General features: G+C 40.1%; 1 protein-coding gene across 5 annotated transcripts; it reads left to right on the top strand.

Moving 5' to 3' along the window:
* Positions 1-27764: 27764 nt before the first annotated feature.
* Positions 27765-136960, top strand: Scn3a (sodium voltage-gated channel alpha subunit 3). 5 transcript variants are annotated; one of them, XM_032903406.1, is made up of 27 exons: positions 27765-28124; positions 57787-58100; positions 63523-63641; positions 64934-65023; positions 67392-67520; positions 68352-68443; positions 69264-69536; positions 69931-69994; positions 72207-72348; positions 73066-73272; positions 81186-81476; positions 87410-87610; positions 88763-88895; positions 89739-89977; positions 95737-95910; positions 96938-97294; positions 99282-99752; positions 110395-110515; positions 111704-111858; positions 112544-112717; positions 121934-122056; positions 125658-125930; positions 126752-126805; positions 127605-127742; positions 128759-128863; positions 130975-131245; positions 133484-136960. In XM_032903406.1, the coding sequence occupies exons 2-27, from the start codon at positions 57837-57839 to the stop codon at positions 134677-134679; spliced, it is 5856 nt and encodes a 1951-aa protein (XP_032759297.1). In that variant the 5' UTR covers positions 27765-28124; positions 57787-57836; the 3' UTR covers positions 134680-136960. The 5 variants fall into 5 exon arrangements, with proteins under 5 accessions (XP_032759297.1, XP_032759296.1, XP_032759295.1 ...); XM_032903405.1 differs by having other exon boundaries at positions 27877-28124; positions 87410-87619; XM_032903404.1 differs by having other exon boundaries at positions 27877-28124; positions 87410-87706.
* The last annotated feature ends 7219 nt before the right edge of the window (positions 136961-144179 follow it).

Raw genomic sequence — 144179 nt, 5'->3', positions numbered from 1 at the left:
AAATTTAATCAAAAAGAAACAAAAAATAAGACCCCAAAGGGTCCTTCATAAGTCAAAGAACTGATGAGAGATTTATGCATAATATAGAATTTCTACATATCTATAGTTTAAAAATAACCTAATCACATAAAATGGATAAAATATTTCAATAGACACTTCTTCAAAGAAAATATCAAGTGCCCACTAAATGATAGAAAGAGTACAATATTAATCATTAGATGTGTGTGTGGGGTTTGAGTGGTGGCCCTTTATTCAAGGGCATTTGAATACTTGGGCCCTAGTTAGTGATGCTGTTTGGGGAGGCTTAGGCAATGTGACCTTGCTAAAGGAAGTGTCATCGAGAGTGCATTTGTATATAAAGCTTTTTATATATATATATATATATATATATATATATATATATATATATATATATTATTAACTTGAGTATTTCTTATGTACATTTCGAGTGTTATTCCCTTTCCCGGTTTCCGGGCAAACATCCCCTCCCCCCTCCCCTTCCTTATGGGTGTTCCCCTCCCCACCCTCCCCCCATTGCCGCCCTCCCCCCGACAGTCTAGTTCACTGTGGGTTCAGTCTTAGCAGGACCCAAGGCTTCCCCTTCCACTGGTGCTCTTACTAGGATATTCATTGCTACCTATAAGGTCAGAGTCCAGGGTCAGTCCATGTATAGTCTTTAGGTAGTGGCTTAGTCCCTGGAAGCTCTGGTTGGTTGGCATTGTTGTTCATATGGGGTCTCAAGCCCTTCAAGCTCTTTCCAGTTCTTTCTCTGATTCCTTCAACGGGGTCCCGTTCTCAGTTCAGTGGTTTGCTGCTGGCATTCGCCTCTGTATTTGCTGTATTCTGGCTGTGTCTCTCAGGATCGATCTACATCCGGCTCCCTGTCGGTCTGCACTTCTTTGCTTCATCCATCTTGTCTAATTGGGTGGCTGTATATGTATGGGCCACATGTGGGGCAGGCTCTGAATGGGTGTTCCTTCAGTCTCTGTTTTAATCTTTGCCTCTCTCTTCCCTGCCAAGGGTATTCTTGTTCCCCTTTTAAAGAAGGAGTGAAGCATTCACATTTTGATCATCCGTCTTGAGTTTCATTTGTTCTAGGCATCTAGGGTAATTCAAGCATTTGGGCTAATAGCCACTTATCAGTGAGTGCATACCATGTATGTCTTTCTGTGATTGGGTTAGCTCACTCAGGATGATATTTTCCAGTTCCAACCATTTGCCTCACAATTTAACTTCAAAAGTCGTTGTTTTTGATAGCTGAGTAATATTCCATTGTGTAGATGTACCACATTTTCTGTATCCATTGCATCTGGGTTCTTTCCAGCTTCTGGCTATTATAAATAAGGCTGCTATGAACATAGTGGAGCACGTGTCTTTTTTATATGTTGGGGCATCTTTTGGGTATATGCCCAAGAGAGGTATAGCTGGATCCTCAGGCAGTTCAATGTCCAATTTTCTGAGGAACCTCCAGACTGATTTCCAGAATGGTTGTACCAGTCTGCAACCCCACCAACAATGGAGGAGTGTTCCTCTTTCTCCGCATCCTCGCCAGCATTTGCTGTCACCTGAGTTTTTGATCTTAGCCATTCTCACTGGTGTGAGGTGAAATCTCAGGGTTGTTTTGATTTGCATTTCCTGATGACTAAAGATGTTGAACATTTCTTTAGGTGTTTCTCAACCATTCGCATTCCTCAGCTGTGAATTCTTTGTTTAGCTCTGAACCCCATTTTTTAATAGGGTTATTTGTCTCCCTGGGTCTAACTTTTGAGTTCTTTGTATTTTTGGATATAAGGCCTCTATCTGTTGTAGGATTGGTAAAGATCTTTTCCCAATCTGTTGGTTGCCGTTTGTCCTAACCACAGTGTCCTTTGCCTTACAGAAGCTTTGTAGTTTTATGAGATCCCATTTGTGATTCTTGATCTTAGAGCATAAGCCATTGGTGTTTTGTTCAGGAAATTTTTCCAGTGCCCATGTGTTCCAGATGCTTCCCTAGTTTTTCTTCTATTAGTTTGAGTGTGTCTGGTTTGATGTGGAGGTCCTTGATCCACTTGGACTTAAGCTTTGTACAGGGTGATAAGCATGGATCGATCTGCATTCTTCTACATGTTGACCTCCAGTTGAACCAGCACCATTTGCTGAAAATGCTATCTTTTTTCCATTGGATGGTTTTGGCTCCTTTGTCAAAAATCAAGTGACCATAGGTGTGTGGGTTCATTTCTGGGTCTTCAATTCTATTCCATTGGTCTATCTGTCTGTCTCTGTACCAATACCATGCAGTTTTTATCACTATTGCTCTGTAATACTGCTTGAGTTCAGGATAAGCGATTCCCCCTGAAGTCCTTTTTTTTATTGTTGAGGATAGTTTTAGCTATCCTGGGTTTTTTGTTATTCCAGATGAATTTGCAAATTGTTCTGTCTAACTTTTGAAGAATTGGATTGGTATTTTGATGGGGATTGCATTGAATCTGTAGATCGCTTTTTGGTAAAATGGCCATTTTTACTATATTAATCCTGCCAATCCATGAGCATGGGAGATCTTTCCATCTTCTGAGGTCTTCTTCAATTTCTTTCTTCAGAGTCTTGAAGTTCTTGTTGTACAAATCTTTTACTTGCTTGGTTAAAGTCACACCGAGGTACTTTATATTATTTGGGTCTATTATGAAGGGTGTCGTTTCCTAATTTCTTTCTCGCTTGTTTCTCTTTTGTGTAGAGGAAGGCTACTGATTTATTTGAGTTAATTTTATACCCAGCCACTTTGTGAAGTTGTTTATCAGCTTTAGTAGTTCTCTGGTGGAACTTTTGGGATCACTTAAATATACTATCATATCATCTGCAAATAGTGATATTTTGACTTCTTTTTTCCGATCTGTATCCCTTGACCTCCTTTTGTTGTCTGATTGCTCTGGCTAGAACTTCAAGAACTATATTGAATAAGTAGGGAGAGAGTGGGCAGCGTTGTCTAGTCCCTGATTTTAGTGGGATTGCTTCAAGTTTCTCTCCATTTAGTTTAATGTTAGCCACTGGTTTGCTGTATATGGCTTTTACTATGTTTAGGTATGGTCCTTGGATTCCTATTCTTTCCAGAACTTTTATCATGAAGGGGTGTTGAATTTTGTCAAATGCTTTCTCAGCATCTAATGAAATGATCATGTGGTTTTGTTCTTTCAGTTTGTTTATATAATGGATCACGTTGATGGTTTTCCGTATATTAAACCATCCCTGCATGCCTGGGATGAAGCCTACTTGATCATGGTGGATGATTGTTTTGATGTGCTCTTGGATTCAGTTTGCCAGAATTTTGTTGAGTATTTTTGTGTCGATGTTCATAAGGGAAATTGGTCTGAAGTTCTCTTTCTTTGTTGGGTCTTTGTGTGGTTTAGGTATAAGAGTAATTGTGGCTTCATAGAAGGAGTTCGGTAGTGCTCCATCTGTTTCAATTTTGTGGAATAGTTTGGATAATATTGGTATGAGGTCTTCTATGAAGGTCTGATAGAATTCTGCACTAAACCCGTCTGGACCTGGGCTCTTTTTGGTTGGGAGACCTTTAATGACTGCTTCTATTTCCTTAGGAGTTATGGTGTTGTTTAACTGGTTTATCTGTTCCTGATTTAACTTCAGTACCTGGTATCTGTCTAGGAAATTGTCCATTTCCTGTAGATTTTCAAGTTTTGTTGAATATAGGCTTTTATAGTAAGATCTGATGATTTTTTGAATTTCCTCTGAATCTGTAGTTATGTCTCCCTTTTCATTTCTGATTTTGTTAATTTGGACACACTCTCTGTGTCCTCTCGTTAGTCTGGCTAAGGGTTTATCTATCTTGTTGATTTTCTCAAAAGAACCAACTTTTGGTTCTGTTGATTCTTTCTATGGTCCTTTTTTTGTTTCTACTTGGTTGATTTCAGCTCTGAGTTTGATTATTTCCTGCCTTCTACCTCTTGGGTGTATTTGCTTCTTTTTGTTCTAGAGCTTTTAGGTGTGCTGTCAAGCTGCTGACATATGCTCTTTCCTGTTTCTTTCTGCAGGCACTCAGCGCTCTTAGCACACAGCTTTCATTGTGTCCCATAAGTTTGGGTATGTTGTACCTTCATTTTCATTAAATTCTAAAAAGTTTTTAATTTCTTTCTTTATTTCTTCCTTGACCAGGTTATCATTGAGTAGAGCATTGTTCAGTTTCCACGTATATGTGGGCATTCTTCCCTTATTGTTATTGAAGACCAGCTTTAGGCCGTGGTGGTCCCGATAGCACGCATGGGATTATTTCTATCTTTCTGTACCTGTTGAGGCCCAGTTTTTTGACCAATTATATGGTCAATTTTGGAGAAAGTACCATGAGGAGCTGAGAAGAAGGTATATCCTTTGCATTAGGGTAGAACGTTCTATAAATATCCGTTAAGTCCATTTGGCTCATGACTTCTCTTAGTCTGTCTACGTCTCTGTTTAATTTCTGTTTCCATGATCTGTCCATTGATGAGAGTGGGGTGTTGAAGTCTCCTACTATTATTGTGTGAGGTGCAATGTGTGTTTTGAGCTTTAGTAAGGTTTCTTTTACGTATGTAGGTGCCCTTGTATTTGGGGCATAGATATTTAGGATTGAGAGTTCATCTTGGTGGATTTTTCCTTTGATAAATATAAAGTGTCCTTCCTTATCTTTTTTGATGACTTTTAGTTGAAAATTGACTTTATTTGATATTAGAATGGCTACTCCAGCTTGTTTCTTCTGACCATTTGCTTGGAAAGTTGTTTTCCAGCCTTTCACTCTGAGGTAGTGTCTGTCTTTGTCTCTGAGGTGTGTTTCCTGTAGGCAGCAGAATGCAGGGTCCTCGTTCGTATCCAGTTTGTTAATCTATGTCTTTTTATTGGGGAGTTGAGGCCATTGATGTTGAGAGATATTAAGAATAGTGATTATTGCTTCCTGTTATATTCATATTTGGATGTGAGGTTATGTTTGTGTGCTTTTCTTCTCTTTGTTTTGTTGCCAAGACGATTAGTTCCTTGCCTCTTCTAGGGTATAGCTTGCCTCCTTATGTTGGGCTTTACCATTTATTATCCTTTGTAGTGCTGGATTTGTAGAAAGATATTGTGTAAATTTGGTTTTGTCATGGAATATCTTGGTTTCTCCATCTATGTTAATTGAGAGTTTTGCAGGATACAGTAGCCTGGGCTGGCATTTGTGTTCTCTTAGTGTCTGCATGACATCAGTCCAGGATCTTCTGGCCTTCATAGTTTCTGGCAAAAAGTCTGGTGTGATTCTGATAGGTCTGCCTTTATATGTTACTGACCTTTTTCCTTACTGCTTTTAATATTCTTTCTTTATTTTGTCGTTTGGTGTTTTGACTATTATGTGACGGGGAGGTGTTTCTTTTCTGGTCAATCTATTTGGAGTTCTGTAGGCTTCTTGTATGCCTATGGGTATCTCTTTTTTAGGTTAGGGAAGTTTTCTTCTATGATTTTGTTGAAGATATGTACTGGTCCTTTGAGCTGGGAGTCTTCACTCTCTTCTATACCTATTATCCTTAGGTTTGATCTTCTCATTGAGTCCTGGATTTCCTGCATGTTTTGGACCAGTAGCTTTTTCCGCTTTACATTATCTTTGACAGTTGAGTCAATGATTTCTATGGAATCTTCTGCTCCTGAGATTCTCTCTTCCATCTCTTGTATTCTGTTGGTAAAGCTTGTATCTACAGCTCCTTGTCTCTTCTTTTGGTTTTCTATATCCAGGGTTGTTTCCATGTGTTCTTTCTTGATTGCTTCTATTTCCATTTTTAATTCCTTCCACTGTTTGATTGTGTTTTCCTGGAATTCTTTCAGGGTTTTTTGTGTCTCCTCTCTATGGGCTTCTACTTGTTTATTTATGTTTTCCTCAAATTCTTTCAGGCATTTTTTGCTTGATTCCTCTCTGTAGGCTTCTACTTGTTCTCTAAGGGAGTTCATCATGTCTGTCTTGAAGTTCTCCAGCATCATGGTCAAATATGATTTTGAATCTAGATCTTGCTTTTCTGGTGTGTTTGGATATTCCATGTTTGTTTTGATGGGAGAATTGGGCTCATGGTGCCATGTAGTCTTGGTTTCTGTTGCTTGGGTTCCCTCTTGCCTCTAGCCATCAAATTATCTCTAGTGTTACTTTGTTCTGCTATTTCTGACAGTGGCTAAACTGTCCTATAGGCCTGTGTGTCAGGAGTGCTGTAGACCTGTTTTCCTGTTTTCTTTCAGTCAGTTATGGGGACAGAGTGTTCTGCTTTCGGGCGTGTAGTTTTTCCTTTCTACAGGTCTTCAGCTGTTCCTGTGGACTTGTGCCTTGAGTTCACCAGGCAGGTCACTTGCAGCAGAAAAGTTGGTCTTACCTGTGGTCCCAAGGCTCAGGATTACTCGCGGGTGCTGCCCACGGCTCTCCAGTGGCAGCGACCAGGAAGATCTGGCCGCCCCTTCCGGGAGCCTCCGTGCACCAGGGTTCCAGATGGATTCTGGTGCTTTCCTCTGGAATCAGTAATGTGTGCAGAGAGCAGTCTCTTCTGGTTTCGCAGGCGTGTCTGCCTCTCTGAAGGTTTAGCTCTCCCTCCCACGGGATTTGGGTGCAGAGAACTGTTTATCCGGTCTGTTTCCTTCAGGTTCCGGCGGTGTCTCAGGCAGGGCTCCTGCCGCCCCTGGGCCCTCCCCCACAGGAACCCAGCGGCCTTGTACAGTTTCCTCTTGGGCCAGGGTTGTGGGCGGGGGCGGCCAGCGTTGTATTGGCCTGCCGGGCGGTAGGCCGTGTGCTCTCCCCTGACCAGGCGGTAAGGTCTGTCTCCCACGGGCTCTGGGAGCAGAGAGCTGCTGCGGGCCGGGATCCGCGGGTGTGGGTATAAAGCTTTCTGACACCATAGCTTGACCTCTCTGCTTCATGTTGATGGTTCCAGATGTGAACTTCAGCTTCTGCTTCAGGCTCTCATCACCGTCTCTCCCTGCTGCCACAAGTCTCCATCACTGAAGGAAGGCGTGGCAGGATTCCAGGGATGTTCCTGGAATCAGGGGCAGAAGCAGAAGAAATGGAGGATGCTGCTCACAGGTTTGCTCCTCATGGCTTGCTCAGCCTGCGTTCTTAGAGCAAGCAAGACCACTAGCCCAGAGGCAGCACCACCTACACGGGCTGGGCTTTCCCACACCAATAACTAATTAAGAAAATGCCCTACAGGTTTGCCTACAGCCCGGTCTTATGGAAGCGTTTTCTTAATTGAGATTTTTCTCCTATCAGATAATTCTACCTTGTGTCAAATTGACATAAACCTAGCCAGCACGGTCATTTAAATGGAGTCACTGAATCCATCAGGGAGTAAATTACATAAAAAGATGAGTCAAGGGTACAAAATGATGGAGAAACACCATGTGACATAAAGAGAAAAATATGACCTTGTGCTTGGTAATTGTAGTACATTGGTAACCTGAGGGAAAATGGTTTCTGGAGACTAGAGGAGATGAAATTACATTGTAATCATCAAGGATAGAGCAAGAGATGTATCAATGACTCCTTCTGCTTAGCTTTCTCTGACAATGTATCTAAACATGAACACAGGCAAAGGACAACCTGACTGGTCTGACATTTTGACATTGCAGTATGACCTTGTTATGTATACAAAGGTTCCAGATGCATTCAAAATTACACAAAACAATGTAAAACCTTCTCATAATGTTCTTTTGAAAGTTGATTTTTGTGTTGGGCCACACGTTTAGTTATCTTGGAGTCCATGTAACCCTTGTGCTGCAGGTTGAACACGCCTGCAGATCTGAACAATATTTAATCTTTTTTCCATCTTACCTAAGTTTAATAATAGTAACCTCTTCTACAATGTGGTGCTTGAGTTACAGGAATTGAAAGGCTCCTCTTACAGTATTAGTTCCAAGTTCCTATTCGCCATTGTCAAGTGGGATGACTTTAAATGCTGGCTCTAAAATGGGCCCATGTTTTACAATTTTAACATTATATCTAAGAGGCTTATTATACTGAATAAATAACAAGTTCTGTAAGGAAAACACACAAATTTCGTGTGTCTTAACTATGTATACTTACATTGGGAAATGGACCTGCTGATTGGCCATCAGCAACATCAAACAACCCATAGTTACTGTTCACTCTTTTTTAACTTGAAATAAAGAGAAAAAAATTGTAGTTAAAAATAGTCAAATGACCTCAACTATGTGGATGTATTTCTGAGCTCCAAATTCTATTCTATTGACATATTCATCATTCCTTGTGCCAACTGTTATACTGTCCAGGTTACTACAGCTGACTGGTAGATTATGAACATAGGAAGAGTCAATTCTTTAGTTAATTTTTACATTTTATAGAAGAAGCCAACAAGAGTTGCTTAAAGGTTTTGAAGGAAACATAAGAGTCTTGGAAAGTTTTCCAACTTTTTATTACTTTTGCATGTGTATGACGTGTATGTGTCCATTCCTGTCACCTTATGTGTCGAGATCAGAGAGATCAGTTCTGTAGAACTGGCTTTTCCTTCTGGCTTTACATGGTTTCTGGGGATCTAACTGAGTCTGTTGAACTTTGTAGCAATGCTTTTCATGCTGAGGTGTCTCACAAATCTTTGGAAGTGTTCGAACCTATCCTTCTAAGACCGCATTGACAATATTTAAAAAGCAGTAAGTTTTCTTCCTGATAGCATTTGGAGCTTCACGCGAGGCAGATCATTTGGGTAGATGGTCCAGGGAGTCACATCTAAGTGCCATCAACAAAGGAGCTACTGCACGCAGATTTTCCCCATGACTTGAGAACTTCAAGGAAAGAAATGTGCTATAAGTATTACCCACTTCTTTACATTCATAGAAACCATTAAAAGAGAGCAACCCAGGGGCAGGATTATAGAACCCATTTCCTCCAAGTTTGGCTTTGGACACCCTGCCTTCACCATTGTCCCTTTCTGGGATTGTCTAGTGGCATTTGATAACCTTGACAATCTCCTTACTTTCTAACATACACCCCATAGTACTTTTTGAAATACATTTTGTCAGGTTCTCAGTTCCTATAGCATGAGTGATGCCCACAGTGTATTCAGTTTCAGACAACTAATGTGTAACTTACACTTGGTCAGAACTTATTTTTTGTTGTCACCAAGACTGGTTCAAGATTGTACATAAATCCCAATCCAAGAGAAAAGTTGGGAAAAGCAGATCCTTGGCACAACCCACAGGAGATATGCTTTCCTTACACCCACACTAGGACTATAATGACTTTAATATGGAGCTTCTGGAGGCCACCAGGAATGAGAGGGGAGAGCATACTATCAATTGTGAGTAAAGAAAGGAAAGAGAACAGAGAGTAGAGCCTTGGCTTCCAAATGGCAGGAGCCAAAGATCTAGATACCATTCCAATTAGTTCTACATCATTCTTCCTGAGATGTATACTTCTTGGCAATCGGAAAAAGACTGGGCAGTCTTTTTGGTGGGCAGTTAAAGTTCCATGTAAAGCTTTATAAATCATAAGTTGAGGTTGGCGGAACAAATGACTTTTTTTCCCAAATGATGTTGATGTTTACACACACACACACACACACACACACACACACACACACACACAAACAGGCGGGGGAAGGAGAAGGATGGAGGGAGGGAGGATGGAGGGAGGAGAGAGAGAGAGGGAGGAGGAGAGAGAGAGAGAGACCTTTTATTTGCCAAGTGCTCAGGGAAAACAGCAGTGGATAAGTGATAACAGTCAGAAGCACTTTTAATCTTAGCCCTTGAGATTCTTTTTAATTACAAATAAAAGGTATTAATCATGTTTTATTTTATTTTTGTTTTCCATCCACACAGGGCTTTGCTTCCACCTTCCAGCAGATGAACTGGGCTTTTAGGAAAATGTCTTCCAGCCTATTTGTGATTGTTTTGCATACTTACAAAGGCTTCAAAGCGTCCTGCTGGAGTAGTGTGGAACCCAATTGCAATGCCCTTAATGTGTTAGAGAGACACGGCAGGAGTCTACACTCTGCATCCTGCATTTTTCTTTGCATTTGGGATCTAATAACAACCCTAGGATTATTGAACGTGGGCTCTCTGAGGAGGCTGAGTACTCATGTCCACATGATTGGGTCACAAGATATCCAGGTGTGTGGTGGATCATTATTTATGAGCATGTGTGTGTGTGTGTGTGTGTGTGTGTGTGTGTGTGTGTGTGTGTGTGTGTGTGTTTGTAGATGACATTAACGTTTGAACTCGGATGGGAGTGAGCATCCTTCTGTTCATTAAGGACAGAGAAACTGAGTAAGGAAGATTTTTATCTCTGCCTGAATATCTCATCCCTGAATAAGGGCATGGCTCTCCTGTTTCTGGACTAGAATTAATGGGCTTCCTGAGTCCCCATATTGTTGAATTCTGTCTCCTTGGAGCCTCAGCCTCCAGAATTGCTCAAGCCATCTCCTGATAGTAAGTATATCATATGGTCTTCCGTCTGTCTAATTTTTTACATTTTGATCTTTTTTTCTTCTATGTCTGTCTATCTCTATATCTATCAGTCTTCCTTGCTGTCTGTCTGTACACACTGTAGTTTCTGTTTCTCTAGAGACCCTAGACAAGTACAAACTCTCTCTGTGTTCTCACACAGAGATGCTGATTTCAAATATTCATTGGAAATCTCTTCTAGCAAATCACTATAGTTTCTAAGAGTGGCTGAAGAAGCTGGGTACGTTGTTTGTTTGTTTGTTTGTTTTTAATAATAGAAAAAGACTTGACATTGTAAATAGTCATATGGGTATATGATAATCTCACATAAGATAAGGGCACAAGGCACTATCCGACAAGTATTCTCACATAAGAAGAATGCCCCAGTTCCTATAGCTAACCAACTGTCTACCTGCATGCACGTAACCTGGGTGAATGATCAGATTTGGTTCCCTTCTCTGAAATGGCCATATCACCCAAGTGTGGCCATCTAAACCAGTCTCACATTATCCCAGTCTCTGGGCCTGACTCAGTTGGAGTGCTTCCTGAGACTTAAGTTAGCACATAGAGTAAGGTGCATGCCTTCTTACTTTTCAATATTGCTGGACGTCAGCCATGATCTTAGAGTAATCCACGGCAGAGAGCCTATCTAGATAAGGAAGCACAGGAGCCAGACATAAAAAGAAATGGATATTTATTTTTGTAACAGAGTCTGGAACTCATTTTGTAGCCGAGTAGACCAGGCTAGCCTTGATCTTATAAATAAAGATCCACTTGTGCCTTCCATGACTTGGGATTAAAGGCATGTACCACTGTGAACTCTTGCTGAGGACTTAGACATGGATGTGCACTAGTTCCTACCCATTTAATTCCACAAGACCTTTATAATCTCTTCGTCTTTAGTCCATTGAGATCCAGGTTCAATCGGTTACAGCTCACAAAGCCAAACACAACTAATACTAAAATAGGTATCTGAGTCTTCTTTAAACTGTTTTTCTCGAAGTGCACATTATTCTGATTTACAGACACTGTTCTGTTCTGTGTCTCTGACTTTAGGACATTTACATTTTCTAAGTCTGCTATCCATTTTTTTTCGAGGCTGTTTCTGTAGCGCATGAATAGGAGCAGTCCCAATCTGGGGCCCCCAAACACCTGTGCATACTGTCGCCTTCCCACACACAGCATGTTAAAAGCCTGGCTGGCTGTGTTAACCACGCTCTTCCATGTGCTACAAGCTCCCTGTGACCAGGGAGCCATCCACTCTTATTCACAAGCCACCACCTTGCACAATGACCGCAGCATCTTACTTGATATTTATTTTTTTGAGTAAATGAACACCTCACAATTATTTTCGATGCGTCGAAATCATTCCCTGACATTTTTGGAAGAATTGTCTTGACTTGGTGCATCCTTTCTCAGTGATTGTTTGTATATATATATATATATATATATATATATATAAATCATATATATCATATATATATCATATATATATAAATCATATATATGATTATGTTTACACACAGAACAAACTGAAAGTACCTTTTTTTAAAAAATTTATCCCAATACTCAAACCTCAGAAACGAATGCCAATTCTTTCCATTTTCCATACCTAAGGTATTGCGCTGATCAGACCAGCCTATTTACTGGTGTTTCCAAACATACACACGACGTGAAGCAAAAATCTTCCTCTAATCTTGGCTGCTATGTTCTTAGCCTCAATCTTGCAAATAAATAAATAAATAAATAAATAAATAAATAAATAAATAAGGGGCTGGTCAGAGTAAATTAGTGAACTCTACATGAAGGCTGGAAGCTGACGCTTTAAAAACAGTAAGGCTAAATCAACAGCCAATGTTTATCCAAGTGCTTGCCATTGTCCAGCCAAGACGGAGCACCTGCCTTGGTCCTAACTAGCATTTAACTACTGGGTCTTAATTCCAGGAATTATTCTAGAGTCAAAAGTCTGTGTTTGCATGCTCTGTGCTTCTGTTTGGCTCCCCCCTGAGCCTCCCTTAGTCCTTGCCCGCCCCTCCACTCCATCAGACTGCCTGGGGCAGGAGCCAACCACAGGGCTGAGTCTATTTATTTTCTTCATGACAGCTCTGTCTCATCCCACCCACTCCACCTGAGCCTGAACAATTGAGGCCAGGTGTGCTGAGTCACAGACCAACAAGGACCAAAGCCAGGTCAGCTGCCTTCTTAGGTGATGGAGGAAAAGACCTTTCTAGAAGGCTAAACATTGCTAATTTGACCTGAATTCTGTTCGTAGCTTGGGAAATGCTTTAAGGAAAGGTAAAGGCATTGCTTGTTATTTTGTTTTTGTTTGTTTGTTTGTTTTTCTTTTTTTCTTTCTCCAAATAGATTTAATAATTTGTTTTTGAGAATTTATGTGAGTATTGTGTTTACATTATTTCCTTCCCCTGTCTCCTCCCTCCAACTAGTCCAGTGCCAGTGTCCTGAATCCTACCTGTCCTCTCATGTTATTCGCCCCCTTTTCTTAATTATTGCTAAATATATGAATGTTCATGTGGGATAGTGGACCATGCCAGGAAACTTGGTACGGTTGAGAGGATTCAGAGTCCCTGGCACTCAGGTACCATAAGATGGTAGGTGGATTCCTGACTTTGAACAGGATGCCACACTTCCCACATAAGGAAATGCTACTTATGATCACATAGCCCCAAAACAGAGTTCTCCATGCTAGAGGTCCTGAGGGTTTTACCAATGAGCTCCCCTTCCCAGACATCGCTCCCTGCAATTGGTATTTAATCTCTGGTGGCATTCATTTCTCACAACGAACAGTCAAACAAACAGTACGGATAAACATGTACTGTCTCTCCCATTGAAACCACCATGGGGAGCCTGGAGAAGGCCTTCACCTGCAGAGGCACAGCTAAGTCTCCCATAGAAGGCTCCTCTGTGCTTCCAGACAACCTCTACTACCTTCGCTGATGAGCTAAGCTGGAGTTCCCCCATTTCCTCAGCCCAGTTGTCTTCACCCTCAGCAATGGTCTTCTAATGCTTCCGGCCTCTTTGTGGGCCTGTGGACCCCTGATTCTTTGTTTCCTACTCCTCTGTACTACAGCCCAGCACCCAGGAGTAAGGGAACGCTAACTTTGGCTCCCCCAGCTTAGACTTTGTGAGTAGTGTAGATGCTTCCCCAAAGCAGTGGTGGCAGCTGCGCTGGGTCAACAAGCACTCCCCAAGTTTCACCTACCAAGTGGTGGGACATGGACCAACACACACACACACACACACACACACACACACACACACACACACACACACACACGGCCTGCTGGCTTTGTTAAGTGCTGCCCTCACAAGGCTGACCACTTGGTACTGAATACCTAATTAGGGGATCAATACAGTCAATAATTGCATATAGTGCTCCATCTAGGATTGGGCCTTGTGAAATGAGATTTCCCTCATCCACATTGGCATGTCAAATGGTGTTATCATTGTTCAGATCTTGTTTAGGCAATTATACTGTTAAGGTTTCATTTTTACAGCTTTCGTGTAGCGTATAGAAGATACAACCTTGCCGCAGATGTCTTGGTCTTCTGGATCTTGCAAGTTTTCTGCTCTGTCTTCCTTCCTGGATGGTCCCTGAGCCTGGGGTGTAGATATTATATTGTAGATATATCAATTGGGTTGGATAATCTGGGGTGAACTGTTTTCTAAGTTTTCACCAGATGTGGATGCTCTCTGCCGCAAAATGGAGCTTCTTAGATGAAGAATGTGACCTATACTTATTTGCGGGTATAAGGATACATATACAAAATGAAGTTAGAAATTGTACTGGTTTAGGATAATTGACAGTAGTGGATTTTCCTTTAGGTTCCCTAGCCTTCCTAGCCACTTATAGTCGGTGAGGTTTACAGCACAAATTTCCTCCTATCAAGTAGGACTTAAATTCAATTATATGGTCCATTATCTCAAAGATATAAGTGCTCCCTGCTGTAAGCACTGGAGATTTCTTGCATTTATGGTCATTGTTGTAGTTCATAGGCATCACATCTGGGAAGAATTCTTGCTTTTCTATCTTGGAAGTTTGAATACCACCTTCAGTAATATGAGGCACTTCAGAGAGATATCAGAGAATCTTCACCATCTATACACTGAAAGAGAATCAATATCTAGAATATGTAAAGAACTCAAAAATGAAGAGTTAAGAAATCTGCAAGGTACAAATGACCTCATTAAAAATGGGCTATGGACCACAGCTTTGTAAACTGCACTTAAGCCACACTTGATCGGCATGTGTTAAGATAAGAAAACAACTCACAATACATGCTCTGAGGATCTGTGAAAAGGTGTTGGGCCCTACCTTGGGGTGTTTCCCTTCCCCCTCGCTGAGCCTTTTAGCCTGCTATAGCAAGAAGTTGTTTACACCCTTGGCAGCTGCTCTTAACCCCTGATTTGGGGCCAGGACTTTCCATGGCACCCTTCCTCCCCACTGAGCCTTCTACCTTGTTGTTGTTAAGAAGTTGTTTATGCCTCTGATTGGGCCCAGGACTTTCCACCACACAGACTTTTCCTGTTTTCCTGGTTGGGGATTTTCACCTGCCTTGTTGTTTTTCCACGGCTTTTGCCTCAGGTAAATAAGGAGATCTCAATAAAGCCTTGGTGGCACTCTGAAAATGGGTGACCCGTGTACGTGTTTTCTTTCTATCCTGCAGACCTACACCTGATTGTCACACACTGGGAGCGCAGGCGCTGTCAAAAAGGTAGGCCCTATTCACTGTTGGTGGAGTGGCCAGATGGAGCAAAGTATCTGGAGATCAGTGTGGAGACTCAGAAGGCTAAAAAGAGACCTACCTTTAATACCACTCCTTGGCGTGAGACAAAAGGTCTTGGCACACTACACTTCAGATGCTTGCTCAGTCAGGTTCATTGCTGATCTGCTCACAATAACCAGAAAATGGAAACCACCTAGTGTCCTTCAAGTGATGGATATATAATTAGAATGTGCTACATACACAGTGGGGGTCTACTCAGCTGTAAGGAAATAAAATCATGGCCCTTTCAGGTGAATGAATGGATCTAGTCCTTGAGGTAACCCAGATCCAGAAAGACAAACGCACCACATGTCCTTTTTCATCTGCAGTTCTTAGCTCCAAATTCTGTGTGTGTGTGTGAATGAATGTTTAATATATATGTGAATATAAATACATATGTATGTGTATATGTATATACATATAACAGAGTAACCACAGAAATTAAAATAGTGGAAAGAAATGAGAGAGGCTCTAGAGAGAGGACGTTATGATACAAATACAGGTACTATAAAAAGGGAACTGGAGAAGGTGAGGCTAGGAGGGAATGGAGGAGAGAGACAAATATAGAGGGAAACAGTACAGATAATGACACTAAGGATGTTTGAAAAAGTCATAGAAAATATCATTAAGCTAAAATTACATTATGTATATACACCCTACACACACACACACACACACACACACACACACACACACACACAGATATCTCATGGATTGACAAAACTATCCAAGAGTCATGGACTTTTATCAAAATCTCAGTTTCAGGCATAAGGAATTTATACCTTTTGAAGTTTTGATCAGGGAAACCAAGAGACAAACCCCTGCCTCAAACAAACAAACAAACAAACAAACAAACAAAACAAAACAAGACCATAGGCTATTGCCAATGCCCTTCATTGCCTCCCAGAATTTGAGGGTAGCCCCTCCCTATTACTGAAGACACCATGTACTTCAACCTAGGTCTCCAAGATATGACTTGGGAGCTCAATAGATATTTAAAAACAAATAACTTGTGTTGTTACTAGATACCATGTACTACCAAAAATATGCCATTGTGTTGTAAAATATTTTAAACTGTTTGATACCAATTACCAAGAGAGAAAGAATTATTTTGACCTATCCAAGTAGATAAGATCTGTGGTAAATTGGTAGTTATTTTCCAGAGAGCCAGATTTTTGTATGTGTACAATTACCTCTAAGTTCTTTCTGTCCTCAACCCTTAAAACATATTTGCTACTTTACCACTGGTTCTTTCTCTCCCAGCGGCTATGTGACAGCTGCCCTTTCACTGGGGCAAGCCGTGAAAACCATTGTTGGTAAACTATTCTCCATTCAGAAAGTACTTGTCTCTGTTCACAGCCATTAAGGCTTCCTTGAATTAGAACAACACATGTTTTCTTAACTAGGGCTTGGTTACAGTGATCATTCCTGCTATAGGAAGGAAAGAAACAGTCCTATCGTGGGTGATTGCCATTGTTTTCATTGGATCACTATGATCTTCCAAAATTCATTACCATGTACTGTGTAACAAGTGACCACTCAGAAAACTCAGTGATTACAATAATCACTAAGAATCTTAAACTTTCATATGTTTACAAGCTATCAAATGGTTTAGCATATTTAATAATCATGGCTACGCACAATAAATGATGGAAGGGAAGAATGTCAAATGTAGTATAGGCGATGAGTTTTCTAATTCATTAGCTTTTATTGCCTAATTATACAAATTAAACTCAAGAACAAAGAAGTCTAGTGCATTTATCATCACATACAATCATTGCAAAGATTTTTATCAAAGTTGTTTAATCAGTCTTTTGATTTCTGTCATTTTAGAACAAATTTCCAATTTTATAATGTTATTTCCCTGTTATTTCAGTGAGAATGTACATTTCAAACATGCTGGGTTTTTTTTTCATAAAACCCAATTTTATAATTACTCAGAATAAAATAAAGTATCTTCCATTTACTTAAAAATGTGCCTGTGATGGTTTGTTTATGCTTGTCCCAGGGAGTGGCACTGTTGAGAGGTGTGGCCTTGTTGGAGTAGGTGTGACCCCGTGGGTGTGGGCCTTAATACCTGTCCTAGCTGCCTGGGAGCAAGGATTCTGCTAGCAGCCTTCAGGAGAAAATGTAGAACTCTCAGTTCCTTCTGCACCACACTTACCTGGATACTACCATGTTTCCACCTTGATGATAATGGACTGAACCTCTGAACCTGTAAGCTAGCCCCAATTAATGTTGTCTTTATAAGAGTTGTCTTGGTCATGGTGTCTGTTCATAGCAATAAAACCCTAAGACAAAAGTGAGTACCACGAGTGGGGTATTGCTGTGATAGACCTAACCATGCTTTGGTTAGAGGAATGTGGATTTTGGGACTTTGGAAAACAGTGGAATGCTTTAAGTTGGGCTTTTTGGGCTATCCTGGTATGAATATGGAAGACTTTGTTATTGAGAGTGATATGAATTGTGTGACCTGGCTCAAAAGGTTTCGGTGGAGAAATTCAACACGTGGCCTAGAGGCTGTTTTTGTAGTACTTTGATGAAGAATGTGGCTACTTTTTGCCCTTGTCTGAAAAGCCTACCCAAGTCTAAGGTAAAAAGATTTATATTCATTGCATTGACAAAGTAAGTCTCAAAAAAGCCAAACAGATCTCTGAGTGCAAAGCCAGTCTGGGACAAAGGAGATTCTAGGTAAAGAAAAACTTAAATCTAGGCATGGTGGTACATGCCTTTAATCCCAGAATTACAGGAGACAGGGCCTTGCATATCTCTGTGTTCAAGGTCAATCTACAGAGCAAGTTCCAGGAAAGCCATGCTTAGGCAGTGCAGAAGTTGGAAAACAGACATCTGGTAATAGAAGGGGTGGAGGGACATGTTCCAGCCCCAACAAGCAGTAGAACACGGCAGCTTCAGCCATGTGGCTCTGGTTTTAGAGTGAAAAATAGAAGGGACTACTGGCATAATTGATGCTGGTTAGCTGGAGCTAAGAAAATAGTAATTAAGAAGAGACCAACATCACTGAGGTAAAATCTTCTGGTAAGTGTTTTCTGAGAGCACAAAGAAACCGTGTTCCAGAGATAGACAAGGCAGTACCTCATGTTGCAACTGTACTAAGTAATGTGCAAGAGTCACCCATGTGGTACAGGTTTTGAAGGCATGAAAGGGTCATGAAGAACAGTTGAGTCTTGGCACTGTGGAAGGCCATGGAAGGTCATTGGTGAAAGTGTAGCCTCAGCTGTTGATGGCCCAGGACTAAGGGGTAATGCAAAGGATTTGAGGCTTGACACCATGAAGAAAGTCTATAAGAAGCTATTGGGGAAGCCTAGTTGCAGCAGAAGACCCTAGTGTATTGCAGATGCCAGTACTATAGGATGAGCACCAAGAACAGCAGTGGCAGTGGAGTGGATCAACCTGAGCTTAGAGTGCTACAGAGGGCAGAGCTGGAGAAGTGACTCCAGCTCTTTGGAGGAGCCCAGAAGATCATGTGTGGATCCCAAACTTTGAAGCAAGAAGCTGTAACGTTGAAGTTGCCTTGGAGATCTCACGATTTTCGAGATGCCAGAGCCTTAGGATATCTGCTGAGGAGTGCTGCTGACAGGGAGTAGAACCAGCTCAGAAAAAAGGTTTGTTGCCATTCACAAAGATGAAAAGGATTTGGAGATCTGGAAAGTGCTTTAATATCAGACAAGGAGATGCAGAGTTTCCAGTTTGCAGAGCTGGTTTCCTATTTAGGCCTTCAGGGATTACAGTTAAGTGATTGGATGGATCTCAGAAGAGACTTTGGACTTTTGATATTGTTGATACTGCTATAGACTATAGGGACTTTAGTAGTTGGACTAAATATACTATTTAAGTTATGCTATGATTAGATATGACCCCCATAGATTCATGTGTTTGAACAAACCTATGGGGTCCAGGGAGTAGAATGTAATGGTTTGTATATGCTTGGCCCAGGAAGTGGCACTGTTGGGAGGTCTGGTGTTGGGAGGTCTGGTGTTGGGAGGCCCTTGAAGCCCTCCATTGTTGATGTTATTATTATGGTTAGAATTAAGTATGACTGGGTTCATGGAAAATCCCCAGCCAGCTGCAGAAGACTAATACAAATCTGGTGGTCAAAAAAAAAATAATATGACAAAATTCTCCTGCTGACTAATAGATATGACAAACCTGTGACTTTTCTGACAACCTGTCAATATCAGCCGACTCCCTGACCACACAAATATTGTGTCCTTGGCTTGCATAAATGTTTCTTACTTCCCCCTCCCTCTGTAACCCCTGTTATGGTATAAATTCAGCCTTGGGAAAAAATAAAATTGTTACCTTGATCAGACTCTTGTCTTGGTGTCCTTCTTCGAGACTCTTGTCGCCCATTCTCTTCCAGGTACCCTCGGACACCCTTTGCTTACAGTCTGGCCTTGGAGGAGGTGTGGGCTTTAATACCCTTGTCCTAGCTGCCTGGGAGCAAGTATTCTGCTAGTAGCCTTCAGGTGAAGATGTAGAACTCTCAGCTCCTCCACGCTTACCTGGATGCTGCCCTGTTCCCACCTTGATGATAATGGACTGAACCTCTGAACCTGTAAGCTAGCCCCAATTAATGTTGACCTTATAAGAGTTGTTTTGGTCATGGTGTCTGTTCATAACAGTAAAACCCTAACTAAGACAGTGCCCATGTTAATTTCTTCCCCCCCCCCTTTGAAAACAGCCTTTTATATTTAGTTGATTAAACTTGAGCAGGGACTGCCAGTCATAGATACTTGACTCATGGGTTTAAGGTTGATGATGGTTAAAGCAGGTGGTGAAAGCTGATTAAAGATTTTGGTGAACAAAGTAGCATGGTGATAATGGTATTCCAGCTAGCATCCTTGGCAATAGCAGACTTCATCTGGGCTGGGCCATCAACCATAAAATGATTTCTTTCTGAATCTGTAAGGAAGGGCCATGAGGATAACAGTGATGTGGAAACAATGGTAAGCTGAGGACCAGAAGGTTTCTGTGATGAGAAATTGATCAGATTCAAGGAAACAAGGACACAAAGATGTCTGCTGCACAACTAAACTGTCATAATTAAAATAATCATATATAACTAAAAATAAAATCCTAGTTCTTATTGGGGGCAATGACTGCCCCATGTTAAGTAGATTACATACATTTGTTTTTATTTAACCACCCCAAGCATACGAGCTAGGTGCTAGTATTGTCTTTTATTTTAATGATACTAGAACTACATCTTCAACAAACAACTTGTCCCTGATCACGCACAAGCCAATTCTGGATAAGATGCTGGTGTCTACTGAGATTTCACTGTTGATGAAAGAGTTGGGTGGAAGAGGTAGCTTGGTGGGGGGCAGGGAATGATAAATTAGTTATTTATACTTTTGGCAGTAAAAGAGGGGAGATAAGCCCTGAAATAATATTTTGTGTGTTTTGCTACTTGATGAGGATAGGACATCAGAATTCAAACAAAACAAATTTGTATAACAAAAATTAATGTTTATTTCTTACATGGGTAAGTTGTAGCATGAACCTTAGGCTCGTGTCCATAGTCAAGATTAATGCCAAGACAGCAAACTCTCCAGGTTCTGGATTGCATCTTCTGGCCACAAAGGAAAGGAAGTCCTTATGTTAAACTATATTGCTTGCTTCATATCTTAAAGAAAACTACCTGGTCCAGACAACTCACTAACCAAAAGAAGATAAGTGCAAAAGAGAGGGTGTTAAACTAGAAAAAATATGTGTCACTCATAGCAAATGTAACTCCCCAGATCTGGGTTAGACGACCAGCACCCACCTCTCTGTTTTCAAATTACACTTCTCACTATGTTGTGAGCTTAGCAACTCTGAAGACGGTCCTGGTATTGTAGTCGTTAAATTTATCTTTGAAAATAAAAAGGGTAAATAAGAATATATCTTTCATAGAATAAAGTTTTAGAACACAGTCTGTCTTCTGGGCTAAGAAGACCTCTGATCTGAGCCTTGTTTCCTATCTTTCTGGTTTTAGACTAATTTTTATGCCTGGGCATCAAGTCAGGAACATTATGCAAACATGTACTGAGCTACAGTCTCCTTTAGAACTAACGAATATAAAACAAACAGTAAAAACATAAAGGAAGCTGGAAAATGAGGCAAGTCAACACTTTCAAGAATAAAACATAGAGCTTACAGAATTAAAATCTCACTGCTAGTCACTTGATCACATACAGATTGGACATGGCTGCTTACATATGCTATGTATTAGATGTTGGAATGAGATACTGTCTACCTGCATCATGCCATGCACTTTCTTGTTATTATTAGTAATGGATGCTAAGGCCTTGTGGAAAAAACAGCAGTGATTTTTTTTCCCCTTAGCTCGGATGATCTGACAATCTGACAGTGTGTAGGAAAAACGAAAAGGCCTGTTGCTTAGCCACAAAGCCCTAGAGTGGAGAGTGTGTGCATATGGGTAAACAGATGATCTGGCAGCCCTTCCAGAGAGCAGCAGAAGTGTACAGCTCCTGGTACCTGCCCTTGTCACATCTGTCGCTCCCTAATGAAATCCCCACTACAACTCATGGGCACTTGCAGGCACCTGAGAATATTTAGTCATTTGAATGGATGATTCATTTCCACATCTAATGTATGCAGATCTGTGAAATGCAGCAGTCAGGTTGATGTCTTGCAGTGAAGGACAGGTTGCCATGCATTACTGGTGGTGGAGCAATCTTCTCTAACACAAAACAAAACAAAACAAAACAAAAAACAAAAAAAACAAGAACACCCTTGTTGTACCTCTTCCTTGGACTGCAAAGCTTTGTGGCTGTTTCTCCAAATGGGTGAGACCTATAACACAATAACATGTAGGTGGCATCATGGTGCTATCCTAGCATGGTGCATGCCTGTCATGTTCTGGGAAACTGTACGAAGCAATTTAAAAAGGAAATAGGCTGCAGTGTTTGTTCTCAAGGAAGCCATAGTCTTGTGAAGTGTTGATGATGACAGGTGGAAAGAAAGTAGTCTCTAGGGTATAGAGGAAAGGTTTTCTAAGTCATTTATGGGAAGTGCAACAGGATATCAAGTTCATTACCCTCGCCGAGTATTCTGGGGTAATTAGCAGTTGCCCAGGTGTTAGCTGGAAATTGGGATAATAACGGCAGTAAAGGAAAGTAATTTCAGATGGAACAGAGCTGCACAGGCGAAGTCATTCAAGATAACACTGTGATCAAGAAGCTCTACATCCATAATGCAGAAGGTGAGCTGCACTAGAGACCACATGGAAATTGAATATGTTTTACTGTATTCCTATTTTATAATAAAAGTTAAAATATGTTAATCTTGCTGAATTGAAGCATACCTAATTAATACATCATACCCAATTAGTAACTATGTCTAGACTATTTGAGTCCATGATAATCATTCCATGGAATAGGTATATTTTATTTACTCGTTTTTTATTTGTGGGGTACTGCGTGGGTGTTGTACACTTACTTAGCATTGATGAGTGCATGTGTGTACACAAGCACAGACAGATATGTATGCACATGTATGTAGAGGCCAGAGGTCTATTTTGGGTGTTTTTCCCTGATCTACATTTTCATTTTTTGAGATAGAATCTCTTCTTGAACTCAAAACTCATCAATGCAACTAGGCTGGCTGACCAGCTAATGAGTTTCAGGCATCCACATCTACAGAGTTAGGTTTGAGTTCAGTTCCTCATGCCTGGCTTCCTGTGTGGGTTCTGAGGATACGAACTCCAGACCCCATACTTGTTTGCAGGCACTTCACTGTATGAGCCATCTCCTCAGTCCCTCTAGAAAGTAGATTTTACACTGACAATTGTCAAGATTTCTAAACTAATTCTACCACCATGTAATATTTGTTCTCTGCATCAGGTTTTCTAACAGAAAGATGCGAAACTCATCTATACTCCCTAATTTTTAAAGATACTTCCTAGCACACAGGTATTATAACCAAGAAAGTATTTTATTGTCTTTCCAGAAGAGGACGACTTGTTCCTTTCATCATTACACATAATATATTAGGCACAGAGCTAGCTAAGCTACTCTCATATGTACACATGTACATCCTACAATGTAAAGTTGACCCCACTGTTGCAAAGCCATGAGCACCAAGACATGTTAGCCTGTGCTTTTTCCACAAATTAAAACACATGGGAAGCAACTTTGTCTTCAAGGTAACAAGACAGAGGTCTTGTTCATTCTAAATGAAGAAGAATTCCAGGACACACTCACCATAACCGAAGGCATCATCCAGCATGCAACAGAAAGAGGGAATGGCCAAGGGACAAAGAAGTATAATGGACATGAAGGTGCATCGTTAATGTATTTGGCATGTTGAATTTTTTGTTTAAATGACATTGATGTGAGTGAGCTGTGTTATTATGTGCCTCAGAAGACTAAAGCAAAAGGATAATGAAGTCCAGTCTGGATACCACAGCAATATGGAGCTCTAGAAATCCTCACATGAATAAAACTGTAATGTGGGGCTTTAAGTAAAGGAGAAACATAAGTGGGAAATCCTGAGGGTCCCATTCATCTCTCCTTCATTCACCTTTTCCTCTCTAGAGGTGACAAAAATCAAATTGTCTGTGTGTATAGGCAATTGGAAGCACAGTCCTCATCATGACCTTTCTCGACCTTGCTTGCCTGTCTTAGGGTGAGACGAACCACTGTTCTTTACTTCCGCCATTGTGATTCATGTAGCCCTCTTTTAAATTTAATAATGACATTTTGTATGTGCCAGCCTTCTTTCTCCTCAGCTGTGAATTCATGAAAGACATCTTGGCACCTGAATTCCTGTCCTTCATCTATGTTGTTATGCCAGATCAAGGGCAGCCCACCATTCTTTCACTCATCCTCCTGCTGGGGAATGCTTGGGTGGCTTCCCGTTTGTTTAGACTGTAGTCATGCAGTCATGAGCACTCTTGTCCACACACATATTTTCACTACATACTGGCAAGTACCGTCACTTGCTCTGAAGGTACGCTTGTGTTCAGTTCGAGCTAACTCCACACTGTCTGAAAAAAAAAAATGGTTGCACTAATTTCTATTTGCACAAGCATCTCTAAAAACCTTATAAATAAATCAATCAGCATTGTAAATTTTAGCCATTCCATTGTATAAGTAACAGGATATAATGGTTTGGCCCAACAGTGGTCTCCTTCATAACACTGCTTGGGGGACATCATGCTCTAGAACATATGAAATGGGGTTAAAATCCTGGAATCCTTTCAGAGTTTGTAGGCACTAAAACAAAATATTCTATGGTTGTGTAGCACTTAAAAATCAGAGTCAACCAAAATTAAAGCTCTTACACATTGTTCTTGCAAACCTCAAGGATGCAGAAACCCAAGGATGAGGAGCTGAATCCCAGGGAGGGAGCTGGAGGCTGGGAGTCTACACTGCTCAGTGCCCCTCTGATTCGTTCAGGATGCACTTACCAAGAGTGATGGTTGACCTTAGTAGTATACTTTTCTGGATCTGGAGTCAACTAAAAGTGTGAGAGATTGGCTGAAGATTTATACTATGGGGCACCATGAATCTTCACAGTTTTGTGGGGTTGGTCTATGATTTGTCTTTACAGGTATCGATGCTGGGATTGTCAAGTGTATGCCTTTGTAATCAAAATGGCAGATAGGCTTCTATGGACGCTACAGAAATTGTTGGAAATTCTGTCCTAATTCCAGATACTACCCACCTAATGATTTTTATGAACCTCGAATCGGCAGTGCATGGAGCGACTTTAAATACTAAACATTTGAACATGACACAATCCACAGGTTACTAAATTGCTACCTGCTGAAGAAGGACAGTAGGAAAATATTAAAGCCTTTGTTTTCGATAATTAGGCTATTGTGCTTCTATAAGAGCGGAACACTTTGTATATACAGTGAAATCACTGCACTTCATAGCACAGATCGGTTAATCTCACTCCAGGGGGGAGGTGACTCAGGCAGCATTCTTCACCACTGCCGCATAATGGCATGGGCGGTGTGCATGCTGGGTACTCAGGACCATGACTGCGGTGAGTTTCAGGATGTGAGGTCAGGGGAAACTCCTGGAGTCTGATATATAGTGGGTTCAATTTTGTGCTTTGTCACAGTGTACTGATAAACCTGTTACAACTGACAGGTTTTTAACAAGCCCAGTGGTCAGTTGCAGTATCCAAGGGTGGGTCTGAGTCATCTAGCGCAATGCTTTGCTATAGTGTTCCGGGCAACCGATCACTTAGATGTAAGACGGAGCGATTTGAGAGGACAACATGTGGATCCAGGTTACTGTGGCATAGAATGAGAGATCCAAGTAGGATTATCTGAACATTCTAAGGTACCAGATGTTGTGCCTCACTGGGCAAATGGCCACACAGTGCTTGACCTCAGGGGTGCTGAAAACAATGGGCAATGGGTAAGTACTTGGGGTAGAGAATTCACTCATGTCTTGCCTTCTTTCCCAAGGGCAGGAAAACAAGTCACACGGACGTGTGACCTGGTCAGCAGAGCTGAAAACACACTGGGTAAACAATGGCCATCAGCACATAAACCCCAGCTGCCCTCTTAATAAGCATGACACAGGTGATTGGGCCCATGGCTAGGTGTGGACAGGTGACATCTTCGAGTCGGGGAAGATTCTAGACATCAGCAGACAGGTCTAGCAGTCTACTTACACAAGAAAGGAATAGCCAGGGACCATATCCTGCTTTTTCTACATGCGTGTTTCCTGGAGCTTACCCCTCTATGAGATGGGGAAGTAACTCAAGAAACAATACACTGATTTAACATAAACTTGAAATGGAACAGAAGAGCCTTGGGTGACTCTCTTTATCTGGATCTAATCTCCCCCTTAAAACATCTCAGAATAGCATCTGCCTCAGAGGAGAGTCCTGGTCTTGTGAACTACAGAACTCTGACTATAGGACATAAGGAAATCGTTCCCAGAGACAAATGCTGATTGGCTTGAGAACATCCCTTTTCTATTATCAGGCAAAATGGGGACAATAATTTAAAAATAAAGTAGACATTTCTTATTTCTTGAACACATGGCTAAAAATATGGTGTCCAGTGTATTTTTCCCGTGTTTGCTATCTGCTTCCTGATAGACAATCATGGTCTAGCCTTGTCTTCAAGGCTGGTATATTGTCCACATGGTTCCATGTAAATGTACATTTGTTGCATCAATATGTACTCTCAAAGAAGCAAGCTTATTTAACCACAAGGTTCTTCTGGAGTCTATGCATGACACCAGGAATAGCTGAAATCCGTCTTGAAGAAGGTAAGCCAAGGCTGTCAGAAGTAGCTAGTTGGTAAATTATCTGTCCTAGAAGCATGAGAACCTCCTTTAAAATCCCAGCTCCTGGCCTCAGCCCTCTACTAGGCAGCATTGGAGAGCTGGCCCCAAGGGTGGGAGTGCCGTGAGCTTTAATTGCCTGGACGCAAGAGAGCTGGTAGGCTGACCACCCCAGCTACCACCCAGGCCCTAATCCAATGCTTTGAATTGGCCCACTCCAGTATCTACCCTATCTATGAACGGCTGGACCATGTGACTGTGAGTGGTCCTATAGATCCAAGCTGCAGGATTTCCCTGACACAGGGCAACAACAGGATATCTGAGAGGAGTCCTGGTATGGTGTGAGGACCCAGTATTGATAGTGTAGCAGAAGCCAGAGGTCTCGAACCAGACCAATGACTCATTGTAGTAAATGTTTGCCAGTAAAGCAGCGAGGACAAAAGATTTACTGCTGGACACTGTGACACACAGTGGCTTCCAAGGTGAGATTTTGTTTTGGGGGGAGGGTCGAGAAGGCAAAGGGGCTGATATAAAGGGATAGGAAGATGAGTGGGATTGGGGTGCATGATGTGAAATTCACAAATAATCAATAAAAAAGTTTAAAAAATTCCTCACCACCCAAGACAATGCCAAAAACAAAGACATTTGCTTCTCTACATGTTTTGAAGACAACCTCTGATCTGAATATATCTCCCTTATTTTTATTTATTTTTTATGTGTGTGGCATATATTTGTGCTCATTTAGGGGGTGTGCATGTGTTCATGAAGGGGTAGGATATGTGGGGGTTGACCTTAGGGGTCTTCCGCGGTCTACCTCCAGCTCAGCTTCTGAGATGGCTGTCCTTAATGCCCACAAACAATCCAACGGTCAAACTTACCTAGCTTCATCGAGATACAGAATCCTTCTACACTCACGTATTAACGTTTTGTATTTTACCAAAATAAAGCCAAAACAAAACAGAGAAAAAAAATATGAAAAGATTACATCTGAATATATGTTATACTGTTTTCTAAGAAGCCAGATTTTCCACCTTGGTGGGAAAATAACTCATCTCAGAAGAGCAGAGTTAGAGAAGATTTTCTGAAAACATACGATTTCTAATCAAACAACTAGAAAATTAAAAAAAAAAAAGAGGCGTGAAAGGTTAACTGTGCACACTCGTGTGGTAGCTAGGTTACCCCTGCTTCTATCATCTCTCTGCTGTCACCGTGGGGCCCTTACATGATTCATAATGTTTCCACACAGGTTTACCTCCTGCCTTCCAAAGAGATAGGGAATAGCAGGAGTGTTTTGTCGTTTGCGCAATGGCGTGTGTCTGCCAGTAGATGGCAGTGACACGTTGGGTGCTGCCAACCTTTTCTTTTTTTTCTTTCTTTTTTTTTTTCCCTTCCAGGGCCGTTTTCTGATATATGTTGGGTACCATAGAGTGAATCTCAGAACAGGAAGCGGAGGCATAAGCAGAGAGGATTCTGGAAAGGTCTCTTTGTTTTCATGTCCACAGAGAAAGCAAGGGGGAAAAAATTGAATGTAATTTGCAAATCCCTGTGGCCCAAATCTGAAGAACTACAGGGGGTGGCACGGTCCATTCTAACCATCTTGGATGCTGTCCTTTGTTGAGCTGTGATTCCTAAGGCTCTCCATCAGGTAAGCTGACAAGACATTTAATTATTTGGACTGTCGAATCTAGCCGGCAGCTCATCTTCTCCTTTTAAAATCCTCTCCTCCGTGCTGCCATTTTTAAAAATGCCTAATGCTTAAATGTAAATGATAAGAACTCAAGGCATCTTTTGATTTGTAAACTGCTTACTATTCCTTTATCTTTCAAAGGAAACAGCTTCGGTCTGGGAATGGTGATTTACAATACAGACCAGGAATTAAGGAGTGTGTGGTGTGTGTGTCTGTGAAACAAGCAGATGTTTGGGGTTCATTGTATGGAGAGAACATCTGTTTTGTTAGAGTTAATGTCAACCTCTAGGTTTCACGACGACACCGCCTATTCGGGGCGTCTTTACATCATAAATGCTCAGTGAAATTGGAACTATCTTTTCCGTGCTTTAGGGTTTTGTTTTTTGTTTTAATTTTTTTATTTTATTTATTCAGCAGCTCTGGAGAGGTCATATAGCCAGACGGTGATATCAATATGAAGGTGTTTGGCTATTTAGACATTCTCATTTCTCTTCGAAATTTATCCGCATAGGGGGAAAGAGATCACCAAGAGTAACACTAGAACACATTTGATTTGTGAAAAATGAAATGGCCCAAGGATTCTTATATGTTCCATAGCCTCCTGTTCTGTTGCCTTTTAATGCACATAAGCTCGATAGCTGGGTAGGTTTCTTTTCTTCCTGGAACATTTCGTGGTTTGGTTTTTATTATTAGTCCTATTACTACCAATCACCAGGAAAACTCACTTGAGGCCAAATGAGAATAATTTACATTGTGTAGAGTCTGTGCTTGTCACTAAAATATTTTACACCACTCTCATGCTTTATTCAGTTAGCAATCGCACCACTACCACATTAGCAGAAGACCTATAGGCACTAGTTGAAAGTCAAGTTTTTAAGATTATAAAGCTCTGTGTGTGTGTGTCTGTGTGTCTGTGTGTGTTTGTGCGTGTCTGTCTGTGTTTGTGTGTGTGTGTCTGTGTGTGTGTGTGGTGTGTGTGTCTGTCTGTCTGTGTTTGTGTGTGTATGTCTGTCTGTGTGTGTTTGTGTGTGTGTGTGTGTGTGTGTGTGTGGTGTGTACACACAATAGGTATTACAATGTCTCTTTCGAGGACAAAGATCTTCATCATTAGATTTGTGAGAATCTGCATGGAAATATTACATCTAATCTAGTCTGAGCAGTGTGTCCTGTGAGAAAGAAAAGACCTGTGGTTTCAACCCAGGCTCTGGTCAGCACTAAACAAAGGGCCTAAGAAAACAAACCTTGGGGCACCCGAAGTATATTGTTTTTTTCATCGTGTGGCGAACAAACCAAGCAATCTCACTCGGTAAAATTACACTGGGCCCCATTAAAACATTTCAAAATAGTGTCTGCCGCAGAGGAAAGCCCTGTCTCGTGTGTTTCAGAAGAACTCCGACTATAGGATGTAAAGAAAAGTGTTTTCTTGGAAAGGGATTTCAGAAATAAATGCTAATTGGCTCAGCTGTATTGTACAGTGCACGCCGTGCCTGCAGGTGACTGGAAGTGAGTAGCTTTCCCCTTTGTAAATGGCAGAGCTGGTTGGGTGGGCTAGTTTGCATTTATGAATGGATGTGTATATTTGGACCCTGAATGTTACCTACTTGATTTTGTTTTTAAAGTTGCAATGCCTCCTTAGCTCTTCATATGGCTCAGATGCTCCTTCTCTTGTTTGCTTGCCTTGCTTACTCTTCTACGCATTGTGGTCATAACCTGAAAAGCCAATGGGCACGCACGTCTCCACCTTGCAAACCATGCCCTTTGAACTCTTCAGAGATGAAATGTCCTGATTCCATGCCATCTAGAACACATGAGAGTATTTCACTCTTTAAGAAAAACTCGATGGAGATTTCATTGGTAGGATCCGGACGCACATTACTCTTTCCTTCAGTAGGATTCAGCTCTGAGCTGGAAATGGGGATATGGTTTAAGTTTAGCCACTTAAGAGTTTCATGGGCTCCATAGGGACAGCACCTACTACAGAAGTGCCTTCTCCTTCCCTGTGATAGTTGAGAAGTCGAGTCAAAGCCAGATTCTGATTCCTTCAACTTCCTCCTGTTGATTTCTGAGCTCAACTCCATGGGGCAGATCCCTGGTTCTCCTGACTTCAGTATGACCATGAATGGTTCCTTAGGCATAGGGCTAGAGAAGTGGAGAAGTTTTGGCAGTCTTTGGCCAGTCCCTTCTTTGGTAGAAACACCAAGCAGTGGACGGGAAACTGGTAAAGAGCTTAGCAGACAGAAGCAGGTTCACTGTTTCCTAACTAATAAGTAAAGATTTGTAGCCTCTAGCACAGTGCCCATAACACGGCGATGTGCCTTCTTAGAAAACTGTGGAAATGAAATATTTTCTATCCAGGGCTTGGTGACTATTGACTTCCTCTTTCCTCTGCCACCCCAGCGCCCACAGAAAGGAACAGGGATCACTGCTATTATTAGTGCCAGTGATGAAGTACCTTCCACCTCGACAGGGAAGGGTGGAGGGGGATGAAGCCAACACCGGATTTTAGCTGTGGGTAACTGCCATCTTGGAAGAGTGCTTTGGCTGAACATTTGCCAGACCAATGGTGTTACCTGTGACAACGTCAGTTAGTGGAGACCTTGAAGGCCCTTTCTGGAGAGTTCGTGGAACTTCTAGAAGATGGTTCTTCCTGCCCAATGGTGTCATTATGAACTGCCCTGTTCTTGTTTGTCTGTTTCATTTTTCTTTTTAGCAAAATCAAAGCCAAGAGCTTTATCCTTCCTTCATCTTACCTTAAGAGGACTTGCCTTTCAGACAAAAGGCTTCTGGGAAGACCCACAGAGGCGATCTGTGTTTTGGGAAATTACATTTTTTGAAAAGTTACTTCTATAATACTATATGATAATCAGATCACAGCCCCCAAACCTAAGACATGTCTTAGCTCTGACTGAGTCACAAACTCTCTGGGCTTCAATCCTGTTAAGGTCACAGTTAAATGTAGGAAGGCAAAATGCGCCTGATGAAATTGTTGACATGCTCCGAAGGCCCCCGAGTCTCCCTAAAGACTCTCTAAGTGCAGCTTGGTGCTTCTGACAGCTGTGTGCTATAGGGATCTCTGCAAGCCAGAGCTGGGGTGACCTTTCAGCACCCCAGGCCTCCTAATCCTTTCCTTCAACCACCCTGGGCCTCTTTAAACTGACTCCAGTAACTGCGCTGTCAGGTTCATCCTCACGGCAGCCAGGATGACTTAATGGATTCAGGATAGCATAGAGCGGACAGCAGAGAGAGCAGGAAAAGCTTAGCTACTGGAGGGTAACGTTTCTCAGCAGGACAGGCACTGAGCTTGGAATCTGTTGCTAGTCATTTCTCTTGGCTCCAGTTTCCTCCAAGCTCCTGTGAGTCGTTAATTGCAGGGTGAAGTTTATCAGAAACCATCTGTAAGTGCAAGTAAGTAATGATGTATTCTTTTTTTCCAACGAAAAAATGAGCATGGAATGAGATAGTGACATTTCTTGCCTTGAGTGGCTGTGCATGTCACTATTTCTTATTATCTCTCCTGCTCAGAAACTTCGTGAACTTACTTTGTGACAGTGTCTCACTTGTCCTCAGAAGTGGATTGTTTATTTTTGTGCTTATACAGTTGGTTGTTTTATTCACTTTACAGAATAATGAGGATCCGTGGCTCACCTGCTCTTGAAATATAATTAAAACCAGAAACTATTAATTTAGGAACTTTTAGGTTCTGTGGTCGTAACTTCAAATCGATTGGGTTTTTTTAACCTTCATTTGAATATTGCCCCATGAACAATTTTCACAGCCAACTGGTGTGCAACACAGCATCTGGATTCCTATATATTTGGTGTCCAGAAATTTTGGAAAGGAAATGAGTCAGACCTGCTGTTACTGCATCTTGCACCTCTATTTGATCTGGAGGCAACTCTCACCACTCACCTTTACCTGACATATATTTTGCTTTGGGGTGAAGTTATCACATTCTTTGTTTGTCCTTTAATGTGATGTAACAACAAATGGTAGCCACTAAATTCAGGGCAAAATAAAACTGATTTTCACTTTGGTAACTGTGAGGCAATAATAAAAGTTCTCTCACTTGCAAAGCAAAGGAATGCTTTGTTCTATGATCTGCCACAATCACTCTCTGGCTCTCTGGGTCCCTGAAGTTTAAATGTTATCTGAATATATATAATTAGCCTCAGTAAAAATTTTCCACATTTAACCTAAAAATGTAATTTAATTTAACTTTACCTGTTCAACTGGGCATATCAGTTTCAATGTGACAACTATTGATATGTTGTTTTCTTAGGTCCCCATGTCTGTCATTTGAAATTCTGGATTTGAAATGTAAGAAGCTTATAGAAGGAAATTTTTGCCCAAAATATATGAATAAAAATCAGTTACAAAGAGAATATTAAAATGAGTACAGATAAACACGGATGTCATTTATATGGGCATTATGAAGGATTACCAAAGTTCAAAAATTCCTTTGAATGTCTCTGTTATTTCTGTAATAACTGAATTAGAGTTTCATCCTTTTTGAGATTGCATACAGGAAGTCCTCCACGTGATCGAGCTCCCTTCGGGAGCAATGTAAGAGAAATGATGGTGCCTACATTATTAAAGAGTGATTTAATATTGTTTTAGTCAGTGGGTGACTTCAAAGATGAAAAGTCACTCTTTAAATAACTTTGGCCATTTTCTGCCAAGAAGTTCTTTGGGGAATTTTAATTTTCCAGTAGTCAGAATATACTTTATTCTTGAGTTGTGCAGAACATTTTGTACTTGTGCTGTCCCAGGAGTTGGAGTAATTAATTAAATCACAATTCTCATTACTTAGGGCATTGTGACTGATATGACCTTGCATACGGTTTAACAGTACACAGGCTGTGGGCCTAAGCCTCCGTTTGAGAAGTGGCCACTTGTTTGTCAGTTGTCCTGCCTTCTACATGTCTGTGCGTGACATTACTTTTATGAAGTTTTTTTTTTTTCCTCTGCAACTTAAGCTGTTCCAAAGTATCCTAGGAATCTTCTTTGTATTGGAACGATGGTGGGAATGACCTTAAAAAGCGAGGCCAAAGGAAAGGAACCCAACCTTCTGTACAGACCATGCAAGTTTGAGGAATGAGTGAAACTGTTCATGCTAAGGCCAAGGAGGCAGGAAGTTCATTCCAAGCCATTCGAAGACAAGAGAGCGCCATGTTGTCCTGGCTAGGAAACTGCTCGACCAAGTGATTTTTCTGAAAAGCTGAAAATTCCAGAGTTTTAGTAAAATTCCTCTCTATTCTCTTTCTGTCTCCGTCTTCTCTTCCTCCTCCTCTTCCTCCTCCTCCTCTTCCCTTCTACTTTCCCTCCCTCCCTTCTTTCCTTTCCTTTCCTTTCTTTTTGGTTTTGGTTTTTCAGGACAAGGATTCTCTGTGTAGCCCTCTGCATCCTGAAACTCACTCAGTAGATCAGGTTGGCCTTGAACTCACAAAGATCCGCCTGCCTCTGTGTCAGACTAATTCCTCTCTTAATATCTGGTGTCATCTTCAACTTACTTATACTAAGAGACCCATTTGGTAGGAAGAATCTTGTCCTTTCCTGTCCCTCTCTCCAACCTAACCAGTGTTATGCCAGAGACCAAACAAACCAGGCAGAGAAGAGACAACTTGATCGTATGTGGAAGCATTGCCATGTTGGTACCCAGGCTTCTTATGGGCAGCTCCAGCCTCAGCCTGCTGCTCCCTATTGTCCCACGGGTTTGTGCTTCTTTGACGGATGCTTACACCACCATAGCACTTCAATGAGACTCACGGCCACCCCGTTTCCCTTTGGTTGTGTTAATGGTTCCTTTGCTGTTGACATCTTGCTCCTGGTACACTAGTTGGTGCTATGTAATGAAACCATTTCTACTTTGCGCTAAAGCTAGTGAGATATATCATCTATAGCTTTACATACAGAGACCGCACAGACCTTCTTTTTTGCTGTGAATTTTACAATGCTACTGATAGTTTCTTTATATGTCCTGAATTCTATATATTCTCAATGTCTTAAATGTATCTTGTTAGTCTTTATTTAGTTAATTAATGTGCCATAAATCCCTCATGGTGTGTACATGTATATACATGTGTATATATGTGTATGTATGTGTGTATGTATGTATATATGTGTGTACATGTGTGTATATATGTGTGCATGTTTGTGTGTATGTTTGTGTGTGCATGTATGTGTTCATATATGTGTATGTGTGTATGTTTGTATGTGCATGTATGTGTTCACATGTGTGCATATGTTTGTGTGTATATGTGTGTATGTGTGTATGCATATGTGTGCATGTGTGTATATGTTTGTATATGCATGCATATGTATGTATGCATGTGTGTGTATGTTTATGTATGTGTGTGTGTATATGTGTGTATGTGTGTGCATGTGCATATTTGCCTGCAAGTGTGTTTATTACTGTAGCTTGAATCTAGTGCTTCCCACATGCTAGGCATGTGCATTACCACTTAGCTCCATGCTAGCCCAGGATATCTTTTTATCCTTCTGTAACAACAGTTTCCAACAGTTGCACCAGGTTCTACCATCAATCTTTACATATTTGTACCAAAATTGATATAAATTATACCAGCATTGGAGGAAAATGCAAAGTGGAATTTATAATCATTCTGTGTATTACACAGCCCAGGTAATACCAGATTACAGTTCATGTGTTTAGGATGAGAGCCTAGCCATTAAGCAAAAAAATAAAAAAAAAAGTATGGAGTTGTGAAACCTTACTAATTGAAATGCCAACAACGACATCAACAACAGTGATGAGTACAGAAAATACAGTGAAGAAAAAGGGACAGAAGCAGGCTGGGGGCCGGGGATCACTCATCCCGGCCCACACCTCGACTGTACCTGATGGAGAGCTACAAGAACAATGGCTGGCTTCTCCTCTGGCCAATCTCACTGGATTTTCTGGGATTGAGTGTAGGTTCCAAAGTATGTTTAAAAGCATAGTTGAGATATGCAGCCAGATTTTAGCACCAGTTAACCTAAAAACGGCAGAGAAAATTATGCAAAGCTAAGGAACTTCGACTTGAGAGAAGTTAGAGAGTTGAAAGCCATGACTTTCAAAACCATTTTAAGATGCTAATGACTTGGTGTGTTACATAAAGGCAGTAGAGATAGCAAACTGCCCTTATATCCACTTCTACAGAGGAAGCAGTGAGGATAAATGAGCTGACATTGATTCCAGATAGGCAACTTCTTATCCTTACCTCTGAGGGTTGACCTCACCTAAGTGATGGTTATTGAGTACTTTGTGAAGTCATCACCTAGACAGTTGTACTCACTGGGTAGTAAGCGTCCGTAAACCTCAACTCACTTGGCCACAGATTCCCCAACCTCATTTTTCTGTTCTTCATGAAACGCTGTCTTGAGAATGAAGTCTTAAATAATCAAAAAGGAGTGTGTTTATTCACCATGTTTTGAATAACCAGGTCATCCAGCTTGAAAGGAGACCCTTTGATTTCCAATATTTTGAGACTGTTAATTCTTGGAAGCTTTAGAAAGAAATAGGTTCCGCAGAACAACAACAATCAAAGCCAAAATTCTTTGTTAAATGTATTTTCAGAGAGTGGTGGTTTTCTGAAGGAAGTGTCTTATCCTGATCGTTAAATAGGTTAATAATTAAATGCATTTTTAAAAAGACATTCCATTCTTCAGGTGAGTCAGCTTTTTAGCTCCTTAAAGAGACACTTCCTGGTTAACACCTAAGGTGCTTTTCTGTGTTGGTTTGCCAGGCTTCTCTGAGGTAAAGAGCACTCTCTGCCCTTTACAGCAGTTTATATCCTCGTCTTTCCCCTGTGAGGTCCTCATCATTCAACACTACTACTTAACTGGACTGCATGTCTAGCTTCTAACATTCTATTGATCAAGTCAGCAAAGTGTTCAGTATATCAAGAAGGTCTGCTGAATCTTATGTTGAGAGCATCTATATTTTGAAGCAGGTAGTTGGTGCTTCTACAAGTACAAAGAATGTATTACTGGGTTCAAAGTCAGATTTATGTTGAAGGTTTGTGAGCCACTGGGATTAATTCCTTATTTTAAAAGGTTTATCTTTCTAATACACACAAAATAGTTGGGTAATCCACTGTGGAAATAAATATGAATAGTAAGTCAGCAAAGTATTAATATTAATGAAACATCAAAGAAGAGTTCCCTTAAACTTGACAGTGTAGAAAATAAATTTATTGTTGATCATCTATTCCCCTCTACCAACATGACTACAGCTACAAGGATGAATTTGGGTGGGAGGAAACATTTCAACTTTCTATTCAATATCATTTGTGCATTTTGAAAAGAAAGGGTAATATTCAGGAGTCAAAGGAAAGTAGAAGAGCATATGCAAATTCATGATGTTGATACTTGCAAATTAACATAGAAAAATCAAGATATATCACCAGAATAACAAGGGCTCCTTCTTATGTAACTATAAGATACATTTTGACTTCATACCTCGAAGTTGTAACATTGTAATATGCCATTTCTTTACATGCACAGTATTAGTGCTGGTGTCAGACAATAATGGGAATCAAGCTAATAAGAAAGAGAAAAAATACTTTTAAACAGTCAACACCACACAAGAAAGCCATCCAGAAAGTTTTATGCAGGAAGAAATTAATGCTGATTGTTTTTTCTCAATTTCTTCTGATTAAGAACCCTGTACACTAAATATTTAAGACGCAGGAAGGACCGCTTGATGTGGGAACTTTCTGTACTTTCCCATCAAGTTTCTACAAACCTGAAATAGTTCTAATAAAGAGCCTATGAATTTTTAAAATGTGGAGTAGGGGTGGTCACTTGAACAAGGGACTACACAGTCCCATTCAGAATCAGAATTCTGGATCACCCACATCCTCGATGAGATACCTGGTGCGCGTAAAATATCTCCCTTCCCTTCTGCCCTTTTGAGGTTTCCCCTTATGCTTCCTGCCTGCTCCAGCCTGCTTCTTGCTTACTGGATTCTTTGTCTTCAGAAGAGGGAGGACAGAGAGACCACGGTATTGTCCTTGGCTCTTCTGAGCACCTTGCCACTGCAATTCCTATCTAAGACAAAAATCTCACTTACCCGTGGTATAATGGTTCTTCTTTGTCTGCAAAAGTGTCGTTCAGTGACCAGCATCCCTCCTGTCTTTGCATGCGGAGTCCTTCCTCTCTGCCTTCCCCACAGCAGGATGTGGCATCATCCACACCTGAATCAGGCCAGGGCACAGTCTCTTTGCTCTATTTTAGTGCCACTGCTCTCTGCTCAGTGAGAAGGGGAAAATGCAGACTCTCTTGGTCCTGAAGAGAATGGCAGATCCTTGTGAAGATATGCCATTTTTACATTTTCTTTACTATAAAAGTTGACCCTTTAAGGAGCCTTAACCAAGTAATTATTAATATTTCGCTAAAAGAGTGGACAATATTTCGTAGATTTTTTTAAACAAAAACAAAAACCCTCTCATTTGTGTAGAGATCCTCTGAAAAGGATTTGATAAGATAATTTCATATATAGTATTGAATATCCATAGCCAGACATTCAGTGTCTAGATCTATAAAGGATTCAAGTCTACATTTCTGAAAGGCTTTCATAGTATCTAGTCACCAAAAAGCAGATTTAAGTAGAGATAAAGAGAACCTTGGCCCAGTGCTCAGTTCACTCAAATCTTCTCCAAATCAGTGCACACTCTACTGGCTATAACACTCTTGTGTTGGAAACGTTTTTAAAGCAGGGTTCAATGACCCTTGTTGAGAACACCAAGTACTGTCAAACTCTCCAACCCTAATCTCAGAAGAAATGAACATTTGAGTATACTATGCAGAGTCCCAAAGTCCAAGCACAGACCTAGACTTTCCCAGATTTAAAAAAAAAAAGGCATTTTTTTTCTCTTTCTTTTTTCCTTCTCTTCTCTTTCTCTGGGTGATCTTGGGTGCTACCTCTTACTTTTTTCTGCCCCCTCTGTCTCTGTCTCTGTCTCTGTCTCTGTCTCTGTCTCTCTCTCTCTCTCTCTCTCTCTCTCTCACACACACACACACACACACTGATCACTTTCTTAAATCTTGTTTCTGGAAGGCAGGAGTCAGCGGCACATACTGTATGATGTCACACCGTCCCTGTGTACCACCACTAGGTGACTTTGGCCTCTGGTGTGAGAGTCAACTCCTCTCAGGACATTCTTGTCAGAGAAGGCCTCACCATGTGCTTGGCCTTGGGTTAATGAAGAATCACCCAGCACACAATTCAGAACTTCTCAAATCATCCCATCCTTCACCGGGGTTTGCCCCTTGCACTGGTCTGAAGGAAGTGATCCAAGCCTCCCTGGTTGGGAGAAGATAAACCTCCAGCTTCTCTATTTTAAACCTCAAGTGGGAGAGGTGGCTGAATACCTGTAGGGAATCCAACATGGCCACTTTGAAGTGATACAAGCAGGTCGTACCTCAAGATCCCAGTCTAAAGTTTCCTCAGGTTGCCAAGCAGAAAAGGCAATCGACTCTCAGCGCTCCATGGGGAAAACAGTGTGCTGTCATTTTGATTCAGTCAGTAAACAGTCTGTGTTTGCCTGGAAAGAAACTGCCTAAAGCACACGGTACCAGCGAGCAGTAGCAGAAACGCTGCTAAGGGCAAGTCACAGGGCTGTCAATATGGCTGATGTTACAGTGGGTGTAGGGATCGAGGACTGGCCATTTGTCTGAGTGTGTTGTCTGCTTTCTATTCGCGGTGTTAACAATTTATTTCGAAACAGAAAGCATCCCATAATTCTGTTGTGCTCAGATGGAAATGTAAGGTTTGCTCCACTGCACTCACACCGAGAATGCTCGCTTCGGGCAAAGCCAGTTTATTCACTGGAGTATTTCTTCACACAAAAATCTCATGCCCTGAGGACATCAGTCTGATTAAAGGAAATAGAAAACTGTCAATCCAGAGACAAAGACCCTCTCTGTTAGGACTTCTCAGAACATGGAATAGCCCTCCCTGAAGTAATACATTCTCGAGAGCGCTTAGCGTGTTCCAGGCACTGTTTCAGGACTATGGGATGGATGGCTGCATGCAGGAGGGTGAGGGTGTGAGGGAGCCCTCTTTACGAAGAAGCCACTATCCCATGGAAAACAACAAGGCCCGCACGTATGCCTTTGAATTTTCTAGATGGTGACACCAAAATTGAAAGAGGAAGAAAATTCAAAATAATTTTTATGGATGCTATGTTTTATTAAAGATAGCATGTCCAATATATAGCAGTGTTATTTCAAAATTTGGCACCACAATTCCAGTGCTGAGTCTTTATGTGTGATTAGCGGATATATATTAGACAGACACTTTCAGAATTCAAATTAGGCAATGGTATTCAGCACTATTTCTTTATTGAACAGTTTTCTAACTACTGTAAGTAGTCAGAGTCCTTTTAGCCTGAATGACTTTGCTAGCAGACAGAGAGGCAGAAACGAATCTTTGCAAGGAAACAGAACACGGAGTTTAATTACTGTATGAATTCAAACACAAGCGTACTTTGAGAGGCCTGAGAAAGGCAAAGGTGACTTCTGATTGAGAACTGCTGTGCTCTGTGCTGTGGAACCTCAAAGTCTGACTCAAGCCAAGCAGAAGGAGCCCATTTGAACCTCACGCCAGAATCCAGGGGCTTTGTAGGGAGTGGAAAGTAGGTCACTTTACCTGTGAAGTAGATGGGTTAAGTGTTTACAGAGAAGTTGGTCACTTTTCCCAAGAAAAGGCCATTGGCCTTTGTGGCCTGTGGCCAGTTACTGCCCCACCTTGCTCAAGATTGTTGGTATAACTTAAATATGAGGCCACTAGTCCACATGTATCCTGTCTGGTTGTTTTGAACTCATTAGCGCCTGGCATACAGTAAGTGCTTAAGCATTGCTCTCTCTGCCATCATTATTGTTTCTCTAAGGTGTTTTGGCGTGAGATACTTGGAATTAAACATTCCTGCAAATTGGCTTTCCTGCAAAGAGAATCCAGTAAACGGCAGAGTTATATAGGTCTGTCTTTGGGGTACACAGTATTATAATGCATGTTTGATCCGGACTGAATAGGACGACACAATAGGAACATGCTGTACCTAGAGGGAATGTGGCTTTGTTGTTGCTATGAATCCTTTTCCTGTTTTTTTCATCCTAACGGGTGAACAAGCTACCTTATTTACTTAACCGACTCTACATCATTGCACACTTCCGCTTTCATAAAATGTCTGCATGCATAGGAAATGGGACTTTGAAAAGTGTGTGTGTGTGCACGCGCGTGTGTATGTGGTGGTGGGGCAGTGAATTTCCTCTTACTAACTCTAAATGCAAAGCCGTGAAATGTTTGGTGGGAAAAAAAAGACTTGAATCTTGAGTGATCCAAATAAAATCCATTGAGCCCTTAGCAAGCGCTGTGCGTGATGTTCCAGGAACGTGGGATGGGTGGTAAACAGAATGATCCCCACAAGAGGGCAAACACCACACCATAGACCAGCTTCTGGGAGGCATGCGCCACCCCAAGAGGCAGCAAATGACTAATCAAAGTTACAACTAAGGTATGCAGCATATGCTAAGGGGACTCGGGGTTAAGCAGGGTTGAGAATTGATGAGGTAAACAGGTCTCTTTACTAAGGCAATTTTGGTCAGTATTTGAAGGCGAGTCCGGAGTTCTCCAGCTCCCTAAAGGAGAAGCATTTCAGGAAAATGCAGTCTATAGGCTTCCAGGCCTAAAGGAGAACCAGAAGCTAGTTTGCAGGCAACGTGAAGCGGGCAACTTTTTTTTTTTCTCTGTGCAGCTGCTGGAGGGTTCTGTGCAGAATGACATGATTGAATTTCTGTTCTCCCAAGATCACTCTGGCTGGTGGGATTAAAATAGGCTATGTGGCAATCAGGCTGGAGGCAGGGAGACAGAAAGCCATTGGTGGCTTCTGTAGAAGCACTGCCATCAATCACTTCAAGGCTCAAGGTCCCGTGGAGTCACACTGCATGACATTGAGTGGATAAATGAGACAGGGGAAGCTATGTTTGTCATTTCTGAGAAGTCATTAAATGAGAGGCGTATTACATATATACCCGGGACATTGTGTGTGTGTGTGTGTGTGTGTGTGTGTGTGTTCCTAACTTTAAACAAGAAAAACAAAATATTGCCGACTGTGTTGGTGCACGTCTGTAACTCCAATACTTGGGAAGAGGAGGCAGGAGGATCACGTGTTCAAAGCCATACTTAGCTGTGCAAGAAACCAGCCCAGGCTATATGAGGTCGTTTCTCAACCCAACGAATGCATAGCTCTGCCCACACTGGGCTTTCTTTTCTGTGCATATTAATCATAAATTAAATAGCGGCATCCTCACTACTCTCTTCTCTCTGCTCTCCCTTTCTTTGCTTTGTCTCCCTTTTTAATACTGATTCTATGAACTAGGCACGACCGTGGTGCTTGTGGCTTCTAACCAAGCATGTCAGCACCAGTTGTGTGCGAGTTAGAAATGCAGAACAAACCTTACCCAGCCCAGCTGTTGCTGCACTTTGGGGAGGAGCTGGGAAAGCTTTGCTGTAACCATAAGCCCTCTAGGTAATTCTGAGGCTGTGCTTCATGAGCCCTGTTATAAACTAGATTAGAGGTGCCAGATGGCTTGAAAGATCATTTCCAATCTGAAGTTGTTTTATTGATTAGTTCAATATTCAATACTTATTTTCGGTATCAAATTAAGGATATCTCTATAGGAAAAAAAAAAACAGTTATTCACAAGTGTAGATCAATGCTTAACACCGAGTAAACTTTTTTTATTTTTTGTTTTTTTTTTTTTTTTTTTTAACAATAGATGAGGAGAGTTTATTTTATTTATGAAAGTTGCATGCTTGGGGTTGGGGATTTAGCTCAGTGGTAGGGCGCTTGCCTAGCAAGCTCAAGGCCCTGGGTTCAGTCCCCAGCTCCGAAAAAAAGAAAAAAAAAAGGAAAGTTGCATGCCTATCCAACTGTACGGTATTGTTTTCGTTTATCAAGACAGGGTTTCTCTGGGTAGCCCTGGCAGTCCTGAAACTCATTCTGTTGACTAGACTGGCCTTGAACTCAGAGCTCTGCCTTCTTCAGTCTCCTAAGGGCTGCACCACCCCACCCTACCCCCAGCAAGAATAAATGAAACTTTTAAAGTAAATACCTAAATCAGTGTGAGTTTTTAATTATCATATTTCTGCTTCTTTGATAAGTGCCATAATGGTGGGTGGGTTATTTTGTGGTTGTTAATGCTGCTTTGATGGAGGTTTGTTTCTTCATTTGGTTTTGGTTTGGGTTTTAACCGGGATCATGTTCAGCAGAAAGTTCAAGACAGGGAAACTATTTTAAATGCATACATGACACAGCACAGTTAGGACTCGTGGGTTAATTAGCTGTCCTTTTAGAATGGGCATTTAGTTTTGAATCTCCTGAGTCCAACCTGTTGAGAGTAAAGCCATCCAGGGGATTTTACCTAAGGAAAAAATTTATTTTAAGTAAACATGGACTACCATGCTTCAGTTTGCTGCAAGGAGAATGGCAGGTACAATGAGGGCTGGATGTGTGGTTGGTTTCCTAGGCACTGCTCGGTATTTCCCACCTGAGACATTTGGCCATATAAAGCCACCTTCATGATAAAGACCGCAAGTCTCAAAATCAAAGAAGCAGGTGTAGGTGGGGCTGTTACCTAGTTACGGAAGTGGAATAGGATTGTCCCTTTCTCATGCCAACATTGCCTGTGGGTCCTTTTCTGAGCTGCCTCAGTCTCTGAACCAAGCAGGGAGGAAGTAAGATTTTCCAGGCCAGTGACCTCCAGGATGGTTTTGAACTGGAAAGTTTGAAGCAGCCCTATGTTATAAACACAGAGGAAGATACAATGTATCGCAGAAGGATGGTCAAATCAATGCAATGCTAGCGAAATAGAAATATTAAAACCCTAGGAGGGGACCTGGGAAGACAGCTTAGTGGGTAAAGTGCTCGTTCTGCAAGCAAAGGAACAGGAATTTGAATCTCCAGCTCCCATATAAGAAGCTGGGCTTAGCAAGGCTTCCATGTTAACTCGTGTTGGAGACTTGATGGTAGGAAGAGAGAAAGGTGAGTTCTGGAACGAGGTGAGCAGCCGGTACAGCCAATTAGTTTTGAGCCCTTGGCTCACTAGGAGATCCGCTTTTTAATAATTAGATAGTGAACTGCTGCGCTCTGAATGACTCCAGGGATTGACCTAAGTGATAGAATGAAGGTGATAAAATGAAGAAATGACAAACAAGTGGACACACCAAAACCTGGGTCAGGTAGGATGGGCTGTCGTGGAGAAGCTGCAACATCCCGTCCCAGAAGCTTAGTATATCTGTTTCATACAGTTGAACCGGGAGGTGTGGTTACTGCCTACAGCTGAACAAAAAGGGGAGGGGCTTGTTATATACTGATAAACAGGGAAGCAGGGTTGCCATATACTCTTCAGCAAGAGGGAAGGTTTATCTGATCTTGGAAGGAGCAATCTATAGGGAAACAGTCTTCAGGAGGTAAAGATCTCAGGGGAGAAAGCTAAGGTGGACTTGTTTTGCACACATGGCCAACATTTGCATATGGACCAGAAGAAGGCTTTCCTGCCTCACTGACCCTTCCCGAGGGAAGACTTGTCAGTTCCCATGGGTTGGAGCACTGGGGTACTTGACATGGCCATGCCTATGTCAAACCACACATATTCACCCTCTGCACGGACATGATGGGAATAAGAACACAAATTCACGCTTCCCAACCACAAAACTTGGGGAATCAGAACATATTAAAAGCTTAATAAGCTGTCAGGACAAATGCAAGTTACTATAGTTGACTATAAAAACCTCAACTTTAATTAGAAAATTTAATTCTTGATGCTAGTGATATCAAATAAAAAAGAAGAATTTGGATTAAAAAATGCTTCAGGCTCTACAGCTGGTATCATTGACCAGTTTCAGGAAAAAATTCCCAACATGCCCTTTGAGCTACCACTTCCTCAATTATGCAGTGCAGTTTCTCAGGGGAGTTTCTAGAGTGCTGAAATTCTGGTAAGATCGGCTCAAAGGTAGGCTCCCCATTTAAGGAGGCTCTCTCTGTTCCACATTCAGCTTCGTTCACAGGAGAGCCATGTATATGAACCACTGTATTCCATTCTCAATGAAATTCACTGTTCTGAACTAGTGTTACCCAACAGCAGACTTACAATTAGGCCTCTGCTAAATTAACTTTGGATGCCTACTGAGTACCCTGCCCATTGTTTCTTAGGGTAAGTGTGAAGAAAACTGTCATTTCTCCAGCTTAGTTCTTAGAATAAATTTGTCTCTTTGTGCAGGATTTTTGGAAATTTGTATACAATTGCAGATACCTGGATCCTGTCTGACCCCAACCAACCCAATGAAGTTGGGTGAGCAGGGAGATGGAGAGGATCAGGAAGGAGGTGGGGGAGGGGTAGGAATATGATCAAAATATGTTGTATGAAAATCTTATGAATAAGAAAGAACTTATATATTTTTTAAGTAGCCTAGGTGCTGGAAATAAGTGATAAAGAGCACTGACCACTTTTCAAGAGGACCCAGGTTCAATCCCCAGAACCTATATGACAATTCATAACTGGCAGTAACTCTAGTCCTAGTGCATCTGATATGGGTGAACAGGTAAAAGCCACAGAGCCTGCCTGAGTTCAAGCCAATATCCACGTGCTGGAAGGAGAGTGCCATGTTGCCCTCACTTCCACATGGGGGCTAGCATGATATGCACATGTGCACACGCTAACTAAAATGTTTTTGAAAATAAAAATCGGCCTAATTGATTTCTATCCTGAAGTTCGGGTGTCTAATTTTATATCCCCGTCTGTAAACCATGGCTCACTTTCGAAAATAACTGAGATAGAAGTCACATTAGGATACAATGTAGCCAGGTTTGGTGTGACAGACCCGAAATCCGGGAGGCTGAGACCAAATAGCGAGTACAAGGCTAGCCTGAGCTAACAGTGACCTTCAAGACAGTCTGATCTGGTCATTGAGTGATACTTTGTCTCCAGAAGTAAAACAGAGATGGGCGTGGCCACACATGCATATTATCACAGAATATTAGGAGCGGAGGCAGCCTATCTGAAGTGCTGAGTCTGATTCAGCTACACAGGGAGTTTGAAACAAGGTTAGAGGAGACCCTGTCTTAAAATACTAAAATTAAGGGGAAAAAAGATGCAATTCCTATCAGAGTGGGAGGCCACATGTAACAATCGCTGCTCTTTCTGGTGGGTACTTGAGATTAGAAAAATTGTCCTCCCACTTGAAGCCTAAGCCAGCAGATACATTTCCTCCAGTTTGTAAATACAGTTTCCTAAGAATGGGGAAAGAGAGAGACCAGAGGTAAGCCAGAGCCTTCTGGGCTGGGGTTTGGGGGTGCACAGAGACTCACCTCTTCTCTGCTCACACCCCACCTCCTCTATGTCCCCAGCGAAGACCTTTCAAAGACTTGAGAAATATGACTAAGCTGATGGTTTGGTTATTTAAAGTCATTCTCATTATATTTCAAGCTAGAGGCCAGAGTATTTAAAATCTAATTACCTGTGAGTCCTGAAGTCAAGGGAAGCAGTGTTCAGCAACAGTGTGTCTGGGAAGGAGAAACATTAGCAATTATGGGATGGCTGTAATTTTGGTGTAAAGCTTAAGTCTGGGAATGCATGCCGCTGTCTGGTAGAATATGTTACACTTCTGGCACTTGGACATGATACCTGAGGAAATCGATTTAAAAGATAACAGGTTTAATTTGAGCTCGTTTCTGGAGTCCATGTTGGTATAACCCTGTCAGTGGCTTTGGGCCTGTGGTGGCAGAGTTCAGCATGTCCAAATTCTGGAGTAAAGGCTTGTTCACCTCGTAATGGTCAGAAATAGAGAGACAGGAAGGGGAGGAGCAGGCTCTCAATATCTCCTTCAAAGCTATGACTCCACTAACCAAACTCTTCCTGGTATGCCTATCCATGACCCCATGGACTAGGGACCAAGTTTTCCATCAGTGTGCCTTTGATGGATACTCCATATCTAGTCTCTATCACATGAGAAAAGTAATATCTGTGATACTATTAATTCAACCAATGCTACTAAAAACTCCCAGCTTTTATGGAAAACCCAATTTATATAAATTCACATATGTGTGTGTATATATATGTATGAACACACACATTATATATATATAATGTAATTATATATATATATATTTTATAAAATATATATATATAAAATTTAACCCCATTCGAAAAAACAAAGTTTCTAGATACAATCCTCATTTACATATTTGAAACTAACACCTAGATTGGTGAGGTGATACATGACGTCATACACCCAGAGAACAGGCAACACTGTTGTTACCACAAAGTAAAAGGATGGAAAGGAATGTCTAGGTCGGGTCACAAAGGCATATCCAGTTTTGGCTAAAGTGGTTCTAAGTCACTGAGAGATGCTGACAGCGTTTAATAATATTCTGTGTCTGGTGACAGGATAGAACAGAAGATTGGTAGCTTTGGAGAGCATTCATCTAGAGACAGAAATTTTAATAGATCTTATGAAAATTTTAAAACAAGGATTTAAATTTTTGCCAGAAAATAGAAAATGGGAATTTCTTAGTAGGCATTGTGGATGTTGTGTAAGTGAATTAAGGCAGGCAATATTTTAAATATCAACTTCCGAGTATAGACTAGTTACCTTGATTGTAGACTAGTAGTGTTTACTGAGTTAGCCTATGATAGGTCATCACTAATAGAAAGAGGTCTGATGGTTATTTTAAGTTAGTATAGTGTTCTGGTTTCATGTGCTTGTCTAAAAGTTACCTTTAGGAGCCACTGAATATGCTTTGTCTTACCTTAATGAGTCAATGAAACCGATTTCCTGATGGAGAAGAAAAGTGAGAGGCGCTAGAGAATCCCGGGAATGTCTTGGCTCCCTCTGTGCTCTTTGAGACATTGGAGAAAAAGAAGCGAAAGTGGAGGGAGTAAAAGCAGAGAGGAGCAGAGGAAGCAGGAGGCAGGACAGATCCCTCCACCTGCCACTTGTCTCTAGAAAGACTGAGTGAATCTGAGCACCTGGAGGAGAGGGTCCACCCGCACCCTAGAGTCCTAGCAGTAGTTCCTGGCCCCTGCTTACTATAGCATGCCAGGGCTACAAGGATCAAATGGACCACTTTGCATCAAGTCTGCTTTTCTGATCAAAAGCCCCAGGTAAACCAAGTCTCCAACCCAGGACCCAGAGTCAGAGCACCAACACCCTGCCAGCAGCCAGCCTACCTGGCTAACTTCGCTGTGTTCTCTTTTCACACAGATTATGAAGAGGCAAGCGAGCTGAAGTCAAGCACACCCGAGTTAGTCAGCAATGACATATCTATCAAGGAGTCGTGGCAGAATGACTTGCTGGGGGGAAAAACACAGAATCTCTTCTGGGGGTGTTGTAAGAATAAATGAGATCATCCCCAGAAGGGGCCTGGGGCTTTTCCAAACAGAGGAACCGTGACTCTCAAAGTACCTCACCTATTACTTAGAGTAAAATTTGGGTTTGTGGAAAGCAAACTGAAATTTTTATTGCTAACTCGGACAGCTGTACCCAAACAAAAAGAAGGCAGTAAAGTATTGTTTCTCCCCACCCCCTATCCAGTGTATTCTGCCAAAGGAATGGATGAGGTGTGGCAGGTGTGGCCCCAGGGCGGACATGGAATGACACCAAAAGCCAGAAAGAGAAATGAACCCAGCTCTATTTCTCTTTCCTTTAAGAGGGACATTTGTTCTGTACATCTTATAGATTGCCTAAAATTGTGTTTACTTTCGAACTTATTATATTTATTTGGTAATTGGAGTCATAGCTCACCTGTCTCTACTGGGTCAAGGACATCCAAACGGGTGACTCGTATTTGATTTGCGCTGGCTTCTGCACTGGCTAGGTGTTGAACTGACCAGTAAGTACTTGTTTGTTTGGTATATCAGCAGCAACTAACTAGGAAAACTGTCGGAACGGATTGTCATCAGGAAGGATGTTTATTGGACATAACAGGCAGTGCAGAGGTTGTTTGGGTCCAAGAGCTGAGCCGTCCATCAAGAGCCCAGGGGTAAACATGTCTCCGTGATCGGCCACACTCACTGTGTCAGCTCTGCCCTCAAAGTGGCATCCGCTCTGCTTGGAAGCTGGCTGAGACAATGCTACGGATGGGACTGGGATGCAGAAAGGTGCAAGACAGAGAGAGGATGCCTTCCCCTCATTCCATTTCTAGCTTCTCCAGCCTGCCCCTTGACCAACCGGCCTCGAAGAAGTTCATTGGCCAGAATGGGGTTACATATCATTTCCTTAAGCACTGATTGCAGTAGAGCTTGGAGGAGGTATCCAGGGTGGAGAGCACACTGGGGCTCACACAGAACCTGCTTCAATTTGCAAACATTCAGCAAGAAATGTCAAGGGCTATTAAAGCCAGTAAGGCTGATTCCTGTATAACAAGGTTGGCTTAATTGTTGTCATTAGTTGGCTCTTGTCTCCTCAGCTTAAAGTGATCTGATAAGGACAAAGTCACAGAGAACATCAGCCTCTGTAAGCTAATTATTAGTTCCTAGATGATTGTTCCAAAGACAGGTTGAACTCGGGCTTTCTTTCCCTGAAACCCCCTACCCCCCCATGATATGAGCCAATGGAAACAAAAGACAATGACGAATCCACTCATTCAACAGGAAATTAGTAAATAGTGCTCATGTGTTGACAATCCCTCGTCATTAGATTGTGAGGGAACATGAGCAAAAGAAAGAATTGCATTTGACTTTGGCAATGGCGTGGCCCTCTGGCCACAGACTTACTTCTTAATGGGTTTAGTCATTCTAATAGAGGTGCCAAAGTCTTTGATTAAACACTGAGAGATACATGACCTAGAAGAACAATCCTAGGGCTTTCGCTTGACTTTATACAACTCAGAAGTCCTCTGCGTATACGCGAACATGTATTAGTTACGTATGTGGCTAGTATTTTTATCGTGTATCCCTTTACGAATGTGTCTAGTGTTTATTATCAATGCTTTTCTGTTTTCGATATTTTCTACCTGAGACCTCTCTATTGAAAATACAGATTCTACACATACCAAACCCGTACTAAGATGCCTAACCTCCTAACTCCATGTCAGTAAATATGATTTAAGAATCTGGTCATTTCACAGTCTTAGAAATGTGGCTTTTTGTCTGAACTATCCAGATTTGAATATTGGTTTCTCAGCTTGCTGACTTCGAAATTTAGACAAGTTATATAGTTGATATGAACCTATGTTTATTGATCTGTAATATAAGAAGAAAACTAGTATCAATAGAGCAACATTGTAATCAACATGACAAATTTGCTATGGGACTAAGTTTATAGACATCAATTACTTGGGTGTGTCAGAGACATACAAATGATTTAACAGAGTTCTGTTATTATTATGGAATCTCAAGGCCATCTGGCTAGGAAATTAAACCAGCCAGAAATTATTTCAAAGCTCTTTTGAAATATTGAAAGTAGTATGCCACTCTACTTGTGGATATCTAGTAGCTATTGAACCAGTGTGCCAAATGCTCAATGTATATGTTCAGTAAAGAACATCATGGTGTTTTCATGATACTAACAGAATCAATAAAATTATAAGGTGGCTAGCAGTCCTAAATGAGGGTTCTGTTGGAAAAGACAGGTGTAGGCGTTACTCAGTGGCCAAACACTGAACTTGCTTTCCAGCAGTGAGCCCAGATTCAATCCCCAGCAGGCATGCAAATGTGCCTGCTTGTCCTGCCCCTCTCCCTCCTCCCCTCACTCAAAGGAAGAAGTGAAACTGCTTTTTCAGGTTGAGGAGGATCTAACTTAGTGGTAGAGTGTTGCCAAGGATGCCCAAGGACATCTCAGCACAACAACAACAAAAGTTTCCTTAGCAGTGGATATTTAATTAGTTCATCTTATCTTTTAGATTCTGCCTTTACTATAAAAATCTCTTGTTGATACCAAGGACACAGCACATATTTTCTTGGGCAATGGGTCCAAGTTTTCCTGTTAACTCATTCATCATCATGAAAATACATTGTGAAGTTTTTGTGGTATTTCAAGTTCTGGGCATAGAGCAACTTTTCATCTTCAAAGATGGTAAATTTATAGACTTCTGACTTAACAGACCAGAACTAATCGATTTTGTCTCCAGTACGCATTGAGAGAGAGAGAGAGAGAGAGAGAGAGAGAGAGAGAGAGAGAGAGAGAGACTTACGTGGAGGGAGGAGTGAGACTATTAACCGGTCATGTATCTAGCAATGAAATTTTCTAAATGTCTGCTCTGAAAATTTTCATGAGAAGTCAGGGACCACATGACTAGCAACGATGCGTGCTTTGCCTCGATAGGTCCACAGCATGTCCCTAAGGTTTACTGTGTCGTTTTTCACACACTCTGATCCACTAACAACTAGTGGAGTATATAACCATGGTATTGGCTGGTTTCACAAACATTCCTGAGCTTATGAACGAATCCTCGCACATTGATATGGAAAATAAAACTGAACAGCCCAGATTAATTTTTCCATTGTCTCTATGCACAACTTAGATCTTTAAACTCCGATTGTAAAATAGCTGGATTCAACGCAACATGACAACTGGAAAAATCTAATTCAACAAAAATGGACTATGTAGACAATTTTGGCCTCAAAGAAACATACATGTTTGGCCACAGCCACTTCAGGAGATAGTGTTTAGCTTTTCTGGGTCTGTTTCTTATTTTTCTTAAGAGGAAGACTTCAGCTAATTGCTGGACCCAATACATGGCCTCTAATTGACTTCTTTGAGCTTTCCATTCTGATATGTAGGTAATCACTCTGACTTGACCTCGCCTGACACCCTCCATGTCCCTCTCCTTCAAGACCCACGGTCATGTTTGCTCTTTCCATCTTCGCCCGTTGCTCTTAAATGATGTCATATGAGGTCTCTTAATCAACATTTTTCCAGCTCCGTCCGACAGCTTTTCTGCATCTCAGACACATATTTTAATTATGTACCAGCAGTCCCTCAGGCACCTACCACTCAGTAAGTGCTGAAGAGAATTTATTATCATGCTTTATAAACCTCCTCCTCTGCTCTCCTGGGCTATTGTCAGTGTGGCTTACTCCAGAGACCTGGGGCTGAGGTGCAGCTCACATCAAGTCAGCCATGAAAGCTCACTGACTCTCTGTGTCCTATAATCGTGTCTTGAGTAGACACATTGGCCATGATTTTTCTTTTTGTTTCCCAGCTGACTGGCCTCCTCTCTCTATGGGCCCCTGTGCTCATCCTTTGGGTGGATTTTAATATGTAAATGTCACATATGTCGCCCTTGCTGTAATTCTTTCTATTACAGAGTGAGGGCATGTGGAACATACAAAGACTAGCACCCTGGTCTAATGCAGCCGAGTGGCCAGAGTCCTTCTGTAATCGTGGAACCCATGTCTGTTCATACAGGCTGTGGCCATACCCTCTCCTCCCCTTTTGATAACTGCTTCCTTCTGGAGAACTGTTGTCAAGGACACAATGGAGGTCTTAAGAATCCTTTATGGGGAAGACTGAAGCTACTCTGTTTTCATAATCACATCAAGATCCCATTTGCCCTCTCTTTTGAGTTAGCTTTTGACATTGGTCATTCAGTAGTTGTAGAGGTTGAGTGTCAGTGAGAAAACAATAAATAAAAGTCAGATCACAAAAGAAACTTCTGATGAGCAATCAGTCTCAAGCCTAAAGAACCCACATTTTAATGATCTATATAATTAAACAGAAAGCCACCAGATTGTCTCTAGAAAGAGCTTAGGGGAATTATTGGAGTGAGAAGCCAAGCAAGTTGGCTCTTTTCTCTTTCTGTCTCTCTGTCTCTATCTCTGTTTTTGTCTTCTCTCTATCTCTGTTTCTGTCTCTGTCTCTGTCTCTCTCTCTCTCTCTCTCTTTCTCTCTCTCGTGTGTGTGTGTGTGTGTGTGTGTGTGTGTTTGTATGTGTATGTGAGAGAGAGTATTGGATGTATGTGAATGTTTGTGTGTGTTGAGTGTGTGTATGTGTGAGTGTGTATATGTGTGTGAGTGTGTGTGTACGAGTATGTGTGAGCATGTTTGAGTGAGTGTATGTGTGAGTGTGTGTGTGTGCATATGAGTGTGTTTGCGTGAGTGTATCGTGTGTGAGAATGTGTATGAGAGTGTATGAGTGTGTATGTGAATGTGTATATATGAATGTGTATGTGAGTGTGTGTGTGTGTTTCATGGAACACCATTTTCACTTGAAAAGATCACTGACAAACAGTGATATTCACACTTGGGTATTTGTCTCATATATTCAAAAAATGAAGAAAAGGAAAGCCTGTCGCTCAGAAAAAGCGAATGACAGCATTTGTTGTCAGTGTTAAAACTGGAGCTCTCAAGAGCAGTTGGAAGTTTGGAAAGCTCTCACCTGCCACTCGGAGCCTGACAACCTTCAATACACTGAGACTTTTCTCATTCAGTCTCTGGTGACTTTTCTCGTGCACTCTTTGGCAACATTAAGGAATGTTGCTTTACAAATGTCATATAATGAAATCCATCAAAATTTGAAAGATTTGCATAACAATGTGTTGATATCTTCCAAATGAATCATTTATGATGGTATAAACACATGCATAATTGTGCAAAAGATATATTCAGAAGACTAGATTTGATCAAAAGTTTGTGGATGCTGTTTCCAATTTCACAAAGAAATCAATGTAATGACTTATCATTTGTAGACCCTTGATTTGATAGCAGAGAAAAATATTCTCAGTTCCTTAAAGAGGCAATTGTCTGGTTGCAGATAAACCAGTGAAGGGATAGTAAAGGTTCCAGAAATTCAATCATCCGGAAAGCATTTCTCTGAGATCTCTGTTCTTCTGAGCATCAAATTTGGGGTATTAAATTCTGTGATCCAGATCCACAATAGGAAACATCAAACGGCAACCTTCCCATTAACCAGCAGAGGACTATGTTTGCTTTGCTCACGGGTATCTACATGCAAGCTCTTTGCTTTTTAATCAAGAGGCTCATCCCTTTTTTATTGTTTTTGTTTTGAAAAGATAGCTCTGGAGACAATATGGCATACACTTCACAGTACCTCTGACTTGCTAGTCCTCCTGTTGACTGCATCCCTCAGTCTCAATGCTGACCTGAGCATGTTGCTCAAGACCCTTAGTGCTCTAGAGCTTGCCTAACCTTCCGGGTTTACGTCACACCAATTTTTTATGCAAGTTGGTGTCAACCTTAATGAACTACTGAGACTTCCTACCAAGCTCTTCATGTTCTCTCTCTCTCTCTCTCTCTCTCTCTCTCTCTCTCTCTCACACACACACACACACACACACACACACACACACACACACACACTTGCTCAGTGTCTCTTGTGACGTATCTTCTCGCCAACCCTTCCCAGACTGCCGCCACCATTACCATCACCTGTCAAATCCTGTTTAGTCTATAAAGCCTACCACTCCTTCTGGAACATGTTGTGAACCATACCTCTCCCTCCCTTTCCTAGTCAGAATAAATTGATCCAATTTGTGAACTTCAGAGAGCCAGTTGTGTATGTACTGTATTTTAGATATCTGTATTAGCATCTCTTAGCATCTTATCTTGCGTTGGTTCTCAATCTTCTCAAGGAAAAAGGCTGGTGAATATTCTGATATCTCGATAGTCCACAGAAAGTTTCTGGTACGTATTATTTCTGTGATGAATATTCCCTGAATAAATAGCCCAAGGGTTCCTTCTGGGTATCAAATTCTATGATTCAGCTTCACAATAGGAAACAGTAAATGGCAATTTTCCCATTAGCCCGCAGAGGGCTATGTTTGCTTTGCTCATAGGTACCCACACACAGGCACTTTGCTTTTCATCAAGAGGATCAACTCTTTGCATTTCTTTTATCTTTTCTGTCCTGAAAAAAATAGCTCTGGAGACAACATGGTATATTAAATGAATGATTTTTAATAAATTATAGTGCACATATACTCGTTAATAATATATGTCCCACATCAAGGTTTCAACAAGAATTAAAATTTAAGTATCTGTTCTAATATGGATATGAACTTATGTAAGAGTTCTGTCATAAGCTCATGATGAACTAGAATGAAGTGGGGAAAAATTTTAAAGAGATCCCCTGAAAGCTGATGGGGTTTTACTATGCAGAAAAAGTGGTGAGAGAAGTTAGCAGCTCCTGGGCTCCCTGAATATGGAAACCTGTCCAAATATTGGCCATTCTCTAATTCCCCTAGTCATGGAAAAGCTGAGAAGAAGGCAGTGGTCTGCTCAGGGAATAGATATCTAAAAATTTCACACACATTTATAATTCCTTTTGCCCAGAAACCAAATTCTTCACTATATACCCTTGTAAGCAAATAAGGTGAATTATTATTTCTTTGGAAGTAAGTATTTATGATTTTCATCACAGTGTCTTGCTCCATATTATTTTATAGAATTCAGAATGAACTGTGGGGAATTTTGAGAGCTTTTCACACGTGACATTTAAAATATAATTTTATTTTGAAAACTGAGACTTAGAAGCTTTCAATAAAATCAGTGTATAACCAGCCATTTTTCTGTGACAAAGTATTGGCACCCAAACAATGAGGTTCTCTTAAAAAATAGTTTTACATTTATTCAGTGTGTGTGCACACACACGCATGTGTGTGCTCGCAACTCTGTGTGGAGGCACCCATAACACTGTACACATGTGGAAAACAGACTTATGATAGTTGTCCTCTCCCTCCACCATGTGCATTCTGGGAATAGAGTCCAGGTTATGAGGCTCTGCCACAGGAACCCTTCTCCACTGAGGCCTCTTGAGTTTCTGCCATACTGCTACGGCTTTGGCAAGGCTAAATGACACACACGGGGTCTCTAAGACTGACTCCACGGGATCCCCGAATGCCCACCCCATATTCAACATTATTTTCTCTCAGTGCCAGCAAGGAAGGCAACATCAGTTCAACATGATGGTCAAATATAAAATCAACTTTATCCCACGAGGAAAGCACTTTTGCTCCTGTGCTGCCTTCCCATTTTAGGAACTGGGATGACCCGTAGGCCCCAAGCTCATGACCAGAGATATGGAACTGGTATATTTTGACTCTGGGAATTAGAAACTAGCAGGAAGCACTGACTTCTATATTTAGAAACACACGACCAAGAGAGGATTCAAAATGGACCGGAGATGACTGGAAGCCTGAGTTCAGTTTTTACAGCCTGCGATCAGTAAAGAGCACAAAGGAAATGGCTAGTTCACGTCTAAGTAAATCAGAGCTGTTATCTCCCTTTCTGACCCATGTGCTACTTGATCTAGAAAAGTAAAACAAAGTAAGCAAAACACCCAGCATCATAAAGCAGGATCTCTTTTTACAAAATTAGTGAAAGAATAACGTTTTGATGGGACTCAGGATGATGGTGGGTTGTTACAATGCTAACCTAAAGACATCTTGGATTGAAAACTATTTTTTTTGAGCGGGTGGGGGAGCGATGACTGGAAGGCATCAGGGGACTAGTAATTCCAGTACAAATTCAATAAAAACAAAGCAACATGATCTGTTCTCTTTACTAAACAGTCCAGATTTTCTCATTGTCTGCCCGCTCAGTATTTCCACACAACAACTTGCCAAGCATCAGAGGGCGGTTTAGGAGTAAACTGCTCCAAGACTAGACAGAATGTGGGAGCTGGTGGGGGCAGGAAGAGAAGGAAATGTCAAAATGTCTTTGATGGTTAGTTCTGCCGCACAAGTGAAGATCCTTCTCGGAGATGTCCGATTGATACATCATGTTTCCTTAGAGTCATAGTTTCTACTTTTCTCTCTGGAGTTTACAGATGGGACTTTTGTGGACGACACAAGTGAAGGAACTGCTACTTCTGTTTTAACATTCTTGTAGCTGTGACAGTTTGTCACACTTCCTGCAGAAGTAATTAGTTTACCTTCCTTGAGGAGTCGAGCCAGGCTCTTCCATCCCTTTGCCTTCTGTCCATCCCTCTCCGGCCCAGTGAGTCTCGTGTCCCTGAACTCTGTAACACTCTCTGCTCTTCTAGAGCCCGGGTCAGTAGTGGCCCCAGCACATCAAGAGCTGGTTTAAAGAAGAATGGCTGACTTGTGAAGAGTCCTGTTAACACAGCAAGGAAAATGGTTGGCAGAGCTGACCATACGTACCTTTAACAAAGTGGTTTTTTTTTTTTTTTTTTTGACTCTAAGGAACTACTTTTAGAAACAATATAAATTGACTCATTTATTTCCAGAAATACTAGAAGTTCAAATTTTCTATTATTCACTTTTTGTAGATGAGGACTGAGACAATAAGGGGCCACAGTAGCCAATATCATACCACCCATAAGCAACAGAGTCGGAGTGCATAACCCAGGGAAGGTTGTCTCAGGATCCATTCTTCAGAGCCTTCCTCTACCTGCAAAGTCCAGTACAACATCAAAGTTGTCTCAAGTACTTGAAAGGCAGTAAACCCAAAGGGGAACTAAATAGAATTTGACCTGCTCAGAAAATGCCTCCAAAGGGTCCAAGGAATGCTAAAAAAAAAAAAAAAAAAAAAAAAAAAAAAAAAAAAAAAGAATTAGCTTAATTAGATAAAGGAAATAGGACTTGGGTGTTGCGGGGAGGGGGCAGTACCTCAATTGTTAAAAGTGCTAGCCCTGTAAACATGAGGATCTGCATTCAGTTCTCAGAACCTGCATAAAAATATCCCGCACAGGGGCACACAATTGCAGTATCAGGGATGCAGACACTGGCGGTTCCCTGGGGCTCAGTGGCTGGCCAGGCTATATCCTATTCAGTACCCAGCCAATGAGAGACTGCCTCAAAGGCGAAGGGTGTTCCTGAGCAGGACACCTAGGTTATCCTCTAGCACCCCCTCCCCCACTCAGGCATATGAGTGTGTGCACATCTGTGTGTTCATATGTATCCACACATGCATGTACACCTGCACATACATGAACAGACATAGATATGCACTAATGTAAATAACAGAAGACATATATGTATTTTAAAAAGATGAGTCTCTTTTTTTCTGGAAGCACTGGCTGTTGCTGAGGTGTTTTTCGGTGACTAAGTTGATGATGCTGGCAACTAGAACATGGTTGGGGTAGTCAAAATTTCTTCCTGGTCTTGCAATGCAATGAATTAGGCATGTATCACAATAACTATATTTTTTCAATACTTCTTTATTTGCGGAGTTAATATATTGTGATGCAGGAAGTGTGGTGAAAAATAGTCTCTTAAACAACTCGACAAGCATTATTTTGCCATTACTGTTTTAAAAAATGTGCACTCTAGTACATTTGGTCTCAGGGTTTCGGAAAAGACTATTTTTAAATGCTTTATTTTTTTTCCTATTCAACCAATATACCCTATGTATTGGGTATAATTTGAAACACGCATACATTGCAAATGGCTAAATTAGTCTAATAAATGTTCAAAACAGGCTTCTGCTCTGTTTATGAAATTTATCATTTAAAATTACCGAAACATTGAAATAAAATACAAATCATATTGAATGTTATTTCACAGTAAAAATTTGTAGTTAATCACCAAAGCAGGACAATATTTTTCCCCCCCAAGCCCATGACTGCAGGGTTTTCTTTCTTGTTCCTCCTCTGTCTCTTGCTTTCCTGACAATCGTGCATGTTTTCCATCCACTTAGGCAATTCTTATGCAAGAAGCTAAACGTAATTAAATGTGCAGGATGAAAAGATGGCCCAGGCACTGCTGGTACCCCCAGGACCTGAGAGCTTCCGCCTTTTCACTCGAGAATCTCTTGCTGCTATCGAAAAGCGTGCTGCAGAAGAGAAAGCCAAGAAACCCAAGAAAGAGCAAGACATTGACGATGAGAACAAACCAAAGCCAAACAGCGACTTGGAAGCTGGGAAGAACCTTCCATTTATCTATGGAGACATTCCTCCAGAGATGGTGTCGGAGCCCCTGGAGGACCTGGACCCCTACTATGTCAGTAAGAAAGTGAGTGCTTACTTTGTGTGGTCAATGCATTCTCAATTAGATGTGCAAACCAGCGGTTTATGTGCACTAGAACATTGCAATTGCTATCTGTTAAATCGTTCACGGCACTCTTCACTGCTACACATCTTGAGGAACAGAAACATTGATAAGAAATAAAGTCTCTGCCACAGGGAAATAAGCATAAACAATTTCTACCAATTCGCAGTATCGAGGTAAATGGGAAAACTTAAATCTGACGGCAAAGATAAGTGTCTGCTATTGCTAATCCATTTAACAGTTTGATAGACAGACAAATCATAGTTATAAGGTGGATGCTATATTTATTTTTTAGTTCAGACTTGGCTTGATGTTTCTGACAATCAGCTGTGTTCTATAAGGCAGAAATCTCCTTATCTCCTTATCTATTCCTATAGACGGGTAATTCATGGAGAGGCTTGTTTCCTGAGACATGCATTTTTGATTGTTTTCCTCCAACTTGGCATATGATTAGGAACTTCTATAGGCTTTATTGAGATTGTGATAGGAGAAATTCTAGACCATCTGCAAATAGTTAAATCATTACCGCAAGGAATGAAATACCGAGATTAGAAGAGAAAACATGGTGATGGTAATAATAGCAAGAATCTCCATGTAATTTAAAGGAACAACTATGACTATGTCTTTCTGATGTTTAAAACGACTACACCGTTCTGCCAGCATTGGTTTCAATAGTTAAACCAGCCTCGTGGCACCCATAGAGAATCTAAATAAAGAATAATATTTTATTCTTTTTACCTAAACGAATACTTTGGCACGTTTTAATCACACTTTATAGCTTACCTTTACAATGAGAAAACAATTTATTGTAAAGCCAAATTAACCCTATTTCAAATTGATGATTTTTGGATTGACAAGTAAACAAAACAACTTTACTTGTCAAAGTAGAACTTTACAAAAGCAATAGTTGAAGACACTGCCTTCTTTAAGTAATGTATGATATGGACTTTTAAGTCCTGGGGATAAGAGATGGCTCAGTGGTTCAGAGCACTCCCTGTTCCTACAGAGGACTGAGGTTTGGTTCACAGCACCCATGTCAGGTGACTCAAGGCTGTCTGTAACGACAAATCCAGCAGATCTGACCCTCTCTCTGTGAATACTCTCACACACTCGTGTGTGTGTGTGTGTGTGTGTGTGTGTGTGTGTACACAAAGACACACACCTAGATAAAAATAAAACAAAGACTAACAAACATTGTAAGTCTTTTTTTTACTAAGTTTAAGAAAGGAAGGCATTCCCTATGCATTCATATGCTTCTCAAATAAACTGTGATATACTACAGAGATGATCAAGAACTATTTGAAATTTAGGAACTCCAATGTTGTAAAGGATGTTTAGCAATAAGATACTTCTCCCAGAGACTAGAAAACTAGACCTCATTTGAGGGGGGAAAAAAGTCTTAACATACACATTTGCAGCCAAGTGTGTTGTGTCATATTTGTAAGTCCAGCACTTGGAAGACAGGGCCTAAAGTATATGTTTTACAAATTATTTTCAAGACACAGGAGTTTGTTTTACCTGGATATAAAATTGGTAACAAACAAACAAACAAAAATCAAAGGAGCCAATCGGTTTGATAGACTTACCAGGGTAGAAAGGGAGAAAATGGAAGGAGATAGGATGGAAAGGGAGATATTACCCAATGGAAGGAGAGCTATAATTTCTTTCATTAGAAGCATTTCATTTCCAGTGACAATATCATCTCTGTATGACAGGGCTACCCTGGGCTACACCCACCATTTGATTAAATAAGCGGTTTGGATCCCATGTTCAACAAGGACTTTCCTGTCCGATTTGTTTTCCCATAGATTTCCTGAGGGAAAAGCACCACTATAATTCTTTCTCTCCGTGAGAATATAACATACCCATTTTCATGTCAATTGATTGGCATCTGATTTTACAGGCCAGGTTCTCAAGTTTGGCTAATGTTCTAGTTTGCTACTGGAAAACAAAAATTGTTCTCTGTGCACGGGAAAGGACAGGCATTGCTCACTGCACACTGGAAACCGGACTTGGATCATAATTCATTGACAGTGACTCTGAACTATCAAGGGAGAAGCCCTGCCTTCGTTTATGAAGTACCTCTGAGCATGAGGATGCAGGTGCTGCTTGCAGAAACGTGATTGGTGACTCACAAATGCTAAAGGGAAAGACAGTGTATGAACTCATAAGAATCTCATCCTAGTAGAAATCCATGCTACTACATGACAACTTGTGTGGAAGATAGCATAGAGCTCGAGGGCTTCGTGTAATGATTTGCTGTCACTGATTAGCGATGTGTCTCAGTGCCTAATATAACTAGATGAGTAAGACCACAGTATATTTTAATAGCATTTAAGTTGGCCAGGTTAACAGCTTAAAAATAGTGGTATGATAATAATAGCTAACATTTGCCGGGCTCACCCTATTCGAGGAACCACTTGAACACTCCAGTTCATCTCATACCAATGAGCCAGTGAAGCAGTTGTTACTGTTAGTCTCAATTTCCAGATGGGAAAGGAAAGCCAAGGCCAATACTTTCACTTACCAAAGTCATGCTCCATCAGTGATAGATCACGGATTGGAGCCGCATCTGGTCAGCTTCTGAGCTCTGGACCACTGGTAACTGCAGTAACAACAAACGTAAAATAAGATGGTCAAGAGTTGGTTGCGCCATCTTTTTAAACACGTTTTGCTGATTCTTTGTGAATTCCGCATATGCAACCCAGTCCCGCGCATCTCCCTGTCCCTTCGTATATACCCTCTGCCCTTGTAGCACTCCCCACCCCGTCTATAAAAACAAAACCAACCAACCAAGCAAAAAATACCTGGCCATGAAAATTGCAGTGTGTCCTGGTGATCACACGGATACGTTTTCCTCCCAAACAGCCTTACTTGTAAATGTTCATTGCTGTGAGTCATTGCTCTGGTTCAAGGCCTCTGCTCCATCATCAACGCTGGATCCTCGTAGGGACTCCTTTCAGATATCCTGTTGTTGCCCTGGGCTGTACCATCTTTTAAAACTCTGTGCTTGATATATTCCATTGAGGTATAAATCTGATGCTGCTTCCAAAAAACTAAGAATTTCAGTGAACGTATTAGTATTTATCCAGGGGGAAAGGACTTAGCACTCCAGATGATAACTGTTGGGACAAATTTCAGTCACAGGGCTTACTGCAATACTGGGGATGAGTACCGAAATCTTTCCGCAGTGCCTCACCGAGGAAAACCAGACTTTAGAGTCGGTGTTACTTCCAGCCATGTCTTATACTCTCGTAAAGTTTTTGGTGTAGGTACATCAGAGTCCCAGACTTCAAACATCTCTTTGTAATTTCTTTCACTTTCCAGATCATTAGAATTTTACTCCTTGCTTCTCAGCCCCTGAGGTATGCGTCGTTACACATTCAGAGTAGGTGCGCCCCGCTCACCAGTCCAGGAGCCACTCGCACCCACAGGCTAACCTTGCAGGAGAAGCAGAGGGCTTCGTGTTTGAAAGGACAGTTCATTCTTGCGTAGTCTATTTTGGGAGATATTTCGAAATACGCCCCCCCGCCCCCCCTTTTAATGTTGCAAGTAGAAATTGCTCTTTCAGGGAAATTGTTTCAAAGTGCATGAGTTAATGCACTTTAAATCATTGGGAACGTTTACACACTATTGCTGCCTCTGATGCCTAAATGGAACTTGATTGCCGCACTGTGAATTCGTGACAGCCCACTAATGCTTCCGTAGTTCAGGGGCAGGCTTCGTGAGGCTCATTGTCACTTGCCCGTAACCCTGACGCTAACAAGGGACAGGTTACTTGCCTTCTTACTAGAATTTATAGAGCTCAGCTCATTGAAAATGGTTAGTTAAGTAACCGTTGGCTCAGTGGTCTGCAACCCAGAAGGGCGGTGAAAGGGTTGCTTGTTGGCCCTGCCCTTTCTGCTCACAGTGTAAACATTCCTGCCTGCCTCTTCAAACAGACCTGTCGCGAGCTGCTGTGAATGTATGGGATATAGCCTTTAGTAAAAGGGTGCAAACATATTATTAAGTAAATCAGTACATACGGCAGATGTCATGAAGGTGAACAGTGCCTTAAAGGCATATTTAATTAGAATAAGTGTTTATTGGCAAAGCACGCTATTAAAACTGTGGGGGGAAAGCAGGTTCTTTGTGCTCAGTCATTTATAAAAGCAACTAACCAGGTTCTCCCACAAATGAATCCTACGTGGAAATTGCTACTTGGTGGTGATTACCAGCAACACGTGAGAGAGCCAGGGCAAAGCAATATGCTAAGAGTGAGTGGCAGGAGAAACAGCTAAGGAATGATCAGAAGACATTGTGATTTATCTGGGAAAATGGAAAGGAGGGGGGGTGATTTGGGTTCTGAGAATGGAAAAAGAGATTGGATAGTAAGGCTGCCTGCATAATTATAATTTACCTAAGCAGAAAGTTGAAAACAAGTAATATCTGCCTATACCCCCAAAACTTAAATATTGACAATTCTGAAAAGCTTCTAGAACTTCCTAGCACGAGGGTCATGATAGGCAGGATAAACTTGAATAGTGAGACCTTTCTACAGGTATAGATAGATAGCTGTCTTCACTGAGTCTATGGCCACGCCCATCACAGCTGGAGGGAGAGATTGACAGGTTCTGCGTGGGACTGACAAGTGGCTTAAATGGCTGGAACAGAGATGACTGTAGTAGTAAAAAATAAAGGATGACCCATCCTGGGAGCCTTGAAAGGTAGCCCTGGGTCTGCATAGCTTAAATGCTATGAGGATGTGTGCTTCAGATCCTAGACTTTTAACCATGGCTTGGCCTTTGAAGTCATGTATTTAAAATTAATTTTCAATGCAGCTGTCTTTCCTCAAGATCCAAGTGGATCCTTGTCAGCACGCAAAAATCAGGTTCTGTAACTTATTTAAATGTCGTAGATCAAGGCAGCTGCTACAGAAATGATGGGAGGCCACCACAAAAATAGGGTTAGAAAGTTTGGAGTTATTAATTTCAATAAATTCAATAATTAACTAATGATACTCATAAAAGATTATTTTAACACTTATATATACCAAATGATCTGAAAAGTCACCAAAGCTGGAGGCATATGGCAAGCCTCAAGTAGAAATGAACCTTGTAAAGTTCTTTAATTTGATTTCTAATCATGTGTAAGGCTATCAGTTTGGATCGACAAGTTTGGAGGCTTAGAGGCAGGTAAGGTAGTAGTCCACTGGGCGTTTGTGTGGCTATTTCTGTAGGGGAGAAACACTTATGCTGGGTCTAGTAAACAAGATACTGGTTATGTTCCAACTGGTCTAAATGAACACATTTGTACAAAAAAAAATCAGGTAAAAAGTTCTTGAGTTGTGTTGTAAATGCCTCAAATAAGCCTGCGTGTCTAATCTCTCTTGTATTTTCTTTTTCAGACTTTTGTAGTGTTGAATAAAGGGAAGGCGATTTTTCGATTCAGCGCCACCTCCGCCCTGTATATTTTAACTCCGCTAAACCCTGTTAGGAAAATTGCCATTAAGATTTTGGTACACTCATATCCTTTTCATGCAAAAATGCCATTTCTAACAGTTGTTTTTAAGTGAGATGCCCTTCTATGCTTTCTATATTTATAAAATTTCTTTGCAGCAAATGGTAACACTGTTAGTTTAAGGGATTGATTTCCATTGGCCATCAGTTGTTCATAAAGTATATAAAGTTTATCATGAAATTATTATCGTGGGTCTAGAAGCAAATATGAAGCATGCTAGCAAGTTTGTCAGTGAACTAACATGCTGTATGGCACAAATGAGAGCAAATCCTTTTTCCCTTTCTCATCCTCAATTAAGTCATTGATTATTGCTGAAGAAACCTAGCCTATTACAGTTATCATAGTGCATTATACTATACAGTATATATAGTTAGTGTCTCTCTATATATTACCAAATGCTCCAACACTCATACCTTATTTGGCTATCCATCCCCAGCAAATTTTACCCCCTTTTCCTTCTCCTCCCTTCCTCTCCTACCACCCCTCCATGTCCTCCATTTCTTTCTTGTTCTCTTCTTTCTGTAAATAAATGTTCATGAAACTGCTGTGTGTCTATGTACTTGGACAAAAATATGTTAAAAAGTCACCAACCTTAAATTCTTTATGGGTCTGCGATGTGACTTCAGTGATACAAAACTAGCCCAGCATGTTCAGGGGCTCAAATTTGATTCCCAGTATGGCATATACAGGTGCAAATTATAATAGTAAAAAAAAATTCATGTTATGGGAAGAATAGGCATAGATTACAATAGATCCTGAAGTAATGACAAAATACGTTTAAAATGGTGTTCAGTAGTGGGCATGTTCTATAGACTTCAAACAGGCTTATAGAAATATATTATCATATGGACACAGGAAACAGGAGAAAACCTTTTGAAAATCCACATGAATTCTCTCACTCTCAAGCTTGATACTGGAAGGTGTTTATATTTTAAAACAAAATGATTTGTCACATGAATTTCTGTGTAGTGAAATCTAAATTGAACAGTGTTCCTACCAATTACCTAATAAGATCATGATACTGCCTTATTAGCACAAAACACACCCCCATAGCATGCTGTAAACTATAAAGAAATGGGTTACATCACTACTGCTTCATAAGAATTCCTAATCAGTTCCTAATCTTTTAGAGAGAATATTAGGTCATAAGGAAGGCTTTGACTTTTCTTATTAACCATGGTCTTAACCCAGCTAAGTAAGATTGATTTCAAAGTAAAATTGTGCTTTTGAATCTTTTGTGTTGGATAGAACTTTGGTGTCTATAATGAATTAGCATTTATTCCTTAACTACAATTTACTTTGTTCAGCATGCTTATCATGTGCACTATTTTGACCAACTGTGTATTTATGACGTTGAGTAATCCTCCCGACTGGACAAAGAATGTAGAGTAAGTAGTAATATGTTCTTAGAATGAAACACACACACACACACACACACACACACACACACACACGCTCAGATTCTCTGGCAATCTCTTTGTGGTAATGGTCTGACTTGTAGCTTCTGCTTTTTGAAGTCATGCTAAACACTTCTGTCTTTGTTCTATAGTTTTGAGAATGACATCCAAGAAAATGACATCAATTTTTATTTTCAGCACTTTCCGAGATTATCATAAAGATTTCCCATCCCATTGTAAGTCACCATTAGTCAACAATTTATATCTTAGCAAAACACCACTTAGAATATTCGAAAATACTTTCTACTAGACATTGTCATAGAGGATCCTGTTCTTAGGTTGAGGCAGCTTCTTCACTGAAAGACCAAGTACCATTTATGACTTATGGTTAACAAAACGGAAACACCAATAAACTTTGATGAAGTTTGAGTCCGTGTAAACTTTTTCCAATAAGACTAAATGAGGCATTTAGGCACCTATAAATTTCATTTAATTTTAATAATATAATATGAAAACCTAAGTAAAGGAGATATTTGGATATGAATCCTATTTATTTATTTATTTGTGTGTGTGTGTGTGTGTGTGTGTGTATGTGTGTATGTATGAGTGTTTTGCCTACCTGTATGTCTATACAACGTGTGCATGTAGTGCCCAAAGAGAACAAAAGAGTGTGTTAAATTCCCTAAACTGGAGTTCAGAATGCAATCTGGGTCCTTTGAGAGACCAGCCATCTGTGTAGCCCTGAATATCTTTTTTTTTTTAAAGTGAAAAGTAGTATCTTTGAGATGTGTATGCTAGTCAAACAGTTTGAGTGTTATAAGACTTTTTGGCTTGGACATTTCAATTAGTTGACTGTACAACTTTTCTAATCAATGACAACTGGTAGAGTTTGTTTTTGTTTTTGCTTTTTTTTTTTGCATTGTAGCAGGAGACAAGCACAATTGTGTTGTCACTGCAAATAAATAAATACAATTTAACAAGTGAAGCCAAACAGAAACGAGTCACCACGGAATCTAAGGAAAAGAAAAGACAGTAAGATTACCCAGCTCTGAGATGAAAACGGGTTACTTCACATAGTTCATAGACATTCAAACTGAAATAAAAGTATCACGTGATAAAAATGCTTCTTAACATTTACCTACTTCATAAGTACTAATTATACTGTCTTCCCCTATAACCTATGGGGCTGGGTAGGGGTGAAGGATGGAGAGAATGTGCTTTGGAAACTAAATATAATGTTTTCTGCAACTTTTTCTTTGTTCCTCCTTATGAGGGAATGTCTCACACAAAAGCATCGCACAAACACCAATTCTAACACTTCACACATAGAACACAATTCTAGACAGTAAAACACAATGACAGTCAAATGTGTCTATGGCTTAGATGACATACTCTGAAAAAAACCCTCAAATTGTGCTTAAAAAAGACATAGAATTTAAAAACAAGTACTCGCCACTATTTTTGGAAGAAAGAGAAATAACTTAAGAAATAACTCTGTTGTCACTCAGAGAAATGGGCTGGAACGCACAAAGGTGGACCACAAACTCAAAGTGTGTTTGTCCCCCCCCCCCCGAATTTGGATTTCAAGCCAATTTAAATAAAAGTAGATTGAAGAATTTAGTATAACTGTGATCTGAGGACTTTAGGCAAACATGGAGGTGAGATCCTTAACAACTGATACATTTTATGTGATCATAAACATATGCGTGAAGGGGACACAGAGACAGATGGGGGGCAGTTTTATCATTCTCTGCCTGACTCTTAAGAATAAGATATAAAATCTACTTCCAGTCCACTCCAATAGCCTTACATGAGCTCAGCCCTTGAAAACTTGGATAGAAATACAAATAATTGAATGCACACTTTGTGGCCTCTCCAAGAAGATACCAACTGTGTGGTTCTTGAAAGTTAAAACCTGGCTAGTTCTTTTCTATTGGGCACTAGCAGTTAGAACCCTGCCCTTATGGGCACAGAATTCGGGAAACTATTCCTCTTTTTAAGAACATCTTCATCAATTCTTTGAGAATTTCACACAGTGTATTTTGATCACATTCGCTCTCCCCAACTCCTCCAAGAATCTGTGGTTCTAAAACGTAAGCAGTTTGTCAACAGTTTTGAAGGACACATTGACGACAAATGTATATTTTCTCTTAAGTTTAGTACTTCATTCAGTCTAATAAGAATAATTAAATTAAGATTCTTAGGTAAGTACAAATAAGAAACTACATGCTATAAAACTAAAGACAAAAACAAAAAAAACAAAAAACAAAAAAACAGAGCTAGCATTTGCCATGCTCACAAAACCATCTCTTTAACGTCTTGTTTCTGGTTGTTAACTTGGCTTGGGTACCTTTCCTAGGTATACGTTCACTGGGATCTATACCTTTGAGTCACTTATAAAGATCTTGGCAAGAGGGTTTTGCTTAGAAGACTTCACCTTCCTCCGTGACCCATGGAACTGGCTGGATTTCAGTGTCATTGTGATGGCGTGAGTAATTTTTTTTTTTTTAAGTCTGGCCAATTCAAAGGAATGAAAAGATGTGCTGTATAAGTCAATTTAAGATGTGTTTTGTTTGTTTCTTTCTTTTTTTTTTTTTTCGGAGCTGGGGACCGAACCCAGGGCCTTGCGCTTCCTAGGCAAGCGCTCTACCACTGAGCTAAATCCCCAACCCCTTTTAAGATGTGTTTTGAATACAGAGCTTTCTTGTTAAGTTAGATCAACTCTATGCCATATACAGTATGACGATATGAGTTAGACTATTAAAAGATAGGTAAGTCTAGCAAATCAGCAACCTATGGAATTACTTTATTGTCCCTTAGTCTTTGAGTGATAAATGGAGTTACTTTCTATCCCATCATATTTTTCTTCATCAAAATCAAGTTACTTATTAACTACAATTTAATAGAAACTACGGTGCCATGATAAATTTCGCAAACAATCGTAATCATGTAATGAAAATTATATTGAAACACAGCTATATTTTTTTTTCCCTTAAAGGCAGCTTTCAGCTTTTGGCATCCTGAGCTTTTGATCAATTCTGTTTGAGTCTCTCAAGGGGCTTTAGATGCCAACCCAGAATTAGTCACTTAAAATGAACTTTGCCAAAACTATCAGTAACTCTGATTTAATCCTACAGGTATGTAACAGAATTTGTAAGCCTAGGCAATGTTTCAGCCCTTCGAACTTTCAGAGTCTTGCGAGCTCTGAAAACTATTTCTGTAATTCCAGGTAAGAAGAAAACGGTGTAAGGTGGTAGGCCCTTATATCTCCAACTTTTCTTGTGTGTTATTGTGTTTGTGTGTGAACTCCCTATTACAGATATGTGACAGAGTTTGTGGACCTGGGCAATGTCTCAGCGCTGAGAACGTTCAGAGTTCTCCGAGCATTGAAAACAATATCAGTCATTCCAGGTGAGAGCTAGGTTAAACACAGAGGCTGACTTTAACCTTACCACATAATGTTGGAATTGCAACCCCTCCGTTCATTGGCCATGGGGCCTTTTGCTCAAGTCTGTCACATTCAAGAATGCCAGACAGTGTTTCAATGTTGGGTCAGCTCCTTTAACATGTTGATAATTTCAACTTTCTCCATAAAGCCAGCCTCTGAGTTTAACAGAAAGTTGCATGAGATATGCACATATCATTGACAAATGTTTCTGTAATCCCTCTCCCGCATTTAAGATGTACGTCTTCTCTCCTGCATTCTGACAAAGCTTTGCTGTCATGCCCTTAACTGACTGTCCTGTATTTTACCATTTGCTCCAGATCTATTTCAAAAATAGATCATTTTTTTCATAAAGGAGAAAAGGCTATAGAGCGGCATGTGTGTGGCATGGGATCCTTATGGCCTTAAAATTCTTTTTGCCTTGTAATTCACTGCTACTTGCAGGCCGGCAGAAAGAATGGGTTGAGAGAAACAGCTTCATGAAACACAAAAATTGAAAGAAGAAGCAATTTCGTATTCCACATGTTTGGGGCAATACTTGATATCACTTGGTATCACAGAACCTAAAGATTTGTGAACATTGGTTCAGAACCCTCTGGCAGCATGGTGTTCACATAGAAGTGATCGGCTTTCCATCTGTTTGCAAATCACGAGACTGTACAAAAAGCTTTTGTGTCCATGTAGCCAAGCAGCCATTCATGGAGGGTGTAGAATGTGTGCATTTATTAAGTAGAACTCTGTTCATATATCGCTCTTCTAAGGTGACATATAGTTCTCTCTTCAAAGGTTTAAAGACCATCGTGGGGGCCCTGATCCAGTCCGTGAAGAAGCTGTCCGACGTCATGATCCTCACTGTGTTCTGTCTCAGTGTCTTTGCTCTAATTGGGCTGCAGCTCTTCATGGGCAACCTGAGGAATAAATGCTTGCAGTGGCCCCCGAGCGATTCTGCTTTTGAAACCAACACTACTTCCTACTTCAATGGCACAATGGATTCAAATGGGACATTTGTTAATGTAACAATGAGCACTTTCAACTGGAAGGATTATATCGCAGATGACAGTAAGATTGGTTGCCACTCTATGTTAACCTTAGGGTTGCCTAGTGAGTTTTCAACTAGACACAATGCAGACTGTGTATCAGCCACTTCCTAGATAGACTTTATTGATGAACCATTGGGAAATGACTAATGTAATCAAACTCTGTTGAATTCTTTAAAAGGTATTGGGGGGGGGTGGATGCACCCGTGCACAACTGCACACATGAAAAGGTCAAGGGGCTTCTGGGAGTCACTTCCCTCCTTCTAATCATGTGAATCCCGGGGATCAAATTCAGGTCACCAAGGTCAAAAAGCAAGCACCATTACCCAGTGAGTCATCTCACCACAAACTCGGCTCTGTCGTTAAAGTAAATAGAATTATTATGGAACCAAATTGGTTATTTTCTATATTAACAGGTCACTTTTATGTCTTGGATGGACAGAAAGATCCTTTACTCTGTGGAAATGGCTCCGATGCAGGGTAAGAAGAAGAGAGTAAATAGTTAATAATAAATGCTAATAATGTAGAAGAGGTGGGAGAAATGCCATATGTGTAAATAATAAAGAACGACTGTCTCTCTAGGAAGCCCAGTCTCTGAAACATAGATGAGCAATGGTAAGAGAGTCTGGCAATTTCTTAGAGTTAAACATAGTCCCACCACCACACTGCCAGATAGAGGGCCAGCTAGTTTGAAAACACATTTACCCAGGAATCTGCATGCTAACATTATCCTCAGCTGTACACATAAACCAGACCAAACTGGAAACAGCCGAGATGTCTTTGCATCTGCAAAGAAACACATAAACTGTTGTATGCACATTATGATGAAACATTCTTAAATGATGAATGAGTCCGAAACTCATATCCATTTGTGAGGAAGATAATAAAAAGAAAATTCAACCTGAAAAAGCTACAAGATTCTAACCATGTGATGTCTGAAAAGGACAAAACAACAGAGATGAACAAAAGATGAGGGTTTAAAGGGACCCATGATGGGGAGCGAACTGGGAGAAGCACAGTATATTTCAGGTAGGGAAAAGTGCTCTGTCTGATCCTGCAATCATACATCAAACTGTTGTCAAGTCATGGAAGACAGATTAAAAAAATAATTGGTCAAGCTTTGGGAGGTAGGTTTGGAGATCCCATGATGAAATTAAAAAAATGTATGTGACAAAAGAATTTAAAAATAGCATTAATAACCTCTGACATGTGAGGTAAAGAGAGCAGTGAGGTAAAATTTCCTAAATGTACCTTAGGAGGTGAGCAAAGCCCATGACACTAGGAGAAAGGTGCTGTTGCCTAGCAATGAAGTGTTTCCCACCGCACTGTGAATGGCCAATCCTGAAGCCCCTGGTATACACTAGTGCTGAACAGACAAGGGAGTGGAGAGAGAATGCTGGGAGCCAGACTGCTCACTGTGAGAGTGAAAGTTACAAAGAAGCAACTGGAAAGGTCTAGAACGATCCTGGTGCTGGTGGATTAGAGTTCATTCAAGGTAAAAGAGGTACTTCAAGTGCAGCTCAGCATAAACATAAATAGATACATGTAGAAGTATTTATGTGTTTTTGTGTGTGCACATCACAAGTCAAGATGCACACATGTGCCTTCTTGTTCCAAAGCTGGGGGGGGGGGCAAGAGGTACGAAGGGCTTACTATCGGTAAAGGCCAGCTGCCACCAAGACCGGTTTCTGATACTATTCTCCATAAGAAGAACTAGGGCTAGCAGAGGAGCACCTGAGTCTAGCATTGCCTCAGGAAATAGAGATTAGTTTGAAATACACGAGAAGATTAAAATGTGCTAGTGAATAAAACCAAAAACGAGGTATGGAATCATGGGAGTTGTCTGTGACAAGCACCAATTCATACCGTTCCCAGAGGTCAAAGATGGCATTTTTTAGCAAGAAATAAAATATCACTCAAAATGTAAAATAAATACCCATGACTATATACCAATGTGAAAACTTAAGAGATTGCAGACAAACATCCCATAAAGTCCCAGGTTGATTTTGGACATACCGTGCCTTTAGCGAGGTCTCCACTTCTAAGCTGTTAATGACATGACACATGTGAATGGCATGGCACATTCTCTCTCTATTCCAAGAGCAGAGTCTAGAAATGGAGGAAAACGTAAGCTCAAGAGTGGAGAAACCTATCTGGGACAGAAGGGGGCTATGTTAAAACCGAGGACCTGCACAAAGGCTGTACTTAACGATGATGTACTGTCATTAAAACCTGAGCATCTTGATACACGAAATACCGTCTTCATCATTCCCTGTTAGATCACACCTTCTGAAATGTGAGGTCATTTTAGACAACTGACTGAACTGAACTGGCTCACAGGTGATCTCGGTGACTTATTTCTCATCTGTTGATGGTTTCTCCTTCTTAATTTGAAATGATTGAATCTTAGCACTTTGTAGAGAGTGAATAACGATGACATCAGAGCAGGGATGTCTGGCTGCTTCCCCCTTGCTTTTCTAAATGGCCATAAATTTGACTCTCTTGTTCTTCCATTTTTGGCTGGTGTCTCTAACAGATTTCACCTGTGAGCAATCAGCTCAAGTGTTCTGGAAATGAAAGCCTCATCCCAGATGATGACTCTGGCTTTTGACAATCCCCATAAATAAAGGGTGATTGGGCGAAATAGCTGCACTTTCTCTGCCATCCCCACCATGGCTTCTTTCTTTCCCAGACAATGTCCAGAAGGGTACATCTGTGTGAAGGCTGGACGGAACCCCAACTACGGCTACACAAGCTTTGACACCTTCAGCTGGGCCTTCTTGTCCCTGTTCCGACTCATGACTCAGGACTACTGGGAGAATCTTTACCAGTTGGTATGGACTAAATTTGCACAAGGATTTGTGTTGATGAACTCATACAAAATGCTAAGTACTAATTTGCAACACACAGGGACACTAAGGAGGTCACAGTACTAGAGGGAATGGATGGCCCTAGAGTCCTCCACACTCACCTTTTCTCCCCTCCCCTGTTGCCTCTCCCTTGCCCCCTATAACTCATATTACAAACTCACAGATACACATAATATAGTGAGTTTCATAAATAAAAGACACTCTGCCTATGGGCTTCCTTCTGGAAGTACAGATATTTAAAAATACATAGAGAAAAATATGAAGATTTTCTTATTTGAAGTATACATATTCATATATATACACACAAGCATATATTGTACAAATGCATTGTGCATGTATAGAGAATTTCTTATATAAAGGTCATTTAACTAAATCTCTAGACTGGCCATGGCATTTATAGTGTTGTCCTGCCTTTGGAACTCTAATGATACTTTAATATAGATTAAACAAGTACTATTTTGCAATGTATTTATGTCACATGACAGAACAGTCATACTGTTGATAAAACCGATTGCTGTGTTAGTGTGTGCATACTTGTTCATTTCAACACCAAAAACAATTTGGTCAAAATATTTGGATATTAAAAACCATCAATCTTTTGATTTCTAGCTATTGTAGTCTGCTTTTTATTGGGGGATACTAAAGTAAAAGATTAACAGAATTATCCCTTTTCTACACTAGACATTGCGTGCAGCTGGGAAAACCTACATGATATTTTTCGTCCTGGTCATTTTCTTGGGCTCGTTTTATTTGGTGAACTTGATCCTGGCTGTGGTGGCCATGGCCTATGAGGAGCAGAACCAGGCCACACTGGAGGAGGCTGAACAGAAGGAGGCAGAGTTTCAGCAGATGCTGGAGCAACTGAAGAAGCAGCAGGAGGAGGCTCAGGTACGGAGTGACAGTTGGCTCCTTATTGCTCTTTTAGTTTATTTTTTTAAATTGTTTTATTAGATATATTTCTTTACTTTCAATTCAAATGTTATTCCCCTTCCGGGTTTCCTGTCCATAAGCCCCAATCCCATCCCCTTCCACGCCCCCATATAGGTATTCCCCCCATACATCCCCCTTATTGCCCTCCCATATTCCCCTGCACTGGGGGTCCAACCTTGACAGGACCAAGGGCTTCCCCTTCCACTGGTGCCCCAACAAGGCTATTCTCTGCTACATATGCAGTTGGAGCCCTGGGTCAGCCCATGTATAGTCTTTCGGTAGTGGTTTAGTCTCTGGAAGCTCTGGTTGGTTGTCATTGTTGTTCTTATAGGGTTGCAAGTTCCTTCAACTCTTTCAATCCTTCCTCTAATTCCCCCCCAAGAGAGTCCTATTCTCAGTTCAGTGGTTTGCTGCTAGCATTGACCTCTGTATTCGACATGCCCTGGATGTGTCTCTCAGGAGAGATCTATATCCAGTCCCTTTCTGCATGCACTTTTTTTAGCTTCATCAATCTTATCTAGTTTTGGAGGTTTTATATATATGGGCCACATGTGTGTCAGGCTCTGAATGGCCATTCCTTGAGTCACTGCTCTAAACTTTGTTTTCATATCCCCTCCTATGGGTATTTTTCCCCTTTTAAGAAGGAATGGGAGCATCCGCATTTGGGTCATCTTTCTTCTTGAGCTTCCTGTGGTGTGTGGATTGCATCTTGAGTAATTCCAGCTTTTTGGCTAATATCCACTTATCAATGAGCGCATACCAAGTGTGTTTTTCTGTGATTGAGTTACCTCACTCAGGATGATATTTTCTAGTTCATTCTATTTGCCTATGCATTTCATGAAGTCATTGCTTTTGATAGCTGAATAGCACTCCATTGTGTAGATGTACCACATTTTCTGTATCCATTCCTCTGTTGAAGGACATCTGAGTTCTTTCCAGCTTCTGGCTATTATAAACATAGTGGAACATGTGTCTTTGTTATATGTTGGCGCATCTTTTGGGTATATGCCCAGGAGAGGTATATCTGGGTCCTCAGGTAGTGCAATGTCCAATTTTCTGAGGAACCTCCAGACTGATTTCCAGAATGGTTGTACCAATTTGCAATCCCACCAACAATGGAGAGTGTTCCTCTTTTTCCACATCCTCGCCAGCATCTGCTGTCACCTGAGTTTTTAATCTTAGCCATTCTAACTAGTGTGAAGTGTATCTAAATATAGTAAAAGCAATATACAGCAAACCAGTAGCTAACATCAAACTAAATGGAAAGAAACTTGAAGCAATCCCACTAAAATCAGGGACTAGACAAGGCTGCCCACTCTCTCCCTATTTATTCAATATAGTACTCGAAGTACTGGCCAGAGCAATCAGACAGCGAAAGGAGGTCAAAAGGATACAAATTGGAAGGGAAGAAATCAAAATATCACTATTTGCAGATGATATGATAGTGTACTTAAGTGACCCCAAAAGTTCCACCAGAGAACTACTTAACCTGATAAACAACTTCAGCAAAGTGTCGGGGTATAAAATTAACTCAAATCAGTAGCCTTCCTCTACTCAAAGGATAAACAGGCTGAGAAAGAAATTAGGGAAATGACGCTCTTTTAGTTTCTTAACAGTGACCTGTTGTCACTGAGCAGGACCTGCCATTTTGTATTGTATGTAGCTATTGACGTTAGAAGATTCCAATCTACTCAAACTTCAAATTCTTCATCAAACTGGAGTCAAATGAACTGTTTAGACATCATAAAGTAATTAGCTACCAGGCTGGTATTCATCGGACAATGAAGCTTTATTATGAAATATCCTCATGGACACTGAGGGTGGAATTTAAGGAACACAGTTGAGATTTCCAACTGCTAATGTACCATCCCAGCAGCAGCCTTTGAAGTTAGTTCATCTTAAAAGTTTTCAAGAGACCTCCGTGAATGGCTGCTTCTTTTAAAGACTTCGTTGGAGTTTCTATATTTTGTATTGCTGTTCAAACTAAGGTACCAGAAAGGCATCTGAAATGAAGTAACAATTTTTTTTACAGTAATGAAGTTTATTTAGGCTAGAGACATAGTGACTGAGACAGCCATGCTTTGAAGAGGTGGGAACAGGGGCTTGGATAAGAAAGAGTGGATGTGCACTCTAGTTACTGCGGATGAAGGCTGTGGGCGGATGTAGCAGGAGCCTGACCAATGTCTGTCACTGTGACCGTTCCTCTTTCTGTCCCTCCCATCCCTAATAATGTTGGGCAAGGCTTGTCTTTCTGTGGGCCTTGATTATAAGTATTTCTTTACAGTTCCATTTGCACTTTTCTAACAACTAATGAAGCAGATCAACAATCCATGTTTTTCTTTTCTTTTTTTCTTCCTTGCCTTTGTTTTCTGAAAGGCTGAAACTTTCAGACACTTCATCCTCTTTCCTTTCCTTTTGTTTGGCTGTTTTCATTTTTAAGTTTGTTCATTTTTCTCGCTGAGTCTGACGTGGTCATTACGCACTATAAGCACAAGACCAACATATGTGTGCTGGTGCTGGTGCTGGTGCTGGCCATTCATCTGATAATAGGTCTAAAGCAAATGGTTTTCTTTTCATTAAGCAGAGTTTATTACATTTCTTTGTTTATTTTATTTTATTTTTTTTAGATTTGATGCGATGGGCATGACCTCTAAAATGTTTTTAAATAAGTGCCTCAAATTTGCTCCTATCTTGTCTCCCAAAATTATACAACGTCCTGCATTACCTTGTGCTCAGTTCACATTCTAAGTGAACGTTAAAATGTTAGTTGTAGGGCTGGAGAGATGACTCAACAGGTAAAAGCACTGACTGCTCTTCCAGAGGTCCTGAGTTCAATTCCCAGCACCCATATGGTGGCTCACAACCATCTGTAATGAGATCCGATGTCCTTTTCTGGTGTGTCTGAAGACAGCCACAGTGAACTCACATACATTAAATAAATAAATCTTTTAAGAAATCATTTAAATGTTAGTTGTATATATTCTGTTTTGTATACATAGGAAGGTTATTATTTCAAAGCCATTTGGGTACTACAATATCATTTCTCTGCTAAATTGACTTAGCATTTTTGTCAAAAGCCAGTGCCCTTGTGTGAATCTGATTGTATACTCTAATCTGGCTAGCCGATGGATTAGTTATAGAGTCTCTTACACCAGCACTATACTCTCTGAGCTGTTGTACGCTTATAGTAAGCTTTATAGATGACTGTGCTTTATCTTTGTCTGTGACTCTGACTTTGTCTGTGACTATGTCTTTGGTTTTCTTTTCAAAGATATTTAAATTCTTTGTAATTCCAAATGAGTTTTAAAATAAGCTTCTCTACTTCAGATTAGATTGTTTGTTTCTCGGTACCTTCAAATTGATCATCTTTTTCTATATTTCTTAGTTTGCTGTTAATTTTGTCTAGTGTACTTTTCATATTAGACATTGTGGCTGTCTCTAATTATAACTTAAACATGTATAGCACAGTCGTAACACTGCTTTAATGTCTCTGTCTCTTGTCTGTTTCTGCCTTTGGTATGCTTTGATTAATTTTTTTTGTGTTTAACATGTGTTTCTTTTTGATTAATTTTTTTTCTGTTTAACATGTGTTTCTTTTTTTTTTTTTCTTTTTAAAGTTCTGAAAATCCCGAATTGAATTCCAGAAAGTTCATTTGGGAATTGCTGGATGTTTCTGTATTCCTGTAAATATCCTTGGTCTTTGTGATGAGATAGTTCCAATGTGAATTAGCAATTTGATGCTTCACGTCTTCCGAGATCTGAAGATTTGGCAGATAGGACCAGAGTAGCATTTAAAGTATAGATTATTAGTCACCCACGGCTGCATGACAACCCTTCCTCAATACTCCACTCAATGCTCTTTAAAATGAAATGTACAGTAACAGACACACACACACACACACACACACACACACACACACACACTCAGGAGGTGTTCAGAGATACCCTTCCATTGTATTTCCATCTACGAGTCCAGGATTTTGTAACTTTCAACACTAATGCAGCTTTTGTGCTGTACTGTTTTCCAATGTTTTCGAACACCTTGAGGAGAGCATTAGGATCTTCAGAGCCATGCCTTTACCTACCTTCTCATTGTATTTATTATGTCAGGAGGGGGCAAATCTAGCTCCTGCTATTCCAGGTGGACCAGAAATAGAAGTCCATGTAAAACGTTTTACCTACCAGCTTTTTATAGCTTGTTTATTTGTTTGTTTTTCTCAGATGAATAGACATAGATCTTTTCATTATCATTTGAACTACAGTGTATAATTGGGATTTATAGAACCAAAATTTAATTTTTCAACAATTCTGAGTTACTTGTAACTGCTCCATAGATACCTCAGTAAAAGAGTCAGCTTCCCTGACATACAGCCACTTTGTGGTAAAATATGGCATAAATTTAAAATGTACAGTCTTTTAAACTTGAGAAATGAAATCTTAAGCTAGGTTTAGACTATATATAATAAGAGTCTAAAGGAGCTGGTTTTCTACCTCACGTTCAAATCATCCAAAAATGGGCTATTTTCCACTAAATTCTCAATTATTGGATTGCAGTGGCCAAATCAACGTGATTGGACATAATGTTAGCTTTAGATCAGTTAAAACATAGTTTAGGGGAGGGGACATTGGAACTCAGAGTACCAAGTTCATTTTAGTTTTTATTAATAATATGATTAATAATGACTGGTGAGTGATGGGGAGAGGAATAGGAGTTTACTCGGTGCTCCTTGAAGCTATGTGTACCTCAGTGAAGCCCAGGCCTTTCTATTACGTAGGCCCCTTTAGAACATGCCCTCTAGCCAATGACCTCATGAAATATGTTTCATTTGTATTTAACACTTGTTAGGGGTCTTGTAGGCTTACTCATTTTATAGACTTTAAATGCACACAGCTCAGTGGATTCACAAAATCAAACTCGAGTTTTTAAAAATGAAAAAGCTAACATTAGACCAAAAATTTCCTCCCTCCATCCCTATAATTATACTCTGTATTTAATTAGTGACGTTTAAACTTCCATATTATCCAGTTTAGCCTATTCCAGGCTCATTAGGTCTACTGGGAAAATATTAGAGAAAGCTATAGGATGCAATTTGAAGTCATGTCATTTAATAGATCAACTACAAAATTGAATCGAAGCATGTGTAGTTAACGTCTTATGACTTTGAATGGGGTTTTAAACTTGATTCCATGTTTAAAATGAATGAATGAAGGATTAGTCATATGACTATTTTTTCTTTTAGAACTTATAGATACAGTATAAGTTATACAGCTTGAGTCATGAAGAATTGACCTAGGGAAATGTCACCACGCACTCAGACATTAAACACTAGGTGGTTACTGGTTGTAAGAGGACTTTGGGATGTTAGTTGTGAACAGTCGGCTATTCGTGCGAGCAAGCAGGAAGTTGGCAGCATCACAGGGCTGGGCACGGACAGGTGCATACACATAAGAGATGACAGGAAACACCTGCCCCTGAGGAAGTCGGCCAAGCTCTGAGAGTCGAAGCGGTGACAGATTTGAGGTGATGAATGACACAGGAAATGTGTGGTGTCACAGGTTGCTTTTGTTGCCTTAAGAAAACATGTTTTGGCTTTGAATTGTTTGAACTGTTACTCAGAATAGGCAGGGAAATTGTGTCATGGGCAAAACAAACTCCAGAAGTGATTTCAATGATTGATAATTTCAGGACCGTGGTCAGGGGGTATGAGCACTACTTCCTGTGTTTCCAGGGACAAACAAGTCGATAAATGATCAGCCCTGGCAGTTCTGTGTCAGTGTCTCCACAAGGAGGAGAGGAAAACCAGGACTTTATTTGGATAGAGCAAAGATGCATGTGTATCCATTCCTTCAGCAATGCATGCTACCTACCTCTCATGCATGACACACTCTGTGCTGTGACTTGCTACCAGCAAGTACTTTTAGACTTGCTTTAGTGCACTACAATAGTTAAATTATGCGACATCTTCATTATTCCTCATCTGCCTGCATAATTTAACAAATGAAGGATAACCAAGCATCTAAGTAAATATTGACTGTCTTCCTATCATACCGTGTTATAAACAGCTAAAGGCTGCGGACAGATTTCAGTTACTCTTTGCAGGCCTTGTACCGTATCAGTGCTTACATCTGGGACCCTTCATGGGTCCAATGCTTATGAGGAACATTTCAAATTCAAGATGGGACTCAGTCTCCAACTGAGATCCTGCTGAGTCCAGAGAAGCTGCAACGTGGTGTGTTTTCGTTTAAGGCTCTTTATTTTAGTTGAAGTAAAGTTGAAAAACAAAATTACTAGAGAGGGCTTCCCTCTTCTCAGAGAAAGACAAAGCATGCAGTGCTGACAAAAAGTGGTTAAATGGGTTTTGCCTAGATCCCTTTTTAAAACATAGTGCCCTACACACACCGTTCCCACACAGCCATCCATGAGTTCTTGAAAACCAAGGCTAAGTTGTCCCCCCACCTTACACCATTGTCAGACAGTTGATAGTAAGAGGTCTTTTAAATCTTTGGTCACCCAACTTTCGCTGAGGACTTTCTAAGTCAGGGGGAACATCAGCCACTGTAAAGGATAGAGAAAAATGCCCGTGGGACTTCCAAGAGGAAGATAGGGAAAAAAATAGTAGATACATTAGAATTGTTTATACCTGATAATGACGCATGTAAAAAAACTGTGACCAATATTTTCCCAATTTAACCTTTACTACTCTGAGCTTATGTTTAAAAACAGGAACATATTTAATGGGCACTTGGCTCGAAGCATGTGGTGTTGTTTCATATCCTTGCTCAGTCGTGGTTAAATCATTTCCAGCCTAAAAATATTATTCCTAGAGCAAAAATGCAAAACATTTGCCATGTTTTTTTTTTTAACCACAGAGCCTGTTTTGCTTCATCGATAAATCCAGAAATTAAAACTTTGTAAGAATGCATGATGCTGAGGTACACAAAGAAAATCCGTGAGATGTTCTCATACTCTTGAGAAAAATGTTTAGTGAATTGTTTATTAATATGCGTATCACTTATAACAATAGCATGAAGTTGGTAAACGTTTAAAACTTTACAACCAGGGGTTGGGGATTTAGCTCAGTGGTAGAGCGCTTGCCTAGGAAGCGCAAGGCCCTGGGTTCGATCCCCAGCTCTGAAAAAAAGAACCAAAAAAAAAAAAAATAAAACTTTACAACCAAAAGTGCTATGCCGCCCTGTCTGGTCTTAGTTCACACCCTTTAGTTCATACCCTAGAGGTGTGAACCATAGGACTAGGCGTAACCCAAGCCAAAGAAGAAAAGGAATTGGCCAGACCACGGCTGCCATTCCACGTAAGGTAAAAGAGCCACAGACTGGAGGTTTGGGTTGAGTTTGGGATGGGACCCATGTAGCCCAGGCTGGCTTCAAATTCCCTGTCCTTCTTCCTCTGCCTCCCGCATGCCAGGGTTGCAAATATATGCCACCACACCCTGAGCTTCGAATGTCACAAAATTCACAGAAAAGCAAACAAATGAAGCAGGACCACAAGCTTATTCATGATCACACAGAAGAACAGTCCCTGAGGGGAGAGGGGCAGCGGTCAAAGAGATTCTCCCTGAGAGGAAACAGGTGCTTTTAAGGTAGACAAGTCCTTTCAGGTTAGCAAATGTCTCCTGAACTAACCCTCCAGAGGATAGAGAATTTAGTATTAAAGGCCAGTCCAAAGCAGACGCTACACTGGGCTGTTCTTGCTTTAACGCACATCGCGCTATGCCCTTTAGAAAGGAAACGGTTCTTGGTAAGTAAACCAGAACACAGGATTCTCTCTCCTATTGATCACTGGTGGCAGCACACTGGCCTGCATTCCTGCTCCCGGGTGCTTCCTCTAAGCTTCTTAACTTGATTCTCAACAGGCAGTGGCTGCAGCCTCCGCGGCATCCAGAGACTTCAGTGGAATAGGAGGGTTAGGAGAACTTCTGGAGAGTTCTTCAGAAGCTTCCAAGTTGAGCTCCAAGAGTGCTAAGGAGTGGAGGAACCGGAGGAAGAAGAGGAGACAGAGGGAACACTTGGAGGGAAACCACAGAGCCGATGGAGACAGGTTTCCCAAGTCGGAATCGGAAGACAGTGTCAAGCGAAGAAGCTTCCTGCTCTCCCTGGATGGCAACCCGCTGACTGGCGACAAGAAGCTGTGCTCTCCCCACCAGGTATCGAGGTCTGATGATCTGTAAATCACTGCATCAGGTTTTGATAGATCTCTATAATGGGTTCTTTGCGTGACAGGGTGCTGGTGCCATTGAGTTATTTTTTAAAAATCTATCATTGTCTTAGAAAGGGATTTTGAAAAATCTGTTCAGGCAAAACTTTAAGATAATTAACTTTAAACATTTTACAATTTTGACAGAGTATCATTGAATTTTTTTAAACTATGTCCTATCTCTCAAGATACTTCACTGGAATTATATAGGAAACCTCTATTCAGTTTTCCCCTTTTAAGTACTCTGATAAACTTGGCTTCTTTATGAACCTTCTGCTTTGACTACAGGAAATAATATTATAACACACACACACACAAAAACACACACACACACACACACACACACACACACACACACACAAACACACACACACACACACACACACACACAAAAACACACACACACACACAAAATAAACAACACACACACACAAACACACACACACACACACACACACGAGTTCAGGAAAGGAATGTCTCAAGAATTGCCTGTTTCTTTAACATGAAAACTCAACTTAGGAGTCTCCATTGTCATGACACGTTACATCTGAAAGAATTACAGTCTAACTGCTCTTGAACATTAAATTAGTGGTGGGCATTAAGGCCAACCATCTGATACCCAGTACCAGTGTCAGCATATCTTTTAGGCCAGAGACAACAAAGTAACTTTGACTTTTTTTTTAAACTTAAATAAGGGTTACAAAATTCAAACAGTAAATAGTACTGAAAACTGAAATAAATGTCATTGTACTTTGGGGCCTATTTTATCTACCGGTACATTATGTGCCATAAATTACAAACTCTTCAAATTATATTAATTTACTTAAAAACTATACACCATCATCAGTGCCTTGAGGAGCACATTAAGCAACCAATTTAAAGCAAATAAACAAGACGCTGTAAGTCACCCACAGAGTATAGCATCCTCTTAATAGGGAACGGTACTTCAAGAAAATTAATAGTGACCATCATAAACTTAGACAAAAAGAGAGTGGCAATCGCAAATTTTATCCCAGTAGAGTACTTGGCTATTTTCTTGTTTTGATTTTGTTTACTTTTAGACAGGCTCTCACTCTATGGCCCAGACTATCCTTGAACTCACAGCTTTAGCCTTGAATTCATGTTTTAAAGAGCTATGCAAGCATTATCTAGGAATCCTTTGTTATTAAGGAAAAGTTAAAACTGATGACTTCTAATGAAAGGAACTAAAGAAGTGTTGAATGGTTTCAGTCATTTATGAAGGCACGTGCATATTGTTGATGTTTGCGTGACAATCATGTGTCTTTTGAAAGTAGGATTATTTCCCTTCTTGTCTAAAAAGTTATACATTACTTTCTTCAAGCAGCAAATCTTTATTAAGCACTGTCTTGGTTTCTTTTCCAGTAGCTGTGAGAACAAAAGTACCGTAAGTGAGAATGGGTTTATTCTGGCTTATGAATTCAGGTCATAGTCCATCATAGCAGGAAAGTCAAACAGGGGCTGGAGACAGCTGGTCAAGAAACAGAGCCACGATTCTTTCGCTCTCCATCCCTCTCTCTTTTCCTTCAGTGTAGGTCTCAGCCCCTGCTTGGTGCCACTCATACTTAGGATTGGATGTCTCACCTCGATTACCTCAACTAAGATAATCCTCTACACAAATGTTCAGAGAGACCCATTCTCGAGGCAGTTCAAGAATCTATTAATTTGAGAATTAACACTAATCGTCACAACTACCATGTATGTAACAGAAAGCTCTCTAGATGTTGACAATTCCGTAATGAAAAATTGGATTCCTTTCACTGATATCACGGAAGTTTATTCTAAAGGTTGATACAGTAATCATGTCAGACATGTTGCATACTACGTTGGATAAGTGCTGTGGGAACAGGGGCCACGTAACTGACGATAAAATTTTTTCAGTTGGATGGTTTGAAATGACATTCTAAGATGTTGGAGAGGTCAAGGGAATAAGATAGACCATGGAACTCCGTTCTGGGGCCAGTAGAAGGGACGTAGCAAAATCCTTATGTGAGAATAAGCTTGCACTCCCCATAGAGCAATGCCGCTTGAGTAGCTGGGGGAGTCAGAGAGAGGAAAGAGCGGAAGGAAGGTAGCTGGTAGCTAATATTTGAACACTGGAAGCAAAAGCAGTACGTACATTTGAACAACTCAGTTTGCATTTGTAGATAGGTGGGTGAAAGATGATACTTGATACTGGGTTATTTGAGTAGAAGGTAGCTAAGTGGATAGACCTTCAAAAATAAAGGAAATACTGATGAGTGTTGAGTCTTCAAATCTAACTGAACAGGAAGGCATTGATACAGGACTCTCAAGCCCGACCATGCCAGAAACTCTTTAGAGTGTCTGCTTTGTAGGTGTCAAAAGGCTTTCTCTTCTATCAAAGAGAGTCTGGAAAGGCAACAGGGACAGCAAACGCTAATTGACTGGACATACTCTTCAAAACAATACGAATCTCCTGCAGAAAAATCTCCTGAGAGTGTCAAAGAAGAGAAACTTAAGTTATGGGCACCCTGTCTTCCTCCACGGATGTGAATTTGAATGTTATTTTATATTTATTGCATTATTTACTTTTATAGGCATAACACGTAGCCACTGTCCATCATGAAATTAGTTAAAGATATATAATGGAGAGTCTTCTTCCTCAGGACTTTTATCTCTGATGCTTGGACACACTTGTATTTTAAACCAGGGGCTTATAGCTATGATCACATATAGTTGCTGGTGTATTTGAGATGAGGCACAGATGAGTGTTTCCAACAAATATTCATTCTACACAGTCTACTCAGACACCTGTTAATTCCCTGTATCTTCTTCATTGTTCTCGACCCACTTTGGGCTTGGACCTCACACACAGGGTTATGTCACAGAGAATCAGTGCTTGCACTTTCCCTCTTCTTATTGAAATTTGAAGAAAAAGTCCATGCACTTATCTTTTTAGAACGGAGGAAAACAGAATGAAGCCGACACCTGTAATTTATGTTCTGAGAGGCATGAGGCGAGGAGAAATGGTCCTTTAGTTCAGCATAAAAGCTTTCTCTAGAAAAAAGCTTGCCACAGCTGTGGGTATTCCCTTAACTGTGCCGCATCTTACAAGGGTGTTATTTTTGGTTTATTTTCTCTGAATACTATTTTTGTTGTCTTCTTTTTCTGGTTCTGTTGCCTTGAAAGCTGTGCCCACACCCATTATTATACTTTCCAAAGAGTGAAAAGAAGTTCAAATAAACCCAAAGATTGGGACCGCCTCTGAAAATACCCAGACATAAAAGCATGCCAGTTTCAGGCGTGCTCGGATATGTTATAGGTACAAAACCATGCCACATACGCCCAAGGATTGTAACGTAAGCAGATTCTGACTTCCAGAGACATCTTTAGAGCACAGGTAGAATAAGATTATTATACTTAACCTTCCTAGAAATTAATGTAAGCTGTACCAGAGAGAAATGTAAGCTTTTATGTCTCTGGGTATAGAGATCCAGCTGGGTTTAGAATTGGCTGGAAGGTGGGTCGAAAATCCAAGTTAGGTAATCACATCTACTATGTCTTCACCATGCTGTGTGTGTGTGTGTGTGTGTGTGTGTGTGTGTGTATAGCTAAACACCGGACAGTGGGTGGTTTATTCAGATCTGTATTTTGACATATAATCTAGGGGCTGGAACATGAACATGACTTCATCCTGGTTTCTGAGAGCGCCTTATGAGGGGAAGGACAAAAGGCCTCATTCAGAAGAGATGAGAGGGAAACGAACTCTGTGATGGAACTCAGAAAAGCATTAATCTATTCATGAAGGTTCTATCTCTAAAAAACTGCCCCATTGTGGAATTATGTTTCCAACAAATGAACTCTTGGTATATATATATTCAAATGTGCTCAGAATTCCAAATTTAAGTCCCTGAAAATACAGTTTTTAATGTACAAAGTGATTTGTATGGGAAGTTTCAAAGCACTCAGTCTCCTGTAGCAGGTATCTTATTACATAGGGTGGGACTAAGCACATCTTAAAGTGAAGAACACAGCTTTAAATTCTTGGATAAGAAATCAGTTGAATGCATGCCTGGCACTGACTCCACACTCTTGTTTGAACTGGGTGCTGTAGAGACATAGGACAGCTTCAGCACAGCCTACAGCTACTGTGCCCTGTAGAGAATTTACTCAACAAAAGACAGATTTCAGGATGAAAAGTTCCTTTTAAGAAGTTCCAAAGGACAAAGGCAGTCATGGGGAAAATCATAATCATAGAGTTAAAAATGAGACCCAAGGCAGTCAATCTAGGCTAACTAGGCAGAGAGATAAGAACAAAAACAAAAACAAAAACGAACTGAAACTGTTTTTCCTGTGTTTTCTCCACTAAGATTCTGTTTGGTTTTATACTGGTGGAGAAAATGGAAGCGCAAACCAGTTGCTGCCAGTGTGTGATTAACTTATCACCATATATACACATATGTTAATATATTAGGCTCTTCTGCTTTGATTTGATTTGTTTTTGAGACAGAATCTTGCAATGGAACACAAACTGACCTAAAATTTTCAATCTTCCTACTTCTGTCTCCCAAGAGCTAGTATAATAATCATGTGTCTCCCTCCATGTATCACACAGCGCTACGTGGTGCATGCATGTGCATTTAAGTGTGTGTGTGTGTGTGTGTGTGTGTATACGTGTGTGTACACACACGAGTGTTCATATTATTATAGTGGTTATGAAGAGAGTTGAGGCAGGGAATAAGAGAACAATAAAGGAAGAAAAAAAGAAATACCATTATTAATGATGGGGAGAGAAAACAAATATTTTATTCCCTGACCAGGAGTACTTTTAGAAACTATCACCAAAGTAAAAGTAAGCCTGAGTTAGTCAATGTAGTGTAGAATCCATTCAAAGAGTCAAAGAAGGATATAAGATGCATCTTATTTTCTGGTATTAAAGAACAGCTTATCGGTTTATTTATAAATGTATCTGATAAACATGTTTGTAGGCTGGGATGTAACCCAGTAGTATGGGCTTGCCTAGCCAATACTGAGTGTGGCAGGGGTACATTACCCAGCACAGGAAAGGAGAAAATCGAGAAAGCCCAAGGTGTCTTTATTTCGAGTTACCTAGCTCTCATTAGTGGAATTAACAAGAAGTCACAAGAATCATCTTCGTTGTAGTCCTGCTATTTACTTTGGTTCTTTGAGCTAGTGTTAAACTTTTAGTGGGCAGAGTACCACAGATAGTATTAAAATCCTCTTACATTTGCTGTGACACATAGACCTTCAGATCAAGTGAATCGCTGGTAGTCCTGTTGGAAATGGTTAGAAAATCTGGAAGATAAGTTCTGTCACACACTTCCCACGTGGGTAGAGAAAAGTGGGTCTAGAGACCTTTCTGGTAGAAGCCAGAGGAGAGCAAAGACACAGTGATAACCTTTTCAATACTACAGTTATCAAGGTGACAATTTAGGTATTTTTGGAATTTGATATAAATATTTAGTATCTGAACTAGCAGCCTCAAGGCACTTTTTCCCCAAGTTGCATGCTCTTCAGATCACAGCCCTGAGCGGTGAAAGCTACCTTCTGTTTGTGTACACCTTTCCCCTCCCCTCCTATCTCGATAGCACACTCCACCTCACAGTGCAAGAGAGAAGCTTAGATGAAGTGCTTGGGAATTTAGTCAGTTGTGAATAGGGAATCTCAGAGGGGCAGGCTTTATAATGAAATGTATCCTGACGTTTGCACTGCGGTTTTCAATATTAAAAAAGGACACCTGTATGTCCCTATGAATTCCATTTACCTGTTTTTAAGAAAAATCTGACAGCGACCCAAAAGCAAACGGTTTCTGCAATCTAAAGATTTATTAAACAATTATGTCCCATCCTGCCCCGATCTCTTCCCTCCTTGCTTTCTCCTCAGTCTCTCTTGAGTATCCGTGGCTCCCTGTTTTCCCCAAGACGCAATAGCAAAACGAGCATTTTCAGCTTCAGAGGTCGGGCGAAGGACGTGGGGTCTGAGAATGACTTTGCAGACGATGAGCACAGCACCTTCGAGGACAGCGAGAGCAGGAGAGACTCCCTGTTTGTGCCGCACAGACCTGGAGAGCGACGCAACAGTAACGTTAGTCAGGCCAGTATGTCATCCAGGATGGTGCCAGGGCTTCCAGCAAATGGGAAGATGCACAGCACTGTGGATTGCAATGGTGTGGTTTCCTTGGTGGGTGGACCCTCAGCTCTTACTGGATGGCTTGCGCCAGAGGTGATAATACATAAACCAGCTACTAGTGACACTTCAATTGAAAAAAAAATCCAGGCCTGGGCAGTTGAGCCTGTTCTGTGATCCTAATTCCTCCAAATGAAAGTGCTTTAAAATAACATGATTAATTGAATGAAAAACAAAGTAAAACAAAACAAAAATAAAAAAGCAAAAAAACCCAAACCTGACTTGTGTGGAACCTTTTTAGGTTAAAAGTACTCAAAATTTAGAATCTGAGATAAAGCATAAATCTACTTCAGCCGGTTTATTACAAATACAAAATAATGAGCACTTTCACAATCAGATCTTCGTTATTAATGTTTCCCTTAAATTATACAATCATCCATCAGGCCATATTCTGAAATGTTTGTATTCATACAACTAAATATTGTAATGACCAATGTATTAACAATGGATGGTTTTAGACAACTGTCGATGTTACAGTGCTATTTGAAAAAAATATTCCCAAATAAAATGTGTTGATGAGATGCCGTATGGAAATAAAGAAATCTCAGGAAAGCACACACATTTCATTGTACATCTGTGTTTGTGCATGGAAAAAAAATGGCCCATATATGTCAGTTTGTCAATATAGCCTCAAAGAAAATAACCCAGCCTTGAGACTATATAATAATAATTAGTTTTGTGGAAAGATTGACCTATTCCTCACTGCTATAAGTTGAAGAATAATTTGTATTTAAATGAAAAGCTAATTACAGCATGCTTATAAAAATATTTCCCCTAAACTTTGCCATATTGTTTAAAATGTGTGTGTAAAATAGTTGCCTTATAAGATTGCATCCAGCCAGTGAACTCTTGACAAAGGATCTGTGGTCTTTAATAAAAAGTCTTTATAGAATGTGATAATCTATCCAATATCTTAGTGTCTTATTATTCCTTGAGATTGTTACCTGAAAAAAAAAACTTGCATGAAGCATGGTTTTCCAGAGAGATGCTATATATTCTTGTGTTGTCAATGGAGGAGGGTGGTTTGAGCCATCAGTATTTGGTTTGCAGGGTACCACCACTGAAACGGAAGTCAGGAAGAGAAGGCTAAGTTCTTACCAGATTTCCATGGAAATGCTGGAGGATTCCTCTGGAAGACAAAGAGCCATGAGCATAGCCAGTATCCTGACCAACACCATGGAGGGTAAGATGCAGGGTGTGAGGGTCCGCTTTCCATGGACTGTCTGCTCTCAACACAGCTTCTTTTCACACACAGTCTAGTGGATTTTCAAGTCTAACATTGCGAGATCACACACACACACACACACACACACACACACACACACACACACACACACACGAATGAGATGGTACATCTTTCATAGTGCTTATAAAAGAGAGCATTAATCTGGTTCTCTTTCACTTGAGTTTTTACTTTGCCTGTAGCGTGGCATTTCTCCCCCTTGAGTTCATATCACTGAAGACTTTTTCTAGTGTTACATTACCCATCAGAGTAAACCTTCTCTTCTTTCAGCCTCGTTGTGTAAAGGTCAATGATGTCAGGGTTAGAGAGGGACAGCAATGAGTTGGACAAAGCCAAGCCTGTGTTCCACTCAATTGAGGGTCCCCAAAATGTGCTTTTTCCATATCTGCATTCACAACTGTGAAAAACTGACACAGATATTTGGTAATTTTATTCACTGTTTAAAAATCCCCATAGAGTTTCCTTTACAAGTTTTTTTGATAGTGATATATTGCATTTTTTTGCTTCATTATTACTTACCTTGAGGTTGAATATTAAATTTAAAGTACTTGCTTATATTAAAAGTGGGTCAGTATCAGCATGCATTTTAATGAGCGTTTTGTGGATTTCCATATGTAATAAGGTAAAATATATAAGATTGTTTTCTATACAGTCTATTAATCCCAGTACTGTGAATTTCTATGTCTGTGAATAAGCATGTTTTATCAAACAACATGTCATTTACTAGGAACAGTAATTAATTTATACAGTTATTGAATGCTTTTTTTCTTTATTACCCACCAGAACTTGAAGAATCTAGACAGAAGTGCCCACCGTGCTGGTATAGATTCGCCAATGTGTTTTTGATCTGGGATTGCTGTGATGCATGGTTAAAAGTGAAGCATCTTGTGAATTTAATTGTGATGGATCCATTCGTTGATCTTGCCATAACAATTTGCATCGTATTAAATACACTGTTCATGGCCATGGAGCACTACCCCATGACCCAGCAGTTCAGCAGTGTGCTGACTGTGGGAAACCTGGTAAGTGCTATAGGGAAGGGAACAATGTAACAAAGAAAAGAAAATGGCCAATGCTGTACCAAACTGTATCTTCTTTCCTCACAAGAAGAAACATCTAAGGGAGCATTACAGCGCACCTCAGATGGAATCTGAATTTCATCTGTGTTGATGCTGATTACGTAGGACAGTATCTTTGCAGATTAACCATGCTGTCTAATAGTTAGCAGCCCCTCACGCTATAAAGGATTATATACTGGAAATGAAGGCTCAAAGGAAACATGAGGGCCACAAGACTTGAATTTGCAGGGTCGTCACAGAACCCACACCCAATTGAAAGGATAGCCAAAGAATCAATTTTTACTTTTAAAAGGCATAATAATTTAGAAGTGAATAAGTTAATAATAAGTATCCTTAGTGGTAATCAACCAATAGAGAAAATAATTGGTAAAATGCATTGGTAGGACTTTCAGTATGGGAAGGTAAGTGGCCGTAAGGAAGAGTATACTAAGATGTATTTGCAAACAAACAACCCTCACGTTTCTTTCAGACTTTAAAACTGGCATCAGTTAACCTGTTCTTCCCCAAATATGCCTAGAATTTGGTTTAGACAACATTGAATTGCTCTATTACATTTCAAGATGATTTGTCGTATTCAAAACCAATTAAGCAGCCTATAACATATCCGTAACATCATCTCTAGGCCTGTGACTTACAAATAACTCAGTATAGCGTTCATTGCCAATTATAAAGTACTGATAGATATTTAATCTTCAGTAGGCAAATACCTACTGAAGTACTGTTTAACTGGAGCATACGACTCTCCTTTGTGGAGTCATAAATGAAAGTGGATGCTGCTCGGCTGGTTAAGGCATTAAGGCTGATCACATTATTCTGATCCAAGAGCTCTAGCCAGGGCTTTCTACTGCAAGGATCTCCAGTTGTGACCAACGAATGTACTCTGTGAAACAGGTTTTCTCATTATTCCTATCAAGTTTGCATTAGAAATCCCCATTCGTTAGGATGTAAAGTCCCTAAGGAGAGCTGTATCTTCAAAATAGGATGATCAGAAGTAGGCATGGCGGCACACGCTGAAAATCCGAATGCTCGAGAGGCTGAGGCAGGAAGAACCATGGTTCCTGGGCCAGCATGGGCTACGTAGTAAGATGCTGATCCGAAAGAAAAGAGAGAGAGATGGAGAGGAGAAAACAGGGAGGGAACATGGGTGAAAAGAAGTCCTAAGGTTCTTTTTTATTTTTTAAAGATTTATTTCTTATGTATATAGCACTCCACCTGCATGTACACGTGCAAGCAGACATGTACCAGATCTCATTACAGATGGTTGTAAGCCACCATGTGGTTGCTGGGAATTGAACTCATGACCTCTGGAAGAGCAGACAGTGCTCTTAACCTCTGAGCCATCTCTCCAGCAGTCCTAAGGTTCTTGATAGTTAGAAAGTATTTTGGAAGTTAGACCTTGAGCCATGTGAGTCTCTTCGGTTTGAAGGGCGTAAAGGTGAATTCATTATAAGCTAAACCTAATTCCCCCCAAATATTAGGTTTTTATTTCTTCTCCCTGATTCCACTTCGCTCCTATTATCTCTTCCCCAGAGCTTCAACTAAATAGTTGAGTTTACCTATTTATTAATTGACACCTTCCTTTTACTATCCAAGGAGTACTTGAATGATGGGGATGGAGTTGCCTCCTCAAGCACAAAAGACGAAGGGCCAAGCTTTGTGAAGGGTGACGATGCACTGGTCTTGGGGGCAGTGCGAACACTTGCGTCATCTCTCAGGGCTAGCGAAGCTCACAGGCAGTACATCTCACAACATTTAATCAAAAAAGAAAAAAAAAGGATAAATTCCTTTTTGAATTCCAGCACGAAGTTTTCAAGATAGAACTGTGTTGGGCATATTTCATAGACAGTCACTTCTTGCATAACGAGCCTCAGAAGGAGGACTTGGAGTGGCCATTTGAAAACATGGCCATCCCGAGTGGTCACACAGGTGGAGGAACTAGTCCCACCAGAAGGGTGGAGAGGGATGTTGGGGAGACAGAGGTATAAATATGCATATTTATAACTCACTTCATCCTCTCTGTACTGTTGGTCTTGGGAGAACCCCCACCCTTTTCTTCAACTTTCACACCTATAATGCTGTAATGCTCAATCTGTCCCAATTATTTTCTTGAACATGCCAATCACTCCCTCCCTGATACTCTCTGTGACCGCTGTTACCGGGTTTTTGACTCCTTACATCATTCACGATGCTTTTGCACTCAATATGTTCACATCCCAGCAACTTTAAGGACGATACTATGAAGCATGAGCTTGATTCCTTTCTGAGTGCCCTGCTGACACAGATGATTGGCCTAGGATTGCCTTAAGCACTGTATAGTCTCAGCTGAATAGCCATCCGTCCCACCATTTATGAGAAGTGCTATCATCCTCACTTCAATTTTGTGTCATGTTTAACAGAGCCTTCTAACCACAAAGCTTAGAATTGTTAGAACCATGTGGAGTTAACGTTTTCTTTATTCCCCATGTCTACTTGATAGGAAAATCCATTATTTTTTCCTTCAGGGTATTTATCTTTTACTCTTAAAAACTTTAAAAAATATTACTGGCATCAATGTCTGTTGTTCCCTTTATAACAACCCCTCCCCCCACAAGCCACATCAGAAAAACTTTGTCACAGCACCACACAAACGCCACACCCAAGTTTATGTGTTTAAATAGTTCTCCGCTCGTTGATTTCTACATCCACATGTAGAATGTTCTCAAATCTCAATTCACATTCTTCCAAGTTCCTCTTCATCCTCTTTTCTCTTCTACCATGGTATTCCGCCCACGTTAAGCAACTTCACCTTATTCCCTAATGAACTTTCTCACACCAGAAGCTGTGGCTTTCCCATCTGTTGTGAATTTCTCGGTGGCAGACCCTGCATCCCTTTTTGTTTTGTGTCTCCCACTGTGTCTGCATTGCAGTTCCTCAATAAACAAATGACTGGTTACTTCTACTCCCAAAGAGGCTGCTTCCCGAGCCAGGCTTTTGTAAAAATGACAGTCACTTAAGAGTCAACAGCCAGTCAGACCAGATTATAACTGTCACTGTAGATGAATAATATACTCTCTGGAAATGTACAGCACTCTGCGCCTTGTTCTTTTATTGTTGAAATGGGTGTCACGATGCCCATCTCTGAGGCTGCTGTGCAGGTCAAATGAGGTGAGCTGGAAGAATCTAGCAGTGTGCCTAGCATCCAGCATGCTCTCACCGAACAGCTTCCTTCCCCCCACATGCACACCATTAACCTTATGAACCTTTCATTGAAGTGTCAATGGAAAATATTCCTGCTCTGAGCCCTTATGTTTTTCTCAGGATATTGGGATGTTGGGGGAATTGAATAAATGAGGAATATTTTCAAAACTTTCCAGACTATGGACGGAAATAGATTTTTTATGGTCTTCCAATGTCGAAGCTGTTGTATCTGTAAGTGTGGGGATGATATAATTTGGGCGATAGGATAATCAGATGGAAAAGCAGAAGTCAAAAGAGCTTCAAGTCTGAATCCTAATGACAGAGTTCACTTGTTCTAAATTGTACATCATAGATAGTAAGTGGTCATAGTTTGTTGGGAGTTTATTGAAGCTCCCAACGTATGATAGTTTCAACAGGCTAACCTATTGTTTCTCAAATAACTATGTAGTGATTAATGGATGAAAACCATGAGAAAGTAGACAGAATTAAGATCCAAAGACTAGGAAAGGGTTATGGAATCTTCTGACTGGACTTTGATTAAGGAGTAGACATTTTGTAGTTTGTTTCTACAATACATAAACATTGCATCCCTTCCTGGATGATTGGGTTGACACAGTTTGAGTATCTGGAGACCTCAAAATCTCTATTGAGTCTCTCTCTGCTACTTCATATTTTTCCAGAATGTTGGTTTTGGGGTGTTTGTTTGTCTGTTTATCCTGCCATTTTAAAATTCGAGCTCCTAGTATAGGAATCCTATAAACCAGTCTATGCGTCATATTATGTTAGAGAAGCTTTTCCTTTGACAAGTTACCTGACAGTACTAAAACTACAGAAAAAACTACAGAAAAGGGTTGGGGATTTAGCTCAGTGGCAGAGCGCTTGCCTAACAAGCGCAAGGCCCTCGGTTCAGTCCCCAGCTCTGAAAAAAAAAAAAAAGAAAAGAAAAAAAAGAAAAAAAAACTACAGAAAAATAGAACATCATTACCAGTGCTTTGAGGACCTACATTAGAAAGCTTTAAGGCAAATTCTTGTGATTTTGAGATGAGAATGTTCATTCAAATATTCTTAAGGAGAAGTTTTATGGTGGCGTTATTTCTTTGGAGGGAAGCTTGCCTCTGGTTTATGCATTTGCTAGCTGCAGGAGAGCTAGCCATCTCAGCAGACCCGAAAAGATTGATTTTGATTTTCTCTAAGAAGGGATATTGAGGATCCTTTAGCTAAAGAGTTCCTAGCTTGTTTTAAAGCATTTCTATCACCAGGATGCTTATTTCAAATAACATCTGCCTCTGAAAGTTTTACAGAAATCAAATTCATTTGAGTGAGAGCTCATTTGAAGTTCACCAGGGAAACTATTTGTAAAATAATAATAATAATTTAAAAAGTCCCACGGTGAGCTATCATATAAAATGAAAACATCATGTTTTCAAAATGTATTCCACATTGCTTACAGTGTATTTTATGTCCATCTGACTGACACGTGACTAAGAGCAGTTGATGTACATTTTAGAAATTGGCACTTCCTTTTAAAATATTTGTATGATTTAAAAATGACATATTGGCTATATTTGTGCTTTAATAAGAGTGGGTCTGGATTTTTAAAAAGAAATATGTTTTAACATACCAAATGACTCTAGTAAATTTATTTGGACAGAGCTTCTTCAAGATAAAGGCTGTCTTACTCTATTAACTTTGACTTTACCATCATAAAATAGACCCTTTCCCTATAGAGATTTAGGGTGACTATTTAAAAACACTTTGGCAGGAATAATTTCACAGCCCATGTTTCCGTTTTTATTGTCTGTGGTTTTAGATTTGAAATAAATGTTTAATGTGTTCTGTTTTGTTTCTATTGTCAAATGCACATTTCTTCTATTCTCACCATATTAATCTTAATTATGGATATGTAATACTGAGAATACTCTCCTGCTTGTTCCAATTAAATACGCAGTTCCTTTCTCTATTAATCCATTAACCTTAATTCTGAGGCAGGCGGCCAGAGACCATCATTACAAAACATTTGTGGCAGACACTCTTTTGTTTCAAGAATGTTTATAAAATACGGGAACAAAATGCAATCCATTAAAGAAAACTACAAAATGTGCAAGTAAAAATGTATATTTTTACTGATTTTAAGCATTTTTTTAGACTCCCAATGATATGTGGATTTATTTCCAAGAATGTATTTCGCAACATTTTTATAACACTACAGAAAAGCAGATGTGCTGCTTGGTAGCCTCAACGTGTACCAGAAGGACACTAATGCCACAGCTATTATCAAGATGGAGACGGAAAATGTGCACAGTGGAAGATCTTAAAGTTTGTCTTCCCTAGAATCCCAGCGGGTTCATTAAAAAAGATACATCTATTCAGCACAATGCCGGCTTATGGAAAAGTTACAAAGTTGACATTGATCTGTTTTGTTTAAAAGTCAGATGTTTGTAGTTGCTATGGTTTAACATTCTTGGTAAAGTCCTGCAGCCTCTGAGCTTAGGGCTTCTCAAGTGCCACTCTCTGTTTCCTTCCAGGTCTTCACTGGGATCTTCACAGCCGAAATGGTCCTTAAAATCATTGCCATGGACCCCTATTATTATTTCCAAGAGGGCTGGAATATTTTCGATGGAATTATTGTTAGCCTGAGTTTAATGGAGCTTGGCCTGGCAAATGTGGAGGGGCTGTCTGTGCTTCGGTCCTTCAGACTGGTATCTTCTGCTCTTCATGTTTCTTCACTCATAAGCATAGCATTTATTTTTAAATGTATGTTTATGTAATTATCATAGTTTGTGAAATAGCATTTTTTAATTACATAAGTCAATGTCCCCAGGAAATGTACAACCATGACCTTTCAAGATAAGTATAATCTATTTTCTGAAAATAACAAAAAATGATTGAAATATCCCACAATTCAATACGTAGGAGACATTAATACATTATATATTAATATATATATATATTCCTTCTAAATTGGTTTTCTACTCTGAAATTGTTTTCATTTTATATCTTTGAGGAAGAGAAAGAAAAAAGAAATAGAAGAAATGCAAATGTAGAAGTTGGGAGTAGTGGTGTATGTCTCTAACACTAGTACTTGGGAGGTGAAGTCAGAAGAACTAGTTTAAACTTACCCTTAGATATACCGTAAATTAGAGGCTAGCCTGGGCTACATGAGCCTGTTTCTCCAAAGCAAAAGCAAAACAACAAAATCAACACATAAAAAATGTTTGACACATTTGGTATTTTAAACAACGATATCACAAAATGTTTTAAATTATAGCAAAAATAATTTTGAAAGTACCTACATTTTGTTTAGAATTCATATATATATATATATATATATATATGTATGTGTATATATATATGTAGACATACAGATAGATATGTATTTCAAATTGAACAAAAGCTTTTAAAAATTGAATTAGCTTATTTCACAACTTTTTTAAGAAGAGGAAAATGTAATTCACATTTTCAACATTCCCTTTTAGTTTCTAGAGTAAAATCTAAAGTGACAATTGATGTATTAACAGTGTCTATAGTTAAAGTAATGTTTTCATAGGTATATCTTTCAGTAAGTCTAAAGGAGAATTATAAAGGGAAAATGCACTTAAACGATTTGACTTGATTTACAACTCTAATATTATTATCGACCTTTTGTTTTGAATCTACATTATGATCGACTCATAAAATAATCGTCTGGCTTCCAAGTGTACTACATTTCCTTTCATTTCATTACAGCTCCGAGTCTTCAAGTTGGCAAAGTCCTGGCCCACACTGAACATGCTCATTAAGATCATCGGCAACTCGGTGGGCGCACTGGGCAACCTGACCCTGGTGCTGGCCATCATCGTCTTCATTTTTGCCGTGGTTGGCATGCAGCTGTTTGGAAAGAGCTACAAGGAGTGTGTCTGTAAGATCAACGAGGACTGCAAGCTGCCACGCTGGCACATGAACGACTTCTTCCACTCCTTCCTGATCGTGTTCCGTGTGCTGTGTGGGGAGTGGATAGAGACCATGTGGGACTGCATGGAGGTCGCGGGCCAGACCATGTGCCTTATTGTGTTCATGTTGGTCATGGTGATTGGGAACCTTGTGGTACGTATGTACTGCAGATCTTTGTGAATAAGAATGAGTTTAGGCCGTAGGAAACAATGGCTTAAGCAGTAAATATATCTCCAATTTTACTGCCAGCACTTGAGTGTCAACCCCCCCCCCCCAGGGAATTACAGAATGACATTATTTAAATTCTCTGAGGTCAGAGCTAGCTCCCTGTGACCATAAAATAAAATATGTCTGCTATGGAGGATATGGGGATGAAAAGCATGTTCGCGGGTTACAGCAACTAAGTTTACTTTTTTCATGTCAAAAAGTGTATTTCCTTATCTAGACTAACTGTATCATTATTTTGATACGATAATCTCTTTAAACCCTAAAAATACAACTACCTCTTACAAGTCCATAATTCACACTGTTTTATTTAAAGGTGTGGATTAGACACAAATTCTAAGGTCAAACGTTAAAGAAATAAAGTAATCTACTTCAGTTGTGGTTTATAATTACTGTAGGGTACAAAATATGTTCTTATCTGCACTTGTTTTATTAAAAGAAATAACATTGGAGGGTGAAATAATTCCACACATACAAACGTGTATGTATGTATATACAAGCATACACAGAAAGACACAAACACACAACACACACACACAGACACACACACACAGAGACAGAGAGACAGAGACAGAGACAGACAGACAGAGACAGAGATAGAGAGGCAGAGAGAGGCAGAGACAGAAATTAAGACAGACACAAGAGAGATCAGATTTTACATACTTTCAGCCATTCCTTAGATTCTAGAAGAGGATGGACAAACTATCATGAGTTGCTTCCCCACAGCTGAACCTGCTTAACTCAAAAAAGCCATGCTAACAGCAGTGCTCCAGTTGATCACATCGAATAAAAGGAATAGACTTGACCGCAAAAGAGAGCCTTGTGAATAGGTGTAGCAGGGGTGGGGGTGGGAAGGGCATGGCCAGTGTATCTTGTATTCGTGGATGAAATTGTCCAAGAACAAATGGAAACTATTTCAAAAGCCCTAACATAAAGGCATGTGTTTTCATACTTAAATTCCTCTATCATATATGTATATAGTAAGTACCTACATAGTCATATAAGGTCTTCCTTTTAAGGGGTACACTTCAAATAATACTCAAAAGAATGGTAGTGGGACATACACATTATTTTCTTAAAATAGAAAATTGCCCTAGATTCAGAACAAAATATGATGTTTAAATAGAAAACAACCCAGAGATCCTAGTTTGCATTTGTCCTCCTACTATATAAAGAGCTCAGTCATTACATTTTAGGCTAAAATGATCCCTGTGCTTAAATATCCTTTTACATCAGACATTGTGAGTTATCCCTGTATAGCCACAGACCCCCAGGTATCCACGGCTGTGAGTCACAGCGACACTCCACAAACCTAAGGAGAGAAGGGATTTACATTATATGAGTCTGGCTGAACCTTAGAACGTCCTGGAATTTTCTCCAGTTTTCTACACGATTTGAACACCCATGTTTTAAAGTATGCTTGACAGGAAATATATTAACCCTTGTGTAATTCGCTATCTCTGCCGTCACAGTTTGTAGCGCTGGACCAAAGAAATCTGTTTCTAGTACATACTGGTTTTATACAAATTAGCAGGTTATTAGATAAATTGGTTATTTGTACACATGAAGCTAGAAACTCCATAGTGTGTGTGTGTGTGTGTGTGTGTGTGTGTGTGTGTGTGTGTGTGTGTCAAACGTCATTGAAAGGGGGATTTTTGTCTTTTCACTGGTGAGACTTTTAATAGTTTCTTTTTTTTCCCTGCTATTCTCAGTGGAGAGGGGCTTCTAAGTTATCATTCCCCTTTACCACAGGTAGACACGATCATGTGTGGTTTTAACGCGGAGCCTGATGTACACTACTCATTCACTAAGCACTGAGTGAAACCACTATAGCAAAGATCTGAGCCCCTTGTCCACTTTCTATTCTTGCCCGTGTGTCAGTTTTAACTTAGAGCTTTTACTCTCTCCTCTTCAGGTTCTGAACCTCTTTCTGGCCTTATTGTTGAGTTCCTTTAGTTCAGACAACCTTGCTGCTACTGACGATGATAACGAAATGAACAACCTCCAGATTGCAGTGGGAAGGATGCAAAAGGGAATTGATTTTGTGAAAAGTAAGATAGGGGAGTGCTTCCGAAAAGCGTTTTTCAGAAAGCCGAAAGTGATAGAAATCCAAGAAGGCAACAAAATAGACAGCTGCATGTCCAATAACACGGGCATCGAAATAAGCAAAGAGCTTAACTACCTTAAAGACGGTAATGGAACCACCAGCGGCGTGGGAACCGGAAGCAGTGTGGAAAAATACGTAATCGATGAAAATGACTACATGTCATTCATCAACAACCCCAGCCTCACCGTGACTGTGCCAATTGCTGTGGGAGAGTCTGACTTTGAAAATTTAAATACGGAAGAGTTCAGCAGTGAGTCAGAACTGGAAGAAAGTAAGGAGGTAAGTGTGCTTTTCAGTTCAGGCTGCACTTTTTTGCATCATCCACAGAGTGTGGCTACTCTGTATTGTTTTTGCCTGTAGGCGCTTTATCAACAGAAACTAATGGGTTGGGTGTGTAGCTCAAGGGTAGGATGCTTAACATGCATGAAGTCCTTTAGTATCCAACACTACACACAAAAACAACGTGATATCGGATGATCATGTCGGAACATCATGAGAAATAGGTAAGTTCATTTAATTACAGCTTTCCACAGGCTATCACAATTTGAACGATTAAAATGTTCATTCTCTTAATAACTTGAAAGCCTAATTTCAAATGTAGCCCTAAACAAAAGAGATACTATTTTTCCCTCATTAGTGATTTGTTTTAGAAAACACAAGGAACTATATTTTAATGGTGGCATGCCATCACTGTGAAAAAAATGAATATAGTCTTTCTTCACGCTTGAGTAGTTCATTTACCACAAGAGAGTGCATTATCTGTGAAAGTACTAGGAAGTTCCAAGCCTTACTGATTTTTTTTCCTGTTACAGATGAGCAACGTGGTCTATACATTACCTTGAAAATACTGAGGTGTAACACTTGAGCACTAGAGTGGGTCTACAGATGGGAAATTTACTCTCATATGAGTGGTTGTTAGAATGAAAAAAAGAAAATTTTCATAGGCGATGATTTGAGCTCCTTGGGTCTAGTGATAATAGCTTAGTGACATTACCTCAATTAAAATATTTTATTAATATTTATTGACAGCCTTTGGAGGTAACAGCTGGAAGTTAATCTAGCACAGATGGTGTTATAAGAGATCTTCAGCTGGAGGGGATAACATCAACACCCTAGGAATCCGACCAATGATGTTGGATTTTGTGAATTCTCTTGGAGCCTTTGAAAACCAGTTTAGCAAGTTTAGCTCTAAAATCTTTATTGGAAGTCTATGGCATTATAGCTTACAATGTCGCCATTCTTCTCATACTTCAGATATGTTTTATAATTTAAAGAATATGATCAAAATGAGGTAGCAATGTTTATTTTCAGAGCAATGTTTATTTACACACGAATTGAGTGTAGCACAGCTAATTTACATTGCTCATCCTAATAACTAAGACTCAATTCTGGCTTTATTGCCCATCACCTGGCCTAGATTGACTTAAAGAGAAACACTAGAGGACCAGCAGGCTTTCATTGATTACTTCGTCCAGTTTGGTCAAAGACAGTCTTTATCATGTGACTCCCAGCAGGCTCATAGAGTCATTAAAACTCTCTATAAAAGTTTGGTCTTACAGGCCTGGGTTAAATTCTTAGGCGCTTAAGAATGGGAAGGGAGGTTAAGTGAGAGAAGATTGAAATGGGCCTCCTATTTGGTTCACATCGTAAAACGTGGAAAGATACCGTTCTACAAAGAGAGAGCCGGGATTGATAATGAGCTCCTATTACTAAGGAGAACAGAGAGCAGGAGACAGCGCAAAGGATGGTGTGTCTGGGAACTTCAGACTGCAGCCTTTTAAAGTCAGTCAGAGCTTGGAGTTGGAATTGCCTGCATGGTCAGGAGGGAGTGCTCCCGAACAGAAACAATTAGCAACATTTGTTATTAAAGAGCAAAGGACCTTAGACTGAGAGACCACAGAGAATATCTTATGCATTGTTATAGCAGCAAGGAGTTGAAATTCTGGGCTAAAATAATGAGGGAACTGAGAGGAATTGGCAATTTACCAGACCTCAAGAATCTGAGGGATGAGAAAAGTGACAATTCTGCTGTCTGATAAGGTCTTCTGCAAAAGGTCCCCAAGTTTGTGTGGGAAGAGTTGGATTCGGGATTTAAGTTTTGCACGTCACACCCTTAGAATTTGAATAACAGGGTTCAGTCAAACTCTGATCAAAAAGATCACAGGAAAACACGTCTACTGATACATACTGTTCTCTCATTGTTCCCTCAAAGAGTGCAGGGTAATAATTATTTACATTGTATCTTGTACTGTAAGTAATCTAGATATGAGAGTATTGTGTAGGTTAATGAATATACTACAAATACAAGGCCAGTTTATATACAGAATTTGTACATCTGTTGGTTTGGATTCTTGTAGAGTCCTGGAACTGATCCTTTGTAGATAACAAGGAATGGTTGGGTTGAAGGTAACAGTGTTGGTCAGAGTCAGAGGTCAGAGCTAAAAGTAGACTAAATGATGCAAGACTTAAAAATTATTTGGTTCCCTGAAAATAGGAGAGGTCAGAAAATAATTATAAGGCAAAAATAGGGTAAACCTAAGGGCAGAATTGCCTGACTAGTGTAAGGTCAAGAAAAGTCAGAAAAGCCAAAACAAAGGAACTTCTATTGCATTAGTAACAGAGACTGATGACAGTGGGCTTATGAAGAATAAGTACCTCCATTGGTTTCTGCTGAAAACAATTGCTCTTAATATATTTTAAAGCCTCCCTAAGCTCCACAGATATTTCTTTTTAATGGCTTAACCATCATAACCGTGGAATATTAAGATGTAATTTGTCATTCATTATCAATTCCTGGAAAACATTTGTTTCCTCAACAAAAACGTATTATTGGGTAATTTATACAATTCTATACCCTTTGAACCTAATTTTGAAGAGATGAAATCCAGTTACAGAAAGAAGATAATGACATTTTTAATATATAAATGCTAGTAGGAACATCACCAAAGTAAACATAAGCATATGTACATATCATATACATATACACATAAATATATACATACATAGCATATATATGCTTCATTAATTTTTGAAATGATCATAAAAAATCAATATTAAATATGCTTTACTATAATGAGATGCCTCAGAGACTAAGAGCACTTGCTGCTCTTGCAGAAAACATTTGTTTCCCAGCATCCACCCACATGATAGTTATCATCTGTCTGTAACTCCAGTTACAAGGGATCTGACAGTGCTCTGGATTCCAAAGGCATTGCATGGTTCACACTGTAAGTCCAGGAAAATTTTAACGCTATATAAATCGTTATGAAGATTGGTGGTAGGGAGGTAAGAGAGGACCTGAGATAGGAGAAGGAATAGGATCAAAATTCAAAGCATTAAGTTTTCAAAGAACAATCAAAACATTATTATGTAAGTTTCTTGATACATTCTGTTTATACATACTTTTTCATTTATTCAACATTAAACTTTATGTGGATGATATATTTAAGTTGGTACCACAAAAACTTATATAAAAGCAATAGGAAAATTCTCATATATGCTCAGAGTTATCACATAACATAGAATTTAAAAAAATAATAGCGAATATTGGTATATTGGTATACTCTAACAGTACAGGACTGGTTCAGCTAACTCCCACTTAAGTATACTTCACCTATGTACCACCCTGCACAGGCATGCGTGTGTGTGTGTGTCACACACACACACACACGTGACATTTTGATTTGTCTTTGTTGCTAGTTTCTTGACCACAGCTGAACTAAACATTGAGTTCTACTTTTGAGAGGATGTGATAGCCTTTGGTTTTGCTTACAGGGTGAGCACACAGAGGTAACACAGAGTTTATTACACTTATCCTTAAAACTAAAAACCATTTCTAAACATTTGAAGCAAGCAGCTTGGATGATTTGAAAACCTGAGCTACTCAAGTATTTCTGCCAATTCTGTAATTGAATATAACTATGCCAGAGATAATCCCTGGGTATAGGTGTAAACTCTAGTATTTTATGCATTATACAATGTGTACTTATAGATATGTTAATTACATGTGTATATACATGCCACTTATATAAACGGGCTGATACGGAAACGAACTCAAAGCTTTGCATGAAAAAAAAATTGAAGGCATGAATTTCAAAATACTTATTTTCTTTAATTTAAGAAAACTCAAAATTCGGCAAATAGTGTAGCATTCTCTAATGCACCGTTCTGGTTTTTTATTTTTTATGGTTTTAATGTTCACATAATCATGATAACTATAAATCTTTCTAATTTAGTGTTTAAAGGATTACTGGCTTATCTTCCCGAAAGAGAAGATTTAGGATAAATGCTTTTAATGACCATGTTCTTAGCTGATTTCCAAATTCAGTCTAGCAATAGCCTGCAATGACTTTCACTTGTGACCATTCTTGCTTCTCACAGGGGTGAGGCCAAGCTGGAGCCATCAAGAAAGCCGCTCTGGTGTTTTTTAAGCAGCCAGAGGCTCGAGCCACCACTTTTACCCAGGTTACCCATGCAAGTTGTCACTTCCTAGATGAATTTTGACTGGCCTGCATGTTCCGCAGCTATATTCCTTCCCCTGCCGTGGCAAGGAAGTGCGAGGCTGGCCCAGCTGCTCTCTGCTGAAGTGTGTGATACATCACGGCATGGTCAGGCGAGACGGGCAGTCCCAACACCATATTTGATTCTTCTGATGGGCTTTCCACGTCAGTCTTTTAGGTCTCAAAAATTGCATGCCCGATAAGACTTACCACAATATCAATTTTAAACATACTAGAAATGCTTACGATTGGATATAACCAAAGACTTAAGCGAGCATGCATATTTTTAATTTGTTTTTATTTCATTAAAATAAGATCATAGCTTTTTTTGTTGTTGTTATTGATGATTCAGCCCTTATATGTAAACTGTGCCACCAAAAGAAGCCTCAAGGGGTTTGTGTGTGTGTGCGTGTGTGTGTGTGTGCATGTATGTGTGTGTGTGTGCATGTGAGAGAGAGAGAGAGAGAGAGAGAGAGAGAGAAAGAGAGAGACAGAGACAAAGAGAGAGAGGATGTGTTCGTGTGTGTGTGCGCGCATGCATGTGTTTGTAGGTCTGTAAGTACTGCCATTTTCAAGTCATTATATTCAGATCAATGAATATCACTTTCAACTGAACCAATTCCCGTGCTCCATATGGAAATATATGCTTTCATGCATTCAGAAAGGCTCTGTAAAAAACAACAGGAGAATCTTGAGATCTTGAAGAAGCCAGCTATTAGTCTGAATATGCGTTTGGGCACTAGGTGTCTTGGACTTTGAAGAGTTTGGAAAATTTTCAGTCAAGCGCCTGAAAAAAACACAGTGATCATCATAAAGTAGTCCAAAGGGAGACTCCATGCTGTAAGCATGCGACATGGGACACACATGTCACCAAATCATTGCTCTAAAGTACTTGTTTGGGGGTTTCGTTTGATTTTAAGTATTTGACTTGGTATTTCCCTCTGTATATTAATTTCTCCCCTAAATGTTCTACCTTAGACTGGGTATGCAAAAATGGCACTTGGAACATTTTCTGGTTCTGACGGTTGGCTATAGTTTTATGAGGAGTAGAGTCATCTTCTGCAAGTGCTGTGGTAGTCTGTGTTTGCTGAGTCGTGACTCTATGGACTTAATTGTCTGCTGTTGGTGTCATTACTTACTGATTTCAAAGTGCAAGGTTTAGGGGGGAAATTAACCAGAAATCAGACATTGCTACATGTTGGATATTTGCTGGACTAAAATCTACTTTTAATTTAGATTTGTCTGTGAGTTTTATTGATACATGCATTCTTCTGTAGGAGCATTGAGACTTAATTGTTGAGTTCAACCAACTCAAAAATACTTTTTACTGAAAGGCGGAAAAAAATACTCTTGCTGTTGATTTAGCTGAATAGAATGAAATAGTGTTGGATAGTTGTAGGTCTCATCATGTTCCTCGCAGGGGAACTCGTTTCTGGAGCTTTCGTGGAAATTTTAAACAGTAGGTGTTTGACTGAGTTCTTAAGCCCACAACCGACTAGAAAAAGGACTGTGTTGTTTTCGGACTCTGATGAACGATGGGGAAGTGACTTTAGCTTTTGATTTCTCGACTGTGTCTTTCAAATAACTTTTCAGGAGGCAGAGATGGTATGTAAATAGCCTCTCTGACCCATCTCAACCTGTAGAGAATTGTCTCGGTGTTCTTCTGCAGAGAAAACCCCCATTAAGTCTGGCTTTGATGGAAATGTTTGTCTCCCTTCTCAAGATAAGTGGCCTTTCTCTCCTGCTTTCCTAATGCCCTTTGCCTCACTCTTCAACTACAACATAATTACCTTCCATTTTCCATACCATGCTTTTATGAACACGGCTATTTTTACATAAAAGGAGCACTCAGGGTATTATACATTTAACATATGTCAAGGAGGATCCAGATGGTGGCAGTTTATATTTTTTAACCACTCAGTAAGTGGTTGAAAAGAGCGTTATTGGCGTTAGTCATGTCTTTTTGCCTTGGACAAGCAACAAATGGCCCCAGTAGATGGCTACTTGTTGTTCACCCAAAATGTTTTAAAGCAGGATATGAATTTTCATATCCAAGTTGTCAGACCGAGGTCCTCAAAAGACTTTCTTTGTCTACCTGTATGATAAAATCGAGGATTCCTTGAGAGTAATGTCTCGATTTTTGAGGCAATCTGTAATGGCTGAATCTTTTACTTTGTCTCTTGAACCGTACAGCAGTTTGTAAGAGTCAAAAAAAAAAAAATGTGAGCGCTAATTGAAAAAAAAAAAAATAACGAATGAAATGTGAGCGCATTTCAGTGGAAGTAGGCCAGTTGCTAACATTCTCTTCTACCTCTGAAAGTTAAATTTTATTATTTAATTGGACAAAATACCAAAAGCGCTGTTCTTCACGCTCTTCCTCTAGAGAGGACGGTCTCTATAAGGTCACGTGATCTGCGGGGACCGTCCTCGTGGCCTGTTTGGTTGCTAATTCTGTCATTCCTCTGTGGTGATAAGCCATTCCTCTGAGCGAGTGGTAGTTGTAGTTGACCTTGAAAGCATCGTCATCAGGTACCATGTTTGAGAGCATGGTTCTTGGATCAGCAGGCGCTTCCACAGCATTGCGCCAGGCTTCTGCTGTAGCCAGGCATGTTTCCTATGGCTGACTTCGGCCTGGAGAATGTTGCATCTTAAATCCTGCTTCCGGCGTGCATCCGTAGAGCATAAGCCATCATCCTTCTGTAGATTCCGCAGTCTCTACAAGGGATGGAAGTCTCTAACTTTTAAGGGCCATGTAATATTGGACAGGTTAAGGAGAAAATAGTACAAGGGAGCAAGACTGAACTTGTACTATGTGGTCTTATCTGGAAGGCTTCAGCGGTTATGCCTATAATCCCAGATATGTTTGTTTGTTCTAACTTTCTCGGAACAAGTATTAACTTTGGCTACTTAGTGTATTTATGTAATTTAATATGGTAAATTTCATTTCTGGTTTCTTTGCTCTTTTGATATCATTGTAGTATCACAACTCTGGCAATATAAATGAAAGTAAGTTTTTTTTTCCTTTGTATTTATCATCAGCCACAGCCACTGCTTTTAAATAAGTCATATGCTTTTCGATCAATCTGGTAATCATTTTGGCATAGTGATAAGAATTTTACCCTCTGCTAGAGTATGGGTTTTCTAATGTTTAGCATGTAGTTATTTCTATTATAACAACGTATAGAATTAGTATAAGTTGTTCTTATACCAATGTCTAGAGTGTAAGTGCTTATTTTTCTAGAAAGTAAAATAGTGATTTTAAAATGCAGATATGAATCTCTTCATGTATCCAGTGACTCAAGAACACCAGGTAGTATATTGGGCAGTTAATGTCACTTAATCTGAGCTCAACTCATGGTTTCATTTACTAATGTAAGTAAAATTGCTACCTTTGATGTCTTCCCATAGTTTAACAAGATTTTCAAATTTTCATAGAATAAATTATTCACACTTTCCTATGACCCAAATATGACCTGAGGGTTTCAAACAGTGTTCTGGCCTTGCTCACCGAAGAGACCTCAGTAGGACTAGAGCTCTGACTTACGGAAGCTCACTCTAAACCCTTGGAGAGGAGAAGCCTCCTGTAAAACACTTATGAGACAGAAACTAGTATACTGTCTTTCAGTTTTGGTTCATGAAGGTCCTAAGGACTTATAAGCGTGCCTCTGAACATTCTTTGGGAAGCTTCCCAGGGCTGAAGCTTAAAATGCTTAACAACCAGGAAACCTCTTGGATGGCTACAAAGCAGATCTCCACATAAGCAGGTTCTGCTCATTAGACAGGAGTAGGAAGAAGACAAAGTCTTTCCCCCACCTACTGCTAAGACATGCTGAATGGCAGAGCCCTGGGCAGATAGAAAGGGGAAAACAGAACAGTTTCCTCTCTATTTAAGGTATATATGCATTATCTCCAGAGGCAATTAGAAATGGATATAATGTTGTCCAAACCCGTTACCTATAGTCATACATTTATCATCATAAGGCAACACAATAGCAAAATTACATCCAGTGGTTCACGCTGGGCAAATCCAGGTTAGTAGCTAGTATTAATTGTACTATGAAGCATGATGCATTAGTATTTATATTTAAATATAAGACACAAGTAAGCATTTATAAGATAAATTTGATTGAAAATTAAACATAATACCTTTGGTTAAGGAGAAGTAAAGGGTAAGTATATTTTCTAAAAATATTCAATGAGAAAACATATATACATGTATTTTTATATGATGCTAATAACATTCTCCCCTCAAATTTCTATATGGAATGTCTGGTATTATAGGAAAACATTTGGAACTGTATACTTCTAACATTAAAGTCTTTATTATTCATTAAAAACATTTTCTAATGTTGCTAGATTTTATTCAAATCGATGCATTTATATAATTTATCAAAAAGTAGAGATGAAATGATCTAAACATAATTCTCTCTATAAGAGTCACATAAAAATACAATCATCTATTCCCTCTTCATGAAAACAATAAAGATCTAATGTCTATTCCATATCTCATTTTATAGTTGACGTTCTAATACATAATGTGTATGTGTACTGTGCACTTGGCATGTATGTGTAAGCATATGTTTGCATACACATACATGTGTATGTGTTCACTCTTCAATACATAAACATGCATGTACGTGTATAAAGAGCATATTTGGCCAAAGCAACAAGTGTAGTGAGTTAAATGGACCTGAGGCAATCATATGAAGCAGAACTCATGGAGAAGGTAGATCATGACCACTCCCAGAAGACAAAGTTGAGCATAGCGGACCAAGAAGATGAAGATGAACATGAACCTTTTTTTATGACTAATCTCTGAATACTTCTATTTCTTATCAGTGCTATTTATGCAGTGGTATAATTGTGCCCACTCATCAAAAGCCATAGATAACATTCACCGACTCAGCCACTGGTGAAGTTGAGTGCTGGTAGCAATTACCCAGTATGCCCTGACTTACAGCAGAAGCTGCTACAACTATACTCAGTCACAGCTTTCCCAGGCTTTTTCTTTTAAAGAATAAAAATATCCTGGCTGAAAGAACCCAAAAGCTTGGGAGAAGAAACTCTGTCTCAGCTTTTCTACATTTCCCAAAGTAAAGGGATTTGAGGTTTAAATTCATATTGTATGACCGTCCTAAGACCCATCAGCTCAAAATGATAAAATAGCTCCCCTCTCCAGCATTTTCCTCACTAGGAGGGATGAAATATTAAACATATATTAATACATAACTATTTTATTATATACTTAGCTTGCCAGGCTTAACTCAAATAACAATGCAGGAAGCAAGCCCTATCCTAAAATTACTCTTCGGTTTTAGTTCACATTTCAAAAATATTAAAGCCCTACCGGCATTGAGATTTAAGATAAGTCAGCAATTATGAGCCAAATTTCTCCCAATAGAACTTCTGTTTGGGGAACCATTTAGGTCTTTTTAGAGTAGCGCATCTACTCTTTACAACGGCTAGAACAGTGTGACCCAAACACTTGGCTGCTGAAATTAATGGAGCTCTGAAGCCATTGGTTTGTCCATGAGCTATTCTTGCATCATAAAAGAGTAAGCCTTGTTGTATGTCATGTCTTTCCCTCAGTTTCCATAAAACACTGCTCACCCATGATGTCTTCCCACATGATGCCAGAAATTGTATTAGATATTTATTCTGGCAACATTAAGGAGGCTATTCTTGCCGTATACTGTGTCACAATGATTTATTTAAAGGAAAGATTTGCAGCCTGATCATACGCTGCATTCAGAATGAGCTCCTAATAAAGATTCCAGACAATGTCATTTATGGAGAAATTTCCATTTCATTTAGAATTCTTTGCAAGTGTTGAATTTATTTATGATGTTCAAAAAGGAATGAGGGGAGGTGATCCATCATTTTCTGCTAGTAAAGTAAGGGGAAAATTATGTAAGCTAGAGAAAGATATCGCTCAAAGCTGAGACATAATGAGTGTGATTGATGTTAACCTGTAGCCCTGCCTTGCTAAAATTACAGAAACGCGGACAGCACTTAGAAGCAACTGACGGTGTTCTTTGCCCTATGGAAAAATTCCATCTGAAGAGGTGGAAGTCGTGATCTGATTTGATGCATTTAATTAAAATAATAATTAGTTAGATGAGAGCATCCTGAACTTTCCTCGACCCTTTTTGATGTGGCATAGTTGTTTGCACATGGCATTCATGTACAAATGAAGATGCTAAAGCACGTTTGTCTGTCTTTCCAAGCATCCACACTAACCACTGTCCTTTGTGGCTGAAGAGTAGACCTTGCCCGTGTTACTAGTGTATCATCCTCACTAGAATCAAAGGCGTCACTTTTAGTGCCATTCTCCTACATTTTCCCACACATGACAGAGTGCTTCCCGGGCACCTGAGGAAAGGGGGAGAGATTCACGTCTTTGACATGGGCTTTGTTTCCAGAAATTAAATGCAACCAGCTCTTCGGAAGGAAGCACAGTTGATGTTGCTCCACCCCGAGAAGGTGAACAAGCAGAAATTGAACCTGAGGAGGACCTTAAGCCAGAAGCTTGTTTTACTGAAGGTAAAGAAACTCTAACTTATTGAAATCTCCATCCCTACAGAACCTGAATAAGCCTCGTTTAAAAGAGATGTAAAAAAAAAAATGGCGAGGGCATGTTTATTTTGTTTTCCCCATTTCGTCCAGCCTGTCTATGTTAAGTTGCCTCAGATCTTAAAATTTCCAGATTAGACTACAGCCGAGCCTGTGTCTGGACAAATGAGAAAGAACACACATGTTCTTTTTGCTGTTTCTTCCTTTTGCTCTTGTTGTCCGTATCCTCCATAATGTAATATCATTTGAGATGCATAGCATTCTGGACTGTCATATCATGGATGTGGCAGTTCCTTCAAAATGCACGGGGAGTGAGATAACTGGACTTATACAAGCTATAGTAATTATACCCATTCTTCCCAGCTGCAATTTTGTCTAATGTGTGCTCTAGCCAGAGCTGTTTGGAAATGGCGCTGTGCTGTAGAGTGTTGGCATGCCGCCATGTAATTCTCCCAGTGACCAACTCATCTTGCACAGAAATCAATAAAGATTTATTGGTTCATTGCAGTTGGATTCGATGTGACAGGTAGTAGCTGGGAGAGAGCAACAGATTAGACAGAAATTGGAAGTCATATGACGTCTAGGAGGCAGAGGGGAAGAGAGCAGAATAAGAGGCAGGGACTGCAAAATGAGTCATAGGTGTGACTAAGAAAAGAAGCAAGGCTGAATAGAAATTAGCTTGAGAAAACTGACAGTGGCTGACACCTAGGGAGACAGTGCGGTTTTCTATGCTTGAAAAGAAGGGAGAGAGTACCCACGGTCACATGGGAATATGAGTAAACAACTTACATATCTGTCTTTGCTCCCACACCAGTGAGATGAAAAGGGACTTTATTTTCCTTAGTGTCCTCAAGGCAGAGAGATTTTAACTTGCATGGAAAAAAAATAAGCCATTTTTTTTAACTCAAGCAAATGTATGGAAATTCCATCAATGCTAAATCTATAAGTTTAAGTGGGACTCATTATATGCTAAATCTATAAGTTTAAGTGGGACTCATTGTATAGGAGAGTATTGCAACAAAACTGGGCAGTAAAGCAGCCAGTTAACTATGACATGAACTGGAGTTAGGGTAAGGAAGAAGGAAAAATGTTATTTCTCTTCATATTAATGATCAAAGTCTATTTTTCCTTATTTATTTTATTAATATTGCCTTTTAGGGTGCATTAAAAAATTCCCCTTCTGCCAAGTAAGTACAGAAGAAGGTAAAGGAAAAATATGGTGGAATCTTAGGAAGACGTGCTACAGCATTGTGGAACACAACTGGTTTGAGACGTTCATTGTGTTCATGATTCTCCTCAGTAGTGGCGCTTTGGTAAGTGATTGTGTCCTGGCACGAACCAAGTTCTGCCAAAGAAGCCAACTCTCTGGCGACACTAGGAGTGCCCACTCAGTTTAGAAATCAAAAGAATAGGTGTATCTGTGCCGTGCAGAGCTGAGAACTCTGCAAATTTTGGTTCTAAGCAAGTCAGGAACAGGCTGCATTTCACGTCTGGTGACTGATTGCCCACCAGGTGTTTTCCTCACTTGACAAGCCATCTGCGGAGACATTCCTCTGGCTGTGCTAGCATGCCTGTCAAATGTCACCCAGTCTACCTTAATAATTGCGTTTCCAGATTATCTGTGGATCTTGCTTTCTTTAAGTACCGTGAACTTATTCTTTGAAAATAAGAGATGGAATCACAGAAGATACTGTTGGAAGGAGCCGGTTCTAGCTCTTATGAACTGGATGTCTTTAGTTCATCTTCCATGAGTGGAAGCATGCCTTTTGGTAGTGATTGACGTAGATACTTTTGGGTGAGACGTAAAGATGTCAGCACATATAAAATCAATATAGATGTCAACAGTCCTGTGCCAATATTCCCCCAGCTAGCTTTGGTCTTTGCTTTCAGCCTGATAGAAAATATTTGAGTGATTTAAGTTGGTTGGTTCTTAGACTAGAAATATTCGTCAATGTTTTGGGAAGCCATTAAAGTGAATAAAGTTTCCTCGATTCACAGGCCTTTGAGGATATATACATTGAGCAGCGAAAGACGATCAAGACCATGCTGGAGTATGCAGACAAGGTCTTCACGTACATCTTCATCCTGGAGATGCTCCTCAAATGGGTGGCCTATGGATTTCAAACCTATTTCACCAATGCCTGGTGCTGGTTGGACTTCCTGATCGTTGATGTGAGTATCAGAGCTGATACATAGGAATTACTTCTTAAGAATGAGTTTCCATGTACGTCTGTGATTGAGACCTGAGCACCGAGAACCTTGGTTCATTCGTGCTGATGTAACTGTGGAAATTAAAACAAAACAAACAAAAACAGACAACGTCAACAAAGCCTGCAGCCAACTCCACAGTGAGACCTAGCTCTCGTGTAAGAAGAGAGGAAGTGCCCCCAAGGTAGAAGTGGTAAGAGAAAACACACAGAGGCCTCTCTGTACCACAGCAGGTATTTGAAGTTTTGTCCCACGTAAAGTAAGCAAGCCTATTTGCGGATGGATAAGACCTAAGCATTCAGCTTATTAACAGATCATTTAAAAGTCTTCAGGAGACTCCGTCAGGATTGACTGGGGGCCAGGAATTCTGAGATTTTCACTTTAAGGCCCAACTAAATTACTTGTTACTAACTAATAACAAATTGACTTGTTTTCTGTATTCCTTCAGTCACGTATCGGCAGAGACAATAAAGCACTTCTCTATTTTACAGTAGGTAGTTAGGAATCCCCATAGCTAGTGAGATATTTACCTTGCAAAGAGTAAGGAAAAGGTCTGTTTTGACTGACCTGAGGGGAATGTCAAGAGGAGCCTCATAACATGGAATCTGTCTGGCTTTGGGGCTATTTTAGCTTTTTAATATAAATAATAAAGACACACTAGGAAAAGAACAGCCATGTGGTGCCCTGGAGTCTGAGGTGTCACTGTAAAAGGCCACACAGTATCCCGAACGAAACAAGGCTCTGCATGCCCTGCCTTCGAGGCAATCAAAATCACTCTATTTCTAGCCGTAACATTTGAGTATGAAACAGTGACTGCTGAATATACACGTCCATTCATTTTAGCATTTTTTTAAGCAAGCCTGGGTCTGTTCAACTACTACTGTCCTTCTCACGGTCACCCACTCATTGTTCTACAGCCAAAATGTGTTCAGCCCTCTAAGTTCACCAGAAGTCTGCTAAGTTTCACTTAATACACCATAAATGACTTCCAATCTTCATGGCTGGTCTTTCATGAATAATAATGATTAATCTTAGGTTGTCCTGAAAAAGCTCTTCATAAAGGAAGGTTTAATGTTCTTGACTATGAGCTGGAATGGATCTTTAAAGATGACCTTCACTGTAATCTAGACATTAGGAAGCTGAAGTTTAAATAATTTTCCTGAAATAACTACTAATCACAAAGTTGACACTCTTCATATTTAACTGTTGATGTTTTGTTTTTTGTTATGTATGCTAACAATTTACTAATGAGGTAATCTACGGGGTTTTACATATATATTATATTTACATACTATAATACAACATATTATACTTAAACTATGTAATATAGATATTTTCTTATCTTCTATTGAATAATATTTTAAGGAGCAAGCCAATTTTGCCAAAACATTTTGTCTTTCAGTGAGTAAAAATATTGCTGTACTGATTAATGAAACCCTTCTACTTCTAGGCAAGTCGTTTTATATTAGATTTTTATCTTCTGACTCCAAACAAGATCTGAAATATATCAATTCATGCCAACAGATGATAACAGCTTAACTTCAAAGAACTGGACTGACTGAGTTAAATTACAATATACACCAAATTACTATCATTTTTCAAAGTACAAAAGTTATTCTCTTATTTCCCATTATTTTCATTTTTATGTGTGAGGGTACATTGGTGGCATCTATGTCTGTGTGCCACATATGTGCCAGGTATCCACACAGTCCAGAAAAAGAAATCAGATCCACTGGAACTAGAGTTAGAGATGGTTATAGGCTGCCATGTGGGTGCTGGGCATCGAACCCAGCTCCTCTGGAAAAGTAATCACTGCTCTTAACCTCTGAGCCATTTCTCCGCAACCTAAATAAAATACCTCAAAAGCACATTGCTGACTGTTAGCATTTTGTCTAAGCTCTGCCCCACCAACAGCCAGGTACACACTGTCCCACAGTTACCTGGCAACAGCCAGGTGTGCCTGACTCACTATAAAAGGGGTTGCTGCTCCTGTTCTCTCCCCATTCCCTTCCCCACCCACTCCGTGTGATCTTGGCTGGCCTCTACTCCTCTATCTCTCCTCCCCCCCCCTCCCAGCCTTCCTCTGCCTCTACTACCCTCTTGACTCCCCTCCCCATGCCCTGAATAATCTCTATTCTATACTATACCATCGAGTGACTGGTCCCTCAGGGGGAAGGGGTGCCTGCCGAGGCACCCCCATTCCCCAATACCTGACTACAACTCCATAGAACATATCCCCCATCCCTTTATCTTTTTATAAACACATCACTGATCCTGTGCCAAACTGCCACAGAAAGGTCAGACTTGCAACAAGGAATATTTATCTTTGAAAAATGCAATCATATATGTGAGGCATGTAGCTATGTTTTTTTTAAAATGTCGCTTTTCTTCAAATCCAACAAAATGTAAACATGGTGGTCTTTTTACCCTCCTAAAATGAATCCATTTACTCAGCAAATCTATTTGGAAACCTTACTGTTTTCAGACTCAGACTACTATCTGAGTAGGAGATGGGTGGGGGATAGATAGGCAAGCATCCTGCAGAGACTGTACTCCAACAGATGGGAAGAAGTCGCCAAATCAGGTTCAATTATTAAAACCACTAAATCTAAATGTAGGATCACCGCTGTGCAATAACAAAGAGTCATAGGACAGGATGTGACTCTGGGTTGGGGGCAGGAAGTCACTGTCAGCTGTTGTCCACTAGGTGTCCTGAAGAGGTGCTCAGAGGTGCTCAGCCTCCATTGAGAGAATGGAGGGAAGGGAGAAAGAGTCCTGTGGCTCTCACACTTGGCTCGAACATGAGGATGAGAAGTAGAAATGCAATAAACAAGGAAGAAAATTGCTCTGCTAGCCTAGGATGAAACACAGGGGGAAAGATGGAGACGGAGTCCGAAATGGGCCAAGACATCACCAGACACTGTAATTATATATGCAGAACACGTTGAAAGTGATACAGAATGAAAGGAAGAGTTGGGGAGTCAAGCCATGTGAGGTATAACTAACGTGCTTAAGTGACGACATTTGGAGGGAGGAAGGTAAATCATGGAAGTGGGGAGATGGATGAGGGAGTTGCTTTAGTCATCCAGTGAAGGAGATTTTGACTCAGACCAAGGCTACGATTTCCTGATGAGCAGTGCATACAGAATGAAGGAAGAGTGGACCCAGCACATGGGTTTTCTTCTACCTTGAACACAAGAGCATCAGGCAGAACCAGCAACTGCCTGTGCGCTGTGAGAAAGCAAGTTTGCCACAGTGGGTGAAGGAGAGGAGGAGGTGTATGTATCGGATGTCAGGAGTAGATGGTGAGTTTTATACAAGTCTCGTGCTCAAGACAGAAGCCAGAACTCCATGAGTGAATTTAGGGGTTACCGGGCTTTTTGAACCTACAAACATGCTTTAACTCCTAGGCAGAGAATAAAAATTAATGAAGGAGCCCAGAAGTAAAGTCTGCAGAAGGAAAGTCTGGACTTTAACATTAAGAAGGTGGGCAAAAGAAAACACCACTGACAAATACATAAACAAAATCCCAGAATAAACAGAACGTGCATAGAGATTTTTCAAAAGAAGGCGTTTTCCACCCTAAGGTTTCAGTTGGATTTAGAAGTGTAAGCACAAAAAAAGAGAGACTTGGGTACAGAGAGCAGAGGTCAGTGGTGATGTGGATGTCACATGGAAGTGATGGGATAAAGCTCGGAAAAAAGGAATGAGTAAGGAATGGAGATGAAGAAGTCCCCACAAACATGATGCTTCAACTTAGAATCAAGAAGGCCATCCTAACCCATGTCTCTGTCTATTGTACTAGATTGTACTAGACAGATCACCTTTTCCATTTGTGTAACTTTTTATTATCAAAAATATATCATCCTCATAAATTGCATACTATGCTGTAATATTCCCAGAACTAGAGAAACTATTTTTACCAATGCTGGTAGACTAAACGCATAACCTAATTAATATTGACTTGACATTTCTTGAAGACAACCAGAATCCGTATGGTCCTTTTGAGTTTTTAATACAAGCATAGCACCATCCATTAGCAAACTGATCCTCATCACTTGTAATTATAGACACCATAAACAGACGTAATCATTTTCACAGTCAAATCAACACTTCAAATTCGGGCTCGCACTTGATTAAAGATGATATATCCATTAACAAAGACACTGTGATTGGTTTTTTTAGCATAAATAACATGCAGTGTGATTTTGTTGTAATCACCTTAAAGGATCAAAGAAGTAAATACGGAGAAACCACATGTTTCAAAATATGCATTTTTTTTAAATGAACAAAAATAGTGTTTAGAATGTTTATGGAAAATATCTGTGTAAGCCATGACTTGTAAGTATCACATAGTACTCTCCAGTGATGTGTCTACCACACTGGACTTACCCTTTACCCTGAGATGAGCTTTTAGGTCATCTTCTTACTACCAAAAACAAAATTGCAATGTCCAGGATACATCCAGTTGTGTTTCCATAACTTCAGAGCCTTGAGATTTTTCTAATCAAGACCAACACATATGCTATAAAAGCCTAAGAGTAAAGAAGCAAATAATTTCAAATGTCCTGCACTATAGATCCCCATTGTTACTGGTGGTGAGCGGTGTGTGTGTGTGTGTGTGTGTGTGTGTGTGTGTGTGTGTGTGTGCTCGTGTGTGCGCACACACATGTGTACTCAGGAATGTTCTCAAGTTCAGAGAGCAAACTGAGACTTCTACCCAGTGTTTCCCAGTTCAAGCCACCAGTAATGAAACGAGCAAACAATTAAAGAATGGCAAGACAATTTACTACAGGACTCAGTGCACACTTAAGAAGGGATTGTGGGTATTTGAAGGGATTGAATGGAAAGGCATCAAAGAAGGGATTGTGGGTACAGCAAGACTGGGGCTGAGCTAAATTAGCTCAGCACTGTTCAGCAATGAGGCCTCACATTCAGTCAGAGGGAGAGGTCACAGATTTGGACAGCTCCTTTAGACAAATTGTAATGGGAAAGAGGTATAGGTTAAAGCAAGGAGAAGACATGGAATTCTAGGAATGTGCTGGGAATTTCCCACAAAAAGGTTACTCCTTTGTGCCTTAAATTTTTTGAGGGAGACACAGACACATTTCACCTTCCTTCTGGGGCACTGAAGGCTGAAAGCCCAACTTAGTACTACTGAGTTTATTGGATTTTCTTACAGAGCCCAGGGTGAGTGGCTTTAAATAAGCACACAGACACCACAGCAAAGTCCCACCCTTCATGGGTGGTGACATCATAGAAATTGTGTGGCAGAGTCCAACTGAAATTAATCTTTTGCTTTTCCCATAACCACCAAATCCTTTCCAGCTGAGGGAAGAAACAGAGAAACAGTATTTGGAATCTCAGGTGAGAGTCTGATCCTCGCTTTTTCTTCTTCCTGGGGAGTGTCACTACCATTTCCTTAGACTATCGCCATGGTTACCTGGGCTGGAGTCCAACAGTGCCATGCTGTACCTAGAAGAGAAAGCACCATACCACACAACATCCTATTTCTCTGCCCTTATATATTTTCTGATAACATAATATGAATGGAGAGAATAGATAGTTTTGCAAGGCTAATGACATGAAGAATTTATTATAATGATACAAAGAACAGTGAGGTTAGTGGGGTTCCAGGCTTCTAGATGGTCCCTGGAACCCACAATCCCTTCTTCAATGCCTTGTGTTCTTTTGCTCTAATTCAGCTCTGAGATTCTACAGTTCCATCAATCTTTGGTAAGAACTCAGCTAGCTTTTGAAAATTATTGTTATTTTTATTACTCCTAATTGTCACAAGATAAACTGAGGAACCTTTTTCAGTCTCATTAATGATAATAAAAAACTAAAAGAAAAACTTAAAATAATGCTCAAGGACAAATCTATTGCTGTCTCAGAGTAATAGAATATGGCAGGCAACTAACTCTAAGTCCTGCCCCCTTCTCAGAACAAGGACATAAAGAAGAGGACAAGAGAATGCCCATACCATTTGTAAGAAGCCACATGATATAAGGGTCATGGGGAAGGCTTTGCAAAAACAATGAGATTGCCCTGAATGCCAGGGAAAGCATACCCTGACTTTGACCAGCATCTAAAAAAGGGAAAAGGAAGAAGAGAAGAGAAGAGAAGAGAAGAGAAGAGAAGAGAAGAGAAGAGAAGAGAAGAGAAGAGAAGAGAAGAAAAAGCTATACTTTTTTTTTTTTAAATTGAGACTCAAAAAAGGAGATAGGCCACATGACAGAGGAGCCACATAGCCTGACAGAAGTTCAAGTGGCAGAGTGGGGCAAAGGTTTCTGGGGGAGATACGTATACTATCTCATTACAAGAATAATTATTCTTCTCATCTCCTTGGTGTGGTTTGAGGCGAATCAGTCTTCATGAGAGGTATTCTCCCAGCCAGGTGATTGACAGTCCTAGCTGGATTAACTCTTAAGGGAAGAGACAATAGCACACAATGTTCTAGTCTTTGGAGCACAGCGATAGGTCTCCACCAGGACCAGAAGGATTCCTTGGACTGGGTGCCAATCATTGCACTTAATGGGCTTCAACAAGACCCTCTGCCCACCCTTAGCGGCCTCCAAAATCACTGTAGCACTCTCCTCTTGAAGACTGGAGACCCTAATTAGACTGGGGTATATACCTGGATCTCAAGGTTCACAGACTGCTTACTATCCTTCTACATTTGCTATTTTTCTGACCAAAACATAAAATTTGGGCATGTTTCCCTCTTTACTCAAAGTAACATGGGAAAAGTTCCATTAAAAAAATTAAAAACTTTTATGTTCAATGAACTCATTTAAACTCTGGGATGGGGAAGAGAGGGACAAACAAGAATTAAAAATTAAACTTTTTAACATTAAAAAAGGAGTGTAGGCCCTAAAGTAATTTATGAGATGGGCAAATATATATCATATATATGTATGTCATATATATAAAACTATATTATATATCATATATACAATAAACTATAAAGCATAATTTTCTACATACTATAAAATATAAAATATGTAATTTTGTGTATACAATAAAATATAAATATATATAATTGCATGTGAGTATATATTTATATATGTATGCATATATACACACACACACATTTTTAACATGAAGATTCAGATATCGATCCCAGATTGTTTGCCAGAGGGAATTAATGTCTGTCTGGACTGGAGCTTTAGCCAGGGTAGCCACAGGTAGCCTCCACAGAGCAGGTGGAGGCAGCAGTGACATCCAGCAATCACTTTCTGTGTTGTTCCAGTCTGTTTTCAAGCAGTCTGGTGGCTACAGGTCCAGGGCCTTTTGCACGTTCGTTAAGCTGCTTCCTCACTCCTGTAGATGTGTGGGTCTCCCTCGCTTTTCCTTTAAAGAGAAACCCTTTTTCATCTCTGGGCTTCCCAGGATCCTCCATGTTAATATGTTCATTTTTCTCTCCAGTTCCTTTGTCTGTATCCCTCTACCTTCCTCTTCTTTAGCAAGTCTCATCCAAACGGGGAGCAGAAGTAAATATTTACTCAAAGAGATAGGTTAAAATTTGAGTTCAGAAAAAATCTGCATGTGTTATTGTTTGGCTAACAGGGAGGCCAAGGTGGGAGCTTAAAGCAGAAAGCTGGAGGCAGGAGCTGATGCCAGTGCAGAGGCAGCGGAAGAGCTCTACTTTCTGTCTTGCAACCGGCATTTAAGGTTTCCAAGGAATGCTGTGTGTGGGTTTGGGTTTACCTACTAACAGTTCTCCTGTCGGCCCACTAAGAATCAGGCCTGGTTGGGCTTGGGCCATCATTCTAGGACATTGTCGCAGCACTGCCCTATCAGGGGACCTGCTTTCATTTGTCAAATGTAAAGCTCAATTAAAATTGTGACAATCCTAGAGACGCTTACACAAAAATAATTACTTTAAATTTTAAATTGCTTGACGAAACAAACGTACAACCAACCCCTCCCAATTTTAAATTTATTTTCCAAAGTTAATCAAATTCATTATTGATTCCCCGCAAGGTCAGCTAACTTTTGATGATCTGCCCTGAAACTTTCATATTATAGACATAAGGGGCAAAAGAACTGGCTTGGGCAGAGAGGGGGGGGAGGGAGAGAGAGAGAGAGAGAGAGAGAGAGTGAGTTGCTTGCCACAGTAGGAGGAACTGGGTTCTGAACTCCAACACTCAACGTGGGTGCTGGGAAATGAACCCAGTCCTTTGGAAGAACAGCCAGCGCTCTGGACTGCTGAGCCATCTCTCCAGCCCATCCTTCCCCCCTTTCTTTCTCTTCTCCTTCCCTTCTTTGTTCCATCCTTTCTTTCTTCCTGTATTTTACTTTTGACTTTTTTGTGTGTTCGGAATGATGCTCAGTTTCCTCATCAATGCAGAGGAGACAATAGCAGTTCAGATGTCTTCAGACTTGTGCCTGTAGCATCAAAATGTATTGAAGGAAAATCAAAGCAAAGTAGCTCCTCTAACCCCCAAAAAGATATGTGTTATTTAATGTTGTATATGTTTAACTAAAATTCAACATAATTACAAGCAACAGAAAGAGGAGTGATCATGATCACTGTGAAGCACTGTATTCTTATTAAAAGTCCACTGCAGATACAATGTTTTTGGATAATGTCTTCTTATTAGTCGAATGCATTGTAGTTCTGAATTTTGTAAGTGATACGCTAAATGATTCAGTGAGGAGACAATGGTACCACTTATGTATATCTAGCCAGACCATAATAGGTATGTTAACAACAGAGTTTCACCTCAGGTAATAAAACGCTTATATGATACAGAAGGATATCTGCTGCTACCTGGCAAATATCTCTAGGATTCATAACCTTAATATCATGAAATTCAGGAGAGCAGTCTAAATTTCATTTGGCAATGTTAAGCAAAGGTCAATGAGGGAATCAGGGTTTTGAATTAAACCATGAGTTACCTGTGGTAAAAAAAAATACATATACTTTGCAAAGAGTTCTGTGGCCTGGTATACCTATAGCTGTTAGTATGTATGATCAACTATCACATTTGAAGGTAGGGAAGGGACAGCGCGGAATGAGGCAGGCAGCATCAGATGGTGCAATTGTGAGGAACACAAATGTGGAAGGGTTATATTCATATGTCACTGGCTCTCACAAAAGAGTGGCCAGTGCATGCTGGTCTCTATCTAAAGGTTTATTTTGTAGTAGATTAATGGTTTATTTTCCATCTACAGGTTTCTTTGGTTAGCCTGGTAGCCAATGCTCTTGGTTACTCAGAACTTGGTGCCATCAAATCCCTACGGACACTGAGAGCTCTGAGGCCGCTCCGAGCCTTATCCCGCTTTGAAGGCATGAGGGTAAGAAGATTCAATGATGCTTCCTAAAACTCAAGTCTCAGTTACATGCTGCTAGTGACTCAGAACCGTGGTAGTCTCCTCACAAAATTAGATAATTCAGGGCTAAAGTCAAAGAGAGCAGCAAGCCTTGTGGAAACTGCAGTTTATTTAAATACACACCCAGGAATTGAGACAGAGCTACACACACACACACACACACACACACACACACACACACACACACACACACATACCTTCCTCGTGCTATTATATTTATTGTTTTGAGTACTCGGGAATAACTGATAACAGCACTCATCCTACCAAGGCATTCAGTAGCTAAGTTTGAGGTCCTCAAAGGCTATCACGTTAATTTTAAAGGCAAAGTGATTTCAGAAGGCTTTATTTCTTTGAATTAAAGCAAATCATAGAATTCAGCAGAACCAGTACATCCCTCACATCCAAATCGAGTTGCTAGGAGAATTAGCTGCATTATTTCCCACAAGCCTGACTTCACTTCATGGATCTTTTAAGTGCCGTTCCCAGTGAGCTTTGCTTTTTTCCATATCCCCAGCCTTGTCCTCCCCTGCTCTCTCCCTTAGCAAGTGTATCTTGTCTCACAATATGAAATGCACACTGCCACGCCTTCAGAACTGCTTTGCACAGAGGCCAGCTTGGTTTCATCTACTTTGCAAATGCACACGGATATTGAATTTCTTCAAGGCCACAGGGTTTTTATATTAGGAGGTGGTTTGTTTGGGGCAATAAACCCCTTCAGCCTTGACTGCAGAATTTACTCATCGTGGAAAATGAAGCCACCCTCCAGCTGCTCTTGCAGCACTGAGCAGAGAGACACGCTTGGCTTGCCCAGTGTGAATTCTATCTGATTGCCTATGTTAACAAATTCATAAAAAAAAATCTGTTGGAAATAACAATCTTCTTTCAGTGCTGACATCATCTGAGCCTACGCTATGCTTCGTGACTTCATAGAAATTGTTTATTTAATTTTACTTTTTATCAAAGAGAGATTGTTTTTCTCATATACTATATCCTGATTACAGTTTCCCCTCTCTCTCCTCCTCCCAGTTCCTCCCTGCCAACCCTCCCTTTCTGTCTCTCATTAGAAAACAAACAGGCTTCTAAGGGACAATAATAATATAAGATGGGGGAAAAAAACCTAAAATACTGAAATAGGGTAAAACAAACAATAGGGAAAAATGCTCAAGGAACAGATGTAGATGCAGAGATCCACTCATTGGTATACTCAGGAAACCATAATGGCACTAAACAGGAAGCAATGATAGAGATACAAATGACCAGTACAGTAAAAACAAGAGAAAGAATATATATCATTAGGCATGTTATATATTCTAATGTATATGAAAATAAAAATAAAGCTTAAAGAAAATAAGTCCCTGACATGACACTGTGAGACAAGGAGTCTCCAAAGACAATACTGATTTTATTTTATGTTGACCATTGACTGCTGGGCGGGCTGTCTACCCTTAAGATGATTCGTTTCCCCAGTGAAACTCACTTTGAATCTAACAACATTTTAATTTTCAAGTAGTTATCGATTGGAGATAGCTTTGGGGCTAGAAATGAGGGAACACATCCACTTATTTCATCTCTAAGATCCCACCTACTGCAGACCTGTGCAGACCCCACACATGCTGCCCCGGTCTCTGTGAGTTCACAAGGACATTGATCCTGTTGACTCCGAGGGCCTCGTTGACTTGGTGTAAACCCTCTTTCTGCCTACTCTTCTGCAAAGCTCCCTGAACCGGGAGGGGAGCGAGTTGATGGAGACATCCCGTTTAGAGCTGAGCGTGGTTTCCAAGGTCTTACTACCTGGATAATGTGCAGCTGTAGGTCTCTGTTTTTATCCCCATTTACCTCAGGGAGCAGCTTCTCTGATGACAGCTGAGCAAGACACTGATCTATGAGTACAGCAGAATGTCGTTTTATTGCTATGTTTTTGTTTGTTTGGTTTTTCTGTTGTTGTTTGTCAGTTTAGAACAATACTATTTGGTTTTACCCTGGACTAAGTTACAGGTTCTAGGTCACACAAGCAATATCAGGTGTGGGTTCCATCTTGTAAAGTGGGCCTTAAGACACGTCAGATTTTGGTCTGATACTCCCATAAAGTTTCCACATAACTTGCAGGCAGAACACCATTGTACATTCAAAGGGTTTGTAGCTAGGTTGGTTTACGTTTCATTTTTGGAATCCTGCAGAGCACCCTCCTGTACCAACGATACTAGCACATGGTTGTAAAGGCTCTTTGTAGGCACCATCTTGACTTCTCCATGTTCAGTGAGTTGTATAGGTGTTGTCTTTGGCAATCAGACCTTGACAGGAGTTTGAGAGCAACCTAAAGTCTTGGTAATAGACTGGATTGTTTGAGGGCTCCCATGGCCAACAAACATCTTTATAGCTGATATCATACAGAAAACATCAATTGAACAAGTCTGAAAACTTAACAATTTTCCTCTAACCTGAAAAATATTCTAGATTCGTATTTTAATTCATATGGAATACTTAAGATTTCAGCTAAACAGATCGACATCTATTTGAAAATAAAAAAAAAATGGTAGAGGTATGGAAACGGTCATCGTACGTAATTTTAATCCAAAAAGGAAACTAACAAGTGTAACAAACGTGACTTAATTTCTAAAGGAAAGAAAATTCAATTAACATAGGAAAGCACTAGAATTTTGGATTTCACATTTTCATGCTGGTTTATATTTTTTCTTGTCTATTTCTAAAAGAATGTTTATTGTATTTCTAAATAAGACAATAGTTTTCATTGACTCTAAGCCCTTAACCATGCCGTCCACTGTGGATTAGAATAGTGGTGCTGGAAAAGCTACTTTTGCTGTCCTTGAGATCTGAAAGCACATCTTCATCTTTCCTGGATTCAGAAAGAAACAAAGGTGATGGAAATATTCCCCCACTAAGCAGGTCAGCCTTATAAAAACAAATAGCATAGGCTCAAGGAGAACAAGGGGAGGACTGCCAACTAATGGGATATATTTGATACTCATAAACCTGAAGATAAATCTTATGGTAATATATTCCATGTCTAGAAGATTGAGGTTTTTTTCCAATATGAAACGAAGAACTTGGAAACCCTTAATCCTGACCTTCATCGTCATATAAATATACATGACCTGAGGATACAAATTTGCTGCAATTTTCATGCTTTGTTTGTGAAGGGGCTGCATAATTCCTCTTTCAGATTATCAATAATTCACATATGTTCACAAAACTTAATATGAGTTATAGCAAGCAATTATTTCTGTGTGTATTTATACAGATTTTTACCCTTACCACTTCCACCCCCCCCACCATGTACACTTTCCAACTTCATCTTACTATATCAGGTTTTATTTGTTTCTTTTCAATGTTTCGTGTAATTCTGCTTTCCTTTCTTGCTTAACTCTTTAGCTGTGCTGTTGTTTGTCTACCCCCATTAATATGTACTATAAAACACTAACAGAAACATTCTAAGATTAGAAATCTACGGAGATACCCATTTAACCCTATCTAAATGTGTCTTCGGGCCAAATGCATCTTCAACGGCTTCCACTTTAACCAGCGATTGCTCTCCTGTCCTCCACAGGTGGTTGTGAATGCTCTTGTTGGTGCAATTCCCTCCATCATGAATGTGTTATTGGTGTGTCTCATCTTCTGGCTGATTTTTAGCATCATGGGTGTGAATCTGTTTGCTGGAAAGTTCTATCACTGTGTAAACACGACGACAGGCAACATGTTTGAAATAAAAGAAGTGAACAATTTCAGTGACTGTCAGGCTCTTGGCAAGCAAGCCCGGTGGAAGAATGTGAAAGTCAACTTTGACAACGTTGGGGCTGGCTACCTGGCATTGCTGCAAGTGGTGAGTATGTATGAACCTGAAAACGTTTCAAACCATGCTACCCAAGACCCCCCTCTGCGGCGTGCTCTGAATCATTCCTATTTAAAGTAGGAAGGTAGGTAGTTGATGACACCTCAAGTTAGTTCTTTGGTTCTGAGGAAAACACTGCAGTTATTTTGTTTCCCTAGGAGTGCAGTTTTTAATATTTTCACAGAATTTCTTTCTTCTTCCTATATCTTTCTTGTTATATTGTTGCCATTGTTTCAGTGTTTAATTTTCTGTAAAAAATTGTGTATATATTATATTGATGATTTAAATGTATGAATTCTTAGCCAGAGACTTTCCATAGTGTCTAAAATAATAGGATGCTATTGTGTGCAGAAATACAAATCTCAAAGGATACTTTTCAAAATAGGTAATGATTAATGTTTTTAATGTCACAAAAGCTTATTTGCTAATCAGTTATTATTGGAAATGATTTCTGCTTGAATGCAACTATTGCTTTCATCCACAGACTTTATCTTCTTAGTGGAAGGTTTTAAGATAAGATTAAGATGGGATTTTCATTATTCAAGTCTCCATTGTGTTTTACTACAGAAAAAAAATAGCATAGAATAGCTCCCAAGAGAAGTGAAGAAATCCTAAATTCCTAATACAAATTTTGTTACTTAGTAGTAGGAAGGTACTTGATGTCACTCCATTCAACTCATTTGAATGTCATAGAAAATGTCATGGTATTGTGTGAAGAGATACTTATAAGAATGCCCTTGTATTGACATCTGGTAAGTGCAAGGAGTTTGAATGAGATATTCATAAATATTTTTAATATGTATTGAACACAGGCCACATTCAAAGGCTGGATGGACATCATGTACGCAGCTGTTGATTCGCGGGACGTAAGTAGCTCTCAGATGCTATGTACAGCTACTAGATTGCCCATGGTAAACCCTGGTGAGAGCTGAACTGAGAGACTTGGAATCTACATGGCATAAGCATTTACCAACACGGCAGAAATGATTGGCAGAGTGCTCACAGTGTGGACAATAGTTTGGTTGCTATGGGTATAATATGTAATAGATAACATGTCTACTGTAAAAACAAAATTCCCAAATTACATAGAGTGTAAGACATCAAATTAGCCCTGCAAATAGAACTGTTCAGAGTAGGAAGATAATTCAGTGTGCCGGAGTCACTCGCTTTTCTGTTTCCTTAGAGAGCATGATCAAGTCCCATGCAGCAACTTCTAGGAACTCAGAGCACAGACAAGCCTGCAGACTTCAAGGAAACTCAAACTCAGAGATACAAAGAACTGGTTAAAACCCATCGGCTTATCCTGAATTTTTCTCTTAGTTGATTTTCTTCTATTAAAGCTTTTCCAAAGACAAATTGAAGATATTGCCAAAAATGCCAGAATAATAATGGTGATGGTGATAATAAAATAGTAAGCCCAAACTGTTGGCTGAATTTGTATCCTGAGGAATACTTGTCAGGCAGGCTACGATGGAAAAACATATTAGATTCCAAAAGTCCAAGTTTCAAATGTCATGCTAGTTTGAGAAAATAACTATTTTTGGAATGATAATAAAATGATATGTGAAGACATGATGAGTTCCTATTACGTAGCAGCACTCACTCCATTATTTAGTCCAAGGGTCCTCTTCGCTAATCATGTTACATATTTTCATGATTGTTTAGGTCAAACTGCAGCCCATCTATGAAGAAAACCTGTACATGTACCTGTACTTTGTCATCTTCATCATCTTCGGCTCGTTCTTCACTCTAAATCTATTCATCGGTGTCATCATAGACAACTTCAACCAGCAGAAGAAGAAGATGAGTATTTCTCATCCCCTACCCTTCTCTACTCAGGGCACCAGTCCGCCGTACAGCCAACCAGTCAGGACATAACTTAGATGGTGTTTACATGCTTTTCAGTCTTACTACGTGGCCGTCCTTAGTGGCCTTTCTCCTTTCATCCATGGTTACAGCTGTCCTTTCTGACTCAGTAATATCCCCATTACTTCAGGACAGCAACAATTATCCAGTTCTTTGCATGGTGCATGGGGTCTTGCAGGAATGACCCTTACCAGTTTCTCAGTCTCATCTTCTCCCACACCTCATTTTCGTCTTCTACCCCTTTATGTGCTTATTCCCGCAGCCACCCACATCACCAACAGCACTTGCTACACGGCAACTACACAAGTCTTCCTGACCTTTTCTGAACTCAGCCACACAATGGTTTGCCCGTGGCTTTAGAAGTGATATTTTCTCTTCCTGAGATGCGTTGCCGAGCAAATTCTTTATTGTACATTAAAGCCTTAAGCTTAAGTCTGGCTCTCTCAATTTTTGCTGTGTCTACAATGACTTTCCTTCCTTCCTCCTGTTCATTCGCTTGATCTTTGTTTTGTTTTTTAACCTACCCCCACTTTGCACAGCATTGTACAGTTTTTTCCATGGGCCCACTTAAGGAACATGATACCATGCAATATACCAATGTAATTCTTATGCCAAGGTTAAATACAGCAGAAAAACGTTAAACAGCAAGAGAGGAAGAAAACATATTTGACTCCCTGAAAACATATTTAAGGACTTTAAAATTCATTGCGAATATAATATAATCCAATTAGGGTGCTGGACTAATCAGAATTTTATGGGCTTATGGGCTTTGCATAATATTAAAGTCTTCGGCATTTCACATAAATGGGAGAAGCAGAAAAATAAATCTATATTTAGCAAGATAATATCCATTTAAACTAGAGACAAGACTAAAGGAAGGCTTAGTAATACTTCAGTTTAAATACTATTGTAGCACAGGTTGGGATTGTAACCAGGCTACTCTGTGTGTTTACTTTGGAGGTCAAGACATCTTTATGACAGAAGAACAGAAGAAATACTACAATGCAATGAAGAAGCTCGGCTCAAAGAAACCGCAGAAGCCCATCCCTCGGCCTGCAGTAAGAAGGCTATCTTGTACTCATTAAAACTCTAAGACGATGTTTCAGTTCTAATCTGGATCAGAGCATATTGGGTGATGTCACTAATCTATCACACCAATTTAATCATGAATCCCATATTAATAGGGCAGCAGACCCTGCCGCTGCTGCAATGTTAGGTAGCAGGTGTCAAGTTCCTAAAATACTAGGACCTTCTTGAGAGCTGGTGAGATGAGACCTCCAACTCAGAGTCCAAAGAACTGGCACCAAGTCAAGAGTCACCCTCCTGCTGCCAACATGTGTGGTTGCTGCCCTTCTGACCATATTGATGTGTCCTTTTTAAGTGGATGCAGGCTCCCAGATGACCCTTTCCATCTCTATTTCTTTCCTCCACCTTCTGGCTTCTTCCTTTCCTTTCTGCCCTTCCCTGTTATAAAGCTCATTTTAACTTTTCCTTCTTTTATTACCCTTTATGGCACCATACAAAGTAAACAACATTTTATAGCATTTTCATAATAAATATGTATCATTAGACTGTTATAACCTCCAATTCCTTCTGCCCTCTCTTATGCTCTCTGTACGCTTCAGTCCAGGTGCCTTCCTCCCTGTAACTAGTAACGTCCTGTCTTCACCTCATATCACATATACTCCATAGCGCTCTCCACAATCCCTTACACCCTTTCCATTTTCATGCTCCACTGTCTATCTAGATTCATGACCTTCTTTCTCTTTGTATTATCTATAACTTAATATATATTAACTTTAGGTTCTACACACGAGAAAAACCATCTGACTTTCTGGGTTTCCTCATTCTTGAGGCTGGAAAATATTCCAATTTGCTTGGAAAGGAAAACCGTCTCAAGAATTTTGTTTCACTGAAACAGAATAAAGATCATGCAAATGCATAGTCTGTAATGCTTCCTAAGGTGGACTGGTGTTATTGTAAAATTATAAAAAATGGCTGTCTTTTACCCCGCTAGGTTCAGCACTGCAGTGCCCCAAGATATCTGGTAGATACCTTGCCAGAAACACACAACCCAATTCTGTGGCGGCTTAGCATCTCTAGCAGTCACACAGTCTCTTAAACGTAAATCAATACATGAAAGAACACACAACACAATAACCTCTGATCCAATTGGTAAGATGTAATTGCCCACCTAAACATACAAAACCCTATACACACCCATCCCTTAGGAACACCCATAACAACCTGTAAATACACAGAATGGATCTTAACGTCAGCCTCCATGTTCTCTGTGGCTTCTCTGCTGTCTCCTCTAGTCTCCCTCCCTTTCCGCTCCAGTCTCCTCCCCTTCCCTCAAACTTTTCTCCCACCCATCCTTCCTTCTAGTCCAATGACAGGCCTCGTTCTATCCTGTACCCGCCCTCAACTGTTTGGCATCCTAAGACTGGCGTGATGACGGCGGGTCGCGTTCTCAGAACTGCACCCTAACTCACCTACCTTCTCAGATAGGGGAAATAGTAAGGCAACTGAAGTCCACAACGTAACTCTACCCCTGTTCACAAAGCCCGTGGTCAGCAAAATCCATAATTAAAACGCTCATGAATCCCATCAGTAAGTTCACTTTACCATATATTTGAAGTAATTGAAACTGGGAGACGTAAGATGGGGGGAGGATGGGAAGGCATCTCTCATAGAAAGGAATGAATGAATCTGCTTCACCAAAGGTCACTGATATCTGGAAAGCTGAGGGGTAAAGGAAGGAACTTCAGAAAAGTCTTAAAATACTGATAAATGAAATAAATTATTCATCTAAAGGTCTATATTTACATTTTCTCGAATCTTCACTACTAATTGAGATCATTTTTATAGAAATAATCATAATTAATCAAAACAACCTCTAAATATTTTCAACTAGTTGCCACCAGTTTCTGGATTATTTTGCTCTCTTTTCCTATGAGACCCAGGTAAACAGAATATGTTTGTTACGGGTATGTGGTATGATACCTCTCATTTAAAAAGAAAAGGAAGTGAAATAGAGCTGAGAGATTATTTAGTGAACGGTAAGGAGGGCGCATACCCCAGGGCCACATGTGTAAAGATCTTATTTGCAATGTAACCAGAACACTGATTATTAGGTGTCTGCTAACCCTATCTCTTCTCTTTCTAGAACAAATTTCAAGGGATGGTCTTTGATTTTGTAACCAGACAAGTGTTTGACATCAGCATCATGATCCTCATCTGCCTCAACATGGTGACCATGATGGTGGAAACGGACGACCAGAGCAAATACATGACCCTGGTTTTGTCCCGAATCAACCTAGTGTTCATCGTCCTCTTCACTGGGGAGTTTCTGCTGAAGCTCATCTCCCTCAGATACTACTACTTCACGATAGGGTGGAACATCTTTGACTTTGTGGTGGTGATTCTCTCGATTGTAGGTAAGAACAGTTCAGTTACAGAGACGTGTTCTTCTAGAGAGCCCATGGGAATGGCTTCTACTCAAGCTACAACATTCTGCTAGTGGTAAACAGAGCCAGGTTAGGGACAAGGCGTATGTTTTTAAAATACATCATGATGACACAGTGGTGTTAGTACTTTTCTTGGTCACGGTCTTACTGTTGTGAAGACTATGCTTATAAGAGAAAGCATTTAATTAGGGATTTGCTTACAGTTTTAGAGGGTTAGCTCATGATCATCATGGCGGGAAGAAGAGAGGCACAGCACTGGAACAGCAGCTGAGGGCTTTAAATCCTGATCCACAGGCAACAGGAAAGGGGCGCGATATTGGGCCTTGTATGGGCTTTTAGAAACCTCAAAGCCTTAGATAGGACTGGCAAAAACAGTCAATGAAATGATTCCTGATAATATTCTACTATACGTATAGACTGGAACCCTAGCACAATCATCATCAGAGAGTCTTTTTAAAAATAATTATTTTTATTTTATGTACATTGTTTCTTTGCCTGCATGTATGTCTGTCTATATGAGGGTGTCAGATCTTGGAATTAGAGACCATTGTTAACTGCCATGTGGGTGCTAGGAATTGAACTCTGGTCCTCTGGAAGAACAGTCAGTGCTCTTAACTGCTGACCCACCTCTACCATTCCCATCAGAGACACTTTATCCAGCAACTGATAGGAGCAGATACAGAGACACGTAGTCACACATTGTGCAGAGCACTGGGGATCCTGTGGAAGAGGAGGAGGAAGGATTATAGAAGCCCAAGGGTTCAAGGACGGCACAAAAATACTATCCACAGAATTAACTAACCAGGGCACATAGGCGCTCAAGGAGACTGGAACAACAATCAGGGAGCATGCACGAGTCTGAACTAGGTCCTACACAGATGTGATGGTTTTGTAGTATTCTTGTGGGACTCCAAAACTGTGACAGGGGGCTGTCTTTCACTCCTTTGCCTGCTTTGAGGATCTGTATCCTCCCACTAGGTTGCCTCATCCTGCCTTGACATGAGGGTAGGCAGCTAGCTTTACTGTAACTTGTTGTGGAATGATTGGTTGATATCCCTGCTCTTTTCTGAAGGGAAACAGAGGAGTAGTTGAGTCTGGGGGACAGGGTAGGTAGGGGAAAGGAGCTGGGAGGAAGGGAAGCTGTGATTGACATGTAAGATGTGAGAGAAGAATAAATTATCTACTTAAAAAAAAAAAAGAAACCTCAAAGCCTACTCTCAGCAACATACTAAATCTAAAAAAAGCTACATCTACTCCAAAAGCCACACCCACTCCAACAAAGCCACACCCACTCCAACAAAGCCACACCCACTCCAACAAAGCCACACCCACTCAACAAAGCTGCATGTCCAACAAAGCAACACTATTCCGACAAGGCCCTACCTCCTAACCCTCCCAAAACGGTTCCACTAACAGGAGACCAAGCATTCAAGCTTATGAGCCAATGAGAACCATTCTCATTCAAACGGTTCTATATATAACTCAGAAAGAGAGAGAGAGAGAGAGAGAGAGAGAGAGAGAGACAGAGAGACAGAGAGATAGAGAGACAGAGAGACAGAGAGACAGAGTGAGAGAGAGAGATAGACACACAGACAGACACACAGACACAGACACAGACACAGACACAGACACAGACACAGACACAGACACAGACACAGAAAAAGAAAGAGAAAAATCAAGAGGAGATAGCCAGCACTGCACAAAGCATTAAACAGTCTTTCATAACAAAGAACAAAGGCATTTGACACGAGTCTTATAAGAAGGATGGGGTTTTTAACAAGAGGAAAAGAAAAATGAGACTATTACAAAGCTCCAAATGTAGAAACTAGTTCAGATGTGGTCCACTTTCTCAAACTAAAGAATGTCACTCTCATTGAGAACAACGAATTAACTTATTTCAGAAATGATCTTTATTTTCATTGCCATATTTTATGTAGAGTGGTGAAGTATAATAAGGAAAACCTTGAATTGGCACAGTAATATTTTAGATTACTTTGGATTTTACAAAAAAATCACATTCCTTTATAAAACCATGTCATAGAATTATTTTATTAAAACTCTTAAACATTTAAATCTCAATATTAGAGTGGATTCAAATGTGAGGTTCAGTTTTTTGTTAGTTTATTTTTTAAAAGGAGGAATAGACATACGGCATTCCTATAACATCGATATACTCACTGTTCATCTGCCTTCTATAATTTCCCACAGGAATGTTTCTCGCGGAGCTGATAGAGAAGTATTTCGTGTCCCCTACCCTGTTCCGAGTCATCCGCCTGGCCAGGATTGGACGAATCCTACGCCTGATCAAAGGCGCCAAGGGGATCCGCACACTGCTCTTTGCTCTGATGATGTCCCTTCCTGCGCTGTTCAACATCGGCCTCCTGCTTTTCCTGGTCATGTTCATCTACGCCATCTTTGGGATGTCCAACTTTGCCTACGTTAAAAAAGAGGCTGGAATTGATGACATGTTCAACTTTGAGACCTTTGGCAACAGCATGATCTGCTTGTTCCAAATCACCACCTCTGCCGGCTGGGACGGACTGCTGGCCCCCATCCTCAACAGCGCACCTCCCGACTGTGACCCCGATGCAATTCACCCCGGAAGCTCGGTGAAGGGGGACTGTGGGAACCCATCCGTGGGGATTTTCTTTTTTGTCAGCTACATCATCATATCCTTCCTGGTGGTGGTGAACATGTACATCGCTGTCATCCTGGAGAACTTCAGCGTTGCCACCGAAGAAAGTGCAGAGCCCCTGAGTGAGGACGACTTTGAGATGTTCTACGAGGTCTGGGAGAAGTTCGACCCTGACGCCACTCAGTTCATAGAGTTCTGCAAGCTCTCTGACTTTGCAGCTGCCCTGGATCCTCCCCTCCTCATCGCAAAGCCAAACAAAGTCCAGCTCATTGCCATGGACCTGCCCATGGTGAGTGGAGACCGCATCCACTGCCTGGACATCTTGTTTGCTTTTACAAAGCGGGTCCTGGGTGAGAGTGGAGAGATGGACGCTCTTCGAATCCAGATGGAAGATCGGTTCATGGCTTCCAACCCCTCCAAGGTCTCTTATGAGCCCATTACCACCACTCTGAAACGGAAACAAGAGGAGGTGTCTGCTGCTATCATTCAGCGTAATTATAGATGTTATCTTTTAAAGCAACGGTTAAAAAACATATCGAGTAAATACGACAAAGAGACAATCAAGGGAAGGATTGACTTGCCTATAAAAGGAGATATGGTTATTGACAAATTAAATGGGAATTCCACCCCAGAAAAGACGGATGGGAGTTCCTCTACAACCTCTCCTCCTTCCTATGACAGTGTAACAAAGCCAGATAAGGAGAAGTTTGAGAAAGACAAACCAGAAAAAGAAATCAAAGGGAAAGAGGTCAGAGAGAATCAAAAGTAAAAAGAGACAAAGAAATGTCTTTGTAATCAATTGTTTACAGCCTCTGAAGGTAAAGTATCCGTGTCAACTGGACTCTAAGGAGAGGTCCATGCCAAACTGACTGTTTCAACAAATACTCAAGGTCAGTGCCTATACCAGACAGTGACCTCTGTCACTGCCACTCTGTGAGACAGGGTATCAACATTGACAAGAGGTTGCTGCTTCCATTACCAGCTGACACTGCTGAGGAGAACTCCATTGTGCAAGTGACCCGTCATCATGCCACCAAACTCCATTAGTACAACGCTCCTGTCATCTATTTTTAACATTCACATTTGCCATATTTTTACAAAATCTGTCCCAGTGTATCTTCCTGGTCCCCACTTCATAGTCTGTTCATAATACTATGTCACTATTTTTGTAAATGAAGTTTACGTTGAGGGAAAATATATATATAAGAATCCCGTGTTGCTAAGTCCACAAGTTTCTCCAGTAATCATAAAAAAAAATATTTTGCCTGAGAGCTGAAATTATTGCTCAAAACAAAAAAGAATAAATTCTAATGTTAACAGTTTCAAATACTTCCACTTTTTGGATGGTGTTAGCTTACAAGTATTTTGGTCTGTTATGTTTGTTTATATCTGAGCAGTTATGTGCCTGTAAAGACTCCTCTAATATTTAAAGGATTATTTTTATGCAAAATATTTTGTTTCAGCAAGTGCAAATTTTATTCTGTTTCAGAGTTCTATATTTAATTTTAGTTAAGCATCCTCCCTCCAAAAAATTTATCTAACGTTTCTGTTATTTAAAAAAAAAAAAACTCTCCAAAGTATCACTTTAGAATAGTTGTTCCACTTCATGTGGAGTATTTCTTTGCCATCTTCTGCTCTCAGCAAAACTGACAATTTATATCAATTAAATACCCTCTGTTATGTAAATAGTTATTTTATCCTGTGGTGCATGTTTGGGCAAATATATATATAAACGTATATATAGCCTAATACACAAATTCTATTAAATCGAATGTGTACCACAGTGTATGTGTCTTTTGCAAGCTTCCAACAGGGAGGTATCCTGTACCATTCATTACACAGAAATAGTTGGGGAGGCTATCACTAATGCATGCTAATATTGCCTAAGCTGCTCTATTTTAACCAATCCATTTATCACATGTTTCGGTAAGAAGAGTCACATGTTGGTGGCAGAATGAATTCAACCTGCTCTCTGTCTCCATGTCAATAAATTCTCATCGATATTACTTTAAAATAACTTTTTTTTTTGCATCGTTAGTTTAACTCGAGTATCACAATGTGTCTTTATTGATTTCAAGGAGACACACTGTACAGGGCCTACTACCAAATCCTACACATCATGGTTTGCTAGAAAACAAAAACAAAAAAAGATCAAGATTTGTTTAAATATAAATAATGTAAAATATAATCCGTTTTTCTTTGTCAGCATTTGTACATAAGAAAATTATTTTCAGGTTAATGACATGGCACTTTATTTTACCTTATCCTTTTGCTTCTTATTTTTAAATCGAAACTCCAAACTTTTGCATCCAAAAAAAGACTTTTCAGCAGATAATTTCCTAAAATAAAAGTTAGACAATGGGTTTTATGGATTTCTTTGTTATAATATATTTTCTACCATTCTAATAAGAGATACGTTGGTCAAAAAATCTCAAACCCTGACCATTTTCTACCAACTCTGGTTGCCTGCAGAGAATCCTTCACTCATGGAAGTTTGGTTTTTTTTAACTCAGCTTTTGTAGCATTTGCAGACGCAGACTAGGTTTATTTTTTTAAATCCTGCTGCACTAAAGTTATCACGGCTATAACATGGGCTCTGGCCTTTTTAACCAGGAACAAAGTGGGAAAGTTGTGCAATTACCTAACATGATACAATTCTTTTCTTCTTTTACTTCTTTCCTTTTTGTTTTTTTCACAAACTGAAAGTTTAAAGTTCATTCCTTTTACAAAACTATTTACTGTAGTGTACTGACGAACTGCATGCAGGGAATTGCTACTACTAAAAGAATGGTGAGCTACTTCATTATTGAGCCAAAAGAATAAATATTTCGTTTTTTTTTTTTTTTTAACTGTATCTCATTTGTTGGACTGAGGTTTTTTGTTTTTCTCTTTTTCTTTTTTTTTAACTATTGGCGGGTAAAAATTTACACAACAAAAGAAAACCTGTATTTGATTTGACATTTGTATTCATAGAAGTTCACATGAGTTTTGTAACACCCTGCTACATTATCTACCGAGAAGTTTGTCAAAATAAAGACTAGTTAAAAGCAGTCTTGTGAACTATTACTTCATCCGAGGAGCAGCCCATACGATCGAACCTTCGGGTCTCTTAATATTGGCAGTAGCCCTCACCACTAACTGTCGATTTCAGTTAATTTATTGAATCACTAAGAATCTAATCTCCGTGCTTCTGGGTCGCAATGGCGCTGTGTCCTAACATGTTGGTGAATGACACGTCAGTCACGCTTCGTTTCCTAACGCACTCTGTAGCCTATCTAGTGTTAGTGACACGGGGATTGAGAGTTTATTATTGAGAGTTTATTATTGAGAGCTTTTCAGGGTTTCTGACATGTTTGTCAATTCAATACTGAACCTTTATCTCAACAGAAACAAGTTGCAATGAATAATTTTAAGAGGACTTAAATCTAAATACATATTTCATAATGGCCCCCAAATAAATTCCATAACGTGAGTAATGGGATTCATTTATTGGCTTCTTCTTGGTCAAGTCAATTTACAGGTTTGACAGATACCAGAGAGGCTAAATACTGATTTGCAAAATCCTAAGTCTTTTAAAGCACTGTGATATAATCAGTTGCCTCTGGAAGCAACCAATGAATATGAATTACATCAGATGAGTCCCATCTTTGAATGTAGTGTGTAGTGTGTAAGTGTGTAGTATGTAGTGTGTAGTGTGTAAGTTATTCTCACTTGAGAAGAGAACACCTCTGAAGGATAACTTCTAGAAAAGTGTTGTTATCCAAACACAGAGGCATAGACACAATTTGATACTTTTAAAATAACTGATTCTGTACATAATAAAACCCTTCCCGTTAAAAATTTTATTTTGGAACTTCTTGTGAAAAGTGACGGTGACCCAATCAAATTCTCCCTCCCTGAAACAACAATGCTATGACATGAAGAAAACTTAACTTTATTAACAATGGATATTGGTATAAATAGCTGGGGACGTCTTTGTTTTGAGAAATGTGAGGAAACTGGGCATTCTGATTTTCAACAATTGCAGGCAAGGAAAATAATGCCTCCGACATGTCAAGTAAGTAGGATACAGTAAACACCATGAAACCCACGTCTACGTACTGCATCCACTCAGAATAATCTTGAGGAAGTCAATGTTGACATTTTATAAAAATGTAATATGATCAGGGCCAGAAGTTCTGACCCCTGTCTTCAGCTCCATTTTTAGCATCAGATTAAGGGTTTAATTCAGTTCTCTCTCTCTCTCTCTCTCTCTCTCTCTCTCTCTCTCTCTCTCTCTCTCTCTCTCTCTCTCTCCCTCTCCCTCTCTATACATTGTTACCAGATAGTCAAGAGCTCCCATTTGACTGCTTACTCTCCTAATAAACAAAAATGATAGCAACAGCAATATAAAGATTAAAAACAGACTCAAGGGAAAGGTTGAGAACAATTTTTAGTAGAGTCTGAAAGACAAGCAATGGGTTGGGCAATCTATAGTTCTGAATAGCCGCTGGAGGTGGGAGATTGAATTGGGGAGGGAGAAAGTCATGCATGGGAGAAAGTCATAGAAACAAAGAAAGCCACAAGTGTCAAAGAAAAGCACTCTGACTTTTGGGTCAGCATCCAGGAGGGCAAAATTAGAGAAAAAGAAAAAATACCACAGGTCCAGGCAAGCCCCTTTTGCCCCAAGACAAAGGATTGCACCAGAAACATGTGATTAGAAATATAGACAGTTTATTAAAATAGAAAATACAACCAAGAATGGCAGTGGGTGGGATAGCTGAGGGAAGAAACCCAGGCATTGGCCACAGATGTATGCCCTTCACTGGACATTTACACAACACTTATCTCTCCCAAGTTTGTTCCGTTCATTATGTGAACTCCAGATAGAGATCGGCTTCCAACCTTTCTATGCAAGTTAGCTTATGATGGTTGTTATTGTTGTTGATGGTGATATTTCAGCTTCTAGTCTGTATTTTCCCATCGTGATCATGCCTTCAGTTTAATGTTCAAAAATCAAATTGAGTATTCAAAGTGAATTGTGTTCTTTAAAGAATACAGTTTAACATTTACCTAGAAAAATGTATATAGTCAATCTGCATTTTAAAATTTACTCACATAACAAATGATAGTCAGAAACATACTATTCAATCTGACATTAATCAAATGAATAAAAATGTCTTCTTAGAGTTGAAAGATACTCCAAATAATTGAAAGAAAGGTTACTGTTTCTTTTGTATATTACAGAATTCTAATAGACAGAATCTGGTATACAATACAATGTATTTAAGCCAGTCATTTGGAAAATTGTCCCAGAGGAATAAACTTGGTTGTCATTAAAAAACATTTAACATACTACCCCAAGAGGTTGAGTTAATGCATATTTTCAACCATAACTCTTATTACAAAAAAACATGTATGTTATTCTCTTATAACAGCACATAATATTCTACAAGCCAAAGTATGTAATATTTTGATGCTTCCATCAAGGTTCTTATGGTCCTTCTGTTTGCAATATTTCTCCTCACTCTTCCCCAGAGCCTTTCTGGCCTCCAAAATTCTAATGTCCTGTTGAAGGACATATCTAAAACTCCCAAAACTGAACAAGACTCAAATACCTAGGAAGTCAATTCTCCTTTTCGTGAAGTAAGAAACAATCATATAATGTGCTCTACAGGTGGTCCGCCACCACCATCTATCAAACGCTTCAAACCCCAACACCCCTCAAACTGTGTGTTCTCCAACACCCCAATGCTCTGGCCTCTCTCCAACTGCACTTGCTACCTCTTCACCTGCATGGCCTTTCCTCTCCGCCCCCCTCTTTTTAATTTTTTTCTGGATAAATCATGACCACTAAGGCTGTCTCAAATGCCATCATCCTTTAAGAAAATTCCAACTTTAATTAATAGAGAGATGCCCTTCTCCTTTGGTTGTACTGCGCGTGTGCACTGGTGTTAATGAACCTGCATTATCACTGCTTCCTTTTTCATTCAACTCTGTTAATTCATAGGAGTGTACACAAGATATGGAATACAACTTTTTAATTTCCCCTCCCCTATTTCTTTCATCGACTATGATTAGCAGAATATATTGTTGTCAGTATCTAGATATACAAACAGTAGAATCAATTATTTCGGGAATATGAATGACAATAATAGTTTTTAGATATTTAATGAAAATAACTCTTCAACTTATTATCTACATTCACACAGTCCATCCTATGATCAGGTGAAAAAATAACAAACACATAAACATACGCACACAAGAAAAACACTGTGTACCTTGTATTATGGATTAGAAATAATAGTTATCATTAACAGAAGCTCTGGGACCAAAGAACTTAGTTAAATTAACTTTATTAGTGAAGTGACAGTTTCGTCTTGCATGACTGAGCTTTTATTTCAATACTTAATTATGTAGATCTTCACTTTAATAACTCACAGGTACTCTGGTAAGGATAATTAGAGGATTTAGCATACTGAATATGTACTTTTAGCATACAATGAGACAACTACCCTAAAGCCTTCAGGTCGTCAGGTGTTTAAGGAGAGAGATGAAAGGGTTTTAAATAGGCTGCAGTAACGCATGGATGAACTCACAATCGTTCCAGAGAGATTCTCTCAGGCTCCGGAACAAGGTGAGAGGGCTCTGAAGTCCTTGCTTTTCAGTCTTCATTTTAGAGACCCTGCTTGCTTTGAACTGCCTGCTGCAGTGGTTAATTTTAATTGAACTAAAACATCTAGGGGGTTACTAAAGCACACCAGGGGTGATGGTATTTCAGTTAGATGGCTAGGTCCTTTGGGTTCTGACATAACACATGAACCATCTGAAACCGTAAGACAAATCCTTTCTTCCTTAGAGTGTCTCATGAGTAATTTGGGCACACTTTTAAAAGGATAACAAAAAAAAAAAAAGAAAATAATACCAGAAAATACTAGCAAAGTTAAAACTGGTATGTGCATATGATTAAAGCAAAAATAGCTGTAAGAGTCCTAAGAGTCTTAAATGTTACACAGTAAACTTTAAAATGTATGCGTGCAGGCTTCAGAGCTCCATGAGGTACTGCTACTCTGCCATCTTATCTGTGGCACCTCAGCTTGTCTCCCAGACGTAAGCTGACACCACTTCCCATTGGGTACTGTCCTTGTTAGGTGTCCAACAGCTGTGGGCTATCTACTGCAATGGCTGCTTCTCCTTCAGCAATGGCCTTTAAGGGCCTCTCTGCATGGATTCCAAACCTGTCACAAACCTAGCACAATTGGTTTACGTGTCCCAAACCCTCGCCCCCAACATACACATAGTCCTATGTTTTCCATGCCTCCCAAATCAATACCATGTGATTGACTCTTAAATTGACAAGTTTGGCTACCAGCATAAGGTGTATCCTTGGCTTGCCTGGACCATAGCTTCAGAGTATTAATCCCCAATCAACGGTTTCTGTTATCCAAGTGAGGCATGAGCTTCATGCAGCTCAATGATGCTGATCTCTTATTAGAGTGAGTGTTTCAGTCCCAGTTTGACCAACATTCTATCATCACAGTGAATCTCAAAGGTGTTCACATGGGTGATGCTAGTCTCTTGTTAATCATAGATTATTCATCAGCCCCAGATGATCAGAACACACAAGTTCTTAGTACAAAATTTCATACCACCCCCCCCAATACAGTCTTTGCTTCCTTCGTAAAATTCAGTAAGCTAGGCTTCCATGGGCCATATTTCTCTCAGCATTACTATCTTCCAAAGTTCCTACAAGGTCAGCTCAGTTATACTGGGAATCCTCAAATGCTTTTATATCCCAAAATTGTAAATGATTTTATAATCCTCCAACTGAATATTTGAAAACATAAAGGACCACACAATCAGGTATGTCATAGAAATATACCATTGCTCTGGTACCAGTTTTTGCTCTTACTTCGCCTCTGTTTCTATGATAAAACCCCAACCAAACCCCAAGCAACACAGGATAAGAAATAGTTTATTCCACCTTATATTTTACTGTCTATCATTGATGGAAATCAAGATAGGAACTCAAGCAGGAACTTGAAACAGAAAATGTGCAGGAATGCTGCCTGCTGACTTGGTCACAGGTTCATGTTTAGCTAACTTTCTAATTAATCTAGATAGCTGCCTAGGGATTAGTACTGCCCACACTGGACTGAGCCCTCCTAAGTAAATTAATGTTCACGACAATGTTCCACAGACATGCTCACAGACTAATCTTACCTGGACAATTCCTCAATTAATGCTTTTCCTCTAAAGTGACTGTAAACCGTGTCAAATGAATAATGAAATTGAATTAAGATCATGTGAAAAGAAATCTAACGAGTTATAAGCAGAAACAGACGAGTACTTTATTCAATCAGTTTTGATACCTCGAGTGGACAGAAAATCCTAATTGTGTATGTAGCTTTAGAACACCACAGTTAACACCCGATCTGTTAGACACTTAAGGAACAACAGCCTTTACAAAAGTTAGTGATGCTTGCAAGTGTACAGGTCTTGTTTTATTAAATGTGTTATATGGCAGGTCAGAAGCAAATGCCAAAGACTTTTGCAAGAACTGGCATTATACAGACGATACCATGTTCTCTTATCTGAGTGCAAGTGAGTTAGGTTTTCCTGGGTAATAAATATTTTGGAATATATGTGATGGCATAGAGCTGCAGTTCTAGTTTTTCTCTACTGAAAACCAAGAAGTATCTGTCAGACAGTGCCTCTGACACAGAACTAAAAGTCCCAAATAAACACAATTGCTTTAAGGTAGCTCAGAGACCACTTAAAGGATGAGACCGAACGGACAGTGGACTCAACAGGGTCAATCTACTATTATTAACAGATATAAGCAGACAAAATTAAAACAACTATTTTCTGGGGGGGGGCAGAATTTATTTCTAAAAGAAAAAACTGTGTAAGATGTTCAGGATGTGGGGTAAATGTAAATCAGTTGCTTAGCCCCCTTAAAAATTAACTTGGTTGGGGTTGGGGATTTAGCTCACTGGTAGAGCGCTTGCCTAGCAAGCACAAGGCCCTGGGTTCGGTCCCCAGCTCCGAAAAAAAGAAAAAAGAAAAAGAAGAAAAAAAATTAACTTGGTAAATTTAGGAGATTTGACTGTTTACATTAATTTTTAGTTAAAAATATGCTATGGACATAAATATTTAGACAGCAATCACTCCGGTACATCATGTCCCTTTATCAAGTCAACATCAGTAGCTTCCCCATGAGGGCCTAAGACCACCGCATCAGCAAGTTTTTGACTGGTTTATGGTGCTAGATGTGAATAACCTCCTGCGAAGCCCCACATCCAATCAGAAAGCAGTTACTTAACGCCAAACAGTCTTGCTACCATTGTTCCAGTACAAGCTTCATGGCGTCTGCTGGTGCCATGAGAGCAAGCCAGCGAGGAGGAAACGCTATGCTGGGATTCTTGACTATCAGCAGGGAAGACACTCTAACTAGATCCCACGGAAAACAAACCTTTATCTGGTGTTGTCTGGTTTCTAGTTTTGTTTGCTGAGACACGGTCTTACGCTGTGGCCCAGGCTAACCCAGGTGGAACTTAGCAGACAGTCCATAGTGGCTTCAGACTCCCAAATATCGGGATAACACCCAGCAACAGACATTTTTTTAGTGCTGTAATTTCAAATTGCACACAAATTTTTGTTTAAGCAAAACATATGGGTACTTTGTTCTTTCAAATATTCATAATACATCTAAGGGAATACTTGGCTGTCTAAGGTCCATTAATATTGAATCAACGTAGTGCATTAGAGAACTAGAAACCCAGTTAAACTTAGTACAGAGGGGGGAGGGGTGTGAAAATCCACATCCGATGCTAGGAAAAGAGACCTGGGATGCAGCTTTCTTGCTGACGAGGTAAGGTTATGTGGCATTGATTTGGGGTAACAGCATTATGTAAAAATACATAGCATTATGTAAAAGTGCACATAATATGGCAAATTGCTTTAAAAGCAGGGAATTGGAGGTGATATCATTCCCCAAAATGGCCTCTCCTTAGCTCTTAGAAGATGTATAACTCCAAGCAGCTTCCCTAGAGGACACATGGTTGTCAAGGAGACAAGGAGGGCCCTCCTCCTCTACCCTCTGAGCTGAAACCAGCACGGCTGGTTTGGGAGCAATATGGAAACACAACAGTCAGCCTTTTTGGTGCTGGCAGTGAAAAGCCTATCAATAATCTAGTGCACTAAAGAAGAAGAGAGAAAAAACCCACAATCACACACACACATGTACACACAAAAACACACATATGTGCATGCATGATATAGCTGTAC

This window comes from Rattus rattus, chromosome 5 (genome assembly GCF_011064425.1).
Source record: "Rattus rattus isolate New Zealand chromosome 5, Rrattus_CSIRO_v1, whole genome shotgun sequence".
Lineage (NCBI taxonomy): Eukaryota > Metazoa > Chordata > Mammalia > Rodentia > Muridae > Rattus > Rattus rattus.
This window is presented reverse-complemented; position numbering and strand designations above follow the sequence as displayed.

Excerpts from the sequence above, each read along its gene's own strand:
- Scn3a (XM_032903404.1), top strand. The coding sequence starts at position 57,837 with ATGGCCCAGGCACTGCTGGTACCCCCAGGACCTGAGAGCTTCCGCCTT. Across the intron at positions 58,101-63,522 it reads CCTACTATGTCAGTAAGAAA|ACTTTTGTAGTGTTGAATAA; the intron begins GTGAGTGCTTAC and ends TTTCTTTTTCAG. Across the intron at positions 125,931-126,751 it reads ACCTGGCATTGCTGCAAGTG|GCCACATTCAAAGGCTGGAT; the intron begins GTGAGTATGTAT and ends TATTGAACACAG.